Source organism: Coregonus clupeaformis, chromosome 34 (assembly GCF_020615455.1).
Source record: "Coregonus clupeaformis isolate EN_2021a chromosome 34, ASM2061545v1, whole genome shotgun sequence".
Taxonomy (NCBI): Eukaryota; Metazoa; Chordata; class Actinopteri; order Salmoniformes; family Salmonidae; genus Coregonus; species Coregonus clupeaformis.
Window position 1 is genome coordinate 29,702,638 of NC_059225.1, and position 144,179 is coordinate 29,846,816.

General features: G+C 42.1%; 1 protein-coding gene and 1 pseudogene across 1 annotated transcript; one reads left to right on the forward strand and one right to left on the reverse strand.

Annotated features, from left to right (window-relative positions):
- Window positions 1–4,564: 4,564 nt before the first annotated feature.
- Window positions 4,565–24,728, reverse strand: LOC121549553 (annotated as a pseudogene).
- Window positions 24,729–29,205: 4,477 nt separating this feature from the next.
- Window positions 29,206–93,443, forward strand: LOC121549995 (limb region 1 protein homolog). The gene is made up of 17 exons (XM_041862038.1): window positions 29,206–29,373; window positions 34,319–34,391; window positions 42,156–42,195; window positions 43,832–43,971; window positions 45,265–45,368; window positions 55,079–55,205; window positions 55,419–55,487; window positions 55,774–55,838; window positions 56,525–56,597; window positions 74,871–74,960; window positions 76,207–76,283; window positions 76,869–76,946; window positions 80,779–80,852; window positions 81,220–81,310; window positions 81,911–81,977; window positions 86,383–86,544; window positions 92,951–93,443. Exons 1-17 carry the CDS (start codon window positions 29,311–29,313, stop codon window positions 93,034–93,036), a joined length of 1,479 nt encoding a protein of 492 aa, XP_041717972.1. The 5' UTR covers window positions 29,206–29,310; the 3' UTR covers window positions 93,037–93,443.
- The last annotated feature ends 50,736 nt before the right edge of the window (window positions 93,444–144,179 follow it).

Here is a 144,179-nt window from a genome sequence, read left to right on the forward strand (position 1 = left end):
ACATAACCGATTACATGTAATTAGTTACTCCCCAACCCTGTAACATAGGTTTCTATCCTACACAGTCTGATCTGATGTACAGAGCCTAGCACAGCCTAAATGTGGGAAATCAGTCACTGTAGCACATTGGTGAGTTTATGGGGTAGTTATGCTCACTGTGGTGCATAGCATGATTACTGTTTTGGGAATTCCGTATCAGTTTAGGAAATGCTTTTCGTTCACGTTCGACCAAATGTATGACTTGATTTTCTGCTTAGAAAGCAGCTAAACCCTTACGGAAAAACCACGATTTCAACATTTTATTTCACATGTGAAACCATGTGTTTTTGGAACATTTCACATGTGATGAAATTTCACATGAAGTTTCATGTGATCACATAAGTCTCACATGTGCATATTTGTTTTACATTCGATTTCACAGGCGATGCCCTGCAAACAAAAATTAGTCTTTAGGATACACACACAAACAGTGTTTTCAACGTACATATTTGACACCCATGATTACATTGTGTATGTCCTCACCTTGAATTTTAACTCACAACCTCTAGGTTCACAGCATTCCGATCTTCCTGCTATGCCACAATGTCTTTCTCAATTATTGATTTCACCTGTATTCCTACACTTTGGATTTAAGTAAAGTAAATCTCAGCTTTGTTAAAAATACACTCAAGAAAAACTATTATATGTATCATAGTAATTCAGGAGTAACATTAAAACAGAATAATTAGCCCCACCAACATTAGATAACTATACATAAAACCCTAAAATTGCTGAAATAAGTAAATGAAATCAATGATGAGAGAGTAGTCAGATTAACTGATAACTAAAATATAAGTGCAGATGGCTCTCTTTTGCTAAGTGGAGAGATGTATTGTCGGTAATTAATGTGTAGGGGAATGCTTCAGACTTTGTGGCGCAGCATACCCACAATCTAGAGGTTGTAAATTCTAATCCCAGGTGGGGTCATATTGCGACATCAGTACTAAGTGATCATGTCAAATGGAATCATCCTGTCATTTATTTTATTTTTGCATCAATTTTTCTCCCCAATTGGTAGTTACAGTCTTGTCCCATCGCTACATCTCCTGTACGGACTCGGGAGAGGCGAAGGTCGAGAGCCATGCATCCCCCGAAACACGACCCTACCAAGCCGCACTGCTTCTTGACACACTGCTCGCTTAACCCTGAAATCAGCCGCACCATACAACTGGCGACCGAAGTCGCATGTGCCCGCCACAAGGAGTCGCTATAGCGCGATGGGACAAGGACATCCGGCCAAACCCACCCCTAACCCGGACGACGCTGGGCCAATTGTGCACCGCCTCATGGGTCTCCTGGTCACGGCCGGCTGCGACACAGCCTGGGCTCGAACCCGGGTCTGTAGTGACGCCTCAAGCACTGCGATGCAGTGCCTTAGACCGCTGCGTCACTCGGGATGTACAGTGAGGGAAAAAAGTATTTGATCCCCTGCTGATTTTGTACGTTTGCCCACTGACAAAGACATGATCAGTCTATAATTTTAATGGTAGGTTTATTTGAACAGTGAGAGACAGAATAACAACAACAAAATCCAGAAAAACGCATGTCAAAAATGTTAAAAATTGTTTTGCATTTTAATGAGGGAAATACGTATTTGACCCCTCTGCAAAACATGATTTAGTACTTGGTGACAAAACCCTTGGTGGCAATCACAGAGGTCAGACGTTTCTTGTAGTTGGCCACCAGGTTTGCACACATCTCAGGAGGGATTTTGTTCCACTCCTCTTTGCAGATCTTCTCCAAGTCATGAAGGTTTCAAGGCTGACGTTTGGCAACTCGAACCTTCAGCTCCCTCCACATATTTTCTATGGGATTAAGGTCTGGAGACTGGCTAGGCCACTCCAGGACCTTAATGTGCTTCTTCTTGAGCCACTCCTTTGTTGCCTTGGCCGTGTGTTTTGGGTCATTGTCATGCTGGAATAACCATCCGCGACCCATTTTCAATGCCCTGGCTGAGGGAAGGAGGTTCTCACCCAAGATTTGACAGTACATGGCCCCGTCCATTGTCCCTTTGATGCGGTGAAGTTGTCCTGTCCCCTTAGCAGAAAAACACCCCCAAAGCATTATGTTTCCACCTCCATGTTTGACGGTGGGGATGATGTTCTTGGAGTCATAGGCAGCATTCCTCCTCCTCCAAACATGGCGAGTTGAGTTGATGCCAAAGAGCTCGATTTTGGTCTCATCTGACCACAACACTTTCACCCAGTTCTCCTCTGAATCATTCAGATGTTCATTGGCAAACTTCAGACGGGCCTGTATATGTGCTTTCTTGAGCAGGGGGACCTTGCGGGCGCTGCAGGATTTCAGTCCTTCATGGCGTAGTGTGTTACCAATTGTTTTCTTGGTGACTATGGTCCCAGCTGCCTTGAGATCATTGACAAGATCCTCCCGGGTAGTTCTGGGCTGATTCCTCACCGTTCTCATGATCATTGCAACTCCACGAGGTGAGATCTTGCATGGAGCCCCAGGCCGAGGGAGATTGACAGGTCTTTTGTGTTTCTTCCATTGTTGTCACCTTCTCACCAAGCTGCTTGGCGATGGTCTTGTAGCCCATTCCAGCCTTGTGTAGGTCTACAATCTTGTCCCTGACATCCTTGTAGAGCTCTTTGGTCTTGGCCAAGGTGGAGAGTTTTGAATCTGATTGATTGATTGCTTCTGTGGACAGGTGTCTTTTATACAGGTAACAAGCGGAGATTAGGAGCACTCCCTTTAAGAGTGTGCTCCTAATCTCAGCTCGTTACCTGTATAAAAGACACGTGGGAGCCAGAAATCTTTCTGATTGAGAGGGGGTCAAATACTTATTTCCCTCATTAAAATGCAAATCAATTTATAACATTTTTGACATGCGTTTTTTCTGGATTTTTTTGTTGTTATTCTGTCTCTCACTGTTCAAATAAACCTACCATTAATATTATAGACTGATCATTTCTTTGTCAGTGGGCAAACGTACAAAATCAGCAGGGGATCAAATACTTTTTTCCCTCCCTGTATCATACTGTCATTGATTCAAGCTTTTTACACTATTTTAGCTGAACAGCGTACCACTTTAAAAAAAAACAACATATAATTTATTTCCCTTACAAAAAAACACATTTGAAAATTGTAGTTGCAATTGTGAAAATGGCAGTTTCACATGTGAAATCGCATTTTCATATGTAAAATATCTGTTTTCACATGTAAAAAGAGACACGAGGTCAGTTGTTCACATGTGAAACCATATGTTCACATGTATTACATTTAGAGTTCACATGTTAACACCACCTTTTCACGTGAGGAGAATAACATGTTTTCACCAAATTCGATTTTCACCACATGTGAAAATCTAATTTGCACCTCCAAGTGTGAAAAACCTTAATGTGAAAATCTAATCTGCACTTTCACATATGAAATACTTTGTTGAAATTTTGCATCCCATGTTGTCTCATTTATTTCAGATGAGATCATGTTTTCACGTTTAGTTTCATGTTGACTTGTTGCTTTGTGATCACGTTATCACTTGTAAAATTCATTAGGTTTTTCTGTAAGGGAGTGTACCTAAATATGTTTGAGAAGTTCTGAGTTTCTGTTTAGCTGTGTTAGTATTGGTTATTGATTGAGGAGTAATTTAGCAAATGGATAGTTTGCCAAGCTGTGAGGATACAGAGAGAGAGAGAGAGAGAGCTGCTTTATCAACACCGCAGTCAGGTACGGGAACACTCTCTGGGAGGGCAGGACATAGCTGGGAACAATAGACAGAGTCGGTATGCGTCCCAAGTGGCACCCCATTCCCTTTAAAGTGCACTTCTCTTGACCAGGGCCCTTGTCATAATTAGTGCACTATATAGGGAATAAGGTGCCATTTGGGACTGACCAGAGTCAATCTGAAGATGGGACACACACTGTACTACAGTGTAAGCATTATAAACTGTTGAGCTCTTAGGCTAATTATAGGCCTAGTTTCTCCATATTTTCTTTATTCCTGTGTTAGTACTGTAGTGTTAAGTCGTATACTAATTATGGGATTACAGACACTGGCTGGTTGTGTTTGCTAGCTGGACTGGTGTCAGTAGAATTTAACATCTTAGCAGACCCATTACAGGGTCACTCGGGTCAATACCAACCTGACAACACATGCATGATGGCTTCCACATGCATACAATAATAGCCTGTGAGCTCTTCACTGACTCAGTCACAATTCACCTCTCTAGTTGACTCACAGAGTTTCTCTTTGTTACCACAGAGACTGACTGACACGGATCAGCTACATTTGCCCTTTTCACCTTTTCCAATGTTGATACATTCATGGGTAAAAACTTGAAAAGATTGAATAGTGATACAGTTGGCACATCTGATACAAGGTCGTAAACATGGAAGCTTGCTCATTGGAAGAGGTCAACAATGTCACAGAGCGATGCTAATGGAGCCGACAACAGATTAGAAAGTGACCTATAAAGTTAGCTATGGGACAAGCAGATGCCAATGGCATTGACCAAGCTATTCATTTTGTCCAATTTATAATTGAATATAGTGAGTACACAACTCTATGTAATTAAGAGGAAGCTGATTTATTAACTAGAGTTTCAAATTTAAAACTTCAATAGACTGCTTTGGTAAAATGTAACAATATGACTACACACAATTGGTATTTTATTAGGATCCCCATTAGCTGTTGTGAAAGCAGCAGCTACTCTTCCTCAGGTCCACACAAAACATGACATAATACAGAACTTTAATCGACAAGAACAGAACAACATAAGTTTGATACAAATTGAGTATGCAGTGATGATGATGGTCATGTAAATTCTGTATGAACTTTCAGACGTTGTTTCACACTGCCACCAGAGAGGATTATTTCATATAACCATGGTGTCCGCCTGGAAAGTGAGCTCACTGTATTGACATTATGCAAATAGTCTTTCATGAATTCCAGAAACACATTCACATGCATCAAGACCCATTAAATCAGATTCATTTAGTATGCAAATGTTAATTATTCCCCTTATGCACATCTCAAATGTTTACATTATTCATCCTCTATTCATCTGTAACATACATTTTAGTAGACTGCATACCGTTGCTACATGGTAAAAACAGAATAACTTGGCATTCTGTACAAATATACAGACAAAGGCAATTTCCATTATGACAATGAATTCAATTTGATACATCTGTGTAACTACACTGGAAATACAATTGTCCACAATAGCATTGTCATTATCATTGCCACTTGATGAAGCCTCTACTTAACGTTGATATTTACAATGTCATAAAAACCATCTCTGCGGTTGCCAAAACTGCGATTCATAAAAAATTATGACTTATATGATGATGATGACCAAGTCGTCCCAGAGGAGCCATTTCCATTGTGACGACCTTCGGGCAACATCCAAAATCACTGTTAAAATAAAACACAAAAAAAACAGCATTGCTTCAGTCTTGAAATGTAATTGATGGGTGGGTCCTAGAGTCTGAACGTGTCTGTGTGTTTTTTATATTTTGAGTTGGATTTCTTTGGCCTCCAAGGCCTTGGTGGTAACCTCGGCTCAGAAGGCCTGCTTGCTCAGCTGGTCCCTGGGACTGGGCATTCTTCAGTAGGAATTGACTGATGAACAGCTTCAAGCCCTCCCGCAGAATTCCTAGCTTGGGAATTCCCGAAATCCTGATGAGACACAACACAATGACAGACAATGATACCAGACCTTTCACATGGTCAACCCTCAGCAGTGCAGTTTTACAGGAGAGCCAAAGGACTCTGGCCAAAGATGTTTCATGACTAGGCGAAAGGAGGAAGAATCTGACCCTGATATTTCTTCTAAACCAGGGTTCGTCAACTAGGTTTGGCCTCGGGCCAAATATTTTCTGAGCTAATAGTCGGCGGGCCAGAACATAAGTAGCATATAATATTAGCACAACTAATTGGCCTACACTACAAATTGAACACCATTTTAAACATCTGATTAGCACATAATAGATTCAGTGAAAATAACAATACATATTATTTGATTATGCTCATAGAATCACCAATGTCTCTATTCAATTATTATTTTTGTCTATTTCTCTGTGCATTGATTGGTGGGGGAAAAACAGGTCTACGTAGCCAACTGTAGGCTACACTAGTTTTTTTAATGTCAACATTCGTTCAGAACAATTAGCTTGATAGCAAGAGAAAATGTCGCTCTCAAAAAGTATCAAAAGAAAGGTGGATAATGAAAATCGAAGTTTCAGGGAAGAATGGACAGAGATATGCCTTCATCCTACCACCTTTTCCCAATGCCAAGCCAGCGTGTCTTATTTGCAATGAAAATGTCGCTGTTTACAAAGAATTCAATCTCAGACGTCATTATGAATCTAAGCATGGAACTTTTGAAGTGGCCTTCTCGCCCCAGACAGAGGCCTGACACAGAAACATTGAAGCGTTAACTGCAAGCTACATACACAGCTTTTTTGGCAGACATATTCTGTCACTTAAACATGTTAAATCTGAAGTTACAAGGAAGAGGGAAAAAAGTGGACATGGTGGAAAATCTTTAGTGTGCTGAAGGCAACTGCACTTCAGCACACTAAAGAAAGGACAGGCAGAGGGACCAGGCCGCAGCATTGTCACAGAGATGATGGAAGATTTCATCAAGCAGCTGAGGGACAACTTCTCCACTAGATTTGAAGACTACAGCATGGCGAAGGATATCATTGAGTTTGTACGTGATCCTCTCACAGTCCGGCCAGGTGGAGAATTATCTTCCCTTGCTAAGAAAACGATACCCTCGCTGGATGAGGCCGCAATTCAAACTGAGTTGATTGAATTCCAGACATCTAGCCAAATCAGGGATGCGCTCAGGAGTGCCAAATCCTTGTGTGCGGTTTGGTTGGCATGCTCAGAGGAATACAGCACAATAAAGAAACTTGCATTTTATGTGCTAACAATGTTTGGATCGACTTACACCTGCGAGTCCTCATTTTCCTCTATGAACGCAATATAGACTCACGACAGGAACCGGTTTTCACCTAGGTCAGAGTGCCTGCGCATTAAAATCACATCCATCTCACCCGACATCCACAAGATCGTGTCCGATTAAGTAACTTAGTGGCCTATATGACTGTATTTAGTAAATACTAACATTATTGTGAGTGCTTTTCCAGGAATATTTAGGTCTCAAGCTGACAGTATTTTCTGTTTGTTCTGTCGTTACAGGAGCGGGCTATACAGACATTCACACACAGACATTGTCTTTTTTTCTTTAAATGATTGTTTTATGTAGGATGCTACATTTTTGGCCAGTTGCAATTGTATATAGGCTTAATAAAAAAAAATCCCACTTCTATTCGGCCATATACAGTGGGGAGAACAAGTATTTGATACACTGCCGATTTTGCAGGTTTTCCTACTTACAAAGCATGTAGAGGTCTGTAATTTCTATGATAGGTACACTTCAACTGTGAGAGACGGAATCTAAAACAAAAATCCAGAAAATCACATTGTATGATTTTTAAGTAATTAATTTGCATTTTATTGCATGACATAAGTATTTGATCACCTACCAACCAGTAAGAATTCCGGCTCTCACAGACCTGTACGTTTTTCTTTAAGAAGCCCTCCTGTTCTCCACTCATTACCTGTATTAACTGCACCTGTTTGAACTCGTTACCTGTATGAAAGACACCTGTCCACACACTCAATCAAACAGACTCCAATCTCTCCACAATGGCCAAGACCAGAGAGCTGTGTAAGGACATTAGGGATAAAATTGTAGACTTGCACAAGGCTGGGATGGGCTACAGGACAATAGGCAAGCAGCTTGGTGAGAAGGCAACAACTGTTGGCACAATTATTAGAAAATGGAAGAAGTTCAAGATGACGGTCAATCACCCTCGGCCTGGGGCTCCATGCAAGATCTCACCTCGTGGGGCATCAATGATCATGAGGAAGGTGAGGGATCAGCCCAGAACTACACGGCAGGACCTGGTCAATGACCTGAAGAGAGCTGGGACCACAGTCTCAAAGCAAACCATTAGTAACACACTACGCCGTCATGGATTAAAATCCTGCAGCGCACGCAAGGTCCCCCTGCTCAAGCCAGCGCATGTCCAGGCCCGTCTGAAGTTTGCCAATGACCATCTGGATGATCCAGAGGAGGAATGGGAGAAGGTCATGTGGTCTGATGAGACAAAAATTTAGCTTTTTGGTCTAAACTCCACTCGCCGTGTTTGGAGGAGGAAGAAGGATGAGTACAACCCCAAGAACACCATCCCAACCGTGAAGCATGGAGGTGGAAACATCATTCTTTGGGGATGCTTTTCTGCAAAGTGGACAAGACGACTGCACCGTATTGAGGGGAGGATGGATGGGGCCATGTATCGCGAGATCTTGGCCAACAACCTCCTTCCCTCAGTAAGAGCATTGAAGATGGGTCGTGGCTGGGTCTTCCAGCATGACAACGACCCGAAACACACAGCCAGGGCAACTAAGGAGTGGCTCCGTAAGAAGCATCTCAAGGTCCTGGAGTGGCCTAGCCAGTCTCCAGACCTGAACCCAATAGAAAATCTTTGGAGGGAGCTGAAAGTCTGTATTGCCCAGCGACAGCCCCGAAACCTGAAGGATCTGGAGAAGGTCTGTATGGAGGAGTGGGCCAAAATCCCTGCTGCAGTGTGTGCAAACCTGGTCAAGACCTACAGGAAACGTATGATCTCTTTAATTGCAAACAAAGGTTTCTGTACCAAATATTAAGTTCTGCTTTTCTGATGTATCAAATACTTATGTCATGCAATAAAATGCAAATTAATTACTTAAAAATCATACAATGTGATTTTCTGGATTTTTGTTTTAGATTCCGTCTCTCACAGTTGAAGTGTACCTATGATAAAAATGACAGACCTCTACATGCTTTGTAAGTAGGAAAACCAGCAAAATCGGCAGTGTATCAAATACTTGTTCTCCCCACTGTATGTTTTGCTTGTGAAAGCGATTTTATATAGGCCTAGGCTCTGAAGAAATACACTCCAATTAAACCCTCTTGTTGTTTGTAAAGTCAAATTAAAATGAAGATTATTGTTGAAGTGAATTACTTGACTGGTGTAGTTTTTCTCCATGTTGATGTGCGCTACTTGCATAAGAAGTTAGCTATATTTTCAGCACCAGGCGCTGTTCACCTCCTATTGATTGCACTGCGGTTGCAGCTTTACGTTTCAGCACCACAAAATGGTCCACTGCCTGCTTTATTAGTTGACTGTCTCCTGCATTCTCTCTCCTCATGAATTAAGTTCAAATGTAGCTTTTGCATTATTTAGGTAGGGTAACTTCCTTCTTGAGACACTGCATTTAGGACATTTTGCATCTCGGGCCCTAGATTTTTTAAATATTATTATTTTTTAAATGGAAACAATTATTCATAATAATTTGGGGGACTTTGGGTTGCCAAATAACATTGCTGGCGGGCCATATTTGGCCCGCGGGCCTCCAGTTGTACATGATAAAAAGCTCAATTGGTAGAGCATGGCGCTTGTAACGCCAGGGTAGTGGGTTCGATCCCCGGGACCACCCATACGTAAAAATGTATGCACACAAGACTGTAAGTCGCTTTGGATAAAAGCGTTTTGATTTTGGCTAGGCTATTTTGAAGCAAGGTAAGAAATACCTCATAATATGAAGTAAAACGTTCAGGTTTCAGGTTGAAAATGCATAGGCCTGCCGCCTGCAGCTCAGATTGCAAAGTGGAAGGTGATGCGCTGATAGCCTGCCTACCGCTGCCTATGCACTTGAGTAGCAAATGGAGGCGTGCTTCAATTACCAGCTGAGAAATAGTATCAATAGAAAGCTGGGATCCTCCTCTATTTAATTGTGGCCATCAAAACTCTGTTTTTAACACGTGCTTGCATTTAGAATTGTTGCGCAATGACTGGGGTTATAAAAGCATTTCACTCCAGTAGCAACCAGCTGTTTGAGGAGCTTTCGCTTTCCAACAGATGATATTTAGCTCAAACTAGGCTCCGTATACTGTGCGCGTGTAATAAATAATATATACGACAACTAACGATAAAATACACATGCGCCAATTTAATTCCACAAAATTATGCAAATTAACCTATAGACCGATAAGCATGACCGGTCAAAATGTAGGTTAACCGCTAACATCCCTACTATGGAGCAATTATGAACCATTCTAATGTCTGTGCCTGTATTCATAAAGCGTCTTTGTCCATGTAATCTTACTCATTATGATCTAAAAGACTAAACTGATCTTAGATCAGCACTCAGAGGCTTTATTACGGGTCCTGTTCTCTTACCTGGAACCACCTGTCATGCTCACAGAACTTCTCTCCCAGTCCAGCATAGAAGGCATTGAATCTCTTCTCCTGGAGGCAACCATCCATCAGCACGTGGATGATCTACCTCTCCTGCTGGTCCTTTTGCCCCAGCCTGCACACAGAAAAGAATGTAGTGTCACATCCTGAAACTTGTGACAACGACTAGCTTGGCATGAGAGCATTTCCGTAGTGCAGAAGGGGTTGGGATACAAAACACACCGTATCAGCTTCTCAAAGGCATCCAGGTAATCCTCGCTGGTCATTATGACGCAGAAGATATTTATCCTGATGTCTGTGTTCATTCTCTGTTTCCAGGCCAGGTCTAAGACCTTTTAGCTGAACTGAGTAGACAGATGAAGGGAAAATGCTATTATGATCAGTACAACACATTGAACATTTTGTCGAGTTCAGAATTGCAACTCAAATGCAGTGATATGCAGTCAGGGTAGGCAGTGCGTACCTTATGATAATCTAATAACAAAAGCCAAACAAAAAATAAAATGAAATAACAAAAAAAAGAATGACAATTTGTTGTATAAGGTTTTTTTCTCAATGATTCTGGTGGTTTTTATGCTCAAAATCTCTACATTTGCTAAAACTGCATCAAAACCTCAGGAAAGGTGCCAGGGTCTCCATGCCTTCCTTCCCATCCATTCCAATTGTTGACGAGCCCGGCCGTTCCTGACTCCAGTCACTGTTTGGACAGGGTCAGCATAGGCCTTGCTGGTTTGCCTAGCTCCATTCGTTACATTGAGACAATTTCATATTTTGCGGATGCGTATTGCCTAAAAATATTGTGTGGGTAAGCTCTGCACATTTGAGCATGTCTACATAGTTTGGCGCTTGCATCCCTTGAACTGAACGAAGCTAGCTAGCTAGCAAAAACAACCTGACAAATGGATCTCAAACAATTTTCCATGTTGGATTTCCAAGGAAAACTTGGTATAATTCAGAGGTAGACTAACACCTGAGCTTCCTGACCTTCATCAGAGGAAGGGACAGAATATCATGTGATCAAATGCACCACACTCGGCCTGACAGACACAGCAACCCTGAGCAGACGGCCGATCAGAGATGAGAGGAGACCAATGTTTTACAACATTTTGGAAAATATCAGTGTTCAAATGAAAACCAGGTTTGATCATTTTGTCATACTTGGCCCTTAAGTGCTGTCACCGAGAGGTTCACTCTAAAGGACAGACGAATGGACTTAATTTACAAGTAAAGGTAGGCCTAAATGCATTATCCTTTGCAATTTGCGGGTTAGGCCACTGTTGAATGAACATGAGAATAGAGAACATCCATTTGATTTATCAAGAGAGAATACAATTGTATTTATCAAGCGAGAATTTCGTTTTGATTAGACACTTTTTTGATGTTTTGAACTGCATTTTTCTGTCATTTCTATTGTTGATATGGACATTTCTTTAGAACCTTAATTATTATATATGTGTGTGTAATAATATTTCACATAATATTATTATTATTATCATTATTATTATTAGTGTGTACGTGCGCACAGTGCATTGGAAGAATTGTAAATCCATTGTGAAAGGCTATGGAGTTTGCGTTGCAGAAATAGCCACTCATCACAATTCATTTTTGAACATTTAAGTACACTACTAATCACAAGATGCAGATTATTTACCTGGTATGGTGCAGATGACACACATTTGCTATAACTGATTAATTTATGAAGCGTCATAGCTGTCTGTTAAAACTGAAAGTGTAGCCTCTGGATAAGATTCCAGACATCCACAGCATTCTTTTCATTCTTGCAGGAACTGCTATTTTCTATCCTCAGTTATTTTATCACCAATGACCCAGTGACGTGCAGGCAGGGTAGGCAGTGCTTACCCTGTGATAATCTAATAAAAAAGATGTTATGAAAAGCCACAAAGAAATACATGTAAATCGTTTTTTGTTATCTAATGTTTTTTCTCAATGATTCTGGTGGTTTTTATATTCAAATAATTGTTTGAGCTAAAACCTCAGGAAAGGTCATGGTCATGCCTTTCTTCCCATACATTCAAATCATTGACGCGGATGGCCATTCCTGACTTCAGTGACTGTTAATGGACAGAGACGGCATAGGCCTTCCTGCTTTGCCTAGCTTCAATCGTTGCATTGAGATGATTTCATATTTTGCACATGCGTATTGCCTAAACATGTTGTGTGGTAAGCTCTGCACATTTGGGCGGGTCTACATAATTTGGCGCTCTCATCCCTTTAACTGAACAAAGTTAGCTAGCTAGCTAGCAAAAACAAACTGGGTAAATGGACCTCCTTCACTCATAGCGGTGGGAAGTAGTGGTGCTGAGGGTCCTGCAGCACCCCCTGATGAATCAAAATTTAAAATAATATATATACACTACCAGTCAAAAGTTTGGACACATCTACTAATTCAAAGTGTTTTCTTTATTTTTACTATTTTCTACATTGTAGAATAATAGTGAAGACATCAAAACTATGAAATAACACATATGGAATCATGTAGTAACCAATAGTCTTAAACAAATCAAAATATGTTATATTTGAGATTTTTCAAATAGCCACCCTTTGCCTTGATGACAGCTTTGCACAGTCTTGGCATTCTCTCAACAAGCTTCATGAGGTAGTCACCTGGAATGCATTTCAATTAACAGGTGTGCCTTGTTAAAAGTTAATTTGTGGAATTTCTTTCCTTCTTAATGCGTTTGAGCCAATCAGTTGGGATGTGACAAGGTAGGGGGGGTATACAGAAGATAGCCCTATTTGGTAAAAGACCAAGTCCATATTATGGCAAGAACAGCTCAAATAAGCAAAGAGAAATGACAGTCCATCATTACTTTAAGACATGAAGGTCAGTCAGTACAGAACACTTCAAGAACTTTGAAAGTTTCTTCAAGTGCAGTTGCAAAAACCATCAAGCGCTATGATGAAACTGGCTCTCATGAGGACCGCCACAGGAAAGGAAGACCCAGTTACCTCTGCTGCAGAGGATAAGTTCATTAGAGTTACCAGCCTCAGAAATTGCAGCCTAAATAAATGCTTCACAAAGTTCAAGTAACAGACATCTCAAAATCAACTGATCAGAGGAGACTGAGTGAATCAGGCCTTCATGGTCGAATTGCTGCAAAGAAACCACTACTAAAGGTCACCCATAAGAAGAAACTTGCTTGGGCCAAGAAACACGAGCAATGGACATTAGACCGGTGGAAATCTGTCCTTTGGTCTGATGAGTCTTTGTGAGACGCAGAGTAGGTCAACGGATGATCTCCGCATGTGTGGTTCCCACCATTAAGCATGGAGGAGGTGGTGTGATGGTACTTTGCTGGTGACACTGTCTGTGATTGAATTAAAATTCAAGGCACACTTAACCAGCATGGCTACCACAGCATTCTGTAGCGATACGCCATCCCATCTGGTTTGCGCATAGTGGGACTATCATTTGTTATTCAACAGGACAATGACCCAACACACCTCCAGGCTGTGTAAGGGTTATTTGACCAAGAAGGAGAGTGATTGAGTGCTGCATCAGATGACCTGGCCTCCACAATCACCCGACCTCAACCCAATTGAGATGGTTTGGGATGAGTTGGACTGCAGAGTGAAGGAAAAGCAGCCAACAAGTGCTCAGCATATGTGGGAACTCCTTCAAGACTGTTGGAAAAGCATTCCAGGTGAAGATGGTTGAGAGAATGCCAAGAGTGTGCAAAGCTGTCATCAAGGCAAAGGGTGGCAAACTTTGAAGAATCTAAAATCTAAAATATACACTGCTCAAAAAAATAAAGGGAACACTAAAATAACACATCCTAGATCTGAATGAATGAAATAATCTTATTAAATACTTTTTTCTTTACATAGTTGAATGTGCTGACATCAAAATCACACAAAAATTATCAATGGAAATCAAATTTATCAACCCATGGAGGTCTGGATTTGGAGTCACCCTCAAAATTAAAGTGGAAAACCACACTACAGGCTGATCCAACTTTGATGTAATGTCCTTAAAACAAGTCAAAATGAGGCTCAGTAGTGTGTGTGGCCTCCACGTGCCTGTTTGACCTCCCTACAACGCCTGGGCATGCTCCTGATGAGGTGGCGGATGGTCTCTTGAGGGATCTCCTCCCAGACCTGGACTAAAGCATCCGCCAACTCCTGGACAGTCTGTGGTGCAACGTGGCGTTGGTGGATGGAGCGAGACATGATGTCCCAGATGTGCTCAATTGGATTCAGGTCTGGGGAACGGGCGGGCCAGTCCATAGCATCAATGCCTTCCTCTTGCAGGAACTGCTGACACACTCCAGCCACATGAGGTCTAGCATTGTCTTGCATTAGGAGGAACCCAGGGCCAACCGCACCAGCATATGGTCTCACAAGGGGTCTGAGGATCTCATCTCGGTACCTAATGGCAGTCAGGCTCTGGCAGTGCTCCTCCTGCTCCTCCTTGCACAAAGGCGGAGGTAGCAGTCCTGCTGCTGGGTTGTTGCCCTCCTACGGCCTCCTCCACGTCTCCTGGTAGCGCCTACATGCTCTGAACACTACGCTGACAGACACAGCAAACCTTCTTGCCACAGCTCGCATTGATGTGCCATCCTGGATGAGCTGCACTACCTGAGCCACTTGTGTGGGTTGTAGACTCCGTCTCATGCTACCACTAGAGTGAAAGCACCGCCAGCATTCAAAAGTGACCAAAACATCAGCCAGGAAGCATAGGAACTGAGAAGTGGTCTGTGGTCACCACCTGCAAAACCAGTCCTTTATTGGGGGTGTCTTGCTAATTGCCTATAATTTCAACCTGTTGTCTATTCCATTTGCACAACAGCATGTGAAATGTATTGTCAATCAGTGTTGCTTCCTAAGTGGACAGTTTGATTTCACAGAAGTGTGATTGACTTGGAGTTACATTGTGTTGTTTAAGTGTTCCCTTAATTTTTTTTGAGCAGTGTATTTTGATTTGTTTAACACCTTTTTGGTTACTACATTATTCCATATGTGTTATTTCATAGTTTTGATGTCTTCACTATTATTCTACAATGTAGAAAATAATCAAAATAAAGAAAAACTTTACTCGGCAGGTAGCTTAGTGGTTAAGAGCGTTGTGCCAGTAACTGAAAGGTCACTGATTCTAATCCCCGAGCTGACTAGGTGAAAAAGCTGCCGATGTGCCCTTGAGCAAGGCACTTAACCCTAATTGCTTCTGTAAGTCGCTCTGGATAAGAGCGTCTGCTAAATTACCAATATATTTATTATTTATTTATTTAATTATTTAAAAACCCTTGAATGAGTAGGTGTGTCCAAACTTTTGACTGGTATTGTATATTTCTTACGACTTTTGGGAGCATTTCTTCCCCCCACCAAATTAGTGCACTAGGCCTTTATTACTCCTGTACGAGCGGAGCGGAGTAAAATCCGTTAGACAAACAATTTCAGTACCCCACCGCAAAACATCTTCCCGTGGCCATGCCTTCACTTCACCTCAAACAATTTTCCAAGTTGGATTTCCAAGGAAAACTTGGTATAATTCAGATGGAGACCAACACCTGAGCTTCCTGACCATCAGAGGAAGGGACAGAAAATCATCCGATCGAATGTACCACACTCAGCCTGACAGACACAGCATCCCGGAGCACACAACTGATCAGAGATGAGAGGAAAGTTTTACAACATTTTGGACAATTTCAGTGTTAAAATAAAACCCAGATTTGATCATTTTGTCATCCTCGGTCCTACAGCGCTGTCACAGAGATTCACCCTGAAGGACAGATGAATGGACTTAATTTACAAGTAAATGCATTTTCCTTTTCAATTTGCAGTTTAGGCTACTGTTGAATGAACATGAGAATAGACAACATCCCTTTGATGCATTTCATTTATCAGGTTAGAATTTTGTTTTGATGAGACACTTTTCAGTCATTTCAATTGTTGATATGGGATTTTCTTCAGAACCGTATTTATTACATATGTGTGTAATAATATTTCACATATTAATATTATCGTGTGTGTGTGTGTGTGTTCGCGTTTGCGCATTCCATGGGCTGTGCATTGGAAGAATTGTAAATCCATTGTGAAAGGTTATGGAGTTTGCGTTGCAAACTATTTGGATGAAATGTAACTGTGGATGCTACATCGGTCTATGGCCGAGCTGAGTTGAGCAGTGTGCCATTTTGTCGGATGATATGAAACATGTAGCCATCAGAAGATATCGCTTTTGTATCTTGGCTACATTGGTTTTTACATTTGGTGAAAATTGTTTGTCAATTTCGGTTAATAGCCTATGTCACTCTGGTTGATGGAGCTATCTGTTGTATGGTGAACTTGGCCTTCATCAAGGTTTATTTGTGAGTAAATCTGGCTTTGACAATAGCCAGTGTCTACCCAGCCACCGAGCTCACCGCACGTCACTGCTCAAATGTTCATATGAAAGAGCTGCAGTAATGATTTGGTGGAACACCAGGGGCCATATGTATCAAGCATCTCTGAATAAGAGTGCTAATCTACGATCAGGTCCCCCCTGTCCATATAATCTTATTCAGTTTGAATCAGCACGCCTACTCTGAGACACCTGATGCATACGGCCCCAGATCTTTTAGGGTTCTAGTACCTCTCCTTCTGCAGTTGTCTGTTTGACGATGAGCACACAATCCACCAGCGGCCCACCTGCTCTGCAGCCAGGAGGTTCTCCAGAGAGACCCTCAGCTTCACATCACTGCCCCCTGAACTCTGGTGGATCCGAACACAACAGTTAAAACTCATTATTCACATAACGCTCCAGGGTGAAGTTTTCCCTAATTACAGATCTAGGCACAGCTTCCCCTTCCCCTTCCCCTTCCCCTTCCACAATCCCAACCTTAAATGTAAGTGGGGTAAATGCTAAACTGACCCAAGATCAGTGTCTAGGGGCAACCTCACCCTACTCCTTCACACTCCCCTCATCTGGGTGCTCCAACCTATAACATAAACTGCTATGTGAGATTATAGTGCCCCCTGGCGGCAAGTGATATATTCTTGTGGTTGAAACATCAACAATGGAAGAATATTTCATGGCTGAGCAAAGAATGGTTTGAGGTTATGATATGACAGTTGTACTACATTTGTTAGTAAGTATTAAATTAATCAGATCCATAACCCACCAGGGTTCTTTGTAGCTTTCGGAGTCTCTCAACAGGCTCTGGGTCATAGCCTGGGATCTTCCTCATATCGTTGTTCTTCAGGGCCAACATGGTCTCCAGCATGAATCGCACCTAAAGATAGAAAAGATATTCAGAAGAGAGTTGGCTTGTTATTCATTTACGACTGCTACTTTGACTGCTAATGAATGCTAATTGCGAGTTGCTCTTGATAAGAGCTGCTAAATGAGCAAAATATAAATGTAAAACGACCATGTTCGAAAGTGTTACCACCAATTAGGTGCATTTCAGAGTATAGATAGAGGGTGATGTTGAGAGTGGTGTTGTGTGGTAGCTGTGACAAACCGTACCCTGTTTTCATCCTGAAACTTGGTGCCCACACCGCTGGCCTTGCGCTGGGCCTCAGAGATGAGCTCTTTCAGCGCCAGGGCATCATCCTTCCACAGGGCGAAGCCTACATTCTTCAACAGGAACAGAACTAGCTCAATGTCCTTCTCGGTGAAGGCCCCCACCGGCATCTTCAGGATGTCAAAGATGAGGAGGGCGTGCACCACCTGGAAGTTGTAGAGATGTGCCACCATGGCCACCAGGTTGTCACACTCCTTGCCTTCAAATGGTACATTGTGTCAAAGAACAGAAAATTAAGCAAGTCATTGGAACCTTGAATTAATGGAGAGTATGTGAATGTGGGGGGTAGCTTATAAAGGAACTGGAGACAAGTCACACTGAGCACGTAAATCAAACAAACCACAAGCTAATGATCATTCACAGGTTAATGGTTACTCCTTTTCTCACACAGACTGTGTTGTTCCAAAATACTATTTTCTTCTTTCTACATTTACATCATTTAGCAGACGCTCTTATCCAGAGCGACTTACAAATTGGTGCATTCAACTTATGATAGCAAGTTGGACAACCACTTTTTCTTCTTCTTTTCTTTTTTATGGGGGGGTAGAAGGATGACTTTATACTATTCCAGGACGAGAGAACTTGGGAAGGTCGAACACCAGACGGGCTGCGGCGTTCTGTGCTCTTATCAGAGGAGCATACAGGGGTGAACTAAAGGTCAACTAAAAGTCACCAAGAGAGAACAGAGTTCTAGACAATTACACCTCTACAAATCCATTAGGATTCAATCGTAATTCTTAGTTGATTGTGACAAGCTAGCTCCCTCACTTATAAAATATGTCTGCATCCCAAATGTCACCTTATTCCCTCTATAGTGCTATATTTTTGACCAGGGCCCACAGGGCTCAATTCTGTTGATGAGGTTTGAACCTACCTCAAGCCCCACTGTGTGATGCAGGATACTGACAAGCAGGACGTGTTCCATGAGCAGTCTGTCAAGCATCAGGGCTGGGGTGACGCGGGCTGCCAGGAGGATCTCTGTCAGGGTATCATTTATGGTCTTCCGGCTGGAGCTCATGTCCAGCTCCTCCAGCTGGCCACTGATGGATGCTGTGTTGGCCTCACTGAGCCTACGGAGGAAAATGCAGAACAGGACAATGACGTTTGAACTAAGATGGACGCCAAAACATCAGTGCTGATTTAGGATCAGTTCTGCCTTTTGGATCACAATTAATATGATTACATGGACAGGGGGGGACCTGATCTTAGATCAGCATTCCTACTCTGAGATGCTTGATACATACAGTGGGGAGAACAAGTATTTGATACACTGCCGATTTTGCAGGTTTTCCTACTTACAAAGCATGTAGAGGTCTGTAATTTTTATCATAGGTACACTTCAACTGTGAGAGACGGAATCTAAAACAAACATCCAGAAAATAAAATTGTATGATTTTTAAGTAATTAATTTGCATTTTATTGCATGACATAAGTATTTGATACATCAGAAAAGCAGAACTTAATATTTGGTACAGAAACCTTTGTTTGCAATTACAGAGATCATACGTTTCCTGTAGGTCTTGACCAGGTTTGCACACACTGCAGCAGGGATTTTGGCCCACTCCTACATACAGACCTTCTCCAGATCCTTCAGGTTTCGGGGCTGTCGCTGGGCAATATGGACTTTCAGCTCCCTCCAAAGATGTTCTATTGGGTTCAGGTCTGGAGACTGGCTAGGCCTCTCCAGGACCTTGAGCTGCTTCTTACAGAGCCACTCCTTAGTTGCCCTGGCTGTGTGTTTCGGGTCGTTGTCATGCTGGAAGACCAGCCACGACCCATCTTCAATGCTCTTACTGAGGGAAGGAGGTTGTTGGCCAAGATCTCGCGATACATGGCCCCATCCATCCTCCCCTCAATACGGTGCAGTCGTCCTGTCCCCTTTGCAGAAAAGCATCCCCAAAGAATGATGTTTCCACCTCCATGCTTCACGGTTGGGATGGTGTTCTTGGGGTTGTACTCATCCTTCTTCTTCCTCCAAACACAGCGAGTGGAGTTTAGACCAAAAGCTCTATTTTTGTCTCATCAGACCACATGACCTTCTCCCATTCCTCCTCTGGATCATCCAGATGGTCATTGGCAAACTTCAGACGGGCCTGGACATGCGCTGGCTTGAGCAGGGGGACCTTGCATGCGCTGCAGGATTTTAATCCATGACGGCGTAGTGTGTTACTAATGGTTTTCTTTGAGACTGTGGTCCCAGCTCTCTTCCGGTCATTGACCAGGTCCTGCCGTGTAGTTCTGGGCTGATCCCTCACCTTCCTCATGATGATTGATGCCCCACGAGGTGAGATCTTGCATGGAGCCCCAGACCGAGTGTGATTGATCGTCATCTTGAACTTCTTCCATTTTCTAATAATTGCGCCAACAGTTGTTGCCTTCTCACCAAGCTGCTTGCCTATTGTCCTGTAGCCCATCCCAGCCTTGTGCAGGTCTACAATTTTATCCCTGATGTCCTTACACAGCTCTCTGGTCTTGGCCATTGTGGAGAGGTTGGAGTCTGTTTGATTGAGTGTGTGGACAGGTGTCTTTTATACAGGTAACGAGTTCAAACAGGTGCAGTTAATACAGGTAATGAGTGGAGAACAGGAGGGCTTCTTAAAGAAAAACTAGCAGGTCTGTGAGAGACAGAATTCTTACTGGTTGGTAGGTGATCAAATACTTATGTCATGCAATAAAATGCAAATTAATTACTTAAAAATCATACAATGTGATTTTCTGGATTTTTGTTTTAGATTCCGTCTCTCACAGTTGTAGTGTACCTATGATAAAAATTACAGACCTCTACATGCTTTGTAAGTAGGAAAACCTGCAAAATCGGCAGTGTATCAAATACTTGTTCTCCCCACTGTACATACGGACCCTGAGCATCCCTAGCACCATAACATGAACTGATGTTTTGATATCTGATCAAAAACATGTCCTCTTTGCTTGATCAAAGGTGACAAATCCAGTGCGACGGTCGACACTCAACAGAAGAGGGTCAAGGAACAGTGATTAGGGTGACAAAGCATTTAGAGTAATCAAGATAAAAACCATTAGGACATACCAATTTGATTTTACTGTATAACGGATGCCCCGCTTTACATTTCCACCTCCCCCAAAAAACATATTTTTACAGCCATTCTTTTAAACGATTCCTTTTGACGAATCAAATGTTTCACTTCGCCATTGTAGTGGTTGGGATTCGGTTCAATCGAATCATGGAAATCAAAATAAATGTTTGTGAATCACAAACAGTAAAAAAAAAAAAAAACATATTACCCTTCCTTTTGGATTATGGTCGCTGCAAAACATGTTTTGTAGAAATGTTAAGTTGATTTGGGCATTTAATTTATTGCACCTTAATAGATGCTAGTTAGACTGCAGTGAACATTTATAAGCTAAGATAAATGACTGAACTAGAATAGGTACATTTCCTGTAGCATGGTAGTGGAAGATTTGTTAAATGTAGAATTCAAGCTAAATAGAAGCTGAAACAGTTCAATATAAGAATAGGTCTGATTACTTAGTAGAATGCTACATATTTCAGCTAGCACATCAATTATATGAAAAAGGGCAGAACTAAAGGGCAGAAAAAAAATGTGACAAACTTGGCTGCTACATGCTTTTAATGGTGCTATCCAACACCTGACTCCAACGTAGTTAATTAGGGGTATACCCTGACTGGGACTCAAACCCTGGTCCCTGTGACTGTCATTCCAAAACCATTATACCAAAAGGCAAAAATCTCTTGGTGAGGTCGCTAGATGTTGAACTAAGGTTGGATAGTATTTTTTTTTAAAGGGGTTCAAAAATTAAAGTGTAGGTAGCATAAACATAACCACATGTCACATATGGATTTGCATTAGTATACGCATCAAAAGTCCCAATGCAAAGTTACACCTCATTTTTTTCTCCCTTCGAGTTATTACATTAAACCGATTCAGAAGAATGCTGAAGTCATGTTGGAAAATGTTTTCCTGCGGGGTGAGGTGGAGGACCCGGGAAGCAAGCCTATTCCCTATAATGTAAACTCCCAACAGAAAATAATATAGGGGAAAATAATAAAGAAGGAAAATATATTTAATTAGTTTACTCCAATTAGGGGCTAGGGTGGTAGAGTTTGGGGAAAATAATTAAGAAGGAAAATATATTTTTAAAATAATATGGCGCAGCGGTCTAAGGCACTGCATCTCAGTGCTTGAGGAGTCACTACAGACCCCCTGGTTCGATTCCAGGCTGTATCACAACCGGCCGTGATTGGGAGTCCCATAGGGCGGCGCACAATTGGCCCAGCGTCGTCCGGGTTTGGCCGGTGTAGGCCGTCATTGTAAATAAGAATTTGTTCTTAACTGACTTGCCTAGTTAAAATAAAGGTAAAAAAAATATATATATATATATATGGGGGATTGGAAATGATGCAGACAATTACATTTATAGAAGCCTAAATCTATCTGCAGTGGATCTACCCCCTAAAAAAAAATATATATATATAATCCAACATAAATAACTTTACGTGTATAACTTCAAATTAAACGAAATCAAGGTCACATCTAGATGGTTTTCAACATTAGTTATTTATTGTGTAGGCTGCTTTTCTACTTTAAATAAAATAGTGAGAGAAAAAATGGCCACGTTAGCTACCGCCGGTGACGTGACCGTGACAGCCTGTAAGAAGTACTTCAAGTCTGCAGGCAGGCCAATACAACACCGGTGCACTGGTCGCCGGCTTATTGACTCGTTGTGCACCCCAATCAGCCGCAAAACAATTTGCCGATTCGCTTTCCATACACCCACTCCTTTCGACACACCCACTCGCCCATACCCCGGTTGTCATATTGGGCTGCAGCTACCCATACTTGTGTCTGTCAGCTAGCGCGCTAGCACTAAGCCAAGGTGGAAAAAGTGACAGAACTCCGGTAGCCTACTTCACAGAGAACATGCCGAAAAATTCACTAAACAAAAAGGAGAACAGACGAGGTACTACAAAATCAGAGCGGATATGATTTTCTCTTTCGTTCGAGAAGACGGCACCAGAGCCTGCCATGCTAGCGGGTTCCCACTACATAACACAGCCACAAGGTCCATGAAGAGTAGCTGCATGGCCGCACCGGCCCCATCTGCTTCTTGTTTACATATGTGATTGGTGGATTGTAGCTCACCACCGCCAACACTCGGTCTGGAATGTAATTACATGCTTGAGCTAGCTACCGAGCTAGCATACGAACTCTGTAGCACAGAGTAGCTCCTCCATATGATGTCGAGAAATAGTGTATTCTGGGTAGTTTCAAAGATATCTGGAAATAAGTTAATAAATATGTAATAACACAAAAAAATTACTATGTTTGTACTTATAGGTAACCAAATCGTGACTACAACTAATTGAAGTCTTTGACCACACTTTGTTGTTACATTGGTTAGTAAAAACTCATGCTTCCTACCCTTTAAATGGCCTTACCGGTTCACAAGTCCTTTGACTTGTCTCTTCAGTCTCTCCAGCTCAGCTTTGCACTTATCATCGCCGGACGGGGCAGCCTATATATACACTGAATAGTGTTTAATTCTCAGTCTATACATTTAGGTCCAGTTTCCCGGACACAGATTAAGCCTGATGCTGGAATAAAAAGTATGTTCAGTGGAGATTCTCCATTGAGCTTGCTTTTTAGTCCAGGACTAGTAGGCTTAATCTGTGTCCAGGAAACCGGACCTACAAAATATACATGTTGCTGAAATTCACAAATGAGATTCTAATTGGGCAATTTACAGTTTCCGCCTTAACCCCTGCAAGCTCCCTCCTCTTCTGCTGCTTCTTCTTCCGAACCTGCACTACCACTCTCATCCATTCCATCTACTTCCTCATCAATTTCATCTTCCTCCACATACTTGCCATCCTCCGTATTGGCATCCAGATCTCCATCACTGTCTAGTTCGCTGCCCTGCTCTTCAGAGTAATCTCCTAATTCTTCCTCCTCTTTGCCGGACATTTCAGATTCACTGTCTTCCAATTTCCTTAATTTCTCTTTGGCAATGTCCATGTCATCACTGTCATACATCATCCCTGAAGCTGCCGATCCAGCATCCAGTACACCCTGAATGTAATCAAGTCCATCATCAGCAAATGACTGCAGCAGATTATTTTTCCTCTTGTTATACCCAAGAGATCGCTCCAATCTCTTAATTTGCTTCCAAAAGGGCTTTTTTTCTCGATTCCTCAAGTTTTTTTTTGCTTTGCTTTCTTAGAAGGTTTCTTAGGTGCTGTTTTCTCAGCCTTCTCTACTGCTGCAGTCTCAACAGGAGTTGACTTGGGCTGTTGAGCTGCTGGCTCATCTTTCTTCACTGTTCCATTCACCTTTGTTCGTTGTTTATCAGATGGGGTTGCAACTTCCTCACTGTGGATGCTTTGAGAGCCTTCATAGTGATTCTTAATTTTCGTTTTTTTCATCTTTCTTTTCTCCTTACGCATCTCTTTTCAACTTTTCTTCTTAACAAATGTCAAGGCAATGCCATCTTCCGTTTCATCACAGCCTACCTTACTCTTTACAAAGTCGTTAACTGTCACCATATACTTTTGCAATTTTCCGGTGTCTTTCTTTCCTTTCATATTTGCAACAGAGATTACTATCGTTAACTACTTAGCTATGATTTTATTGTTACTTGACGAAAGACACTGACTTTTATAATTACATTCCTTTCTATACGTCTACCGAGTTTCAAGCTTGGCAAGAAGCAAACGCCTGTTTATGAAGCAAAAAAGTTTGTCTATGAAGCAAAAGGCTACCTATCACCTAGTTAAGTGAAATAACCTCTACCGTCGTTACTTCGAAACACATGAAATAGTTGATCAAAACTATCTTAAAACGTCAAATTATTAGACACATGTATCTTCATGAGGCCAGCCATTGTTGTTCATAAACGACCCAGGAAACACATGTGCTACAAAAAATAAAACCAGAAACAGCTTCCGGGTCATTATTTTTGTCATGTATTTTTGGTCGTCACTAGTTACCACAGCCACAAAGTCAGAATGATGGCTAAACCCCGCCTATTCTACAATGTAGCTTCTTAAAATTGGATTTTAAACGTATCCCTAATCTTGACCACACTGCTAACCTTATACCCAACCCTAACCTTAAATTAAGACAACCATTTTTGTGTGTTTTCATGAATTTTTACGATATACGATATAGGCTAACAGTGTGGTTAAGGTTAGTGTTAAAGTTAGGTTTAAATATTTTTTTCAGAAGAGAAATTGTAGAAATGGGCGGAGTTTAGCCATAATTAGGACTTTGTAGCTGTGTTAACTAGCAACGATCCATTCAGTGGGTTTGGATGGCGCCTGAATTACCGTTCTCCTAGCAGCAGGATATTATGCTGGCAGCACGATCGCGGATAAAAAAAATAAAAATAAGAGCCCCCTGCAAAGACATGCTAAGCTTTGCGAATATCGATTTTTTTTTTTGCACTCTACAACTGTTTTTCACAGCATTGTAATAACCAGCTTTGAAAAACGAAATTGATAATTTCACGTATTTTCTTTTTTTTATATTGTATTATTTATACCAGCATTTATTTTGAAAGTTTAAACACATACTGCTATGTTGAAAGCTATTGTGTAGGCTATATTTAAAGAAATACACTTTTAATAAAATACAAATATATGTTATTGGAATTACTCAATATAGTCTGCAAAAATTAAATGGGTCTCTTGTGCTGGGCAACGAGTTTAATAAAGAGTACTTGTGACTCCTTACTCCACCCACTCCATTCACAGCAATGCAATAGACAGTATTTGGCACTTTAGAGATAACGTTTTTCTACCTGTCTCAGCTAAGGTCGGGTGGAAAATACCCAGTAGGGTCTCTACTAACCAAATATGTGTAGTTTTGGAGGGGGACTGTGTGGTACATATCCAGCAACACAGCTTTAAATGACCTGGTGCTACCCCATGGTCCTAAAATCAATACACACTCAACAACAACAAAAAGGAAACACAAATGCCAAACTGTTTAATCAAAACGAAATCTAATTTATTTCCAAGTTAAATGTAATGAATATTAACCAGTATAATCACACTTTCTGAACAGCAATGGAGAACATTATTTACAAGTTATAGGCCTTTATGTGTTGCTTTTCTATCAAGGTTAGCAGTATAGCAGTATACTGTGAAGGCAAGGTGACTGGGAATATGGTCGGATACAAACAGTGTAGTTATTCCCTCCGTAAGGCAATCAAATAGGCAAAACGTCAGTACAGAGACAAAGTGGAGTCGCTATTCAACCGCTCAGACACGAGAGATATGTGGCAGGGTCTCCAGACAATCACTGATTACAAAGGGGAAACCAGCCACGTCGTGGACACCGACGTCTTGCGCCGGACAAGCTAAACACCTTCTTCGCCCGCTTTGAGGATACCACAATGCCACCGACACCGCCCGCTTCCAAGGACTTTGGCCTCTCGTTCTCCGTGGCCGACTTGAGTATGACATTTAAGCGTGTTAGGCTGCCATGACAGACCGCATCCCTAGCGGTGTACTCAGAGCATGCGCAGACCAGCTGGCTGGAGTGTTAACAGACATATTCAATCTCTCCCTATCCCAGTCTGCTGTCTCCACTTGTTTCAAGATGTCCACCATTGTACCTATACCCAAGAAAGAAAAGGTAACTGAACTAAATGACTATCACCCCGTAGCACTCACTTCTGTCATCATGAAGTGCTTTGAGAGGCTGGTTAAGGATCATATTACCTCTACCTTACCTGACACCCTAGACCCACTTTAATTTGCATACCGCCCCAATAGATCCACAGAGGATGCAATCGCCATTGCACTGCACACTGCCCTATTCCATCTGGACAAGAGGAATACCTATGTAAGAATGCTGTTCATTGACTATAGCTCAGCCTTCAACACCATAGTACCCTCCAAGCTCATCATTAAGCTTGGGGCCCTGGGTCTGAACCCCGCCCTGTGCAACTGGGTCCTGGACTTCCTGATGGGCCGCCCCCAGGTGGTGAAGATAGGAAACAACACCTCCACTATGCTGATCCTCAACACTGGGGCCCCACAAGGGTGCGTGCTCAGCCCCCTCCTGTACTCCCTGTTCACCCATGACTGCGTGGCCATGCACGCCTCCAACTCAATCATCAAGTTTGCAGACAACATAATAGTAGTAGGCCTGATTACCAACAATGACGAGACAGCCTACAGGGAGGTGGTGAGGGCCTTGGAGGAGTGGTGCCAGGAAAATAACCTCTCCCTCAACTTCAACATAACGAAGGAGCTGATCGTGGACTTCAGGAGACAGCAGAGGGAGCACGCCCCCATCCACATCGACGGAACCGCAGTGGACAAGGTGAAAAGCTTCAAGTTCCTCGGCGTACACATCACTGACAAACTGAAATGGTCCACCCACACAGACAGTGTGTGAAGAAGGCACAAGAGCGCGTCTTCAACCTTTACAGAGACTGAAAAACAGCTTCTATCTCAAGGCCATCAGACTGTTAAATAGCCATTGCTAGCCGGCTACCACCCGGTTACTCAACCCTGCACCTTAGAGGCTGCTTCCCTATATACGTACATAGACATGGAATCACTGGTCACCTTAATAGTGGAACACTAGTCACTTTAATAATGTTTACATATTGCTTTACTCATTTCATATGTATATACTGTATTATATTCTACTGTATTTTAGTCAATGCCACTCCGACGTTGCTCGTCCTAATATTTATATATTTCTTAATTCCGTTCTTTTACTTTTAGATTTGTGTGTATTGTTGTGAATTGTTAGATACTACTGCACTGTTGGAGCTAGGAACACAAGCATTTCTCCACACCCGCAATAACATCTGCTAAATATGTGTATGTGACTAATAAAATTGGATTTGATTTGATTTGAACCAAGTTTTCAAAACCAATAACAGAGACAAGATTGAAAGACAATACATAATACAGAGACTTGTTGATTATCAAAGTCAGCAAAGGCTTTTTCTGTAAAACATACTCTTGCATGCCATTGTGACAAAGCGTATTCACATTGCCCTCTAATAAGACTGCTTTAGTGAACAAGCATACATAAACACCACAACTACTACCGTCAGACTGTTTTCTAAAATGGGGGCACCGATGAGAAAATGTATAGTTTATTGTCACATCCACCACAAATCCATGCATTGCCAGATACTGTAATGCCAGGTATTTCTGAAGTGGAAGTAGTGTATCCTTTAATTCTCCTTCATACTGGTTGAGGGGATATCACAACCCACCCCTTTTACAGGTAGGCCTATCAAATGAGAGGAAACGCTACCCAGCAATTGGAAGGGAGGTTGGAAGGAGCACAAGTTAAAACAACTATTATTTTATAGAGTATAAAACTGGTGAAAAGTGTATTTCATCCTCACATTGTACTTGCTTAGGACTTTAAATAAGACAGGACATCTAATAAGACAAAGGCCAAGAAATACCGAGTTGGGTGTGGAAAATCGTATGAAAGCTATGCATAATTGGGGTGAAATAAACCTATAGCAACATGATTTTGATTTGACTAGGATACTACCTCAAAAATATTTAATTTGTCACGCCAAGCGATTTACCTGATGGATTTTTTTGGCACGTCAAGGCTGGCCTTGGGCTGATTTAAATACCTAAATGTACAACCATTACCATCACCATTAGGTTAATCTAGGTCGTTAACAGGTATACCATTCCATCATTGTTGACATCGTGTCTTTGTTTACAATTTATTTCACACTGGAAGCAAATAGGGTAAGCAAAAAAACGTGTTCAAGTGTTTTGTCTTTACAACTGAAATTCAACACAACAACAGTAAATTAATGTGTTGTTTTGGAATTAATAACACATGCATGACTAAATGCATATGTCTATAAAACAGTCACCCTCCAAAACGAACCATATTTGGTTAGTAGAGAGAGACACTACTGAGTATTCTCCATATCACTTTAGCTGAAACAGGTAGACAAGTTTTTTTTTCTACAACCCAACATGCCAGTGTCAACATCGTCTTTTTTCATTATTGGTCTTAATTTTTTTTTTTTAAACCATATTTGTTATACGTTTTCATAAATTACTTATTGCGTTTTCTTGTTGGCACAATACAAGTGTCATTAGAATATCATTTGAATGAGTTATCCACATTGTGGTCCTTTGTAGCTCAATTGGTAGAGCAGGGTAGTGGATTCGATTCCTGGGACCACCCATACGTAAAATGTATGCACGCATGACCGTAAATCGCTTTGGATAAAAGCGTCTGCTAAATGGCATATATATTATTGCAATGTTTTGAAATGCGGGATTTTATTTTGAAGGTTTACTTATTATCATACAAAACTGACGTCATTGTTTGTGCTGCTGGCAGAATACTAGTCACAAAAGTGTAGCCGGAGGCGCGATCTTCTGTCGACCGTAGACAGGTTTATGGACGTCAGTTGTACGACTAGTATGTAGTTGGGCAATTGACTTGCATTTGCAATATGAAGAATGGAAGAAGACGATGTTACTATCAGAGAGCAGAATTTCCATAGCCAAGTTCGAGAGTACATTGTAAGTTCATCTCTCTAACGTTAGCTAGCTAGCTTGCTAGCCAACGTTTGATATGTGGCGATGCTGCTTACATTTGATCAGTCAAAAGCAAAGCTAAGCTAATGTTATTTCGCTAGCAAGCAAGTTGCACATAGCTAGCTACCTATGATAACTAGCTAACTTTCCCCACGATATAAACTGCTGACTGCGTTAAAAGTGTAGCTATAATAGTAGTTTGCAGATTACCTACTTTTATTTTAACTCCACAACAAGGGATAGCCACGTTAAGGGCGAAATCTGCGATTTCTACATCAATTTTTGGACTTTTAAATTCTTGAAGAATAAAACGAATGAATGCCTTTAAATTCTTGAAGAATAAAATGTATGAATGCATCATGAGCGGAGTTCAATTGTCTTACCCCCATCAGAACCCAAAATATAAGCTTGTTTTACTAATTTGTTTTGCAAACAAAGTAATTGTAAACAAACACTAACGTTATAGCCTCAAAACATGGTTAAAAGTAAACTATATATTGGTCATGCCTTGCATCTATAACTGTCTATGAATTTGAGTGGTTCCATTTCTCCAGTCCAATCCATCTATTGACCAAATCAGTGGTGGGGCGTCTGCTTTGCTATTGTTTGAACGGCAAATTTATCCTTTAAGTCTCCAACTACGTTAGCTGGCCTCTATTGTTGTCAATATGTCATCTTTCTCTGTCCTTGCTTGTTCAGTATGCTGGTAGTGGCTACCCAATTAGCTATGGGCAATTCCATAGTAACGGAATTATGCTGAGACTTTTTCACTTCGAGATGTTACCAAACATAAAACAGTGATTTAAAAATTATTATAACTATGCACAAGTACTAATTTTAACAATTTCTGCTGAACATTTGACAAAAACAAAAACTGGAAGAAATGTGCAGATGCAAAGTTTGGTAACAGAAATTGTGTAAAATCTCCCTTAGTGTTTGTATGTGGCCACGATTTCCAGAAACTCTGTTAATTATCTGCTCTGAATTAAGATTCAAAGATGTCTGCAGAAAGAATGGGGTGTCAGCTATGACATGGCACCTTGACTTTTGGTTATTGAACTACAGTAAGTGAAGTGGATTTACATCCTGTAACAGAATTACGATAACGGAATTACATAATGGGTCCCTGATCTGTACCATACAAAAATGCATAATTATGAATATAATTCGCTTCATGGTGATGTATCCTGAAAGGTAGAAATATTCAACATCCTCCTTTGCATATTTGGTTATTATTCTACACACTGGCTATTATCCTAATTCCCCCAAACAAGACCACATTTGGTTGGTGTAATGTCATAATCTGAACTGATTATGTTTCACAAGTTTGGATATCACAGTACAGTACAACAGTGTTCAGTAAAGTAGATAAGTACAATACAGTACATTATACTCTACTCTACTCTAGTGTGCTCTACTGTACTGTACTGTCCAAATATATGAAACATAGACGCCTATGATCGGTTCAGATTTGGTCTGACCAGGGCGGACTGACCAAATGTCTACTACTTTTCGATGTCCGGTGTCAGTCGGTGCTCAGTGGGTAAGGATGCTTGTGACAGTAAATGGAATGAGGGTATGTAGTAGGTGTCAGCAAGAGCTGGGAGAGGTGACATTAAGTGGAGTGAGAAGAGAGTGAGAGAGGGGTGGCCAGACTGTTTTCAGTATTGCTTTGACCACCAGTTATGAGCTGAACATAACAGTATGCCAGTGGAAGGGAGGACAGTACTGTAGCAGGTGACCCAACTGTGGTTTGTGACTACTATGATTTCCCATTGTAGCCAATTAAATTGCAGTAATTCCTTGACTGGTATTTTGGTAATTCCGTTACCGATTTGGTAACAGAATTATGAGTTTTAATCACTTAAACTTGATATCAGTAAAAACACAAACTAATTGGTAGGTCTACCTTTACTTGTTACTTCTGTGAAATTTCATTATCCTCCCTCTCTCATGAAAGAGAGAAATTACAAAAGATCTTAAAGATATGTGGGTTTTTGGTAAGATAATTACTAGGCAAAAGGGGTTGTTTCTTTTTTTGTCAATAAAGTTTTTAATAATTGTTTTATTAATATGACATTACACCATTACATAATACTAATAACAACAAAAACATAACACACAGCAACACAGGAAAACAAGACAGCACCTAAAAAATAAATAATAATATAACAAAAGTAATAAAAAAAAATAAAAAAAAACTCCCATTACGCATACATTTGTACTAAATTATTCCCTAGCTTCTCATCCACACGTCCCTTATAGGGTGGTTTCTTAAACTTACAAAAGGCATATCATTTCTCCAAAACTAAATGTGTTGATATTAGTTGGCAGGGGTCTTTACTTCAACATTATTGTTTCAACTTATTTCTAATATCTTTTAAGACTTTTTATGGTAGGTGTTGTCGAAGACCCCTTTTCCATCAGTTTGACCAGAAATCAAAGCATTTGCTTATTCCACATTTTAAGGATGTGTATGCCTTTTTTAAAATTTTTGTTGACTCTTAACTTTCATTTGACACGGTCCTATGAACTTCACATGTTGGTGGTCATGGGTCCTTTTAAATGGAAATGCCCCTATCCTCATTGGCACTCCGATGCCCCCCCTTCTAGCACATAGGGCCTAAGTGATTCTAATATGAAGTGTGACCACCCTTTGTGACCCCCATTTTGTTGCTGTCACTAGAATTATAGCCTAAACATTACAGTGATTAATTTCTCATTGAGTGTATAACACATAGCTAGTGCTGTAGGTGCATATGTACCTTAACATGAGGATCATAGCTCTGGTCCAGGGCGTTAGTTTGCGTTCCTCCACTATGCATTTCTTAGTGGAGGAACTCGCAGTAACACCCTGGACCAGAGCTAGTAGGATGAATGCTTTAAAAATAAAAATAAAAGGTGTGGTCACTATACTGTCCCCAGTATCCTGTGTTGTGAGTTCAGATATCATAGAGGTGTAAAATGCTAGATGAGCTATTTGAGGCTCCAGCAGTGCCCTGCACTTACTCTAAACAAGTCTATGTTATGGGTTGTTGTCTCTGCTGCTATGACTAACAACATTGACCCTCAAGCAGAAAATAATGCGTATCGAAAACGCAATGACTGTTAGGCTTTATCAGTACGTCCACTGAGTCATGCATATGATGGCAGTAGACGCATGAATAATGCAAAACATCAACTTGGTAGAAGCCGGGCAACAATGCACTGCCTGTCACGAGCGAATGTGTGATGAAAGCCTACAGGAGCGGATGTAGGCAAGGATAGTGGGGTTTAAATTATGAGCCTACCGTTAAAAAGAAGAAAGTGAGGATTCTGAGGGATATAGATAAGAAATAGGCCTAGATAGACAGTGGTGCAATTTGACGGTAAGTAAAGTAGACTGTTGTTGTCAGTTGGGCGGCAGGTAGCTTAGTGGTTAAGAGCGTTGTGCCAGTAACCGAAAGGTCGCTGGTTCTAATCCCCGAGCTGACTAGGTGAAAAATCTGTCTGTGCCCTTGAGCAAGGCACTTAACCCTAATTGCTCCTGTAAGTCGCTCTGGATAAGAGCGTCTGCTAAATGACTAAAATGTAAAATGTTGATCACCATCAGCCAGCTCAGGGTTCTCCTGCTGTGTCCTGTCACTCCTGGGCACAGTCAGGTATCCACCCAACCTCACATCTGAAGTTTTGTCAGATTGGGTTGGAGGTGTTGCTGCTGATCAGAGCGCTCACCTTTTTACAGTTTTTCTGGTCTGTTGTCATGTGGTTGCCAATTGAGTTTTATTTTTGAAGGGTTTTGAGAGCCAATCTTTGTCTATCATACTTTAGCAAGATATAATGTGTATTGTCTGCCTGTTACTCCAGCTGAGTTACGTGTTGTGTAATGTGGAAACCGGAGATAGCGCTGACTGTGCTGCTGCTGCTGCGGATGGTTCTAACATTAGGCCTATTTGCTGTCTGTCCCACCGTGCGAAGGGGAATGTGGAATCTTTCTGTCAATGCTGGTGGTCTGAGGCCCAGGGTTTGGGAATGGCACTGTGGAAAAATTATTGAAGTTGTTGCTAGGCCGCCTAATTCCAGGTCATGTTGTATGTAAACTAATTAATGAATTAGCCTAGTTTGTGGTGCTAGTTGAAATTGGAATAGTATGATGACTATTATGGTTTAAACTAGTCTTAGGGCCTTTTTACATAAACAAAATATGTGACGTAAGGTCTACCTTTTTATGACATCAGTTGCAACTTTTCTGTTGACGCTATCTGGTCTGTCCGTAACCTGATCAAGGTTACATGCATGACTGGTATCCATCAGTCCATCCTTCCAACCATCCAGCCAGCCAGCCACCCCCAACTTCCATCAATCATAGCTGTCCTATGGAAATAACAGTACATGATATGTAGTGATGCATATCCCAGCAAACTTGCTGTCATAGACCTCTGTAGCTCAATTGGTAGAGCATTGCGCTTGAAATGCCAGGGTAGTGAGTTCGATCCCCGGGACCACCCATATGTAAAAATCTATGCGCACATGACTGTAAGTCGCTTTGGATAAAAGTGTCTGCTAAATGGCATATTATTATTATTATGTATCGCATGTCCATATATTAGTATAGTAATGTCATAGTACCATATCTGCGTCCGAAATGCCACCTTATTGCCTATGTAGTGTACTACTTTTAACCAGAGCCCTATGGGTCCTGGTGAAAAGTAGTGCACTAAGAAGGGAATAGGGAGCCATTTGGGACACACACCATGTCTATACGGGAGGCAGACCATGTCTATACGGGAGGCAGACCATGTCTATACGGGAGGCAGACCATGTCTATACGGGAGGCAGATACATATACAGTATATCAAATTGTGTTACGTGTTCACATCAATATAATGCCAGATATTGTAACATTGATCATGTACATTAATTGTTTAATTATTTTTGATTGTCTTTTCAGATTTGTTTCCTGCTGTTTGCAGTACTCTACATTGTGTCGTACTGCATCATCACCAGGTACAAGAGGAAAACCGGTATGTAGTCTTGTTCTGTTTTTATGGCGATTGTACTGAAACTACCAACACATGTTGTGGTACCAACTTCAAAAACTGTTTCTATGTAATACTTGCACACCTGAGATGCGCACACAGTCCCAGAGGTTTCACAGCAAATATTGCTGTGCTCTGTCTTTTGTTCACGGGATGTTTGCACACAGAGGGACCATCACATGTTTTTATTTTTTTATTTTTTATTTCACCTTTATTTAACCAGGTAAGCCAGTTGAGAACAAGTTCTCATTTACAACTGCGACCTGGCCAAGATAAAGCAAAGCAGTGCGATAAAAAACCACAACACAGAGTTACATATGGGGTAAACAAAACATAGTGAAAAATACAACTGAAAATATATATACAGTGTGTGCAAATGTAGCAAGTTATGGAGGTAAGGCAATAAATAGGCCATAGTGCAAAATAATTACAATTTAGTATTAACACTGGAATGATTGATGTGCAAGAGATGATGTGCAAATAGAGATACTGGGGTGCAAATGAGCAAAATAAATAACAATATGGGGATGAGGTAGTTGGGTGGGCTAATTTCAGATGGGCTGTGTACAGGTGCAGTGATCGGTAAGGTGCTCTGACAACTGATGCTTAAAGTTAGTGAGTAAAGGTGTTGGGGATGACCAGTGAGATACAGTGGGGAAAAAAAGTATTTAGTCAGCCACCAATTGTGCAAGTTCTCCCACTTAAAAAGATGAGAGAAGCCTGTAATTTTCAACATATGTACACGTCAACTATGACAGACAAATTGAGATTTTTTTTCTCCAGAAAATCACATTGTAGGATTTTTTATGAATTTATTTGCAAATTATGGTGGAAAATAAGTATTTGGTTACCTACAAACAAGCAAAATTTCTGACTCTCACAGACCTGTAACTTCTTCTTTAAGAGGCTCCTCTGTCCTCCAGTCGTTACCTGTATTAATGGCACCTGTTTGAACTTGTTATCAGTATAAAAGACACCTGTCCACAACCTCAAACAGTCACACTCCAAACTCCACTATGGCCAAGACCAAAGAGCTGTCAAAGGACACCAGAAACAAAATTGTAGACCTGCACCAGGCTGGGAAGACTGAATCTGCAATAGGTAAGCAGCTTGGTTTGAAGAAATCAACTGTGGGAGCAATTATTAGGAAATGGAAGACATACAAGACCACTGATAATCTCCCTCGATCTGGGGCTCCACGCAAGATCTCACCCGTGGGGTCAAAATGATCACAAGAACGGTGAGCAAAAATCCCAGAACCACACGGGGGGACCTAGTGAATGACCTGCAGAGAGCTGGGACCAAAGTAACAAAGCCTACCATCAGTAACACACTACGCCGCCAGGGACTCAAATCCTGCAGTGCCAGACGTGTCCCCCTGCTTAAGCCAGTACATGTCCAGGCCCGTCTAAAGTTTGCTAGAGTGCATTTGGATGATCCAGAAGAGGATTGGGAGAATGTCATATGGTCAGATGAAACCAAAATAGAACTTTTTGGTAAAAACTCAACTCGTCGTGTTTGGAGGACAAAGAATGCTGAGTTGCATCCAAAGAACACCATACCTACTGTGAAGCATGGGGGTGGAAACATCATGCTTTGGGGCTGTTTTTCTGCAAAGGGACCAGGACGACTGATCCGTGTAAAGGAAAGAATGAATGGGGCCATGTATGCTGAGATTTTGAGTGAAAACCTCCTTCCATCAGCAAGGGCATTGAAGATGAAACGTGGCTGGGTCTTTCAGCATGACAATGATCCCAAACACACCGCCCGGGCAACGAAGGAGTGGCTTCGTAAGAAGCATTTCAAGGTCCTGGAGTGGCCTAGCCAGTCTCCAGATCTCAACCCCATAGAAAATCTTTGGAGGGAGTTGAAAGTCCGTGTTGCCCAGCGACAGCCCCAAAACATCACTGCTCTAGAGGAGATCTGCATGGAGGAATGGGCCAAAATACCAGCAACAGTGTGTGAAAACCTTGTGAAGACTTACAGAAAACGTTTGACCTGTGTCATTGCCAACAAAGGGTATATAACAAAGTATTGAGAAACTTTTGTTATTGACCAAATACTTATTTTCCACCATAATTTGCAAATAAATTCATAAAAAATCCTACAATGTGATTTTCTGGATTATTTGTTTCTCATTTTGTCTGTCATAGTTGACGTGTACCTATGATGAAAATTACAGGCCTCTCTCATCTTTTTAAGTGGGAGAACTTGCACAATTGGTGGCTGACTAAATACTTTCCCCCCCCACTGTATACCTGCTGGAGTGCATACTACGGGTGGGTGTTGCTATCGTGACCAATGAGCTAAGATAAGGCAGGGATTTGCCTAGCAGTGATTTATAGATCACCTGTAGCCAGTGGGTTTGGCGACAAATATGTAGTGAGGACCAGCCAACAAGAGCGTGCAGGTCACAGTGGTAGGTAGTATATGGGGCTTTGGTGACAAAACGGATGGCACTGTGATAGACTACATCCAATTTGCTGAGTAGAGTGTTGGAGGCTATTTTGTAAATGACATCGCCGAAGTCAAGGATCGGTAGGATAGTCAGTTTAACGAGGGCATGTTTGGCAGCATGAGTGAAGGAGGCTTTGTTGCGAAATAGGAAGCCGATTCTAGATTTAACTTAATGTGGGTCTGGAAGGATAGTTTACAGTCTAACCAGACACCTAGGTATTTGTAGTTGTCCACATACTCTAGGTCAGACCCGCCGAGAGTAGTGATTCTAGTCGGGTGGGCGGGTGCCAGCAGTGTTCGATTGAATAGTATGCATTTAGTTTTACTAGTGTTTAAGAGCAGTTGGAGGCTACGGAAGGAGTGTTGTATGGCATTGAAGGTCGTTTGGAGGTTTGTTAACACAGTGTCCAATGAAGGGCCAGATGTATACAAAATGGTGTCGTCTGCGTAGAGGTGGATCTGAGAGTCCATTGTGTCAAGACTGTATATGGGCCAGAGCATGTGAGCGGAGTTGAGTGGTTGGAAATCCCGCTCATGGCGCTCCATGTCCTTTCCAACCGCTCTGCTAAAAACCTCTCAGAGCTCACTGGAAAAAAAAAACTGCCACTCCAAATTCGCTCCATTCATTAAAATCACAATTTAACCACACCCATCTATTTTTGTGACTACATGGACCTACCACTTGGTTTTGAATGATTGAAACCAAACCATATGGATCTTAATGAAAAGGATTTGAATAAACATGAAAAGGTGAATGTAAGAAGCGCACATCATTTCAAATAGGCTACATGTCGTATTAAACAGCATATAAAAACACAAAATAAGTCAGGAGCCAGACAGCGAGCCTAAAAAAGAACCAAAATGGCTATATTAGAAAAATTATTTAAAGGCTATAGCCTACAAAGAAATACATTATGAAGCATTTGTGATTACCACACAACAGGCTGGTAGGGACATAAAGAGTTCAGCATTTAAACACCATTTTGTTGTATTAAATCATTATAGTCTATAAATTGAGCATATAGGCGGTTATTTACTTAGAATGAAATACTAATTAAACGAAAAATGACTTATTAGTGCCTTTTTAATTCATTTTTAGAATTAATTTTTAGAAGAGGCTCATGTGATGGTGCCTGGAGAGCAGGCCAGCAGCGGAGAACATCCTCTCCACCCCTGCAGAGCCACTGGGGATGCTGAACACCCCTTTGGCCACTCTTGCCAGGCTGGGCAGAGATGCAGAGTTGTTTTTTTTATTTAGGCAAAATAACCCAATCAAAACGGAAAGCTCCTTGAACGTGGGAATATGCCAGGCCTATTGGGTCAAAATCAATTCTGGTCTATTGTATAGATAATAGAACAAAAATGAACGAAACGTTTAAGAGATCTGATTTTTAGTTTATAAATACTTTGCTACAATGACACACCTCATTCCTTTCTTTTAGCATTTGCACATAGTAAGTACACCATCATGCTTTCGGGATGTGTGTCTTTTCAGATTCCACAATGATTCTTTAGTTGTGGACACTACATCACCACACTCCCTCTCTTGCTCTTGGTCCTCATCTTTGTAAGTCACCTTGATTTAGCACCTGTGTGTTTTATCAGTTTCTTTATGGAAATATTTAGCGAACTCCATGACCGTATCTAAAGCAAGGCGCTATAGATAGCAGCACACAAGTAGACTACAAATGCATGCTGGGCCGGGCATGCCCTGAGCTCCTGAAGTGAGCGAAATTGGAGCAGGGGATAAGGCTGAAGCTTCAGCCTTTGAAAATCTCTCTCCACGCTCCAGTCAAATATTAGCCCATATCAGAGAATGTGAGCAGAGCCTCAATTCAACATAATTTTTTCCCCTAATCAATCTACACACAATACCCCATAATGACATGGTCACTCTGACTGAGCTCCAGTGTTCGTCTGTGGAGATGGGAGAGCATTCCAGAAGGACAACCATCTCTGCAGCACTCCACCAATCAGGCCTTTATGGTAGAGTGGCCAGACGGAAGCCACTCCTCAGTAAAAGGCACCTGACAGCCACAGTTTGCCAAAAGGCACGTAAGGGACTCAGACCATGAGAAACAAGATTCTCTGGTCTGATGAAACCAAGATTGAACTCTTTGGCTTGGATGCCAAGTGTCACGTCTGGCGGAAACCTGGTACCGTCCCTACGGTGAAGCATGGTGGTGGCAGCATCATGCTGTGGGAATGTTTTTCAGCGGCAGGGACTGGGAGAATAGTCAGGATCGAGGGAAAGATTAACAGAGCAAAGTACAGAGAGATCCTTGATGAAAACCTGCTCCAGAGCACTCAGGACCTCAGACTGGGGTGAAGGTTCACCTTCCAACAGGACAACGACCCTAAGCACACAGCCAAGATGGCGCAGGAGTGGCTTCGGGACAAGTCTCTGAATGTCCTTGAGTGGCCCAGCCAGAGCCCAGACTTGAAACCGATCAAACATCTCTGGAGAGACCTGAAAATAGCTGTGCAGCGACCCTCCCCATCCGACCTTGACAGAGCGTGAGAGGATCTGCAGAGAAGAATGGGAGAAACTCCCCAAATACAGGTGTGCCAAATTTGTAGCGTCATACCCAAGAAGACTCGAGGCTGTAATCGCTGCCAAAGGTGCTTCAAAAATGTCTAAACTTGTTTTTGCTTTGTCATTATGGGGTATTGTGTGTAGATTGATGAGGGAAAAAAACAATTTAATCCATTTTAGAATAAGGCTGTAACGTAACAAAAAGTGAAGGGGTCTGAATACTTTCCGAATGCACTGTATATGCCTACATTTGGCAGGCCAGGTAGCCTATGGGCCTACTTCTATGCGTGCGCGTCCTTACTCAACATTTTACAGGAGCGCTCCGAACAAAAGACAATGACTAAATTGACAGAACTCGTAAATGGAATTAAATAAACCAAAACTTGTTTCTCACAAGTGTAGCATAGGTTGTGCACTCTGCAAACAATGTGTCCACTCCGACAATGAGAACAGGAAGACTGGAATAATAATAATATTGAATGCATTAAAGGAAATGACCGTAACCAAAGTAACAAACATTGTAGATTAGAAAGTATAGGAATTAACGTAAATGTACATCTGGTGATATACACTACCGGTCAAAAGTTTTAGAACACCTACTCATTCAAGGGTTTATCTTTATTTTTACTATTTTCTACATTGTAGAGTAATAGTGAAGACATCAAAACTATGAAATAACACATATGGAATCATGTAGTAACCATAAAAGTGTTAAATCAAAATATATTTTAGATGTTAGATTCTTCAAAGTAGCCACCCTTTGCCTTGATGACAGCTTTGCACACTCTTGGCATTCTTTCAACCAGCTTCACCTGGAATGCTTTTCCAACAGTCTTGAAGGAGTTCCCACAAATGCTGAGCACTTGTTGGCTGCTTTTCCTTCACCCTGCGGTCCAACTCATCCCAAACCATCTCAATTGGGTTGAGGTCGGGGGATTGTGGAGGCCAGGTCATCTGATGCAGCACTCCATCACTCTCCTTGGCCAAATAGCCCTTACACAGCCTGGAGGTGTGTTGGGTCATTGTCCTGTTGAAAAACAAATGATAGTCCCACTAAGCCCAAACCAGATGGGATGGCGTATCGCTGCAGAATGCTATGGTAGCCATGCTGGTTAAGTGGTGCCTTGAATTCTAAATAAATCACAGACAGTGTCACCAGCAAAGCACCATAACGCCACCTCCTCCATGCTTTACGGTGGGAACTACACATGCGGAGATCATCCATTCACCCACACCGCGTCTCACAAAGGACAGATGTCCACCGGTCTAATGTCCATTCCTCGTATTTCTTGGCTCAAGCAGGTCTCTTCTTCTAATTGGTGTCCTTTTTAGTAGTGTTTTCTTTGCAGCAATTCTACCAATTCGACCATGAAGAGTGTGCAAAGCTGTCATCAAGGCAAAAGGTGGCTATTTGAAGAATATCAAATATAAAATATATTATGATTTGTTTAACACTTTTTTGGTTACTACATGATTCCATATGTGTTATTTCATAGTTTTGATGTCTTCACTATTATTCTACAATGTAAAAAAGATAGAAAAACCCTTGAATGAGTAGGTGTGTCCAAACTTTTGACTGGTAGTGTATATGTGTACATTTTTATATATATATTTGTTACTGCTCGACTAACACAATCTCGGTCGACCAACAGCCTAGCGACCAAACAGTCGACCAGTCGACTAATTGGGGTCAGCCCTACTTGTAACACAACAAAATGTGGAAAAAGTCAAGGGGTGTGAATACTTTTTGAAGGCAACTGTACCTGGTGAAAATGTATACATTTAAATAAACTTCAGATGCATTTGCTGTCCAGTACTGGAAATGCAATCATTCATTTGATATTCATTCTGAGGGAAAGGATTCTCTCAAGATCAAAAGTATATGGCTTTCCATATAATGTTCCATACGATGAAAATAATATGACCCCACACCCACATGAAGTGTGTTGATAGTATAGACAGATGGTCCATGACCATGGATAGAAATGGGCCTATAGCCAGCCTAACTGCAAGTTTGACTATGTGTAGAATCAAAGTAGAAGAATCACTAGATGTAGTCTCCCGAGTGGCGCAGTGGTCTAAGGCACTGCATCGCAGTGCAAGCTGTGCCACTAGAGATCCTGGTTCGAATCCAGGCTCTGTCGTAGCCGGCCGTGACCGGGAGCGCCAGGGTTGTGGGTTCGATTCCCACGGGGGGCCAGTATTAAAAAATAATGTATGCACTCACTAACTGTAAGTCGCTCTGGATAAGAGCGTCTGCTAAATGACGTAAATGTAAATGTAGTCATGATAAACTCTCTTCCACACCCATTGTTCTTGGACAAATATAGAATGTCCAGGTCACCCTGGTTTCTCAAAGCTCCTTTTAAAAGTAGACCACACCACGTCAGAGATCCTCTGTGTATTGTTGTGCCCAGAAAATCTAGGCTGTTCTTTTCTCTGCACCCACGTGGCTACAGTACAGTAGGTACATGTATCAGTCCCGAATGGCACCCTATTCCCTACATAGGCCCTATGGACCCTGGTCAAAAGTAGTGCACTATATAGAGAATAGAGTGCCATTTGGGAAAGGCCCATAGACTAGGCCCGTAGGAAAAAGGGACTCCCTAAGCCAGGTACATTGATGCATTAACGGTAGTCCGACCCAGGATTTGAACCGGGCAACATGGGGTTTGTATTCCCAAGAGGCCCTTCGGTGTCTCTGTAGGGTTCACTTGCTATACCTGCTGTGACTAAAGTGGTTTCCTCTCCCTCAGATGACCAGGAGGACGAAGATGCCATCGTCAACAGAATATCGTGAGTGGAACTGCTTTCAATAAAGCTGTTAAGAAATAGCTCTACTTCTAGTATCTGTGTTTCCTGAATCGATCCTCATGACCCTCAGCCATTCCACATATTTGTTCTATTCCAACACTAGCACACCTGATTCAACTATTCAACTAATCGGCAAGTACTGATTAGGTGAATCAGGTGTGCTTGTGTTGGAATAGAACAAATATGTGGAACGGCTGAGGGTCACGAGGACCGCTTTGTGAAACACTGTGTAGCCTACGTCTTGGTTCGAATGGCTGATGTGGCTTGTCTTTCACATAGCACGCACCACTGCACACCGGGCCTAACCAACACAACTCTGGTAGTAAAGCAGAAACAATAGGCCATATGATTGCAGCCCACTTTGTCATTTGTCCTCTTTGGTCCAGCTAATGGTGATATTGCAAGGGGGAATGGCTGAGCAAAGTAAATGGCATTCCACATGATTTTGATTCTCGAGCCATATATCAAAGTGGTGACCTTGTCCACATCCCACAGAGGACCAGAACAGATGGTGTAGTGTAGTCCTGTGGCCAGCAGAATCTGGCAACCTCCACATGTAGACTGCAGCTCAGGCCCCTGCTCTGCTGGGATGCCAGGTTGGAGGGGAGGGACGGATATAGATTCACATACAGCTCATAGACACTGAAGTGGCCATCTGCTCCACTAGTATTTAAGTTAAGTGATCGACTGGTGTGTGTCCCAAATGGAACCCTATTCCCCATGTAGCTTACTACTTTTGACCAGAGCCTGGTCAAAAGTAGTGCACTATATAGGAGATAGGGTGCCATTTGGGAAGCAGCCTGCTGCACTAAACAACTCTATTCCCTTATTATTAATCCCTGTCACACTGTATAAGAAGATTCTCATAATGTGACACGTAATCTAACACTAATCCTTTAATGACTGTTGGCCTACAGTTATACTTGAGTAATCAAATGTATTTAAATGATTCCTAGCCTGCATGAATGTGGGTGTTGTATGGGTGGACACCGCTCATGTAGATGCATTTGAATGCTGGTGTGTAATTTGTAAGTCGCTCTGGATAAGAGCGTCTGCTAAATGACGTAAATGTAAATGTAAATGTGTAGAACTGTTGCTCTGCCATTCTTATATGAATTAATACTGTAAGATAGGGGTAGGCAACTAGATTCAGCCGCGGGATTTTTGTCAGAGCGAATGGTCGGTGGGCCGGAACATAAATATAATAATTTGTACACTGCAAATTGACCATAACTAAGCCCAAAAATAGATTTTATTAGAAAATAGCAATAATTTCATACCTTGAATACATAGAGACACGATCACATAAGTGTCTTTTTTTATTTGTGGGAATACTTGTGAACAGATTTCTTAAATCAAACTCATTTTAGCTGGGGATTTTAGTTTAAAAAAACAATTATTTACTCAAACTAAATATAGTTTAAAAAAATCACTTGTGGGCTGGTTTAGCCCGCCGGTCTCCTTTTTATCGACACTAGCTGTAAGATAATGTATGTGTCCAAGTTCTTAACAATTCCTTAACAAAACTGTGTGATTTCACAGCAAACTGTAGACTTTCTTACTAATTCCTCTCTTTCTCTCTCTCTCTCTGTGTGTGTGTGGCTGGCTCCCCCCACAGACTGTACCTGTGCACCTTCACCCTGGCCATGTCCGGTGGGGCGGTTCTCCTCCTGCCTTTCTCTATCATCAGCAATGAGATCCTGCTCTCCTTCCCCAAAAACTACTACATTCAGTGGCTCAATGGGTCCCTCATCCATGGTCAGTAGTGTCAGTCACATTTCATCTTGTTTGTGTGGCTGCGTCCCAAATTGGACCCTTTTCCCTATATAGCGCTCTACTTTTGACCAGGGCCCATAGGGTTCTGGTTGAAAGTAGTGCACTGTGTAGGGAATAGGGTGCCATTTGGGACGCAGCCTTTCTGGGGATTGACTTTGTGTTTTGAGTGCTTTGGATTTGGTAGTTCTAGCTTTAGATAAGTAAGGCCTGGTCTCTTTGGATTTGGTTCACTAACCACACGCAACATAACAGAATCACTCATTTTTATACATCCAGTCACAAATATCTGTTTCCATCAGACTGGTGGGGGTTGCGTCCTGAATGGCACCCTATTCCCTGCAAATTGCACTACTTTCGACCAGAACCCTATGGGCCCTCGTCAAAGTAAGTAAAGGGAATATGGTGCCGTTTAGGATGCAATCTGGGGGTTTATCAGAGAATGTTACATTAGTCAAGACCTGATTTATATTTGTGAGCATGACACACCCTAGTCCCGGAGGTCTACAGGGTGTGTAGGCTTTTGTTCTAGCCCTGCACCTGATTCTACACACCTGACTCATGTAATCAACATATCGTTAGCTGAAACAGGCGTGGTGTGATAGTGCTGGCCTAGAACAGAAGAGTGCACACCCATAGCTCTTCAGGAACAGGGTATTAGTAAGCTAACGTAGCAGGCGTAGAAGAAACGCCTGAAACTAGATCCCCTACATACTGGGCTTGACAAGAAGAAATAAAAACTGTCGGGGGAGGTTCTCTTCTGCACTGTTCAACCAATCCAGTAAATGTGGAGGAGGAGTTAAGATGGAGTGTCGCCTTAACGTCCAAAAGCGGAAGTCACGTTGCGTCACAGGCACTCTTTCCATTTCCCTGAAAACCGGAACATCCGGTTGTTGGGGACTCTGCAGAGGCTAGGGTATTACAAACATCTTCATTTGCAGTCACAAGGGGGCATCGGAGTCCATGGTTTAGCAGATGACTGCAGGAATAGATGGTGGCCAGTGGATACTGTGCTTTCTATCTATCCAAAGCAACGCTTTCTCGTGAGACTAGAGATCTGTCCTAAATGCCACCCTATTCCCTACATAGTGCACTATTTAGGGTAGTAGTGCACTATGTAGGGAATAGGGTGGCATTTATGATGCTGTCAAGGTCTGAGAATAATGTGTTTTATTGTAAGGTGTGATTTCTGTCATGTTGTATTTTGCTTGGTGACAATCTTGAAAGATTGATTGATTGTTTAATTGATCATGACTAGCTGGAATGTTGCCCATACAGGCCTGTGGAATCTGGTGTCTCTCTTCTCCAATCTCTGCCTCTTCATCCTGATGCCCTTTGCCTATTTCTTCCTGGAGTCCGAGGGATTTGCTGGATCAAAAAAGGTACAAAACGCACGGTTGCTAACAACTTGCTAAAACCTGTGTATTTTGGTTTTTACAGGCTCTTGTAGTATTGATGAACTCTTGATCTTTCTTGATTGATATCCCCATTGTTTTCACACAACTGTTTGAAATTGTCCACTTTCCACTGTGCCATATCAGAAGTACACCATCTTCATCAATCATGAATCCTAATGATTATGGCCAATGGCTATTGAGTCGACTGTCATAAGCAGAGCAGGTTGCAGAGTAGATAGTTTCAGTCTCTTTTGTTTGCCTGCCTTTCACTGTCTAAGAATATCTATTAATTCCTTTTGACATTATCTCTGTCTGTGTGAGAGGATGTCTAGTGACAGCAGCAGGTGCCTGGTCCTTGCCCTCTCTCTGACTCTCATCAGTTGACCGTAACTGCGACCGCAAAACTCTCATTAACCATGAAACAACGACAATCTGGTCTTCGGCTGCCGCCACATCCTGACAAGCCGTTCCAATAAGCCAGACGCTGCAAACAGTTCAACACCACGGCATCGGCCCCCATGATTTAGGGCCTGATTCGGCCCCCCTCCTCTGCCCTAAAATAAAACTTCAAAAGGACAACCTAATAATCGAGTTGTAAGCCTCAGCGAACTTCCTCGTTTAATGAATTACCCCTGAAAAGAGGCCGGGGCCCGTGTTCTGCGGGTCCATAAAGACAGAACAACATGACGGCACTATAGAGCCGAAAAAGCGCGGGGAAAGATTTACTTTTAATTCACCTCTATCCTGTGTCACAGTTTGAAACCCTTCTGGTTTATGTCCCTCCTGGCAAACTTACATAAAAATGTGTCTGTTACTGTAGTTTACAGCCCCATTTTTTTGGGGGGCCCGGCTGCTAATTTGTTTCGTTTGGATTTCTTGTAATAAAGTCCAGGATGGCTAGGAAGTGGAACACACCAGCCTCTGTCACTTGATGCTTTTGTACCCTTTCATTTTGAACTTCTTGACTGTTTCTTGCTACTGATCATTCGTACATTTGCTGAGAGGAAGCACTGCTTAATGTTGGCTACACATCCAGGTATATTTGTGTATGTGTGGAGAACAGAGGAACGCACCCCGCCGAGTCACTCAACAGACCGACCACAGGATGACGTTAAAAGCTTGATTTTAAGTTTTTATAATGTGATATTAGCCCTCTCTCAATAAGAGTATTAGAGACTGAATATTAGATTTCAGGGGTTTATGTGGCCATAATGTTACGGCACTGAAATGTCCCTTTGACTGCGGAAATGAAGTGAATGATGAATTTAACTGGTAACGGTTTAAGTCAGGCTTTTCATGTGGCTTTGTTTACTTTTGACGAGGGCACTAAAGTTCTCAGAGTTGAATCGAGATTGAAATGTTCTATGCTGTTTTTAGTAGCTCATCACTCAGATGTTCTGTTGTCCAGATGATTAACAGTCTTTCAAATTGTCCAAATTGTGGATGAATCGGAATTACTTACGGCCCAAATGTGGGTATGAACTAACTTTATTCACCGGCGTAAAATACGCCACAATAACCTTATACCTTTTACTCTCTCTGACTTTCTTAGCTGAAAAGATTCATTACTAATGGTTGCAAAATGCTTTTAAATTCGTTGCAGAGAAGTGGCAGATTTTAAATGTCAACTTATAGTTTAGCGTTTTGGCTCCTTGTCTTGTTCCAGAAACCCATTTACGCTGCAGACTGTGTGCCAGCCAGTCATCACCTCATGCTTATACAAAGATATTAGACCAGCTCTACTTTGTGATGAACCCACCACATTTTAGGGCTGGTTGATTTAGGCCAGGGATGGGCAACTGGCCTATCCCTGGCCCGTGGATAATTTTTTTTGGGGAACTCAGTCAGGGTCTGAATTACTGTTGAGAGTTAGAATAGAAAAATACACAAGGTGCAATTTCTAAATTTGGTTGTGCATCAGCAGTTTTTATCTTATGTCAGTCACTGACAGTCACTCAATTAGCCCATGTCAGCAAAAATGTTTTAGATTGGTAAGTTAGTCTAGCCATCTATCTAAACGTATAGTATTCATAGTCGAATTACCGACCGGGGGGCCCCCATTGATTGTGTTAGTCACTCTCACTCCGATATCATATTAAAAACTGCAAACATTTCTCTCCGACAGTCCTACCAATTGTAGAATTGCAGGCAATTAGCTGTAAAATGGCTACATTTTCTCTCCGTCCCATGGCAAAATGTATAGAATTGCAGCAAACTTGCTTTAAAACTGCAACTTTTTCTCTACGCCCCATGGCAAAATGTGGTGAATTACAGGAAATTAACTCAAATTCAAGTTTTATTCTCTCCATTGTCAAGAGGGGGGCGTCATGACGAGTTCAGATTTTGTGGCCCCCACCCCCATCAAAGTTTCCCATCCCTGATTTAAGCTATAATTCAAACATGTTTTTTTTCTTCACATTTTGGCTATGTTTCTTGGAATTTTCGTTTTTGCGATATTACGTTTTTTGTATGAGTTTTGTTTTTATATATTAACGATCAATGATCTATTAATTATCTTTAACTATGAATTATTTTGGTTTTAGCGTATATTAACATATCCCTCTGGTGTGGAGGGTAAAGGCCCTGTTGTGTATTCACCACCAGTAGATGGCATGGTTAGGATGATGGTCAGTCAGTATCTGTATGATGGACCACTGGCCTGAGTGTCCTAGGCCCTAGGGTCTCTCCTCTGCCTTGGCCTCGCAGCTATCCCAGTCCATCCAGACAGCCTTATTTCATAGGCTTCCAAAAAAGAACTTGCTCTCCCATTGTAAGCCTAATTCTTCATACATCCCCTCTGGGTGAGAAGTCTCCAGTTCATATGTGATAGAAATATTACATCATCAACAGAGCTGTTATAAAGTATTGAGTAGCGTTCCTTTTTTGTCTTCCTCCCAATATTGAAAACTCTGCTGATCCTCTCCTTAGTTAGGCTACGTTCCAAATCGCATCCTATTTCCCATAAAGTGCACTACTTTTGACCAGGTTTCATTGGGCTCTGGTCAAAATTAGTGCACTATATAGGGGATAGTATGCCATTTGGGAGACAGACTTAGTCTGACCCAGAGAGTGACCCAGCTATGGGCCAGCAGTTTTCATCTGTTGCTTAAAGAAGCTCCTCATCAATCTAACGCCCTAGGCTAAACCCTGTGATGAAGAAATGTGTGTGTGTTTATTGTGGAGGGGAAACGTCTGAGCTGAGTAAACCGCCTTGTGTTACTAAGATACTATTCTTTGTTGGCGCTCCACAATGGAGCCTGGATGTTTATTTCAAATCTCTCTGCACATGTAGACATTTTTCCCAGGCCTTCGCTCTGGCAGGGGTGGCCGGAGAATATAAAGTGATGTTTACATACCTTCCTTTAAGGTCAGAATGTCTTGCGAAAGCCCCTCTGTTACAATGTCCGTCGCCATGGCAACGTATTAGTTTGAGCTGAGAATGTCTTATTTTCCTCTGTCTTTCAAACGAAATGATCAGCTCCTAGAGGGACTGCGTTTACATTTTTGGGATGAAATTGTCTGTTTATTTTGTAGCTTGTGTTGTGTTTTGGGGTATTAGACCTCTTTCTGTTGGTTTGAAAAAAAGATCTAATGCCTGCTATACAAGGCTGAGATTCAAGTCCAATGTTAATAGTGTAAGTTGGTTTTCAAGATAAAAGTCTTGATTCATTGGATTGATCCCGGGTTTTGGCACAAAACAAGTTGAAGTCTTGATTTAAAGCTGCAATATGTAACTTTTTGGGCCACCTGACCAAATGCACATAGAAATGTGAGTTATAGATCTGTCTTTCTCATTGAAAGCATGTCCAAGAAGCGGTAGATCTATTCTTTGTGTGCAATTTATATGTTTCCCGTTCTTACGTTTCATTTTGAGTCTTTTAAGTTTGGTTTTGTACACCAGCTTCAAACAGCTGAAAATACAATATTTTTTGTTATGGAAAATATATTTCACAGTGGTTTAGATGGTACAATGATTCTCTACACAATGATTGCTTGTTTTGTCACATAAACTGAAATTAGGCGATATATTGACATTTTAGGAAATGGCGGAGCGATTTCTGCATATTGCGCCTTTTAAGGTAGCCAGTAGTTCAGACAGACCGCTCGGTGCATTACTTCGTTTGTCATCTGCATCCGACTTTAATGTACCCAGCCGGCTATACAGTGCCTTCAGAAAGTATTCACACCCCTTGACGTTTTCCACATTTTGTTGTGTTACAGCCTGAATAATTATTTTATTATATTGCGATTCTGTTTTTGTCACTGGCCTACACACAATATCCCATAATGTCAAAGTGGAATTATGTTAATCAAAATGATTACAAATGAAAAGTCAATAAGTATTCAACCCCTTTGTTATGGCAAGCCTAAATAAGTTCAGGAGTAAAAATGTGCTTAACAATTCACATAATAAGTTGGTTTGACTCACTCTGTGTGCAATAATAGTGTTTAATATGATTTTTGAATGACTGCCTCATCTCTGTACCCCACACATACAATTATATGAAAGGTACCTCAGTCGAGCAGTGAATTTCAAACACAGACTCAACCACAAAGACCAGGGAAGTTTTCCAATGCCTCGCAAAGGGCACCTATTGGTAGATGGGTAAAAAAAAAAAGCAGACATTGAATAGCCCTTTGAGCATGGTAAAGTTATTAATTACACTTTGGATGGTGTATCAATACATCTAGTCACTACAAAGATACAGGCGTCCTTCCTAACTCAGTTGCCGGAGAAGAAGGAAACCGCTCAGGGATTACACCATGGTGACTTTAAAAATTGTGACTTTAAAACTGTTAGAGTTTAATGGCTGCGATAGGAGAAAACTGAAGATGGTTACTCTACAATACTAACCTAAATGACAGAGTGAAAAGAAGGAAGCCTGTACAGGCGACCGGCTCGTACATAAAACTGGTGGTAGAAAATTGTGTTTTATTAAGACAGGTGACGGTCATTTATTCTTTGAAGACTTATCAGCCTGACACCTCTTGGTAACGATAACAAGATGGAGTCACTGTAGGGTGAATAAACTCGAGGAAAACATCAAAAGTAGCCTACTGAAGCCTATTCCTCCCTGACCCACGTCTAATGTATTGGCCATGGGAGCTTGTGAGCGATTGGCTCAGGTTAATTTAGAAGGCTTTACATTAAAACTAAAAAGGGGCGTGCTAGTGAAGTATGATTTTTACGGCATTGTTTTTTCCTCTCTCGTCGTACAAGACTGACGTGAAGCGAACGGTTTCCCATGCGCCCACTGCTGTGTTGTTGGGGCGAGTCTTTAGAAGTTTAGTTTGCAGCAGCTTTACAGGGGGAGGCTCTCCAGTCCCCTCCAGACCAGTGACTCCCTCTCTGCTTTCTGTCTCTGACACGGCCGGGGCTGAAGGCCGGGACTGAAGGGTACACTAATAAGGGCCCTTGGCATCTGGTGTGTCTTTAGCAAGCAGAGGCAGAGAATTGGACTGGCTGGGAGTGGTGGATTGGGGTCGGCCCTCTCCCTCCATCCCTCTCCCTCCATCCCAGACGCTCATGTCGGGGAGTGGAGCAATGGGCAGTGGGATGATGTCTGCCACTGTGCGCTGACCTGCTGTAGATTAATGGGGCTGGAGGGAAGGAAGCTCTCTCTCCCCTCCCCCCAATGTCTGGGTCTCGGGGTCTCTCAACCTCTCCCATGCATCCCATGCTATTCTTTATTCTATCCGTCACTATAGTCCCTATCCTCCTTCCTTATTGTACTCATCTGCCCCGCCCTTTCTTTACCTTGTTTACCCTTTTTCTCCCTCTCCTCACTCGTTTGCACAGACCTCGTTTTCGCCCTCTCTCTGTCCCATCTCATTTCCCATCACTCTCTCTCTCTTTCCCTCTCTGTCTTTCTCTGCCCTTCTCTGCCCTGGGGAAGCGGAGGGAATAGCACACCATGGCACAATGACATTCAGCTCTGATGAAACACTGCGTGTGCGCCCCTTTTGGGCCCTGGTCAAAAGTAGTGCACTACGTAGGGAATAGGGTGCCATTCAGGATGCTAGCACTGTCTAGCTATGCTTCTCCAAGGACACACATTGGGATGCATGTATCCATTGTGCTGTACATAGCAGTACCCAGATATGTCGTTTCTGATTCTACCGAGTAAGAGGGTGGCATTGAGCCGTTCAGTGTTGGTATTAGGGCAACCAGTGATTCAGTGTAGAGTTCTTCACATGTCCAAAAAGTTGGATCCGAACAGAACTGACCTCTGGATTTCCTACACAACCCCCAAACGGACCCGGTAATAAAAAATAAAAAGCTAGACAAAGAAAATGTATCAGCTAAGTTGCCCTCTGGTTAATGTATAGGTTTGGCGTGCTATAAGTCATTAACTTCCCCTAACCTAAAAGCAATAGGCTTTATGCAGAGCCGTGGTCGGGTCCACTAGGGTATATCAGCTGTAAGTTAGTTAGACCTCTAATTCAGTGTCCCCTGGGTTGCTGGTGGTTTGGAATGGCTCTCGTGGATGGGTCTGGGTGAGAACACACACAAGTGTAGGTTGTTGCGAGTGTGTGTCGCTGTGGTTGTTTAGAAGCAGTCATCACACACACACACACATTTCTTGGAAGTCTCTGATTCCCTGGTATTCTAGTGGAGCTGCACTGGGCAGAGCAGGCAGCTAGCCCCACGTTCGGCGGTGTGAGGATCGGGGGAAGCTGAATATTTCAGAGTTATTTATATATATATATACAGTATAGAGGTGGGGTACACATTTAGAATGCCAGGAATAGAAACATTCAGCTCGGGCTGGCGCTCGGCTCTGGATGCCATGGCACTCTCCCTTTCTTCTACCGGAAGAAAGCCGCTCTGATGTGATGAATGGGGATTTGATTGGCCTATTTTTAAACGAGTTTTAACTACGTTTCCACGTTTTGATGATTGTGGCGACTGTCTGCATTGCTTACCATTGTAATGAAAAACCTATCTTCAGTATTTAAGAAAACAATTATGCTAATTTGTTATGAAAGAGCAGGGTATAAGTAATGGAATATGTGATACCGGATTAATTCAAAGCTTGCAATTCAGACCCTCTGCTTCCCAACACTTGGTCAACCTTTGTCTGACACTCCACATGAATAATATTAGAGGAGGTGACAGGCATTGCCTTTGCCCTAAATGATCTGAATGGGTAATGATTTGAGTCTTATAAATGATTGAGAGGCCTGGCCTAGAGGGAATACACCTTCAGCATGGCATGGGCTGCTGGTTAAGGTGGACTGAGGCCCCCGAGTGGAGCCGCCTCCTGCAGCAGGCCATGCAAGGTCCTATCCATCTCGGAGCCTCCTTAAGAGAGTGTGTGTGGGACGTGACAGAAGTCCCTGAAAGCATTCCTCTCTCACCTCTTTCACCTCTGGGGACGAGATGCGCTCAGACATTCAACTGTTCTACTCTCCTCCACCATATCTCCCCTTCCCTCCCTCTCTCCATCTCTCTCTCGGCATTGAGATCTCCCTATTGGCCAGTTCAGCTCTGATGTGAGCCGCTAGACTGCAGCATCACGGTAGTTATGTAGCCTGTGCTCAGTAGGAAGAACTGAACACACTGGAGGATAGAGGTTTCAGTAAGCAGGTCAGGATAAAGGGCCTGCCATTATGCCATTTTAGACCAGTGCACTATTTAGGGAATAGGGTGCCATTTGAGACGCAGACATTCCCTCAGTAGACCACATGAGATGCTTCTCTAGATATGAGGTTTATAAGGTCTGCTGAGGGAACATGTCTGCGTCTCAAATGGCACCCTATTCCAAAAATAGTGTACTACATTTTTGCCAGGGCCCATAGGGCTATATAGAGATTAGGGTGCCATTTGGGACGCAGACTTTGTACAGTATATTCAACACTCATTTTCTCACTTTAGAGACTCAGTAGGCCTGCCTGCCTGCTGAGGTGCGGCAGACCGTATCAGACATGGCCACACTGGGGCGCTCTAGACTACACCCACTGCTGTGCTAGAAAATTCTACACAGGTCTATCTAACCTGGGGGGAGGGGGAGGGGGGGGTGGGTGATATTTCAGCAATATGCCATTCCATGTGTGTCCCAAATGGCTCCCTATATAGTGCACTGCTTTTCACCAGGGCTCATAGATAGGGCACTATATAGGGAATAAGGTTCCATTTGGGACGCAAGCTTAGATTTTACAGCTCCACTGTCTGTGTGGGTGAGACTGTTTGCCGAACGTGATTGATTATCGAAATGGTTGTGACGATGGTAACCTAAGTGTTCAGTGTGTAAGATGTGGGATCAATGCTGAGTTTAGAGTTTTAGAAAAGCAGTTCCATTCAAACAGAGGATCACTGCACTATGTATAGTACCTGCCAGAAAGTATCTCCTCTAGAGTGTTGTAAACAGAGGGTGCATCCCAAATGGCACACTATCCCCTTTTAAAGTACACTACTTTTGACCAGAGCCCTATGGGCCTTGGTCAAAAGTAGTGCACTATATAAGGAATATGGTGCAATTTGGAATGCAGCCTCTGTTTCGGGTTTGCGTAGAGCCTGTCCACCTCCACTGGCGGCGCGGGGGGTAAATGGACTCTGTGTGAACAGGTAGAGAATACTTTATTAACCACTCAGCAGTCTGTGACCCGGAAAACCCAAATTACCACAACTCCTGTTTGCGCTGGGCCGCATTAAGAGCACCCCTAATCATCTCCAGATGTAAAGGAAGGCCTGCTCTTAATCTACAGACAGTAGCGAGGCTTCACTTCAGGTTGTTTTTTTATTTAACCGGACCCGGCTCTGAGTCTGGATAGGCCCCTTTTATAGGCTGTATATACTGTTATAGAAGGTGCTTTAACATGGACTTTTCTGGGATCAGTTAAGTATGCGTGGGGCTGTAATATGGAACTGAGAATTTGTCCCAAACAGCACCCTATTCCATACACGGTGCACTACTTTTGATCAGGCCCCTATGAGCCCTGGTCAAAAGTAGTGCACTACATAGGGAATATGCTGCCGTTTGGGACGTAGCCTGAATGTAAAGCAATGGCGTTTCAAATTAGAGAGCGGGATTTGTGTGGGTGATTTTATAGAGAAGGTACTGTAGTAGCTACATTGATATTTGAAGCAACGAAGTGAGACTGCAGCAACACTGGTTGTCGGGAGACTGCAGTGTCTGCAAGGTTTCACTCTATGAACCAAGATAGCATCCCAAATGGTACCCTATTCAAATGTGGGTAGTGTCCGCGCTGAGATTGGAAGGTTGGGGGTTCGACCCCCAGTCAAGTCATACCACAGACTCAAAAAATGGGACCCGACGCCTCTCTGCTTGGCACTCAGCATTAAGGTTAAGGATCGGGGTACCAAACTGTCGCACGATACAGAAACAGGACCTATGCTCGTCCTGCCCTATGGGCCATTCTGGCTCGGACAAGGCGAACTACTTACTTAACATAGGACTCTGTTCATGGGCTCTGGTCAAAAGTAGTGCACTAGTATGTAAGGAATAGGGTGCCATTTGGAACTGGGCCCAAGTGATTCATTCAGCTGATGGGTCATCTTTTAGAATGAGCTTGTTTCGCTGACCCTTCCTTGCCTCACTCAATTCCTAGGCAGTGTGAATAGCCTTAGGAGAACTTGGCAAAATCACAGCTTGTTATGAATAAAAACAGTTACATGACTATTTTTGTTCATCACGTCTCTCTCCTCTCCATCTGTGTGTGTTTCCTCGCAGGGCATTAAGTCACGGGTTCTAGAGACCTTTGTGATGCTCTTCCTCCTCGGACTGCTCATCCTAGGAATAGTCTGGGTGGCGTCCGCACTCATCGACAATGACGCAGCCAGTATGGAGTCACTCTACGGTAAGGCTATGGGGATTCTGGCTGTGTCCCAAATGGCACACTATTCCCAATATAGTGCACCACTTTGGACCAGAGCTCTATGGGCCCTGGTCAAAAATAGTGGACTATATAGGGAATAGGGTGCCATTTGGGACGCAGCCTCTCTCTGTTTCTAGCTGCGTGGTTTGATGTATTGGTTCAGCTTTGACGAATATTTTCTCCCTTTTCCTTCAGATCTCTGGGAGTTCTACTTGCCTTACCTCTACTCCTGTATATCTCTGATGGGGGGACTGCTCCTCCTGAGTGAGTATTGTTGTTGAATCAATGGGAGCATATTCAATGGAATATGTGCAAATTAAATGGAATATTATCTCAATTGACGATTGATGTGCGGCAAGTTCAGTAACACTTTTAATAGAGGCCTAAACTGTACAAGTGTACCAAGTTTCATGCTTTTATGAAAAGGGGGTGGGGGATGGGATCACATATGACTTGGACTAGAAGGCAATTTCTGTAGTAATCCCTAGGTCCCTAATGTGCTAGAAGTGTTTTGGTTGTGTCTCACAACTTGTAACTTCTTCGTCCCCAGTGTGTACTCCTGTGGGCCTGTCCAGAATGTTCACAGTCATGGGCCAGTTACTAGTCAAACCAACCGTGAGTACTAACTTCCATTCCATTCTCTACCTCTGAAAACGCCTTCATCATTTTGTTTTAGAAGCGCCAGATGCCAGCCAAATAGCTGGCATACTAACCCTCATATGACTGGCTACCTAATTGACTTTAACAAATTGCGGTGCTACTTACGCTGGCTACGTCTGACTAAGCTTTCCTCTGTCTGACTTAGCTTTCCTCTGTCTGACTTAGCTTTCCTCTGTCTGACTTAGCTTTCCTCTGTCTGACTTAGCTTTCCTCTGTCTGACTTAGCTTTCCTCTGTCTGACTTAGCTTTCCTCTGTCTGACTTAGCTTACCTCTGTCTGACTTAGCTTTCCTCTGTCTGACTTAGCTTTCCTCTGTCTGACTTAGCTTTCCTCTGTCTGACTTAGCTTTCCTCTGTCTGACTTAGCTTTCCTCTGTCTGACTTAGCTTTCCTCTGTCTGACTTAGCTTTCCTCTGTCTGACTCTGTAATGGGGATTTTAAAAAAAAGTATTTATTTTTTGTCATTTAGCAGACGCTCTTATCCAGAGCGACTTACAGTTAGTGAGTGCATACATGTTTTTTGGTTATTAACATGCACGACTTGTGGACACAAGGACTACAAACATGTCACCAACTCATCCACCCATCTGTTACTCTCCGGCCCCACTTTGGGCCTAATTATAACCCATTTTGTCCCCTCAGATCCTGGAGGACCTGGATGAGCAGATTTACTGCATTACTTTGCAAGAGGAAGCCCTTCAGAGGAGATTGAACGGTACGTCGTCAGTAGAGCCACGTCCAAAAAAGCACCCTATTCCCGATTTACTACTTTTGACCAGAGCTACTGCTGTCAGGCAGCCAAATGACCGCGTTCACTGTAATAACCGTTCAAATAGCAAATTTAGCATTTTTAAGACACATTTTCTCCTCAACTCAGCTCCTGACTACATGTGCTGCCATAGAAATAGAAGGAATAGAATGACAGTGTTTCCCCTATATGCATTTAGAATGCGCATCGGCGCTGCACACCCACATTCTTTTATTTTATTAATTTTCCGGGGGTGGAAAAATGCTTTCAGTGTAACCTTAAATGACTAAAACCATACTGAAAGTATGTAAAACAGATACTTTACCTATATATATTTTTAACTAGAAAACCCCATAAATGGAAGCTAGACAGTCAAGGAGAGAAAAAATAAGAATTTAGGAGTATTTTTGGCATGGCATGGTTGGATTACTGACAGGGCATGCAGGGCACATGCCCAGAGGACCCGATTGGGGTACAAATGGGTTTTGTTATAATGTTTGAGCATAAGAACACAATGGCATTGCAAAATGCGTAGAATTGTAGGAAATTTGCTTTCACACTACAAACATTTCTCTCATCTCCACAGAAAAATATATAGAATTGCAGGAAATTAAAACCACGCCAAGGGGCCGACCACGCCCATTACTACACCCCCGACAGGGCCACCATCTATCCCCCTTTTTGATCCAGAAAAACCTTCTCTGTTGACTAAAACAAGCAGACAACAACAAAATTGCGTTTGAATAAGGTCAAGATTTTGCTATGAGCCAATGGGGTAACCACAAGTTGTTTTCCCCCACAGGCGGGCAGGCCCGAGATATTCTATTTAATACCAACTGGGACTATGAGTTTACCGGTCAAATTGGGTTAGAGGTTCCATGCCCGTTCTATTCATTATATTTCTATGGGTGCTACTGCTGCAGAGAGGGGTGCATTGCCTAGGCAACCAAAGATTTGTTTGCTACAATGCCTTGTTTGTTTTAGCAAGGAGCAATAAAGTTTCATCACGTTGTTAAGAGTCCATGTTACCGCAGAAACAGACTCAACCGCACGAATGCCCGGCAATCCTATCTTCAGTCAGCTATTCGTCCCCCCCATGACCGTCTTTTATACGGTAATTGTGCCAGCCCTAACCGGAGCCCTATGGGCCTTGGTCAAAAGTAATGACTTATAGGCTATAGGGAATAGCCTATGGTGCATTACTACACAGACCAGGCCAGGACACAGACCAGGAAATGTGTTGGCACATTACAGGGAGATGACTACCCAATAGCGGAGGTGCATGAAGATGGCGGCCCCCGTGCACTTCGCCGTATTGTACATTGCTCTCCGTTACTCTTTTTTTGTATGGTCATTAGCAAAGTATACAGTGCATTCGGAAAGTATTCAGACCCCTTGACCTTTTTCCGCATTTTGTTACGTTACAGCTTTATTCTAAAATTGATTCAATAGTTTGACTAGTAACTGGCCCATGACTGTGAACATTCTGGACAGGTCACTGTACAACTATTTTCAGTTCTCTCCAGAGATGTTCGACCAGGTTCAAGTCCAGGCTCTGGCTGGGCCACTCAACGACATTCAGAGACTTGTCCCGAAGGTTTTCCCGTTCATCTTTCCCTCGATCCTGACTAGTCTCCCAGTCCCTGCCACTGAAAAACATCCCCACAGCATGATGCTGCCACCACCATGCTTCACCATATGGATGGTGCCAGGTTTTTCCTCCAGATGTGACGCTTGGCATTCAGGCCAAATAATTAAATCTTGTTTCTCATGGTCTGAGATTCTTTAGGTGCGTTTTGGCAAACTCCAAGTGGCTGTCATGTGCCTTTTACTGAGGAGTGGCTTCCGTCTGGCCACTCTACCATAAAGGCCTGATTGGTGGATTGCTTCAGAGATGGTTGTCCTTCTGGAAGTTTCCCCCATCTCCACAGGGGAACTCTGGAGCTCTGTCAGAGTGACCATCGGGTTCTTGGTCACCTCCCTGACCAAGGCCCTTCTCCCCCGATTGCTCAGTTTGGCCGGACGGCCAGCTCTAGGAAGAGTCTTGGTGGTTCCAAACTTCTTCCATTTATGAATGATGGAGGCCACTGTGTTCTTGGATCATCAATGCTACAGAATATTTTTTGGTACCCTTCCTCAGATCTGTGCCTCGATACAATCCTGTCTCGGAGCTCTACGGACAATTCCTTCGACCTCATGGCTTGGTTTTTGCTCAGACATGCACTGTCAACTGTGGGACTTTATATAGACAGTTGTGTGCCTTTCCAAATCATGTCCAATCAATTGAATTTACCACAGGTGGACTCCAATCAAGTTGTAGAACATTTTCAAGGATAATCATTGGAAACAGGATGCACCTGAGCTCAATTTCGAGTCTCATAGCAAAGGGTCTGAATACTTATGTAAATAAGGTATTTCTGTTTTTTTATTTTTAATACATTTGCAAAAAATTCGAAACCTGTTTTCGCTTTGTCATTATTGGGTGTAGATTGATGAGGATTTTTGGTTTTTCATGTAATCCATTTTAGAATAAGGCTGTAACGTAACAAAATGTGGAAAAAGTAAAGGGGTCTGAATACTTTCTCAATGCACTGTACATGATCCCAATTTTTGCTTCAAGACGCTGGCAATTTGAAAAACCGAAAAAGTAGATTGTGCTGATTTATTAGCACATTCAACCATATTGCACGCCATAGTTTAAAAACTCAGTGGAGAGTGCTAAAACTGATGTCATATCTGAATTCTGCAGTCTTTATGCATGTTCGCCATTGGGTCGTGATGGAGCGCTCCTGCACTGGAACCAGTTAGCATTGATAAATCAGCCTCCCCACTCCACCCCTCTCTTTCTCTCATTCTCATTTGCTCGCTTCTCTCTCTCGTCCCCTCTCTCCATCTCTCGCCCTCCCGCTCTCTCCTCACTCTCTCTTTCCCTGTCCCCTCTCTTTCCCTGTCCCCTCTCTTTCTCTCTCTCTCACTCTCTCTCTCTCTCTCTCTCTCTCTCTCTCTCTCTCTCTCTCTCTCGTTCCCTCTCTCTCTCTCACTTTTTCTAAAGGACATGCTGCAGCTGCCATGGTCGGAGACCATAAATTACATTGGTGGAGAGTTTTAGAGTCAATTTAAGAGCACGGCACACTGCCTTCCACTGGCACTACTGGCCAGGTGATTTCTACTGGCCCCAGACTGGTAATGACAGGCCCCTCATTAGGTGGGAATTGAAATGGTCTTGGAGAATGGCTGCGTCTCAAATGGTAAATAGGGCTCTGGTCAAAAACAGTGCACTGTGTAGGGAATAGGGTGCCATTTACATTTACATTTACGTCATTTAGCAGACGCTCTTATCCAGAGCGACTTACAAATAATTTGTGATGCAGAATGTATTTATTTATGTTGGTGGTGTAGTAGATGTTGGTGAAACATGTTGATAGACTACTACTAACTAGGCCAGGGATGGGCAACTGGCGGCGGCCCGCAGCCCGGCCCCCCTTTTGTAGGCCGTGGATCAATTTCCAAAGAGCTCAGTCGGATCTCGACTTACTATTGAGAGTAAGAATAGTACAATACATGTCCAATTTCGAAATTTGGTTGTGCATCAGCAGTTTTTCTCTTGTTATGTCAGTCACTGAAATTCACTCAATTAGCCCATGTCAGCTAAACATTTTTAGATTGGTAAGTTAGTCTAGCGGCCAGCTATCTAAACTTGTAGTAATCATGGTTGCATTACCGACCGGGGCATCATTGATTTTGTTAGTCACTCTCACTCAGATATCATATTAAAAACATTGCAAACATTTCTCTTCACCCAATGGCAAAATGTGTAGAACTGCAGGAAATAAGATGTAAAACTGCTAATTTTTCTCTACGCCCAATGGTAAAAATTAACTCAAACTATTTTTAAAAAAGTCTTCGCTGTCAAGAGGGGGGCTGCTAAAATGTTTTACTCGCAAGGTGTGGGTATGGATGTGAGTACATAGACCGGTGAGCCACTCGGCCCCCCATGATTAGTTTTTTTGTGGCCCATCTTTGAACTAGGCTGTAGTTTATGTACGATGGTTTTCTCTGGAACCCTGTAACGACTCAGGTTTAGGGAAGTTGCTCTGGAGTAAAAGACACTATTTGTCAACCTACATTGCCTTTTATCTGTCTACCGCCAATGTTCCCAGATTCCTTCTTTTAGTGTTGAAGAATCCCACAAAGCAGGAAGTATTTGGGAGGCCCGCCAAACATACTTTAATATCAAGTCAAGCACGCAACAAAGTGTACAGATGCGAGTAAATAAAGAAGATGAGTGTCTTTACAAACCAGGGAGGTACAGGAGATTGCTTGGGCTGATAGCGCTGTTTTCAAACGCTACGCCGGTGCTCCTCTCAATAGACCTGCTATTTAGCTGTTTGGTTTCCTAGGGCTTACGCCAAACGCTGGTGCTTTGAACACCTGATAAAATAAGTGTAATCTGTTCCTTATCACCGGGACGAGGGTTTGATGTGAGCAAGTCACCGTGAGTTGAACACAATAACCCCACTCCACGACTTCTCCAGTCCACCAGGGCGGAGCGGCCTAACTCCAGAGCTAAGCAAGGTGAGAGAAGAGCGCTCGCTCATACACTGAGTAGCGAGATCCGTGTCGCCTTATCAGGTATCCCAGGAATGTTTTTTGTTCACCACACACACACTTGGGTGTAACTCGAAGGGTACGAGTGGAGGGCTAGGTTCCCTCTGATCTTTTCGAGAAGGGGAGAAGAAGGAAGAGGTTCAGGGATAGTTCACAGGACGTACTCCACAAGCACCCAATGTCCTCCTCTCCTCGCTTGGCTTGTGTCCTCTTCATCCCTCGCCTGCCCGGCCGTGGATTAGACCCGTCTCATTACACTTTCTTTATGTTTACTGTTTTGGATTATTGAGACAGATCAATGGATTGGATTGATGTATATTTACTCTTGAAGGTTTTGAGTTTGCATCTCTTCTCTGTGCAATTACATCCCAAATGGCATTTAGGATTTGGTTGTTTGCTCTAGATGAGCAGGAGCGGTGGGTTATTCCGGTTGAGTGGCTGTGTGTGTGTGTGTGTGTGTGTGTGTGTTTACTCTGCGAGAGGTTTGATAGGACCATATGAACCGCCAGAAGACGCGCAATGACACGCTCATTACAATATCAGATCTACCTACCTGGCTACCCTCGCCAGTCATGGGAAGCAAGCTTGTCCTTTTGAAACGCACAGTGTTGCATAATTTATCTGCATATGTAATTCGTGTCAGGAGAATTTACATTATGCATAGTTTTACATTGGCCTGACAAAATGATGTGTCCTGAGCCCCCTCCACCAGGTGTCCCTGTTTGTTTGCTACGCTATAGCCTATTTTATTGAGAGAGTCTAGCTGTGTCCCAATTATCTCTCCTTCCTCCCAAAGTATGCACTTGTTCACGTCCCTTGACTGAAAGGAAATGACTGGTATAAGAAATATTGCCGAAACCTTTAGCCCATGCCTCCACCAATCCAATGATTTTAGATTTGTGGGAAGTAGTTAACGAGTGTACACTTCAGGAGATTGATTATCGGGACGTGTTCTTTAAGTTATTGCAGTTTGGGGCATTGAGATTAATTAAGTGTGTTGGTCATTTTAGGAAATTGATTATGCAAGTTAGGTTACATATGATATTGTCCAATGCCGCAAAATGTCTTGATAATGGATTAAGATATCCAATTATCCCACTTTTGAAGCTTTTCTTCCTATACTTCTGGCCTTTTTTCAAAAGTGTCAATGCCTAGGTCTATTTAGTTTTACGGCATTCTATAGTGAGTGACAAGGATGGTTTTGATTTTTGACCTTATGCCACATCTTCGGAGACGCAGTAGCTAATTAGGTGAGAGGGAAAAGTAACAATGGCCCTATGCAAATGTACAGGCCTTGCTCCAGAGCTAGTGCAGTATTCCAACTCCAGTCCAGGGTTGTGTCCAAAAGCACCCCATAGGGCTCTGGTCAAAGGAAGTGCACTATATAGGGAATAGGGTGCCATTTGGGATGCAGCTCAGACATTAGCTAAACTGCAGTCTTAGTTGAAGCTCGCTAGCCCCTCTGGTTCCATCTGTGTGTCTAGTGGCAACAGCAGTAGCGTGCTCTGGTCCAGATGCTATGTGGCACGATGACCTTGCCAACGCCTCCGTCCGTCGCCTCAGCATGCTGCTTAGCATAATGCTAGGTGATGTAATCTCTAAACTATGGTGAAGGTTGGAGAGGAGAAGTTTCATTATTTTCGGCAGCAGTAGCAGCGTCGGTACGTGCAGGAGCTCTGGAACTTTTTTTGGGACTGCTGTCTGCTCTGCTGCCAGTACCCTAATATATATTGCTTTTGCTTGAAGAATGAAAATACTATTATGCAATTTTCCTTTATCTCCTGCATTAGTTTTTAGCATATAATGATTTTGTTCTTGGTTGCTCTTCCGATTATTTGATGTTCCTAATAATAGTCATGGCTAGTTGGAGCTTGAAATTGATTTGGAGTCGGTGTAATAAAAGGATTACTGTGAAAAGGTGATGGCTGAGGAGTTTGTTTTGGATACGTTCTCCAGATAGATGAGCAATAGATTAGATGTGTTGTGGCTGAACAGTCACGGTGCCCCTAAGGATTCGATGTTGGGTCCGACTCAATTCTCAAATCATGTCCTGTTGAACTGCTCGTGACATTTCCTGTTGCATTGTGACTGCATTTGGTTTGAGGGTTCAAAGTTTCCCTAACTGCGTTCCAGGGACAGGTACAAGGCAGGGCACAGACAGGATCCACTGTTTTTTTCCCCTCCACCTACTCTATCCTTTTTTTCTTTTTTTTCTCGATGTATCCCAAAGCCCATCCAGACAGGGTGTGTCGTAATAGTTGGAGGGGAAAAATGTTTGATCAAAGTGATTGGTTCTTCACCCCTGTAACAAAGATGAAAGATCATCTTTTTATTGCACGCTAGTAACAGTGTAACACTGAACTAATTGGTCTTGATCTGCCAATCACCCCAGGGGATGCAAATGGATACTCTTCCACTTGGCTTTGAGGGCTCCAACCTATACGTCAAGGCTGGAAGGAAGCAGAGTAAAACAGATCAATTAGCCTTAAATGAGCTGCCCTTGTGGTTTTCCTGGAGAATCCCTCGCTGTCTTCTCCTGAGCCCCGGGACCAGTTGGAGCATGCACCTGTTCGCTCGCTAGACAGCACTGACACAGGAGATTATTTTTACTTGTTTGAGAGACCACATTGTTATGTACAAAGCAGGAGAACCCGTTCAGATGGGATTTCTTAATAAAATAGGAGAAATGCCATAAAGGTTGAGGGTAGAAAATACAGATATGAAGTAGTCATGATCTTTATTAGAAGCATTAGTGCACACCCTCTTCAACCTTTCTGGAAAAAGAACTGCACTTACGTGAGCAGTGACAAATGCTTTATCTAACTGTTAAAGGGAGACCTCGTGCCATGACTATTAATCATTGTTGAACATTAATCATGTGTAGCTAATCAAACTGTCTGTCTAGCCTCCCTGTTTTACAGAATTAACAAACATACCTTTTCAGAACAATATTTACATGGCTCAAAGAGAAGGAATATTATATCTATTGTTTACAGGAAACTCATTCAACCATTCTAGATAAAGTTGTGTGGAAAATGGACTGGGGAGGGGGGGAATATACTTCTCCCATGGGCAAAGAAACTCAAAAGGGGTGATGATATTAATTAACATTAATTTTTATCAGAATGTGCAAATTGTCCAAACAGATCCGCAAGGTAGATGGATGATTTTAAATATGTTATTGGACCATAAACAGATACAGTGAGGAAAAAAAGTATTTAGTCAGCCACCAATTGTGCAAGTTCTCCCACTTAAAAAGATGAGAGAGGCCTGTAATTTTCATCATAGGTACACGTCAACTATGACAGACAAAATGAGATTTTTTTTCTCCAGAAAATCACATTGTAGGATTTTTTAATGAATTTATTTGCAAATTATGGTGGAAAATAAGTATTTGGTCAATAACAAAAGTTTCTCAATACTTTGTTATATACCCTTTGTTGGCAATTACACAGGTCAAACGTTTTCTGTAAGTCTTCACAAGGTTTTCACACACTGTTGCTGGTATTTTGGCCCATTCCTCCATGCAGATCTCCTCTAGAGCAGTGATGTTTTGGGGCTGTCGCTGGGCAACATGGACTTTCAACTCCCTCCAAAGATTTTCTATGGGGTTGAGATCTGGAGACTGGCTAGGCCACTCCAGGACCTTGAAATGCTTCTTACGAAGCCACTCCTTCGTTGCCCGGGCGGTGTGTTTGGGATCATTGTCATGCTGAAAGACCCAGCCACGTTTAATCTTCAATGCCCTTGCTGATGGAAGGAGGTTTTCACTCAAAATCTCATGATACATGGCCCCATTCATTCTTTCCTTTACACGGATCAGTCGTCCTGGTCCCTTTGCAGAAAAACAGCCCCAAAGCATGATGTTTCCACCCCCATGCTTCACAGTAGGTATGGTGTTCTTTGGATGCAACTCAGCATTCTTTGTCCTCCAAACACGACGAGTTGAGTTTTTGCCAAAAAGTTATATTTTGGTTTCATCTGACCATATGACATTCTCCCAATCCTCTTCTGGATCATCCAAATGCACTCTAGCAAACTTCAGACGGGCCTGGACATGTACTGGCTTAAGCAGGGGACACGTCTGGCACTGCAGGATTTGAGTCCCTGGCGAGGCGTAGTGTGTTACTGATGGTAGGCTTTGTTACTTTGGTCCCAGCTCTCTGCAGGTCATTCACTAGGTCCCCCCCGTGTGGTTCTGGGATTTTTGCTCACCGTTCTTGTGATCATTTTGACCCACGGGGTGAGATCTTGCGTGGAGCCCCAGATCGAGGGAGATTATCAGTGGTCTTGTATGTCTTCCATTTCCTAATAATTGCTCCCACTGTTGATTTCTTCAAACCAAGCTGCTTACCTATTGCAGATTCAGTCTTCCCAGCCTGGTGCAGGTCTACAATTTTGTTTCTGGTGTCCTTTGACAGCTCTTTGGTCTTGGCCATAGTGGAGTTTGGAGTGTGACTGTTTGAGGTTGTGGACAGGTGTCTTTTATACTGATAACAAGTTCAAACAGGTGCCATTAATACAGGTAACGAGTGGAGGACAGAGGAGCCTCTTAAAGAAGTTGTTACAGGTCTGTGAGAGCCAGAAATCTAGCTTGTTTGTAGGTGACCAAATACTTATTTTCCACCATAATTTGCAAATAAATTCATTAAAAATCCTACAATGTGATTTTCTGGAAAAAAAATTCTCATTTTGTCTGTCATAGTTGACGTGTACCTATGATGAAAATTACAGGCCTCTCTCATCTTTTTAAGTGGGAGAACTTGCACAATTGGTGGCTGACTAAATACTTTTTTTCCCCCACTGTATGGCTCATTAACCTTTGCATTTTAATGAGGGAAATAAGTATTTGACCCCTCTGCAAAACATGACTTAGTACTTGGTGGCAAAACCCTTGTTGGCAATCACAGAGGTCAGACGTTTCTTGTAGTTGGCCACCAGGTTTGCACACATCTCAGGAGGGATTTGTTCCACTCCTCTTTGCAGATCTTATCCAAGTCATTAAGGTTTCGAGACTGACGTTTGGCAACTCGAACCTTCAGCTCCCTCCACAGATTTTCTATGGGATTAAGGTCTGGAGACTGGCTAGGCCACTCCAGGACCTTAATGTGCTTCTTCTTGAGCCACTCCTTTGTTGCCTTGGCCGTGTGTTTTGGGTCATTGTCATGCTGGAATACCCATCCACGACCCATTTTCAATGCCCTGGCTGAGGGAAGGAGGTTCTCACCCAAGATTTGATGGTACATGGCCCCGTCCATCGTCCCTTTTGATGTGGTGAAGTTGTCCTGTCCCCTTAGCAGAAAAACACCCCCAAAGCATAATGTTTCCACCTCCATGTTTGACGGTGGGGATGGTGTTCTTGGGGTCATAGGCAGCACAACACTTTCACCCAGTTCTCCTCTGAATCATTCAGATGTTCATTGGCAAACTTCAGACGGCCCTGTATATGTGCTTTCTTGAGCAGGAGGACCTTGCGGGCGCTGCAGGATTTCAGTCCTTCATGGCGTAGTGTGTTACCAATTGTTTTCTTGGTGACTATGGTCCCAGCTGCCTTGAGATCATTGACTAGATCCTCCTGTGTAGTTCTGGGCTGATTCCTCACCGTTCTCATGATCATTGCAACTCCACAAGGTGAGATCTTGCATGGAGCCCCAGGCCGAGGGAGATTGACAGTTATTTTGTGCTTCTTCCATTTGCAAATAATTGCACCAACTGTTGTCACCTTCTCACCAAGCTGCTTGGCGATGGTCTTGTATCCCATTCCAGCCGTGTGTAGGTCTACAATCTTGTCCCTGACACCCTTGGAGAGCTCTTTGGTCTTGGCCATGGTGGAGAGTTTGGAATCTGATTGATTGATTGCTTCTGTGGACAGGTGTCTTTTATACAGGTAACAAGCTGAGATTAGGAGCACTCCCTTTAAGAGTGTGCTCCTAATCTCAGCTCGTTACCTGCATAAAATACACCTGGGAGCCAGAAATCTTTCTGATTGAGAGGGGGTCAAATACTTATTTCCCTCATTAAAATGCAAATCAATTTATAACATTTTTGACATGCGTTTTTCTGGATTTTGTTGTTGTTATTCTGTCTCTCACTGTTCAAATAAACCTACCATTAAAATTATAGACTGATCATTTCTTTGTCAGTGGGCAAACGTACAAAATCAACAGGGGATCAAATACTTTTTTCCCTCACTGTATCACCCTCATGCTCTTAAGGAAATCATGAATGTCATGAATACATTAGAACTAGTGGATATATGGAGGCTTAAATATCCTGACCTAGTGAGATATACATTGCTAGTCGTCTTGACTTCTTTCTTATATAATTTTCGTTGGCACCAAAAGTTAGGGGACAGAATGCTGTCGGACCATCATATAATTGCCATTACATTACTGAATTTCCACATGGGCGAGGATATTGGAAATTTAATCAAAGCCTATTGGATGATAACTTATTTTTAACTAGGACAGAGGAATTCATAACTGAATTTTCCCGACATAACATAGGTACAGAAAATCCCCTTATTGTATGGGACACTTTTAAATGTATCTTTATAAGCCATGCAATTCAGTTATCATCTTGGAAACAAAAGCAATTTAGGTCAAGAGTCCATACTAACAAAGGAAATAGAAGGTCTAACAGAACAGATAGATAGCAATAAAAACTGTAACATAGAGGCTCAGAATAAATTAGAGGAAAAAGAAAAAGAAATGGAGAAACTTATTCAAGAAAAATGCACCAAATTCTTTTTTAATCTTCAACATAGAAATGCTACCAAAAAGAATTTACTGAAACTGGTTACAAATGAGTCACCCATGATTTACCAAATTATATTTTGAAGGAGGAAGCAAAGTACTTCAAGCATATGTTTTCGTAGGGATTTAGCTAATTGTAGGGATTTTTTTATATTGATAATGTAGAATTAACAGCCATACAGAAATACTCATGTGAAGGTGAAATTACAGTGGAGGAACTTCTGGATGCAATTAAAGACTTTAAATCTGGAAAACTCTAGGTATACCAAACCTTTTTTGATATATTCAGAGGACCATTATTAGCATGTTTTAACCACTCCTATGTAAATGGTAGAATATCAGACACTCAAGAAGGGCTGATTTCATTATTACTGAAACAGGATACAAGTGAGAATATAAAGATCCAGTCCATTTAAAAAAATTGGAGGCCCCTTATATTTCAGTGTTGTAATGCAAAAATTATAGCAAAATGTATAGCGCATAGAATAAAAAAGGTATTGTCGGACATTATTCATTCTAATCAGACAGGTTTTTTACATGGACGATACATTGGAGATAATATAAGGCAAGTACTGGAAACAATAGAACACTGAAAAATCTGGGAAACCAGGCCTGCTATTCATAGCTGACTTTGAAAAGGCTTTTGATAAAGTATGACTGGAGTTTATATATAAATGCCTGGAGCATTTCAATTTTGGAGAATATCTTATAAAATGGTTAAAATCATGTATAGTAACCCTAGGTGTAAAATAGTAAATAATGGCTATTTCTCAGAAAGTTTTAAACTGTCAAGAGGAGTAAAACAAGGTTGTTCACTATCGGCACATCTATTTATTATGGCCATCGAAATGTTAGCTATTAAAATCAGATCCAACAATAATATCAAGAGATTAGAAATCCAGGGCTTAAAAACAAAGGTGTCATTGTACGCTGATGATTCATGTTTTCTTTTAAATCCACAACTTGAATCCCTCCACAGCCTCATAGAGGATCTAGATACATTTTCTAACCTCTGGATTACAACCAAATTATGATAAATGTACTACTATATTACGTATTGGATCACAAAAAAAAAAAAAATGTTACATTACCATGTAGTCTACCAATAAAATGGTCTGATGGTGATGTGGATATACTCGGAATACATATCCCAAATGACATAAATGATCTCACTCCAATACATTTTAATAGAAAGTTAGCAAAAATAGATAAGATCTTGCTACCATGGAAAGGTAAATACAGTGGGGGAAAAAGTATTTAGTCAGCCACCAATTGTGCAAGTTCCCCATTTAAAAAGATGAGAGAGGCCTGTAATTTTCATCATAGGTACACGTCAACTATGACAGACAAATTGAGAAAAGAAAATCCAGAAAATCACATTGTAGGATTTTTTATGAATTTATTTGCAAATTATGGTGGAAAATAAGTATTTGGTCAATAACAAAAGTTTCTCAATACTTTGTTATATACCCTTTGTTGGCAATGACACAGGTCAAACGTTTTCTGTAAGTCTTCACAAGGTTTTCACACACTGTTGCTGATATTTTGGCCCATTCCTCCATGCAGATCTCCTCTAGAGCAGTGATGTTTTGGGGCTGTCGCTGGGCAACACGGACTTTCAACTCCCTCCAAAGATTTTCTATGGGGTTGAGATCTGGAGACTGGCTAGGCCACTCCAGGACCTTGAAATGCTTCTTACGAAGTTGAAGTGTCTGTCAAAGTTGAAGTGTACCTATGATGAAAATTACAGGCCTCTCTCATCTTTTTAAGTGGGAGAACTTGCACAATTGGTGGCTGACTAAATACTTTTTTCCCCCACTGTACCTGTCTATTTGTGGAAAAAACACCCTGATTAACTCTTTAGTATTATCCAAGTTTACCTATTTGCTTATGGTCTTGCCTACACCTAGCAAACAGTTTTTTTTATTATATGAGAAAAAAATATTCCATTTTATTTGGAACGGCAAGCAAGACTAAATTAAATGGGCCTATTTATATAATGAATATGAATATGGAGGACAGAAATTATTACAGCATTAGACCTATCACTAAAAGCTTCAGTCATACAAAAGTTATACTTAAATCCGAACTGAAATTAGTAAGATTGTCTCACCCCATGCTCAAGAATGGCCTTTTTCCCTTTATTCAGATTACAACCTCTCACTTTCAGTTATTTGAAAAGGAAATAATCTCCCAAATATCACTATTTCTAAAACAAGCCATAGAAAGTTGGTTGCAATTTCAATTTAATCCTCCAGAAACGACAGAACAAATAATGCAACAAATATTGTGGTTAAACTCAAATATACTCATTGATTAAAAAAACTTTGTTTTTGAAAAAATGTTTTAAAAAGGTATAATCTTCGTAAATGATATCATAGGTAGGTGGTGGAGTTACAGTGGGGAGAACAAGTATTTGATACACTGCCGATTTTGCAGGTTTTCCTACTTACAAAGCATGTAGAGGTCTGTAATTTTTATTATAGGTACACTTCAACTGTGAGAGACGGAATCTAAAACAACAATCCAGAAAATCACATTGTATGATTTTTAAGTAATTAATTTGCATTTTATTGCATGACATAAGTATTTGATACATCAGAAAAGCAGAACTTAATATTTGGTACAGAAACTTTGCACACACTGCAGCAGGGATTTTGGCCCACTCCTCCATACAGACCTTCTCCAGATCCTTCAGGTTTCGGGGCTGTCGCTGGGCAATACGGACTTTCAGCTCCCTCCAAAGATTTTGTATTGGGTTCAGGTCTGGAGACTGGCTAGGCCACTCCAGGACCTTGAGATGCTTCTTACGGAGCCACTCCTTAGTTGCCCTGGCTGTGTGTTTCGGGTTGTTGTCATGCTGGAAGACCCAGCCACGACCCATCTTCAATGCTCTTACTGAGGGAAGGAGGTTGTTGGCCAAGATCTCGCGATACATGGCCCCATCCATCCTCCCCTCCATACGGTGCAGGCGTCCTGTCCCCTTTACAGAAAAGCATCCCCAAAGAATGATGTTTCCACCTCCATGCTTCACGGTTGGGATGGTGTTCTTGGGGTTGTACTCATCCTTCTTCTTCCTCCAAACACGGCGAGTGGAGTTTAGACCAAAAAGCTCTATTTTTGTCTCATCAGACCACATGACCTTCTCCCATTCCTCCTCTGGATCATCCAGATGGTCATTGGCAAACTTCAGACGGGCCTGGACATGCGCTGGCTTGAGCAGGGGGACCTTGCGTGCGCTGCAGGATTTTGATCCATGACGGCGTAGTGTGTTACTACTGGTTTTCTTTGAGACTGTGGTCCCAGCTCTCTTCAGGTCATTGACCAGGACCTGCCGTGTTGTTCTGGGCTGATCCCTCACCTGCCTCATGATCATTGATGCCCCACGAGGTGAGATCTTGCATGGAGCCCCAGACCGAGGGTGATTGACCGTCATCTTGAACTTCTTCCATTTTCTAATAATTGCGCCAACAGTTGTTGCCTTCTCACCAAGCTGCTTGCCTATTGTCCTGTAGCCCATCCCAGCCTTGTGCAGGTCTGCAATTTTATCCCTGATGTCCTTACACAGCTCTCTGGTCTTGGCCATTGTGGAGAGGTTGGAGTCTGTTTGATTGAGTGTGTAGATGGGTGTCTTTTATACAGGTAACGAGTTCAAACAGGTGCAGTTAATACAGGTAATGAGTGGAGAACAGGAGGGCCTCTTAAAGAAAAACTAACAGGTCTGTGAGAGACGGAATTCTTACTGGTTGGTAGGTGATCAAATACTTATGTCATGCAATAAAATGCAAATGAATGACTTAAAAATCAAACAATGTGACTTTCTGGATTTTTGTCTTAGATTCCGTCTCTCATATTTGAAGTGTACCTATGATAAAAATTACAGACCTCTACATGCTTTGTAAGTAGGAAAACCTGCAAAATCGGCAGTGTATCAAATACTTGTTCTCCCCACTGTATGTCGTACATGTAGCTAACAAAAACAAAAATGGAAATGTCTGCTCTACCCAAAATTGCAACCAAATAATTGCAGCATTACCGCAAAGGTGGAAGAGGAAAGTGGAAGGGGAAAAAAGTAAGGAAGTTGTCTGTCGGCCCTGCATTAAAGACCATAATTGGTTAAAGAAAATTGTGATAAATAAAAAAGTATACCAGTTTCATTTAAGGACCAAAGGATTGACAGCTGTCCCAAATAGATTGCAAAATAGTTGGGAAGAGATTTTTGACGTACCGATTCCATGGCATAGTGTTTATGAACTGAAACGCAAAACGACGCCGGCTTCAAAACTTAGAATTGTTCAATTTAAAATATTATACAAAATTCTTGCTACCAATACAATGTTATTTACATGGTTATACAATCTTCCCAGCTCTGCAGATTTTGCTGCAAAGAGAAAGAATCATTAGATATTTTGTTTTGGTACTGTCCATTTGTAGCTGGTTTTTGGTCACAGGTCCAGGAATGGCTGAAGGATTGCAATATTTACCTGGAGCTAACTCTGCAGATAGCACTACTGGGTGATCTGAAAAGTCAGTCAATCGATCAATAATATAATTATACTTTTAGCAAAAATGTTTATTTTCAATTTACAAGCTGTAGAAACAATGAAAATAGAAGGGTTCAGAACTTTTGTAAAACATCACAGTACAGTTGAAAAATATATGGCAAATAGAAATCCAATATGGATGGTGTTAAGAGATAGATGGGAGGTGTTGAATAGAGCTGAAGGATGGGACTAATAACAATAACTAATGTAAAGCATACTGTCTCCATAATAAGTACAGTTGAAGTCGGAAGTTTACATACACTTAGGTTGGAGTCATTAAAACTTGTTTTTTCAACCACTCCACAAATTTCTTGTTAACAAACTATAGTTTTGGCAAGTCGGTTAGGACATCTACTTTGTGCATGACACAAGTCATTTTTCCAACAATTGTTTACAGACAGATTATTTCACCACAATTCCAGTGGGTCAGAAGTTTACATACACTAAGTTGACTGTGCCTTTTAACAGCTTGGAAAATTCCAGAAAATGATGTCATGGCTTTAGAAGCTTCAGATAGGCTAATTGACATAATTTGAGTCAATTGGAGGTGTACCTGTGGATGTATTTCAAGGCCTACCTTCAAACTCAGTGCCTCTTTGCTTGACATCATGGGAAAATCAAAAGAAATCAGCCAAGACCTCAGAAGAAAATGTGTAGACCTCCACAAGTCTGGTTCATCCTTGGGAGCAATTTCTAAACACCTGAAGGTACTACGTTCATCTGTACAAACAAAAGTACGCAAGTATAAACACCATGGGACCACGCAGCCGTCATACCGCTCAGGAAGGAGACGCATTCTGCTCCTAGAGATGAACGTACTTTGGTGCGAAAAGTGCAAATCAATCCCAGAACAACAGCAAAGGACCTTGTGAAGATGCTGGAGGAAACGGGTACAAAAGTATCTATATCCACAGTAAAATGAGTCCTATATCGACATAACCTGAAAGGCCGCTCAGCAAGGAAGAAGCTACTGCTCCAAAACCGCCATAAAAAAGCCAGACTACGGTTTGCAACTGCACATGGGGACAAAGATCGTACTTTTTGGAGAAATGTCCTCTGGCCTGATTAAACAAAAATAGAATTGTTTGGCCATAATGACCATCGTTATGTTTGGAGGAAAAAGGGGGTTGCTTGCAAGCCGAAGAACACCATCCCAACTGTCAAGCACGGGGGTGGCAGCATCATGCTGTGGGGGTGCTTTGCTGCAGGAGGGACTGGTGCACTTCACAAAATAGATGGCATCATGAGGAAGGACAATTATGTGGATATATTGAAGCAACATCTCAAGACGTCAGGAAGTTAAAGCTTGGTCGCAAATGGGGTCGTCCAAATGGACAATGACCCCAAGCATACTTCCAAAGTTGTGGCAAAATGGCTTAAGGACAACAAAGTCAAGGTATTGGAGTGGCCATCACAAAGCCCTGACCTCAATCCTATAGAACATTTGTGGGCAGAACTGAAAAAGTGTGTGCGAGCAAGGAGGCCTACAAACCTGACTCAGTTACACCAGCTCTGTCAGGAGGAATGGGCCAAAATTCACCCAATTTATTGTGGGAAGCTTGTGGAAGGCTACCTGAAACGTTTGACCCAAGTTAAACAATTTAAAGGCAATGCTACCAAATACTAATTGAGTGGATGTAAACTTCTGACCCACTGGGAATGTGATTAAATAAATAAAAGCTGAAATAAATAATTATCTTTGGCTAAGGTGTATGTAAACTTCCAACTTCAACTGTATATAGGTTATAGTTTGAGAGTTTTTGTGAAAGAGCACAGTTAGAAAGATATGGCATATAGAAGCAAACTGGATGGACATCATGAAAATGATCGGAGAGGTTGAGGGTAGAGGTTCAGGAGTAAAAACAAACAAAATAGAATTATTGTAAAATTGACTTTTTCCATAAAATGTATATAGTATGTATAAGCTGGAAGTAGAGACCTAAGCGTTGTTGTTCACTAGTTTACTCCAATTAGGGGAGGGGGGGAGGGGTTGGAAAGTAATAAAGGGAAATATATATATTTTTAAGGATATGTATATGTATTTAAATGTGTGTGTGTGTGTGTGTGTGTGTGTGTGTGTGTGTGTGTGTATATGTGTGTGTGTATTTGCGAGAAAAAAAACATGGGGGATTGGAAGTGATGCAGCCAATTACATTGATGGAAGTTACAATCTATCTGCGATATTAAAGCTGATCTACCCCCTGAAAACAAAACAAAAAAACATACATTTTCAGTTATTTGGCTGATATTTGGCAGTCGAATCACAATGACTAAGTGGTGCTTGAGTGAGTGAAGTGCAACGATATTTGATGTGGTTTTTCTCTTGTCCGCAGGGTTGACATCATCTCACTCTCATTCCCAAGGAAGTGCTCATAGACTCAACAAAGAATTGGACATCGTCCGAGATCAGAGGAATAAACTGGGTGAGTTGTTGGTGCTGCATTATGCTCTACTCGAATTATAATATGTATGGACAGATGCTGTCATTCGGGACTTTGAATTTCCCATTGAAACATATGCAAAGAAGTAGGCTATTCAGATATTGCTTAGAGCCGGCGACCCTTTCTTTTCCCTCTCGGTCTTATTTCTTAATTTGGACACGTCCCAAAGCATTTCTGCCCGATAATTATTTAGGATATTATAAATGAGGTACAGTTGGTGCGCGCCGAGGCTTTTAGGGGTTGGGAGGGGGAGGCCACAAAGGCACTTAGGATATTGAACAAGATGCAAACGTTATATTGTGCCCAGCCTTTTAGTGATATCATTAATTTAGCAGAATGGTGCATATAGATTGCGCCTTGGCAAACTTCACAGGCCGCCCAGCCTGGCACAAAGGGACGGTGAGAGATGGAAGGGAGTCAGACAAGCTAGTAGCAAGGACACTGGACCACAGTGTTATAAAGGGATTTCAGAAAGGGCGTTACGTCACATGTCCTTTACTGACCTTGGCCCATGCTTTTGTATACTCTTCAGTCGGTCTTCAGAAGCCATCAATGCTGACATATTACTATAATAAGGCAGATTCTCAATGTGTAGAACGATTCAACGACAGAGACCTAATCTCTGCAACCATCTGTTTATGTCAGAACAAGAAGGCAGATCGGTAGCGGCACTATCTGTTATCTTTTAACAGGTAGACCTATAAATTAAGTTATTCATTTTAATCTCAGCTTTCTGTTTCATCTGTACTCAATTATTGTTTCTATATAACGAAGATAGACTAATTAAAGAGGAAGACTGTGATTTATGGTCAGTTGCAAAAGCCATATTACCTTCAGCCCCCCTGGGCCCTGATGAGAGAGCAGATAATGTTGGTGCACACACTCACGATATGTTTTACCAAACCAAGTTGTACTAACTCTATAAATAAACCCTGAGGCCATGAGGTTTCATTACTCACCTTTGATATCTTTGATATATTAATGAACCCATTTAGGAAAACGGTCTTTAATATCGTAAGTGGTTCACTTTTGATTGATTTGAGGTATTGGTTGTATTTGCATAAACGTTAGACCCCAAACTCAACGAATGTGGTGGTTTCCCAACTCTCTCCCCCCTCTCTCTCTTTTTGTCTGTCTTTTTTTCTTTCTCATCCTCTCTTTCTCGCTCTGCCCCCCACCCTTTGTCTTTCTCTCTCTCTCTCCTGCCTTTCCTTCTTCCCTCCCCTAGAGAGGAGGAAGAAAGCCTCTGCATGGGAGAAGAACCTGCTCTACCCCATTGTGATGTTAATACTGCTCACAGGGACGGTGAGTATTCAGATTGATACTACTGCAGCCAGTCACTCCCACTAAAGCCCCCCACCCACCACCCCCTGTTTTCCAATGGCATATGAAGCATAAAGCCTTGGTGGCGGCTGGGGAGTGTTCCCAGGTCAACTCAGTTGGCAGTCTCAAATGGCACCCTATTCCCTATGTAGTGCACTCCTTTTGACCCGGTCAAAAGTAGTGCACTATATAAGGAATATGGTGCCACCTGACCACCGTCTGCTGCACAGAGCGTCAAGCCCCTGGGTATGGTGTCTTTTGTCCGGCCGTGTTTAAGAAAAGCCTCCGCTAAATAGTCACACCGCTGCAGAAGCTGGGCTTTCGATTGAATCCCCCCATGTAGAGTAATCTGCCTCTTTAGCATGCTCCTGTTGTACAGCACCAGTGCTTTTGCTGAGCCCAAATGCCTGAGATTCTTCAAGCTAAAGTGCGGAACTGCTTACAGAATACACACATTGCAGAGTACAGACAAACAACAAACGGGTGATTGTTCTGTCTTTGACCTAATCATGTTAGCTAAACCCCTCTGTTTCTCAACGTCTCTCCTCCCTCTCCCCTCCTCTGTAGACCATCTCAGTCCTACTGGTGGCGCTGAATATCCTCTACCTGCTGGTGGATGAGACTGCCATGCCAAAGGGATCAGAGGTAGGCCCGGCTATAGTGACGAGAGACACTTACTTCCTGTTCCCCTTCTAAACTGATGCAAATCGGAGGCTGTTTTTATACAAGCACTAACGCACACACACACAGGTAAACCCCGGAGCGAGGCCGCCACTGAACTAGACCGCCGCGAAGATGCTCGGCAGTCGTCAGGGACATAAATCAAATTCCGGATATGCTCAGGTGCATGTTGGGAAGAAAGGAATGGAAGCTCTGGGCCATCATAGCAGAGCTGGCCTGGTCCCCTTTTGTCGTGCTACTGCTCATTGAAATTCATTTCACAGCGGCATGCAGATGAAATGTGTGATGTCCACGGCAGGTGAAATAAGCTCCATTACCCTCAGTGTGTGTGTGTGTGTGTGTGTGTGTTTTCTCTCAGTCAGTGGTTCTGTGGGACTGTGTGGACCAGACAGGCCAGGTGAACTTCTGTTATGAGTCTGACTGGAGTGGCTAATACTCTTGCATGCAATGTACTTGCTTAATCTCTTTATCTAATTTCATCTGCTACAACCAAAGAGTATGTGTGTGCGCTAGTCGCTTGTGTGTTTGTGTGTGTTTTCCTTTCGTCTGACAAAGGCAACAAAATGTATCTTATTTCTGCCTCATTTCTCAGCTCGTCTTGCGGGCAACCGTCCGCCCTCCTCCTCGACATTCCAATTATTTTATTGAGGAGATATTTTCTTTGGCATGACGCATCGCAGAAAATCCCCCAAATTATGCTTGTCATGCAACTTGAGTCCTGCCTCCCTCCTCCCTCTGACAGCCACAGCTCAGCTAAATGGTTTACGCGTTTGATGAGCTGGACAGATGCCTCGCCTCTGATCTCACATCGCTACGGCTACCGGGGGGTGGGGGGCCGGGGGCGGTCGGGTGTCCTAAGAGTCAATCATTATGGATATCATACCCATCTAACTAACTTAACGGGGATGGCTGGTGCATCGCAATGCCCTTTTAGCTACTATGCACTCTCTGAGAGAGAGGGGGACAGGAGGGGAAGAGGGAGGACTGGGCCAGGTAAATGAGAGGAGGGAGAAAGGGAGAGAGAAGGGAAAGCGAGGGAGAGGGCCAATGGGCTCCAGACTGTGGGAAAGTCAAATGAGGCCCAGTCCAGATAGAGCAGTAGGGCCGGGAGCAGAGCAGAGCAGAGCAGAGCAGAGCAGAGCAGAGCAGTGCAGCACAAAAGAGTGGAACTGCAGATGTTTGTTTATCCCTCTCTCCCTCCTACACAACACTGCATGGCACTCAGTATACTGAGTACTACAGGGCTGCTCCAGCCTCCTCCACCTCTCTCAGACTCAGACAGCCAGACAGGAGGGGCGGGGAGGGGAGAGGAGAGGAGGCGCACCAGTCAGAGGACAGGGATTTTAGCAGCTTGATGAACGGGCGTTAAGAGGACCTGTAACAGTGTTATTGCCAGCTCATCCCCTGTAGAATTAGAGCCATCACAGCACTCAACACTGTATTTCAGAATACCCCAACACCCAACCATCCTCCCTCCACCCCGCAGTGGGGTGAAGTTGCCCCTCGACACTGATCTTGGGTCAGTTTAGCATTTCCCCCACTAATGGTTAAGGTTAGGATTGGGGGAGGGGAAGCTGATCCTAGATCCGTACCTAGGGGGTCCTCTGAACCTTTGACTGATGACATTCAGTTCCTTCTCAGTCTGTAGCTTTGCAAAACAAATAAATGATAGAGAGGGGGAGAGTGAAAAAACAAGTCCACAATGAGTATTTTTTTCTTTGTGTTATTATCCGTCACTAAAACTATATGAGGTACATCAAAGCGTGACGGAGGAGGAAGGGGACACACCTGAAGGGCTGGGCACGACGCTCTGCACTCTGCTCACGACCTCACCTGCACACAGGTGGTGCTCGCTTCTAATCCCAGAAGCAACAAACACACCACGGTGGGACTGAATGAGCCAGGCTGCGAAGAACACCAACCCTAGCAGCCCGCCACTGGAATGAAAAGGAGACTAGATTGAAAGGAGGCTTAATGAGAAAGCTGCCACACATACACCTGCCACTTTAACATGTTAATATCTTCACAAAATGGCAGAAGCGTAACACTGAAGAGTTTACCTTTCCCATAACATTGTCACATACATTACACAAGCAATACACACTCCCTCTCCCCCACACAACCCCTCCCACTCCGCTATTAACAAATGACATCAGATGCTGTGCTAATTCCCAGAGGGCTCTAACGAGACCGTTGCAGAAAAAGGTGTGAAACTACCTGTCAGTCTTTCCTTTATCTTTTCTCTTTCGTTGTGCTCTTTTGTGTGTGTGTGTGTGTGTGTGTGTGTGTGTGTGTGTGTGTGTGTGTGTGTGTGTGTGTGTGTGCGCGTTGGAGAGAGTTTGTGCAAAGTCAAGTGTGTGTAAGTATGAATGCAGCCGGAGCTAGCTTCTAGATATTGACGCTGGCGACGTTTTTAACTTGATAGAAATGCAACCCTCTGAACAATGTGTCCCTGTGCTGCTGTGCCATAGCGTGGATCTCTCCAACAGAGAGTATACGTCCCAAATGGCACCCTGTCCCTTTATAATGCACTACTTTTGAACAGGGCCCATAGGGCTCGGCTCAAAAGTAGTGGACTAAATACGGAATAGGGTGCCCCTTGGGACGCACCCAATGCTGTGAGTCTCTCCAACACAGAGCAAGCCAGGTCACTGATCCTCTTTGGATTGAAGTGAAAAGTAGTTCAGGGAAACAGCGAGGGTGCCAAGTCTTACAAAAGCAAATGTTTATTACGTAAACAAAACACAGATGCCGAGACTATTGGCATAATATATAGATATGTCTCTTTTCCCGCACAAACTTCAATTGGGCAGAAAAGATCTGCCGTGTTTGCCGAAGCATTTTTGTTTTTGTTTTTATGTTTATGGCATGCATTCACGCTCTACACACTTTTTACCATAAGCACTTCTGTGCCTTGTTGCTTGTTTGAACACCTGTTTACATGTAGTGTGATGGACCGTGATTTGAAAAGGGAATCTTTTCTCGCTTTCATCTCTTTCCATCCATTACTGAGCCGGTTGGATTCTGTCTGTGTTGAAGGGGAAACAAAGACTTGTGCCGAGTTTTAGGTAGCCTTGTGGTTAAGAGTGTTGAGCCAGTAACTGAAAGGTTGCTGGTTCAAATCCCCAAGCCGATTAGGTGGAAATTCTGTCTGTGCCCTTGAGCAAGGCACTTAGCCCTAATTGCTCCTGTAAGTCGCTCTGGATAAGAGCATCTGCTAAATGACTAAAATGTAATGTAAATGTTTTAACTTTTCCTTCTGTAATCACATACTTACAGATTACAGAACCTCACTAAGTACTTCACTTTAACGTTGTCATATAAAATCATTGTATTCAGGATTTATTTGCACTGTAAAAATAACTCATTATTTTAGTGTTCTTCCGACAAATGTAGCGCAATTGGTAGAGCATGGCGCTTGTAACGCCAGGGTAGTGGGTTCAATCCCCGGGACCACCCATACGTAAAAATGTATGCACACATGACTGTAAGTCGCTTTGGATAAAAGCGTCTGCTAAATGGCATATTATTTTATTATTATAAATGAGAAATCGTCTTTTTGAATGTTGATTTGATTTGTGGTCTAGCCTTTTGGTCTCTGCCTCTGGAACACATATACCACTGCAGCATGGGGTTGAATCTAGCCCACTGCTATTTCAGCACAGTCTCTCCTCCTATCTTTCCTCTGCTTTCTTCTCCTGGTCTCTATCCACAATAAATCAAGAAGAGTGTGACTGCCCCCTTCCTCAACAAGACAACAACCACAACAAAAACCCCTCTTCCTCTGTCATTCCAGGATCGGGGGCTTGGGAACACCTCGCTGTCCACGTTCGGACTGGTCCAGGCTGTCATCGAGATCATCCTCATGTTGTATCCTTTCAATGACCCCTCTGCTCCTACCTGAAGTGTCACAGAGTAGGAGTACCGATCTAGGATCAAGTCTTCTCTGTCCATGTATTATTTTTCATTGGGATAAAAAATGCAACACTGATCCTAGATCAGTAGTCCTACTCTGAGACACTTGATACATATGGCCCATGCTCCGTGGCGATCCGAGTGACATTCCCAGGGCCAGTGGTGTTTACTTAAGACCTAGCTTAGCCGGACACCTTCCGGGACATTCTGTCGTGTTTCGTCACCTTTATCCTTGGTGAAAAGGTGCCAACTGGCCACTTAAAATGTCACTAAATGTCCAAATAAAGGCTTTTTGGATTTCTTGTCCTTGATTCAGCAACAGCTACTTGATGGTGTCCTCAGTTGTCGGCTTCTACAGCTTGCGAGTGTTTGAAGGCATCACTCCCAGGAAAGACAACACGACCATGACAACGGTAAATGCACCCACACACACAACGGTGATGATATATTGAGACCTTGTGTTCCATCCTCTTCAGCCCTCTCTCTAGCGTCTTCCTCACAGTCCTCCGTCTGAATGGTTCAGTTGATCTCGCGCCCAATATTTGTTTGTAAGTTGCGTAAACACGGACGCAGTGCAAGCGCTTATTTTCTTGTACATCAGTGAGAGAGAGGGGTGGGGGGATGGTTGTGTGTGGGGAGGGGGGGTGTGGTTGTGTGCTTTGTTTGACCCACGGGGACAGCCATTCACTTAGTAATGAGCGGGGGCAACGGTGAGGCTTGTTAACGAGCCATGACGACTCAGTGAAAGGACTTGAAAGCCACAAAAGAGCAGAACCTGGTAATGAGCATCTTCAGAACTACGAATTGCACAATATGTGTGTGGAATCCATTTACGCTGAAGAGGTGTGTGTGTGCACATCTGTGTGTGTGTGTACACACAGTGTCTTGTTAAGGTAATCACGCCCTCAGTTCTCACACTCAATATTTTCATCATGGCCTATCTATTTTTTAATGGGTTTCATTAATTTAAGTTCTATACCAGCTGACTAACCCTGTGTGACTTCCTCATGTAGATCATTGGTTGCTGTGTGTCCATCCTGGTGCTGAGTTCAGCCCTGCCAGTCATGTCCAGAACGCTTGGTGAGTCTCTCCTCCCTTTTATCCATCTATTATATTGTTCTGTCCCAAATGGTACTCTATTCCCTATGGGCCCTGGTCAAAAGTAGTGCACTACATAGGGAATATGGTGCCATTTTGGACGTGGTGTCAAAATCAATCTATTCAACCCATGGATGGAACCAATAGGTGAGCACTGATGTTCATATTTTCCATGGAGGACTTTGGAGGTGGACTTTTCAGGATTGTTTTTGTGAGAAACGAATTGGAGGGCAGAGATGGAGGGAGGTGAGGTGAACCCCCCCCCCAGACCGTTAAGGTTAACAAGTTAAATTCCTTCATAGTTTGCCATAGCGATTTGAGAAGAGAATGGAGCAAGAGTGAGAGAAAATGACATGATAGCAGCGGCATCACAATGGCACTAACAAACACGCAGGGAGCAGACACAGCTGTTCAAATAGCACCATCGCCTGTTGTGTGTGTGTGTGTGTGTGTGTGTGTGTGTGTTGGCTTACAGTGAGTCATAGGGAGCTTTACAAAGTACCAACAGGTTCTGCTCTGTGACGCTGAATAGATGAAAAGAAATACATGCATGCACCCCCCCATCCCAGCCAAAGCCCTCTGGAGAAAGATGTGGGGAGAGGGAGTGTGTATGCTTGTATAGTGTGTGTGTGTGTGTGTGTTTCAATGTTATGGGAGAGGTAAACTCTTTAGTGTTACCGTTCTGCCATTTTGTGAAGATATGAACATGTCAAAGGTGTGTGTGTGTGTGTGTGTAAACCAGAGAGCATGATTAATGTAGCAAAATAAGTCAGATTACTTGGGTTTCAACAGATTTGAAAAATCATTTCAAATACTTTGTGCCTGTTTCTGCTTGCCTGGCTTAATAAACCAATAGAACATTCCCAAAACTGCAAACCCTGCCCATCTGTCACTCAAGGAAACGCTCAAAGTATTTGAAAGGATTGTTCAAGTATTTGAACCCACGTCTGAGAAACACAAAAATGCTAACTGCTGCTTGTACAGTAGTCCTGTCGACCATGTTTTATTTAAGCTTCTCTTGAAGGAGGGCCATTGGACCTGCCATGCTACTGAAATTGGAGTGCTCAGTGCTCATTTCTCAGTGTCAGCAACGGCAGGGTTAGTAAGGGTGCAGACAAGGGTAAAAGTCCAATGAACACACTTTAATTCGGGGGGGAACGGGCGGCTAAAAGAAGCTTTACAGGTGGACCAGTTATCTAAGTGTGTGTGTGTGTGTGTTTGAAAGCATCAGAGTGATATAGGCTGAATCCCAAATGGCACCGTATTCCCTACATAGTGCACTACTTTAAACCAGAGGGAATAGGGGGACATTTGGGATGCAGACATACACTAGAAACCCCACCCCATCGCTCCCACCGAGAAGTTATTTTTCTCCCCCTGTATGTTTGTGTAAATGTTGTCTGCAGTGTCCACAAAAGCACAGTAAGATACTGCAGCAGAGAGGACTCAGGTCACTGCTGTCAGCCTAACAGCCTGGCTGCTGTTCCTGGGATAATACACTATGGCTGGGCTCTGCTCAAAAGTAGTGTGCTATATAGGGTATAGGGTGCCATTTGGGACGCAGCCTATCAATCAGAGTACAACCATCTCAGAAAATTACCATTTATTACATAGATGCTATTCTAGATAGTCGGCATTTATCGTTCCTTATCTGAAGTCGAATGAATACGTAGGCCACCATTCTCGCAAATTAGTGGATGAATGATCAAAATGAATCAGCAAATGTAATCACCCACGGCGGCTTCCATCTTACTTGGAATGGGTTGTGAGACATGATGGATACCACTTGGCCCACATACACACAGTAATACATAATGCTACATTCTGCAAATGGTGATGAGAAAAACTGGCTGAAGTGGATCGAGTGATCAGAGGAAGACGGGTTCTTCTAAGAGAGGTTACGTCATCTCTAGACACACACCATATAGGGAGCATCCCAAATGGCACCCTATACCCTACAAAGTGCACTTATTTTGACCAGAGCCCTATGGGCCCTTGGGACGTAAGCATAGTCTCCCCTTCTGCTAAAGGCGCCATTCCAAATGCCCCAAAAAACTTCACTTCCCAACAGCTTATCTCCAAATACCAAACCAAGATCAAAATCTTTTGCATTAGAAATTAATTTAGCTTGACCGGTGTGGCAAGGTGTATTGACTGCGATCTCTCCAACCTCTCGGCTTGTCTCTTTACAAGCAAATTGTTTAAAGGCCCTTGACGCTCGCCAACTGCTTACAGAGGCTGTAAATACATCTTTCCAGACACCAAATCGATTGCCTAATCTAATTGTCGTGCAGCAGTTTCGCGGGCATTACCGAAGGAAAAAAATCCAAGAATATTAGCTCACACTGTGAGCTATGCCAGTTTTCGAATAGCGAAATTTGATCAAGACTGATGGAGCGAATGGTTGGTTCATGTATTGATATTGGGGTAGGCTTGTCGTGTTTTAATTTCAAAGGTTGGCTGCATGCACTGTGATTTAGTTCACACGGGTAAAGAACATTGAAAGCACAGGATTGAATGAGTTTCACTGCTTCGGACTATAAGAGTGAAGAATATTTACAACTGAAGCATTTTTATCCACCTCAGGGTAGGTTATCCTCCCGTTCGTGTCACTTTTGAGTACATTTTTGTTGACAGCAGTAAAACCCTCTACTAGTGAGATGAGTTTGAGGGAGCGTCCCAAATGGCACCCTTACGTAGTGCACTTCTTCTGACCAGGGCTCTAGTCAAAAGTAGTCACTACATAGGGAATAAGGTGCCATTTGGGACAATGACGAAGATGTTATTGTACTGGCCGGGGCTGGTGGAACATTCTGGAAGGTTCTAGAAGAAGCAGCAGCCCATGATAAATAAATAGGAAAACAATAGGGTGTTGATGCGTCTGCAGGCAGCGTGTGATCTGCCATGACAGATGGTTTGAAATTGGAAAACCCGCTCAGGTCTGGCGGAGTCCCACCGTGGCTGTAAAAGGCTGTGGCCCCGCTAGAAAAACGAGGGATTAGCAACACTCTTCCATCTCTGTCAATGCTGCAAAGATGGATGGATGGAGGAGTGGAGTCAACCTCACAATGCATTGAAACTGTCTGCAGCATGTCTCTACATTAGTTTCTCCTCAGTAACCTAACTGCAGCGATGTGCGTAGCTACATAGAGGACAGGAGGAAGTGGCTACAGGGCCATATTGTCTCAGGGATGATCATTTTCCCTGACATGTTACTGTGCCAGTAATAATATCATCATGACGTCTGTACAAGAAGCTTTTGTGAAGTTCTTCTGATGTTAAGTTCTGATGAAGTTAAGACATTGTTCTGTTTTGTTTACGATGTGTATGATTCATACTAAGCATACACTGAGACAAGACGTGGAGTGAATGGCTCTGACTAGCCTGAATGGAGGATTCCCTCTCGCAGGGGGGTCGGGCCCGCCCGCCATGAGTTGCACAAGCGGTCTCGGCTACATTGGGAACCTACAAGATTCTGCTTGTTTACTGTACTTCAGAACAGTTGACTCAGGTGTATGTGCAGGTGACTGTGGTCCCATTGATACCAATGTTGCCTGGGGTGTGGCTCATTTCTTCTGCATTCTTTTTGTTCCACTCGGTTTTTGCACGCTAACAAATTGTCTATACAGCCCCACTAACAAAACAGTTTCATATGAAAGGAATATTAGTAATCCGCCAAATGTCAGACAATGAAAATGACTTTTTCGCAGGGAGAGTGGCATTGGCCGCTAAATCATTTATATAAAGGGTTCGGCTATTTTGGTTTTATTTTCGTCCATCCTGGATCCGCCATTTCCTGAGTATCATAGTATGCAGTGTACATCAAATGTTTTTTTGGGTATAAGCACTTCTTTCAATTTGGCCTTTCTTGCCTGTTGAAAGAGTCGGGCTATTGAAGAGACACTTTTCAAAGTGCCTCAACTGCCGACAGAACAGACGTTCTTAAATAGTTAATTCGCTGAAGCAGTAGTGGAATACGAAGGGTTTGTGATTATTGGAAAAACAAGAGAGAATGGTTGAGAGAATGCCAAGAGTGTGCAAAGCTGTCATCAAGGCAAAGGGTGGCTACTTTGAAGAATCTCAAATATAAAAGATATTTTGGTTTAACACTTTTTTGGTTACTACATGATTCCATATGTGTTATTTCATAGTTTTAATGTCTTCACTATTATTCTACAATGTAGAAAATAGTAAAAATAAAGAAAAACCCTTGAATGAGTAGGTGTCCAAACTTTTGACTGGTACTGTAAATAATAATAAACTATGGTCCAGTATTAAAAAAATATCATGATATTGTTATAATTAATTGTTTTGTGTTATAATCCACTCAAATAGCGAAATATGAAATCTGCTGGTCTTTTATTTAACATCTTCACACTCTTCACAGGTATCACCAGGTTTGATCTTCTCGGAGACTTCGGGAGATTCAATTGGCTGGGAAACTTCTATATCGTCCTATCGTACAACTTGCTGTTTGCCGTAGTAACTACTCTCTGCCTAGTCCGGAAGTTCACCTCAGCGGTCCGAGAGGAACTCTTGAAAGCGTTAGGTAACATTTTTATATTCATATACTCATGTTCATATCAAACACCGCTGAAATTACATTATTACTGGTTCATTGAGTTACCGACATTCTTAAAGAATGCATTGCTATATACAATAATAAAGCCTGGTCATAGATTACTACAGACAATGAGGACAATCGAAGAATACTGTTTTCAACAATTGATGAAAGAGCATTTGAAATCCTCCACCTGTACAGTCTTTTAGATTTGAGTGCTGCTTTTGATACCTTTGCCTAAAAGATATTGGTAAAACTGGTAGTCTGGAGAAATGGGTTGATCTTTCTGATACTGTGCTTAACTGGTTCCACTCCTATCTGACTGGGAGACAGCTCTTTGTAAGCCTGGGAGAGCATGTATCAGGGATATAATTTGTGAGCATGGTGTCAGTTTTCATAGCTATGCAGATGACACGCAGCTATACATACACTACATTACCAAAAGTATGTGGACACCTGCTTGTCGAACATCTCATTCCAAAATGATGGCCGTTAATATGGAGTTGGTCCCCCCTTTGCTGCTATAACTGCCTCCTCTATTCTGGGAAGGCTTTCCACTAGATGTTGGAACATTCCTGCGGGGACTTGCTTCCATTCAGCCACACAAGCATTAGTGAGGTTGGGCACTGATGTTGGGCGTTTAGGCCTGGCTCGCAGTCGGCATTCCAATTCATCCCAAAGGTGTTCGATGGGGTTGAGGTCAGGTGTCTGTGCAGGCCAGACAAGTTCTTCCACACTGATCTAGACAAAACATTTCTGTATGGACCTCGCTTTGTGCACTGGGGCATTGTCATGCTGAAACAGGAAAGGATCTTCCCTAAACTGCTGCTACAAAGTTGGAAGCACAGAATCATCTAGAATGTCATTGTATGCTGTAGCGTTAAGATTTCCCTTCACTGGAACTAAGGGGCCTAGCCCGAACCATGAAAAACGGCACCAGACCACTATTCCTCCTCCACCAAACTTTACAGTTGGTACTAGGCATTGAGGCAGGTTGTGTTCTCCTGGCATCCACCAATCCCAGATCCATCCGTCGAACTGCCATATGGTGAAGCGTGATTCATCACTCCAGAGAACGCGTTTCCACTGCTCCAGGGTCCAATGGCGGCGAGCTTTACACCACTCCAGCCGACGCTTGGCACTGCACATTGTGATCTTAGGCTTGTGTGCAGCTGCTCAACCATGGAAACCCATTTCATGAAGCTCCCGACGAACAGTTATTGTGCTGATGTTGCTTCCAGAGGCAGTTTGGAACTTGGTAGTGAGTGTTGCAACCGAGGACAGAAGATTTTTACGCACTTCAGCACTCGGCGGTCCTGTTCTGCTTGTGTGGTCTATCACTTCCCGGCTGAGCCGTTGTTGCTCCTAGACATTTCCACGTCACAATAACAACACTTACAGTTGACCGGAGCAGCTATAACAGGGCAGACATTTTACAAACTGACTTGTTGGAAAGGTGGCATTCTATGACAGTGCTACGTTGAAAGTCACTGAGCTCTTCAGTAAGGCCATTCTACTGCCAGTGTTTGTCTATGGAGATTGCTTGGCGGTGTGCTCGATTTTTATAGACCTGGGTGTGGCTGAAATAGCCGAATCCACTAATTTGAAGGTGTGTCCACATACAGTGCCTTTGGAAAGTATTCAAACCCCTTGACTTTTTCCCCATTTTGTTACGTTGGTCTTATTCTAAAATTGATTAAATTGTTTTTTTCCCTCATCAATCTACACACAATACCCCATAATGACAAAGCAAAAACAGGTTTGTAGAAATGTTTGCTAATTTATTAAAAATATAAAACAGATATCACATTTACATAAGTATTCAGACCCTTTACTCAGTACTTTGTTGAAGCACCTTTGGCAGTGATTACAGCATCGAGTCTTCTTGGGTATGACTCTACAAGCTTGGCACACCTGTATTTGGGGAGTTTCTCCCATTCTTCTCTGCAGATCCTCTCAAGCTCTGTCAGGTTGGATGCGTTGCTGCACAGCTATTTTCAGGCCTCTCCAGAGATGTTTGATCGGGTTCAAGTCCGGGCTCTGGCTGGGCCACTCAAGGACATTGAGACTTGTCCCGAAGCCATTCCTGAGTTGTCTTGGCTGTGTGCTTAAGGTCGTTGTCCTGTTGGAAGGTGAACCTTCGCCCCAGTCTGAGGTCCTGAGCGCTCTGGAGCAGGTTTTCATGAAGGATCTCTCTGCTCCGTTCATCTTTGCCTCGATCCTGACTAGTCTCCCAGTCCCTGCCGCTGAAAGACATCCCAACAGCATGATGCTGCCACCACCATGCTTCACTGTAGGGATGGTGCCAGGTTTCCTCCAGACGTGACGCTTGGCATTCAGGCCAAAGAGTTCAATCTTGGTTTCATCAGACCAGAGAATCTTCTTTCTCATGGTCTGAGAGTCTTTAGGTGCAAACTCCAAGCGGGCTGTCATGTGCCTTGTTACTGAGCAGTGGCTTCTCTCTGGCCACTCTACCATAAAGGCCTGATTGGTGGAGTGTTGCAGAGATAATTGTCCTTCTGGAAGGGTCTCACATCTCCACAGAGGAACTCTGGAGCTCTGTCAGCGTGATCATCGGGTTCTTGGTCACCTCTCTGACCAAGGCCCTTCTCCCCCGATTGCTCAGTTTGGCTGGGCGGCCAGCTCTAGGAAGAGGCTTGGTGGTTCCAAACCTCTTCCATTTAAGAATGATGGAGGCCACTGTGTTCTTGGATCATCAATGCTGCAGACATTTTTTGGTACCCTTCCCCAGATCTGTGCCTCGACACAATCCTGTCTCGGAGCTTTACGGACAATTCCTTCGACCTCATGGCTTGGTTTTTGCTCTGGCATGCACTGTCAACTGTGGGACCTTTTATATAGACAGGTGTGTGCCTTTCCAAATCATGTCCAATTAATTGAATTGAACAGGTGGACTCCAATCAAGTTGTAGAAACATCTCAAGGATAATCAATGGAAACAGGATGCCCCTGAGATCAATTTCCAGTGTCATAGCAAAGGGTCTGAATACTTATGTAAATAAGGTGTTTATATAGATATATATTTTAATATATACATTTGCAAAAAGTTATTTGTCATTATGGGGTATTGTGTGTAGATTGCTCAGGAAATGTTTTTATTTAATCCATTTTAGAATAGGGCTGTAATGTAACAAAATGTCAAGGGGTCTGAATACTCTCAGAGGGCACTGTACTTTTGTGTATATATAGTGTATATGTAGCGCCGGATTACCCTAACCGATTGGTTCGTTTTTTGGAGCGCCTTAATACATGGATGTCCAGCAACGTAATAACATTTAATAAGGGTAAAACTGAGGATCTGTTGATTGGCCTAAAGGGATTGTGCGAGATTTTGTCATTTAAGCCATTTGTCTACTCACACAGAGTCAGATGAACTCATGGATACCATTTTTATGTCTCTGCATGCAGGTTGAAGGTAGTTTCGTGAGCCATTGCTAACTAGCATTAGCACATTGACTGGAAGTCTACAGGTAGCATGCTAGCTGTACCTGTAGACTTTGGCTGCGGTCCAAAAGTAAAGTAGACAGCCCTCGGTGCTGAACCCTCAGCCCTTGAATTATGTTTTACATCATACTTAAAATGTCCCTTGCCCAAGCGAGGGAGCGTGATTGAGTAGTAGGCCAGTACAGAGTGACCCCAACAGTTTGTGCTTCAGTAAGGTTGGCTTCTTGGCGTCTATAGCTATGGTTATTAATTTTACTGCACAGATGGAAAGGAAATCACAGAATATTTAATTGGTGGTAGTAGCAGCAGCAGAGAAGTTTTGGGATATCAGAGATTTTAGTGCAGAAGTACTACAGGGGGTTTTGAGAGAAGGGGTTCCAGCCTCCCAGGCCGATGGCCTGGTGTAGGATCTGTTGGGGCCAAAGTAGTGGGAAGGTGTGTTGGGGATAGTGGTGTGTGTATATAGGGTTAGGTGGCGGTACAATTTCTTTTTTTCCCCTTTGCCCTTTTTTTGTTGTGAACAAATGTGCTATGCACATTCCAAACTGTGAAAGGCAGCAATACGCAAAATAGCGTCTAGTCTGCCGGAAAGCCAGTCAAAGAAGAAGAAGAGGGAGAGTGATGATCAGAGAGGCATCGGCCTTGGTGGAAATCTTGAAGTTGAGCCTAAAAACAACCAACCTCAAGCTATTGATGTACCTAGCAAGCTAACGTAGCTAGCTAGCACTCATGTCTGGTAGCTAGCTACAGTTACCCATAGCTGACTAGCTAGTTTTATAGTTTGGTCACTTATTTCAATAAATTTCAGAATTCCCCAAAATAGGTTTATGAAGCTAGTTACCTACATTTTATAGGCTCCTCACTATGGGTCTGAGCCACTTTGAGCGTCATATTCCCATTTTCTACCGCTAAAATCAATGTCTTCTATATATTTTTTTTAGCTAGCAAGCTAGCGCCATAATTTTGTTTCACATGCTGAAAAATGCAGCGTCTTGATTAAATTTCACACTTCACAGCCACCGGAGTTTGACACGTGACTACAGTTTGCATTGAATTGTGGGTCATATCAACCCCGCAAGTGATCGAAATTGTTCACTTGCGCCCTCGAGCTAAATCGAGGGTCGAGGGGGCTACTTTTTTAAATTGGACCCACACTTAAGATGGCAATCAAACTGCATCCGGTTTCGAGTGAAAGTGGCTAGTACGAAGCCTGGGGGGGTAAAAATACCGCGATTGGACCGCATCCTTTCAGTCATTGCGCTAACACTAGTTAGCAATTGCGCTAATGCTAGTTAGCAACTTCCTTCAAACTGCACGCAGGCATAAACATTTTATCCATGAGTTCGTCTGATTCTGATTAAGTAGAAAAGGGGCTTAATTACCAAAATCTCACACTATCCCTTTAACCCTATCAGTCCCGAGACCCCAGCAAAAATCGGCTTTTCATTTATCCGACTTTCATTTATCTGCATGTCCAGCCCTTATATGTAGCCTCACAATGAAGTGTTTGACATTTTTTTTTGCCATCTTTTCAGTACAACTAGGGCTACAAGTAGAACACAAAATAATTGGACATAAACCGTTGCATTCATGAGTTTTATTGACAAATGTTTTAAAAATATGGTCCGCCAAAGCAAAAACCTGATAAAAATGCTGTAAGTATAGACATGTTTTGCTCACTGGAAATGTAATATCCAACTAGTCAGTGACAACTGTTTGGAGTTTGTGACAGCAACTATGTGAGCTTATTACAGTATTACAGTATTATATACACTATGTCCTGGGATTTCCTATGATCTTTAAATTTTCCTGCCACCGCACTGTGAACCGTAGCAGATTTAAGCTTGTGATTGGTTTAGTAAGGGTCCGGAACCAAGGAGATTGGATGCGCGTTTGGAAAGAAACTCCCCTCCCGATTAGAGTGGAGCAGGCAGCCACGGCAGACTGGACAGGCATGTTTACAAAGTTCATGAACTGAACTTGTAGCGCTGTTCTGTACACATAATTGTCAACAAATTCATTTTCTTTCACTCCTGTCCCAATCGCAGACATTATTCACCTCGTTTGGTCATTGGCAATGTAGCACTAGGTTCATTAGGCTGTAACAATGAAAAGGCAGCATTCAGAAGGAATTTTGGTAGAGTGACCTGATTTTTCTAACTCTACTATGAACCTTATTTTGCCCAAACAGATTGTGAACCCAAATGTGTAACTGATTCTAGTGGTGGGGACAATATATTGAAAGATAATGTGGGTTGGGTTTAGGGACAGATTTAGGCTATGTCATCTTGTCTTCAGGAAATATGCATACTTTCTTTATGAAACACTATTTTCCTCCACCATGCTAGAGTTGCTAACGCCTAGGAATGCTACTTCCTGATGTTGCGCCCCGCGTTCAGCCTATGGTAAACAACAGACTGCTGCAACCTGATTGGCTGAACGTGATACACAACAATCCGGGATTAGCATTTAGCCACTCTAGCATAATTCTTTTTTTTTTTTTTATCATACAATGTGATTTTCTGGATTTTTGTTTTAGATTCCGTCTCTCACAGTTGAAGTGTACCTATGATAGAAATTACAGACCACTACATGCTTTGTAAGTAGGAAAACCTGCAAAATCGGCAGTGTATCAAATACTTGTTCTCCCCACTGTAGCTTAGTGTTCATTCCTGTCACACACAGACCTCGAGTGACAAAGTGGGGAAATGGCGGCAAAATCCAATGTGCCTTAGGACTGATATGTGATGGTGAATATTACGAGGCGAAGGGGGAAAGTCTCTCAAGCTTGTTGTGACAGGTCCAGGATGTCTAATGTAGAAAATGTCAGACGACGGAGGCAGTGGGGTTTTATTTTTTCCATTCCTTTTCTCGAAGGTTAACTGTGTGTATTTTAATTACATTTCTGCTCCTTATCTCTTCCTGGCCAGGTCTGGATAAATTACAACTGTCAAACAGCCCCACAGACCCGGAGTCTGGGAAGCTCTCGGCAAACGGGCATCAGAAGACTCTATGAAAGAGACAACCGACACACACACACACCTAACGGCAGCCAAAGGGAGATTTTGATAGTACTGAACTCCACAGCAGAAGGTGAAAGGGATTGAGTCTGTGGTAGAGACTTGGTATACTCCCACAGTGTCTGACGGGCTTTGCGAACTGAGACGAAACTGCAATTTAGCTTCGTGACATTCCATCCTCTTACTCGTGGATGGATGGATGGATGGATGCAGGACAGGGACTGGTTTGAGCTCTCTGACAGACTGGCATCTTCACAACAGTGACCTTGATGTTGACCTCAACAGTGACCGTGACCATGGGCCACAGCTGAGCTGATGTCTGGGGGACTTTCTTTCAGCACCAACTTTCTTCTTCTCTCTCTTTGTCTATTCTTATCTCATTCTACCCTCTAACCCAGGGCTCTCTAACCCTTTTCCTGGAGAGCTACCGTCCTGTAGGTTTTCACTCCAACCCTAATCTAGTGCACCTGATTCTAATAATTAGCTGGTTGATAAGCTGAATCAGGTTAGTTACAGCTGCGGTTGGAGCGAAAGGGTAGCTCTCCAGGAACAGGGTTGGAGAGCCCTGCTCTAACCCATCTCATTCTAACCTCTTGTGTTTCGTGCTTGCCTAATCACTTCTCATCTGTTATCTTCTCCCCCATAACCGAACCATTGTACTATGCCGTATTGTCTTGGAGGACGCAATGTAACCTGAAGAGATGCTCGCTGATAGACTAGTGGTCATTTTTACACTTATGTCCTATTTCAATGTCTACTATTTGTTTCCAACCGGTTCTATTTCCACCACAGTTTAAAATACATTTTTGTTATAAAATGCAGCTCAAGGTTATTTGGAGAGAGAAAAAATGCCACCTCACCAAAGTATAATGAGAAGACAATTCCTTTTCAGAATGAGGAAGTAAATGTGATGTGTATCAGTGGCCATGGGGGCATTCACAATAGATGACCTGTATTATATGTAAAGACTTGGTGGTCTCCAACAGTCATCTCATTCAGTATGTCACGATGTATATTTATATGTATGAAGTATGGATGGCTACTGGTTTAAAAAGTGGACATTTTTATTTGTTTATGTCAGAAGAAAATATGCAAAAATGGAAAAAAGATGATGACATTCTATGATAGACTTGCTGTTGAAAGCCCTTTGCATGAAAAATAAATCGTACTTATTACTCTTAGCCATTTTACATATCACTCTTAGCTGTTTTACACGTCATACCGAGTTGCTTTGCTTGTCCTCACAGGCGCCTGTGTATCACCACTTCTTCCCTCTTTGCAGAGCTTGCTGGTACATTTAGTACCCGTTCACCACAGTGACCACACCAGAGGTCAGTCAGTGTCTCCTCCATTGACACAGAAAGAATGGGGAGATACAGTAGGGGTGACTAGCCAAGCCTTCATCTTTCTGGTTGTCACGGGCCAGTTGTGAATGTGTAACAATGTGCTCTTTTTATTTCCCTGTAGGCCTATTGTGCTTTAATTTCATAGAAGATGTAGTTCATTATTTTGTCTTGATTTAATGAATGTTGTTTCAGTGCTGTCGATTTCGATTACTCTAGAGATGGGAAAACGGATGTATTCTTTGGTCCCAAAGACCAAAGATCGCAGCTTTCAAAGTTTGGTCCTGTAGGTGGATGTTCTAAAAATGTTGTGCGTTAGTAAACCTGATCTCGATCTCCCCAAATAACTATTATGCTATTTTAAAGTGTATCTTATTTCAAGTGCCACTAAGCTTTTTTGAACCTCTTCCAATTGTAAATGTATTTGTACATACCATTTATGTTTCATACCTCTTTTGCATTATTTTGATGTAAATAGTGGGCTGCCGTTAAGCCTCATTGGTGTTGGTTGTAAATAAGTCTGCAGAAGCTCTTTTTGGAATGTGATGTTACTTGTCACTAGAAGCACCTTTTATGCCTTAGCTAGAGGAGGAATTCACCAGTCTTTATAGGAGTCTCCTGTTTTTGTGTGTGTGTGTGTGTGCACGTGTGTTTGTAAAAAAAAAAAAAAGACACCTTTACTGTGAACACCTTGTCTCTGGACTTCAATTGCAAACCAGTTTGAACTTCTTCATTGTCCTTTGCAGTGAATGTAGTATATAATCTACTCTTAACTCAAATAGCCATAGTGGGCTTCCAAAAATACGAATGACCAGATAACCTGAGCACTTGTGAAAATGGAAGGTGATGACCCCAGTAATGTGTCATAGACTGTTTTTATGGACGACATAAATGTTATGTGTTTTCATTGTGACTTGTCATGACGATACAAATGGCGGTGGATACGATAAGATTGTTATAATTTTTTTTAAATATGCATTAGATTTTAATTAAAAAAGGAAGAGTTGTTTTCCATGTGTTATACCGTAATAGTTTGGATGGAATTTAAAAGGTATTTGAAAGGAAAGCAGTAGCTATTGTCTGTCACAAGGCTCACCTTAGATTCTGGAGTTCACAGTGCCAAGCCCTGTACTGTGTTCTGTCCCATCACTAAAATGCAAGATTATGAGCGATCCAATTTGACACCTCAAAGGTTGATTTGGCAATGCTGATGATAAATGATACTTTGAAAATCCAGAATTGAAAAAAGTAACTGACCAAAACCCATTACCACTGTGGCTAATAATGTCTGTTTCGTGTTTACCTGATGACTGTTACCCTCTGTATGTTCCTCTCACCCTCAACTATCAGTTCTATTCTTTAAAAAAAATCTGTTTTTATTGCTAAATCAGATGGAATGTTTATGCTGCATGTATTATTGGTTGAAGAAGCACACCAGTGATCACAATCTATTACAGTCTGACTTTTCCACTTAGTTTTTGAGGTGGACACAGTCGGGTCGGGGCCTGTTCCAACCCAAGGGAACACTTTTGGTTGCCTTGCAGTTTTTCTCACTTGCAGAGGGTTTAAAATGTTGAGGGGTGGCCTGTATTGTAGGTGGAGTAGTTAGTAGTTTTGTCTGTCTGTTTGATTTTCTGTGTCTCTGCATGTAATTTCCTGCAAGTTTACGTGAATGTATATTTTTTAACTTGTTCTTTTCTGAGTTGCTATATGTGTTTTTTGTTGTTTTATGATGTTGGTTTGTTTGCAAATAAAACAATGAAAATCATGTTTAAGTTGACGTTTGCTTTTTAATTTCACAGTTACATTTGTGGCGTACATCACAGGCTTCTTTTTGAGATATAAGGGCACACTTGGTAAAAGTAAGCTTGCTGTTACCATGGCGCTATCTGGCTGTATGAACTCCTAACAAGTCGCAGTGGTAACACAGTATTCTGGGTTTGAGACGCCATATTATAATATAATAATAATATGCCATTTAGCAGACGCTTTTATCCAAAGCGACTTACAGTCATGTGCGCATACATTTTTACACATGGGTGGTCCCGGGGATTGAACCCACTACCCTGGCGTTACAAGCCCCATGCTCTACCAATTGAGCTACAGAGGACCACATTAGGACCATATTAATGGGACTTGAGTAATGAATACACTTTATTGGTATGAATGCCTGAAAGTGATGCTTCTTTTGTGCATTTATCTTTTGATGATGTATTTTTATAAAACAATGCTTTTATTTAGATTCTGGAGGTACTGTAGAAACATAATTTCACTATATATACACTGAGTATACAAAACATTAAGAACACCTGCTCTTTCCATGTGAATCCAGGTGAAAGCTATGATCCCTTATTGATGTCACCTGTTAAATCCACTTAAATCAGTGTAGATGAAGGGGAGGAGACCGGTTGAATAAGGGTTTTTAAGCCTTGAGACAATTGAGACATGGATTGTGTATGTGTGCCATTCAGAGGGTGAATGGGCAAGACAAAAGATTGAAGTGCCTTTGAATGGGGTATGGTAGTAGGTATCAGGCAAACCGGTTTGTGTCAAGAACTGCAATACTGCTAGTTTTTCACGCTCAACTGTTTCCCATGTGTATCAAGAATGGTCCACCACCCAAAGGACATCCAGGTGTGCAGCTCAATATTAGGAAGGTGTTCTTAATTTTTTGTGTACTCAGCATGTACAGTAAATTCGAAAAGTATTCAGACCCCTTGACTTATCCACATTTTGTTACTTTACAGCCTTATTTTAAAATGTGATTAAATTGTATTTTTTCCTCATCAATCTACACACAATACCCCATAATGATAAAGCAAAAACCGTTTTTTTGAAATATTTGCATATTTATTAAAAACTAAAATACACGTTTATATACAGTACCAGTCAAAAGTTTGGACACCTACTCATTCAAGGGTTTTTCTTTATTTTTACTATTTTCTACATTGTAGAATAATAGTGAAGACATCAAACTACGAAATAACACATATTGAATCATGTAGTAACCAAAAAGGTGTTAAACAAATCAAAATATATTTTATATTTATTTTTAAAAAATAAAATAAAATAAAAAAGCACCAGCAAAGCACCACCACACCTCCTCCTCCATGCTTTACGGTGGCAACTACACATGCGGACATCATCCATTCACCCACACCGCGTCTCACAAAGACACGGCGGTTGGGACCAAAAATCTCAAATTTTGACCGGTCTAATGTTTCTTGGCCCAAGCAGGTCTCTTCTTCTTATTGGTGTCCTTTTAGTAGTGATTTCTTTGCAGCAATTTAACCATGAAGGCTTGATTCACACAGTCCCCTCTGAACAGCTGATGTTGAGATGTGTCTGTTACTTGAAGCATTTATTTGGGCTGCAATTTCTGAGGCTGGTAACTCGAATGAACTTATCCTCTGCAGCAGAGGTAACTCTGGGTTTTCCATTCCTGTGGCGGTCCTCATGAGAGCCCGTTTCATCATAGCGCTTGATGGTTTTTGCGACTACACTTGAAGAAACTTTCAAAGTTCTTGACATTTTCCGTATTGACTGACCTTCATGTCTTGAAGTAATGATGGACTGTCGTTTCTCTTTGCTTATTTGAGCTGTTCTTGCCATAATGTGGACTTGGTCTTTTACCAAATAGGGCTATCTTCTGTATACCCCCCTACCTTGTCACAACACAACTGATTAGCTCAAACGCATTAAGAAGGAAATAAATTCCACAAATTAACTTTTAAGAAGGCACACCTGTTAATTGAAATGCATTCAAGGTGACTACCTCATGAAGCTGGTTGAGAGAATGCCAAGAGTGTGCAAAGCTGTCATCAAGGTAAAGGGTGGCTATTTGAAGAATCTCAAATATAAAATATATTTTGATTTGTTTAACACTTTTTTGGTTACTACATGATTGCAAATGTGTTATTTCATAGTTTTGATGTCTTCACTATTATTCTACAATGTAAAAAATAGTAAAAATTAAGAAAAACCCTTGAATAAGAACGTGTATCCAAACTTTTGACTGGTAGACCTGCTGGAGGGCATCCTCCCTACCTCCGTCCCTAGTCTGGGGCTGCACAGAGCGGTGAGACACTCTTGTGTCTCTCTGGTGAGACAGACAAGGCTGTTACCTGAAGGGACGGACCAGCATTCCAAAATAAGACTTCAAGACTTCAATAAATACCACCACACGTTACCACACTACCACATAGGGTTGGGGTCAATTCCATTTCGATTCAGGAAGGATTCTCACATTTTCCTCAATATCTATGGTCCTCTGTAGCTCAATTGGTAGAGCATGGCACTTGTAATGCCAGGGTAGTGGGTTCGATCCCCGGGACAACCCATACGTAAAAATGTATGCACACATGACTGTAAGTCGCTTTGGATAAAAGCGTCTGCTAAATGGCATATTATTATTGTTATGAACATTTTGGGTCTTTTCAGTCTACTTCCTGAATTGACAATGGCGAACGTGTATAAAGATGGCAGAATTCAGATATCACGTCATTGTTTTAGCACTATCCACTGACTGTTTAAACTACGGCTTGTGACATGGTTCAATGTACCAATAAATCAGCACAAGCTACTTTTTCAATTTTTCAAATTGCCGGCATCTTGAAGCGAAAATGGGAATCGTGTATACTTAGCTAATGACCATACAAAAAAAGAGTAACGGAGAGCAATGTACAGTACAGTACGGCGAACTTAGCAAAACAAGGAATTTGTGGTTTATGCACCTCTGCTATTGAAATGGAATTGACCCCAACCTTGTTACCACACATTTATAGTGGTTATCTTCTCTCACAAAAGCCTCCATACACACCCCTGTTCAGTGGACATTATCTGATTTAGCGTGTCACACAAGCTTGATTGTTTGGCCGTGTGTCTCTGAGATACTGTTGTGGGGGCAGGTGTCTGCTGCAGCTCCACCAATGATTAACTCTAAGACAGCTTCCTTTATTCAGAAACAGTCAACACCCTCGAGGCTTAAACGCTTGATAATGAGTTTTGCGACATTTATAGTGTTTACCTTCATGAGGAAGGTGCACTGTGTGCGATTAACACCTTGTGAGTTCACCGTTTGATTCTCTCTGTAAGAGTCGAGGTTGAGCAACACCTGTTGCCCTGCGCACAACCTTTTAAGACAAGATAAAGAAACATACCCTTTTTCACCTCCTGTGGGATTGTGGGAAACTACATTGGCTGGCATTAAAAATATGTATATACAACAGAGCAACAGCAAATCTAGATCTCTTTTCAATTCGAATCACAGTACAGATGGTTCAGACGGGGCGATGAAAGGCCTGGCGTGCATTATTAGACTCGCTCAGCTTTTTGTAAACACAGAGAATTATTTCCATCATTCATTTGGAAAAGTGAATGATCATCTCTGGGAGATTTGACTTTGTGTAGCAGCTGCAGCACAGCCTCTCCTGGACAAGCGTTAGCATGTTGAGTGAATGGCATTGCTACAGGGAGAATTAGACCAGGGTTAGAACTTTATGAAATGCTCTTTGATAGTGCACTATGGTATTTGTATGGTGAGTTTTTCCACAGTAGGATTGCACAATTCCTGTAACTTTCCCAAGATTCCCAGGTTTCCAGAAATCCTGCTTGGAGATGTCCGGACAACCTGGGAATTTTGGGAATGTTACAGGAATTTTGCAACACTTTTCCACAGTCAGGGCCCAAACCTTTTCCTGTATTTTCCTCCAATCGTCCTCCTGCGGCTCCGAGACGTGCTCTCTCTCAAACTGATGGAACACTCTTCTGCTTGATGACACAACTAGTCGATATCATTCAGGAAAGCCTCAACATCTGTGTGGCAGTATTGGACAAAGCTGTCATTCAACTCCTGCAACTAATTGGAAACAATTTAGTTATACAAAGGGGCATCCTTCAATTGGACACCAAATACAGTTCTGTTTTTATCTCAGATAATTGCTGCTATATTTTAATGCTTGAAGCCTGCTGACAAAGTCAAGTTGCTAACAGGTCAGATTTATACCGGCATGTCTCTGACTTACATGTAACATTTATGGAAACCAGTAAAAAGATAGCTGGTGCTGGGAAACATACACACACACGCAATCCCTCAGGCTGCCCCACCCAGCTCGCTCCTGTCACAGTGACATCACAAGTGCTTTATTGCTGGGCTTTTATCACGAATTAAACAACTGTTAACCATTCAGATTAGGTTTTATGGGCTGACTTTTCTACAGCGAAGGCAAAAAACATGGACCCTGGTAAACTTTGCCTTGTCTCACTGCAGACGCAGAGGACAGGAAAAGGGATGGGGGCAGAGAAAGGGGGTAGGGGGTGCCGCGTTATCTCACTGCAATCCATTTTGATGTCACCAGTTATCCTCCTTAATGTGTTGACTTAGGGTCAGACGTCAAAAAGGTACAAATGGAAAGCTGGTCATCGCAATCAGCTGATAAGAATGTGAAAACTGGTAGAATGTCTTAAAGGCTTTGCTGCCTGGGAGCAACTGCAGCTGTACCATGAGGATGACAGAAGATTCTGAGATAGAGTAGGACATCCTCCATTACACAGAGACAGGTTGACTGTCCCAAATTACACCCTATTCCCTATGTAGTGCAATACTTTTGACCAGGGCCTATGGGGCTCTGGTCAAAAGTAGTGCACTAAATAGGGAATAGGGTGCCATTTGGGACTCAACCTGTCTCTGTGTAATGGAGGATGTCCTACTCTATCTCAGAATCTTCTAGGAGCCGCCAATTCCCATCCTTGACGTGGCCGTCACTGGCACCAGGATGGGACCCTGGACGGGGCTAATGAGTTCCAACAGAGTTAATGAGACCAATAAAATGGCTGCTCTGTGTTTACATGACATTCTAAGGCAGGGTTTATAGGTGATGGAGGATGAGAAAATGGGATTGTGGGTAGTAACTCCGACCTCTCCGAGTGCATTACAAGTTGGGCGTAATCAAGGTGTCATCGGTTTCTCTGAACGCATAGAGGCACTCTGATTGATTACATAGAGCCCTAGAGAGAGAAGTGACGGCCACGTCAAGGATTGGCGGCTCCTAGAGGATTCTGGGATAGAGTAGGACATCTTCCATCCCACAGAGACAGGCTAAGCCCCAAATGGCACCCTATTCCCTATTTAGTACACTACTTTTGACCAGAGCCCTATAGGGGTGCATTTGGGACACATCCCAAAGCTCACACGACAAATATACCAGTAAAATCAGTATATGTGCTACTCAAGTTTTAGCTTGTCTGTTTGATGGAAAAATGGCATAGCTAGTGAACAACTGTGCCGACTGGTAAAGATCGAACCAAATGTAGTGTAAAGCTCAATAGTAGCCATGGTCAGTGTTTTCTATTCAGCCCTGTCTCTGCAAACCTCTACAAACCAGCACTCCAGTCAGAGGTAAGTAAGTACAATGGAGGGGGAGATTTCAGTCTCACTAGGTGGCAATCTTCCCTTTTCCAGGGAGCCACAGACTAGAGAAGGCAGAGAGGCCTTAGTGTCGATAAGCCCCCGTCCAGTTGCTAGAACCCACAACCAGCCAGCCAAAGCTGAAAGGACTAACCCTTTAGAATGTGTATTCTGTCCTCAGACCAAAGTGAAATCCAATGGAATATTTTCGTTCTTAAAGTGGGACAGTGAAGAAAGCCAATGCAAATGACAACCAGGGAACCTGCCCCCGATATGCCTTGGGGGAAAACACACAGACAAACACTTGCTTTTGTGTTGACCCTGGAATGTCCAGACTGTTTGACCAAAACACACACTCTCCGTAATTAGTTTACAAACAGTGTATGATTCACATGGCATGAAAGGCCCTCTGGAGCTGCTTAGAGAGTTCAGTTCCCCCCTACTCGGCCCTCCACCTCCACTGAGGCCCATGTCCACTCCACACTGACCTGTGATCAGATCTGCTGTCTGTCCATCAATCACAGCAACCTAAAGTCCACCACTGCTAAATAGGTGAGGAATGTCTGGCGGGTGAGTTTCAGGAAGAATGCTGACTTAGGATGCATCCCAAATGGCACCATATTACTTTTATAGTGCACTACTTTTGACCAGGACCCATAGAGCTCTGATCAAAAGCAGTGCACTACATATATAGGGAATAGGGTGCCATTTGCGACGCATACTTATAGGAGCATGGAAAGCCTCAGCGATGTGACCTGGTGGTCACCAGTGGACCGACTCACCAGATAAGAGCACATGTTTTGAGCCGTCATGGCATTGTTCAGTATATAGTAGGGTCGTTCAACGAAATGAGTGCCTTTTGTGTCACTTTGATAATTTAAGAGAAATTGTGCACCAGAACTGAATTTTAAAAGCCTGTTATATTAAATGAAGTGCCCTTTAATTTAGACCACATGGAGAATTCAATGTCAGCTTTTTAATATGAATAAAGGCTTGCTAAATTTCATGGATTTCTGGTCTCATACTGCTCCTTCCTGCACAGAGGACAGCACTTCCTACCTGAAAACCTCTCAAAGGCCTGCATGCAGGCTCTGTGAAACACATGGGAACAGGACATCAAAACCTAGACACAATATGAACATCATTAGTGTTGATTGTTGAATATTATACACACAATTATAAATTATAATCACACATATACAGTGGGGGAAAAAAGTATTTAGTCAGCCACCAATTGTGCAAGTTCTCCCACTTAAAAAGATGAGAGAGGCCTGTAATTTTCATCATAGGTACACGTCAACTATGACAGACAAAATGAGATGTTTTTTTCCAGAAAATCACATTGTAGGATTTTTAATGAATTTATTTGCAAATTATGGTGGAAAATAAGTATTTGGTCACCTACAAACAAGCAAGATTTCTGGCTCTCACAGACCTGTAACTTCTTTTTTAAGAGGCTCCTCTGTCCTCCACTCGTTACCTGTATTAATGGCACCTGTTTGAACTTGTTATCAGTATAAAAGACACCTGTCCACAACCTCAAACAGTCACACTCCAAACTCCACTATGGCCAAGACCAAAGAGCTGTCAAAGGACACCAGAAACAAAATTGTAGACCTGCACCAGGATGGGAAGACTGACTCTGCAATAGGTAAGCAGCTTGGTTTGAAGAAATCAACTGTGGGAGCAATTATTAGGAAATGGAAGACATACAAGACCACTGATAATCTCCCTCGATCTGGGGCTCCACGCAAGATCTCACCCCGTGGGGTCAAAATGACCACAAGAACGGTGAGCAAAAATCCCAGAACCACACGGGGGGACCTAGTGAATGACCTGCAGAGAGCTGGGACCAAAGTAACAAAGCCTACCATCAGTAACACACTACGCCGCCAGGGACTCAAATCCTGCAGTGCCAGACGTGTCCCCCTGCTTAAGCCAGTACATATCCAGGCCCGTCTGAAGTTTGCTAGAGTGCATTTGGATGATCCAGAAGAGGATTGGGAGAATGTCATATGGTCAGATGAAACCAAAATATAACTTTTTGGTAAAAACTCAACTCGTCATGTTTGGAGGACAAAGAATGCTGAGTTGCATCCAAAGAACACCATACCTACTGTGAAGCATGGGGGTGGAAACATCATGCTTTGGGGTTGTTTTTCTGCAAAGGGACCAGGACGACTGATCCGTGTAAAGGAAAGAATGAATGGGGCCATGTATCGTGAGATTTTGAGTGAAAACCTCCTTCCATCAGCAAGGGCATTGAAGATGAAACGTGGCTGGGTCTTTCAGCATGACAATGATCCCAAACACACCGCCCGGGCAACGAAGGAGTGGCTTCGTAAGAAGCATTTCAAGGTCCTGGAGTGGCCTAGCCAGTCTCCAGATCTCAACCCCATAGAAAATCTTTGGAGGGAGTTGAAAGTCCGTGTTGCCCAGCGACAGCCCCAAAACATCACTGCTCTAGAGGAGATCTGCATTGGGGAATGGGCCAAAATACCAGCAACAGTGTGTGAAAACCTTGTGAAGACTTACAGAAAACGTTTGACCTGTGTCATTGCCAACAAAGGGTATATAACAAAGTATTGAGAAACTTTTGTTATTGACCAAATACTTATTTTCCACCATAATTTGCAAATAAATTCATTAAAAATCCTACAATGTGATTTTCTGGATTTTTTTCCCTCAATTTGACTGTCATAGTTGACATGTACCTATGATGAAAATTACAGGCCTCTCTCATCTTTTTAAGTGGGAGAACTTGCACAATTGGTGGCTGACTAAATACTTTTTTCCCCCCACTGTACACTTGAAGTCGGAAGTTTACATACACCTTAGCCAAATACATTTAAACTAAATTTTCACAATTCCTGACATTTAATCCTAGAAAAAATTCCCTGTCTTAGGTCAGTTAGGATCACCACTTTATTTTAAGAATGTGAAATGTCAGAATAATAGTAGAGAGAATGATTTATTTCATCTTATATTTCTTTCATCACATTCCCAGTGGGTCAGAAGTTTACATACACTCAATTAGTATTTGGTAGCATTGCCTTTAAATTGTTTAACTTGGGTCAAACGTTTCGGGTAGCCTTCCACAAACTTCCCACAATAAGTTGGGTACATTTTGGCCCATTCCTCCTGACAGAGTCAGGTTTGTAGGCCATTTTGCCACAACTTTGGAAGTATGCTTGGGGTCATTGTTTATTTGGAAGACCCATTTGCGACCAAGCTTTAACTTCCTGACTGATGTCTTGAGATGTTGCTTCAATATATCTACATAATTTTCCTTCCTCGTGATGCCATCTATTTTGTGAAGTGCACCAGTCCCCCCTGCAGCAAAGCACCCCAACAGCATGATGCTGCCACCCTCGTGCTTCACGGTTGGGATGGTGTTCTTCGGCTTGCAAGCCACCCCCTTTCTCCTCAAAACATAACGATGGTCATTATTGCCAAACAATTCTATTATTGTTTCATCAGACCAGAGGACATTTCTCCAAAAAGTACGATCTTTGTCCCTATGTGCAGTTGCAAACCGTACTCTGGCTTTTTTATGGCGGTTTTGGAGCAGTGGCTTCTTCCTTGCTGAGCGGCCTTTCAGGTTATGTCGATATAGGACTTGTTTTACTGTGGATATAGATACTTTTGTACCTGTTTCCTCCAGCATCTTCACAAGGTCCTTTGCTGTTGTTCTGGGATTGATTTGCACTTTTCACACCAAAGTACGTTCATCTCTAGGAGACAGAATGCGTCTCCTTCCTGAGCGGTATGACGGCTGTGTGGTCCCATGGTGTTTATACTTGCGTACTATTGTTTGTACAGATGAACGTGGTACCTTCAGGCGTTTGGAAATTGTTCCCAAGGATGAGCCAGACTTGTGGAGGTCTACAATTATTTTTCTGAGGTCTTGGCTGATTTCTTCAGATTTTCCCATGATGTCAAGCAAAGAGGCACTGAGTTTGAAGGTAGGCCTTGAAATACATCAGCAGGTACACCTCCAATTGACTCAAATTATGTCAATTAGGCTATCAGAAGTTCTAAAGCCATGACATCATTTTCTGGAATTTTCCAAGCTGTTTAAAGGCACAGTCAACTTAGTGTATGTACACTTCTGACCCACTGGAATTGTGATACAGTGAATTATAAGTGAAATAATCTGTCTGTAAACAATTGTTGGAAAAATTACTTGTCTCATGCACAAAGTAGATGTCCTAACCGACTTGCCAAAACTATAGTTTGTTAACAAGAAATTTGTGGAGTGGTTGAAAAACGAGTTTTAATGACTCCAGCCTAAGTGTATGTAAACTTCCGACTTCAACTGTATATATATATATATACAGTACCAGTCAAAAGTTTGGACACACCTACTCATTCAAGGGTTTTTCTTAATTTTTTACTATTTTCTACATTGTAGAATAATAGTGAAGACATCAAAACTATGAAATAACACATATGGAATCATGTAGTAACCAAAAAAGATTTGTTTAACACGTTTTTGGTTACTTTGGTTATTTCATAGTTTTGATGTCTTCACCATTATCATACAAAGTAAAAAATAGTACAAATGAAGAAAAACCCTTGAATGAGTAGGTGTGTCTAAACATTTGACTGGTAGTGTATATATATATATATATATATATATATATAGTTATATTTAAATGAATCAGCTTCAGCCTTATAACTAGATCTGATTTCTGGTTTGTTTGTTTGGTCAGGCTCTCTTATCCATCTGAAATACCCTCTGCATTTTACCGATTGAATTACTTTTGAAATGATTGTGGCATGCAGAGCCTCCTGGGGATGCTGGTTTATATGTATAGTTTTCCACATCTCTCTAAGTGTTTCTGGTGAGCCCTGTGAGAGATGTGTGTGTGTATGTGCACGTGTGTGAGTGTGTGTGCTATTTCTCAGGGAGCAGTGGGAGCGCTGGGACCTGGGACTGCAGTCTCCTCTCCTCTGCTCCACCTGCCACAGACTCTTTTGTCGTCTGATCTCAGAAGGAGAGTGAGGAGACAGTAGCTCCAGCTGTGGGGCTTGGCACACACAAACCAGTGTACTCTGAGCTCTGGAGGGCAGGGGAGCCATATTCATTTCCCATTGTTTTTGGCCTGACCAACTTCCTCTATCACCAGTGAAAGGGCCACCTGCAGTGCACAGTCTATATCTAGAAGCTCGACAAGCCATTAGATCGGAGTGATTTTAGCTCTTTCAAGCAAAGGCTGCTTTACACTTCAAGTTATAAGCTTCACCAAGAGAGGCTGAATATCGAAGACTGAGAGACAGAGTTGCATTCGTGACGTCTAGAGTTGATAAGCCACTTCTGAATGTTTTTACATGGTATAGCCTGTAGTTGGTGTTAGTATAGTGTTAAATAGCTGAAAGCATAATCAGCAATAATTTATGTTGTATGAAAGAAGGAAACATAAATGATTTAGGCCTGCAAAAATGTCTGAGCATCTTAGAATACAGGAAATAAGACCATTTCAAATAATTGCACTGTTTCACTAATAACAAACCCATCTAACATGTTTTTGTCAAACACATCAACAAGTCAACAAAGATTCACTTTTGTCACTTTCCCTTGTTAGCAGGCTCTAATTACCTTTTTTCCTCGAGTCAAACTAATATTTACACGGGCATGTATGGCAACTGTGCTTTGTCAAGCAGTCTATTCTACCCCGCATTCTTGAGATTGGCATCTTAAAAGGGGATCAGAAAGATGTAAGACTGAATGACCCTCACAGTAACACACTGATTGCTACATCATCGTGTCACAGTTGAGTTCCAAGGCAGTATGGGGTAAATTTGTACAGTTGTCTACACAGATTAGAACATACAGGAACCAGAGGGAAGGGTAGAGAGGGTGTTGGGGAAGGGGAGTGGGGGAGAGTGGGCTGCCCTAGGGGAGGGTGAGGAACCTTGAAAACGTTCAAAAAGAGCCTCTGACTGAGTCTGCCTGAGAAAAAACACCAGGTATTGTGTACGGAGGAATACCTGAGTCTGTAGGCGAAACTCCTCCCTGCAGATCACACAGGGCTGATTGGAGTCTCCCTTGTGAACAGACCTCTTCTTGACCCGACTCCATTCATCCACCATCAGTCTCCTGGCCGGGGATTCCACCAAAACCAATTTCTGGGCTGGAGAGGTAGACAACAGCACAATATAATAATATGCCATTTATCAGACGCTTTTATCCAAAGCGACTTACAGTCATGTGTGCATACATTTTTACATATGGGTGGTCCCGGGGATCGAACCCACTACCCTGGCGTTACAAGCGCCATGCTCTACCAATTGAGCTACAGAGGACCACTATATATCAAACAGCAAGTAAAAAATGTAATAGCTCAGCAGTGGCCTAAGCACCAAAATGCAGATTTGATTTCACAATGAGACTTTCTAGATCCCGAAGTGTTGAACTAGTTCCCCAGTTCCCTACAGACTACTGTAAAATACATTTAATTGATTGATAGATTTTTTTGCCTACTTAGCACATACTGTTTTACCTCTGGTCCAATGTGTTGCTGGGGAATGTGAGGACCTTTCTGTTTCACAGTTCCTTTCACATGGTTTATTTTGCAGTGGGTGTCTGTGGAGGCTCTTCTGCAACATCTTGTCTTCACAGGGTCACACAGTGACAAATTCTGAACAGCAAGTTTTATATGATATGGTCTTGAAGAGCAACTGTGGCGATTGCTAACTTGCCACTGGTTGCTTTTTGAGTTCAAGCCCTGTAAAATGAGAGAAAACTCTATTTAACTGTGATAGTGAAGTTTGCATCTATTTTAGAATGAATTAATAAGACAAACATTTTTTTTGGTTTTCACAAAGCCTAATTTAGTATCTTTGCATTAATATAACGACTTATCAAATCTGACATTTGATGTGGAAATGTGCACACGTAGAAAAAGTATTTAGCAAAATAGGACATGCATCTGTTTTGTTACTTTACAAATAAATGTCTCTCATAGTTGGACCCCAAATCGTACATTAATACATTGTCTATGTCTATGACAAATGCACTTTATTATGTTCAAACATTGTTTCTCAGTCAGATCACATGCATAACACAAAACCTTTCTGAAGATGTTACTATGACACTCACTCAGCTAGCTGAAATATGCCCAACTAATGAGACTTGTTAGTTAGCAAGCTAGCTAGCTACACTGTAACATTGCTACATTTACAGATCAACATAAACAAACAGTTGCTACAATTGTTGCAAAAATTATTTAATGATTGACATGAATCGAAAACAAGACCAATACAAAGAGTAAAATCCAAACCTTCAGCATTGTGATCTGTTGGAGGTTGTGTTTATATTGTTAATTAGTAGGCAGTCCCCCATAGAATTAGGAATTAGAATACTTTAATAATTTAATAATTGTAATTTAATAGGATCTCTATGTAGCCCCTCATCACATCCTCCTCCAACATGTTCCTTGGTCAAGTGAATCACTGATGGGGTGAGAATAAGTCTATTTGCCTTGTGTTTTTAACCTACTAGAAAACGCTAGAATATATTTTGTAATGGTTTAATGGCATTAGACCGTAAAAAACACTGGTTCACACAGATGTGGTTCGGTGAACTACGCTCGCCTAAGTAACCTTGTCTGAAACTTGAAGACTTGTGTTAGCTCCCCGTGCTAATTCCTAGGCTTTCGCACAGGGGCTAATACAGTCTTGTGGCACAATACCCAGCCAGTCACATTAGTCAACTAGGATTCATCTTGCATGTCACTATATATAGCCATGTTTTTCTTTTGACCTAAATAAAAATACGATTTCCCTACAAAAACGTAATTGAACTGTGACATCTGTCTTCGCTACAGGTGATTCCTTCATTGTCAAGAGATGTCACTGAATGCTTAGAATACATGACCAAAAAAGTTCAGTCTATGTCATAGAGATAGATAGAGGACTTTCACCATTTTGAATTAGTCAACTGGGTGGGACTTCCTATGGGTTAAGGAAGGATCACATCATTCCATCCAGGTCACCAGGAGGGATCAGCCAATTAATTATACTCGTGAGCAAACATTCCATAACTGCAGGTGGCAGTAAATCGCCAACCTTGGCGTTATACCTGTTCAAACAACACACTCCAGGTGGCAGTATGCACACTTTTAGTTTGATTGCCAACTGATAGAAGTAGTAGAATAAGAAAATTGCCTACTTCAAAATGGAGATGTCCTCAATGGTGCTGCCCGTGCTCTCACAGATGTCATAATGGGACAGATACATTGATGCGATGTCTATCTAAGTTTATGGTATATGTTGGGACGAATTTACTCACCGAGCTGCCGTCAGAGCTGGAGCTGAACAAAGCTTAGCTGCTCATACCTGTGCTGTGAGCTAAGGGATCCCTCTCATACACACAAACACGAGTTCCTAACAGTGTTTTTCTGTGGGGTCGATGAAAGTGTCTTTTAAAATGCTTTGCAGCTCTGATTGACTTTGATGTGCTGGGACAGAATCAGTGAAAACAGATGGCTGAGGAGAGGGCCCAACGATGAGGCCTGTCAATCTGGGGAGTCCTCTAAGAAAACAAAACCAGGAGCCCGCTCACGGAGAGGATGGAAGCCCTGCGCTTCTCAAGAGGCTGGCACATTCTTGAGATTAGAGAAAGAAAAGCGCAGACCACTGCCGTTAATGCCTCAGACAAATTATTAGTTAAGAATTCAAGCCTAGAGCCCAAATCAAAGGACTGCCGTCCACAATGCCAGACTATGGCCCTCGCTTGTGTTTTTAAGTAAATAATTGTGGTTAAAAGATATGGCAAAGATGGGGCTCAAGTCCTTCATAAAGCTCTGCATTCTTCCAACTGTCATCAGAATGGATTTCAGTACATGCTTTTATTTTCAACAGGGACACTGTTTGTCTTTTTCTTTATAAATACCATTTTAAAGAGCCTTTTATTTAACTTTCTCCCCCCAACCTTTACCTGATCTGTGGTATTTTGAAAAGAAAAACTCACCTTGTCGTGCAAAGAGCTGACGACTTAAGAAAAAAAAAAAGTGGTCTGTAGTGGTAAAGATTTGAAAGAGATGCCTTTGCTGTACCTCTTTGCAAACTTTGTGAGCCAACGACAACTTGAAAATGAAAGAAATAAGGCCACTATTTATCTATGTTGAAAAATAAATGCAGGGTATATACGTGATGTGATTAGTAACATGCCCAGAAGCCAGGAACACAAAAAAAAGATGTTATAATGGTTGATATGATATCACATGTTTATTCAATCACTGATATACAATTATAAGGATTAATAAAAATGTATACAAATATTCACTGAAAATCTGCTTATACAGCTATTCTCTCATATACCACTGTTAATGAATCAGTTTGATACAATTTGTTTTACACCGTTGTTGATTAAAGTCAGGTGACCCATAATTTTCATATCAACTTTTCATTTTAGTCTTGTCAATCCCAATTGTCTCTCTAAAGGAAACAGTCTTCTCCTTTTCACATATTTTGACCTTGGTGTAGCGGGTGATGTTGGATGGAGTCAGACGCAGGAGAGGAAATCACAGAATAAATGGTTTAATCAATAAACAGAGGTACGCAGCAATGCGTAATACACACCAGTGCGGACAAACGGCGCACTGGGGAAATAAAGGCACACGGGTGAATAACCCAGCGATACACAATAGAATCGAGCTCCACTGAGCTATAATCTCCTCTACAATAAACAATCACACACAAAGACAAGGGGGCAGAGGGAACACTTATACAGGTATTGACCAGGCTCCAACAGCGCACTGACACCGGCCTCGGGGACAGCCAGGAGGACACGGAGCAGGGCGAGCCGGATGGCGACGGTGGAAATTCCGCAACAGGGAGGGATCGAGGATATCCCTCACCGGGACACAGCACCACTCCTCCGGACCGTACCCCTCCCACTCCACGAGATACTGAAGGCCCCCCACCCGACACCTCAAATCCAGGATGGAACGGACGGAGTACGCCAGGGCCCCCTTGATGTCCAGAGGGGGCGGAGGGACCTCCCGCACCACCACCGGCCTGAGGAGAGACACATGGAACGAGGGGTTAATACGGTAATCTGGAGGGAGTAGTAACCTATAGGTAACCTCGTTTATTCTCCTCAGGACTTTGAACGGCCCCACAAACCGCGGGCTCAGCTTCCGGCAGGGCAGGCGGAGGGGCAGATTCCGGGTCGAGAGCCAGACCCTATCACCCGGTACAAAGACCGGGGTCTCACTGCGGTGGCGGTCAGCGTTGGCCTTCTGGCGATGCCGAAACCAGTCATCCACCGCAGGAGCTTCGGTCTGGCTCTGATGCCACGGTGCCAGAACCGGCTGATAACCTAAAACACATTGGAATGGCGATAGGTTAGTGGAGGAGTGGCGGAGAGAGTTCTGGGCATATTCGGCCCATGGCAAGAACACCTACCACTCCCCCAGTCAATAGATCAGACGGTCACGGCCCAGTTGGACACTGAGGTGGAGATGGCTCTGTGCGTAACGCCCGCTCTATGTCCGCGTCCATCGCCCACACTACCGGTGCCACAATGCAGGAGGCCGGAAGTATGGGGGTGTGGTCTATGGGCCTCTCCTCTGTGTCGTACAGCCGTGACAGTGCGTCTGCCTTCATGTTCTTAGTACCCGGTATGTAGGATAGAGTAAAATCAAACCGGGTGAACAACAGGGCCCACCTGGCCTGGCGAGGGTTCAGCCACCTCGCTGCCCGGATGTACTCCAGGTTACGGTGGTCAGTCCAGACGAGGAAAGGATGTTTCGCCCCCTCGAGCCAGTGCCTCCACACAGTCAGGGCTCTGACAACAGCCAACAGCTCCCGATCACCAACGTCATAGTTCTGCTCCGCCGGGCTGAGATTCTTGAAGAAGAATGCACAGGGGCAAAGCTTGGGTGGCGTGCCCGAGCGTTGAGATAGGACAGCTTCTATCCCTACCTCGGACGCATCCACCTCCACTACGAACGGTAGTGATGAATAGGGATGGGCCAGTACCGGGGCTGAGGTGAACAGAGCCCTCAGGTTACTGAAAGCCCTGTCATTCTCAGCAGACCAACGGAGCCGGGACGGCCCACCCTTCAACAGAGAGGTGATGGGAGCTGCGACCTTGCCAAATCCCCGGATAAACCTCCGATAGTAATTGGCAAAGCCAATAAAGCGCTGCACCTCCTTGACCGTGGTTGGAGTCGCGCACGGCTGAAATCACGCACGGCTGAAATGCGGTCTTCCTCCATTTCCACATCTGATGTGGTAATGCGGTATCCGAGGAAGGAGACGGACTGCTGGAAAACAGACACATCTCTGCCTTGGCATAAAGGTCATTTTCCAACAGTTGGGCCAGCACTTTGCGAACCAGGGACACATGCTCAGCGCGTGTAGCGGAATACACCAGAATGTGATCGATGTAGACCACCACACCGCGACCAAGCATGTCCCGAAACACCTCGTTCACAAAGGACTGGAAGACTGATGGAGCATTCATCAAACCGTACGGCATCACCAGGTATTCGTAATGCCCCGTGGTTGTGCTGAATGATGTCTTCCACTCGTCCCCTTCTCGAACACGCACCAGTCTGTACGCACTCCGGAGATCTAATTTTGTGAAGAAGCGCGCCCCATGCATTGACTCGATCACAGATGGAATGAGGGGTTGAGGATAACTATAACAAATAGTCCCCTTGTTCAGTGCTTGGTAATCAATGCAAGGGTGAAGACCTCCGTCCTCCTTCTTCACAAAAAAGAAACTTGAGGAGCTGGGTGAAGTGGAGGGATGTATAAACCCCTGGCCCAGGGACTCTCCATCGCCTCCGTTTCAGCCTGCGACAGGGGATATACATGACTCCTGGGAGGCACAGCGTCTACCCAGAGGTTTATCGCGCAATCCCCCACCTGATGAGATGGTAATTTGGTCGCCTGCATTTTGGAAAACGTGTGCGCCAAATCGAGGTATTCGGGGGTAATGCGCAAGGTGGAGGTAGTATCTGGACTTTCCACCATGGTTGCACCAACGGAAACAGCTAGACACCTACCCTGACACTCTCGCGACCACCCCATGAGAACCCTCTGCGGCCATGAAAAGGTGGGGTTGTGTAGTACTAACCAGAGAAGACCCAACACAACAGGGAAATCAGGAGACTCAATAATAAAAAAGGCAGGCCCCTTCCAGGATGTCCTCTAGAAGCCAGCAGGTTGGCCATGTCCACCAGTTGATTGAAGGACAACGTGGTGCCCCGGCAGGCTAGCTCCCTTCGGACGTCCTCTCGCAGGTGGCACCGGAAGTGGTTGATGAGGGCACGCTCGTTCCACCTGGACCCAGCCGCTAGAGTCCTGAACTCCAGGGCAAAGTCTTGCGCAGTCCTCGTTCCCTGCCTCAAATGGACCCGCCTCTCTCCCTTCGGGAGGGTGATCGAAGACGACCTGGAAGAGGCGAGCGAACTCCCGTAGTTGTTGAACGCGGCTCCTCCTTCACTCCAGACTGCGTTGTTCCTCCTGCCCGAGAGGCAGGAGACGACGGCGGACACATTCTCCCGCTCCGAGGGAGCCGGGCTGATGGTGGCGAAATAGAGGTCCAGCTGCAGGAGGAAACCCTGGCTGCGGGCCGCTGTCCCGTCGTACTCCCTCGGTCGGGACAGGTGAATCCCTCTGGGTGCTGGGGTGTGGGTGGCTGGATCCGGTAGCGCAGCTGGTCCCGAAGGATCGGATCCTCTTCCCTCCAGGCGTTGGACGACCTGGAGAACCAGATCCATCGCTTCGCCCAAGCTGGCTAGCATATTCGAATGCTCCCGGACCCGGTCCACGACTCCAGACATATTCCCGGTTCCTGCTGACTCCATGTATTCGGGTGTGTGATTCTGTAGCGGGTGATGTTGGACGGAGTCAGACGCAAGAGAGGACATCACGGAATAAATGGTTTAATCAATAAACAGAGGTACGCAGCAATGCTTAATAAACACCAGTGTGGACAAACGGCGCACTGGGGAAATAAAGGCACATGGGTGAATAACCCAGCGATGCACAATAGAATCGAGCTCCACCGAGCTATAATCTCCTCTACAATAAACAATCACACACAAAGACAAGGGGGCAGAGGGAACACTTATACAGGTATTGATGAGGGGATATGAACCAGGTGTGTGTAATAAACAAGACAAAACAAATGTAATGAAGATATGAGGAGCGGCAGTGGCTAGAAGGCCGGTGACGACGAATGCCGAAGCCTGCCCGAACACGGAGAGGAGGCAGCTTCGGAGGAAGTCGTGACACTTGTACTTGACCCATATCACTGGTATGTATCCACATGGTCACACAGCCTCTCTATAAACTGGGTCTCTCTTTAATAAAACATAAGCCTTGTGTTTACTTGGATGAACAAGCATTGAACAGTGATATAGTACTATATCTGATGAGTATAGGTGGACCGAACTATTTAATATGCAGGGAAATTGAAAGTTGACACTTGAAATATATTTATTTATAAAATACTTTTATATTTATATACTGGGAATGAATTGCAGTTTTTGTCATAGTGTGATTTAATTTTCATATTGCAATCAATATGTAATATAATGTCTAGACTGGAGTGTAAATATATCACTGTTTCAGGCCACTGTGTCAGTCTGTGGTAATAAAAATGGTCTGGATCAATACATCACACTGTGATATAAGGCATTGTTTTCAAATGAATAATTGGCCAGAGATTACATTTCTGGGGGATAGAGGGCAGGCCATAATGACTAATTAACAATTATGTCAAACACTGCAGATGACCTAGTAGACCAATCACTTTGATAGGAGACAGTGAAGAGGACAGAAATCAAATCATTTTACGACTCCCCCATAACGGTTTTCTAATATGACTTTAATCACCTTATGGTGAATAGGACTCCATCCCCTGGTTATCTGAGAAGGAACCAATCAAAGATGGAAGACAGAAAGGCTATACTATTTGCTTCAATCTCCTGTGTCATTGGTTCATTGCTGACTAAGTCGGCTATAAAAAAAAAACATGGCCATCATTATAGCATTTCCTATGCGTTTCAAAGAGATGGAGCTCCTAATGATTAGACTTGTCCTTTGTAAATGAAATACAAATCACAGAGGGCTTTTGGTTTTCCTTCATTTACTAAGTGCTACATTACGTCATACTTTGGACCTAACAATGGATTTCCCATAACTCTTTGCACAGTTGAAATGACGAACAGGCTCACATATCATCAAATGTGCCAGCGCTTATTAGCACTTGAGAAGTTATTGATCGACCATTTTGATTAATCTCTGGCGGGGGCCTTGGTGGCTTTCGGAGTTGTTCTCAGGCTCTCTGGTAGAACTTGTTTCCACTTTTCCTTCTCAATTAGCTTCAGTTTGTGCTGACTGCTGTGGCTGAACCCTGGCAAGACGATATCCACTGCAGTGCCCTAGTGCCAGGAGAAGAGTTATAGGAACTAACTCAACCTCCGTTGCCTGTTTCTGTTCTATTAGTCTTGATAAGACAAGTACCACTGCAGGTTATGCAAATAGCATCATATATGCCCCAAACTGTACCAAGTTTCATGCTTTTATTATATTTTCTCATACTGCCTGGACTATGAGGAGAGTTGGTAGGCTATAAGTGATGGGTACCTATTCATTATCAGTGCAATTATGTTGAGTATGTGGAGCATTTACCAATGAATTGATAAACTACAGGTGTAGTATCTGTTGTCGCAGAAAAATGAGCCTTGTGATTTACATAAATTCATTGAAAACCTTTCATTGAAAAACCTTCTCTCACTAGATCTCACACCAAAACTATAGCCTACTTTAGCCTATCAAAAAAAAAATCCTGTTAGAAGTTAACACCTTTTTTTATAGTCCAATCCTCCTGCTGCAGGATTATTTTACTCCTGAGAGGAAACGGGTCAAATTAAGATCCCACATCTGTACAGATACCAAATATGAGAATGCAAGAAGAAAGCATGAAAGCAGCCACCAGCCATTGCACATTAGTGAATTAGAAATATATACTTGTTGATGAGCTGAGCTAAATGTGCAAAGTGGATTTCACAGTGGATGTCATAGCCGTAACCAGTAATTCCTGTCACGCATGTTAGGCCATCTCTCTCCATAATGGACAATAATTGAGCAGAATCCATCACTGTGGCCAAAAATAGACTCACATAATGGCCTTAAATTGTGCTTTAGGAAGGAATTATTAAAGAAAATCTGAACAACCCTGCTGTGTCTGAAAGGCATTGAAACTTCCATACAGAGGTTTTGTACTTATACTTGATTGCATGCTGATTACATACATGGCACATAGAAATGATTCAAATTATACCTTTAGCACTGAGGTCCATGGGTCCATGCTTATAAAACTTTGTGAGCACAGTGAACAGGATTTTCCCTGTTCATAGTTATGGAGTGACTTTGGAAATAAACGTTATAACAATTGGAATATACATGGAATCTGTAATCAATAAAAATTAAAATTGTCTCATGCAAAAGTCAATGACCATTTAGAGATCATGTCATTTACAGCAATGTTTTGAACCATAGAGATCCTATTATCTACACTACCGTTCAAAAGTTTGGGGTCATTTAGAAATGTCCTTGTTTTCAAAAAAAATTAAAACAACATCAAATTGATCAGAAATACAGTGTAGACATTGTTAATGTTGTAAATGGCTATTGTAGCTTGAAATGGCTGATTTTTTATGGAATATCTACATAGGCGTACAGAGGCCCATTATCAGCAACCATCAGTCCTGTGTTCCAATGGCACGTTGTGTTTGCTAATACAAGTTTATCATTTTAAAAGGCTATTTGAGCATTAGAAAACTATTTTGCAATTATGTTAGCACAGCTGAAAACTGTTGTGCTGATTAAAGAAGCAATAAAACTGGCCTTCTTGAGACTAGTTGAGTATCTGGAGCATCAGCAATTGTGGGTTCGATTACAGGCTCAAAATGGCCAGAAACAGGTCCTCAACTGGAAGCTTCATGAAATAGTACCCGCAAAACACCAGTCTCAACGTCAACAGTGAAGAGGCGACTCCGGGATGCTGACCTTCTAGGCAGTTGCAAAGAAAAAGCCATATCTCAGACTGGCCAATAAAAAGAAAATATTAAAAGATGGGCAGTCTGAGATATGGCTTTTTCTTTGCAACTCTGCCTAGAAGGTCAGCATCCCGGAGTCGCCTCTTCATTGTTGACGTTGAGACTGGTGTTTTGCGGGTACTATTTAAGGAAGCTTCCAGTTGAGGACCTGTGAGGCGCCTGTTTCTCAAACTAGACACTCTGATGTATTTGTCCTCTTGCTCAGTTGTGCACCGGGGCCTCCCACTCCTCTTTCTATTCTGGTTAGAGCCAGTTTGCACTGTTCTGTGAAGGGAGTAGTACACAGCGTTGTACGAGATATTCAGTTTCTTGGCAATTCCTCGCATGGAATAGCCTTCATTTCTCAGAACAAGAATAGACTGACGAGTTTCAGAAGAAAGTTATTTGTTTCTGGCCATTTTGAGCCTGTAATCGAACCCACAATTGCTGATGCTCCAGATACTCAACTAGTCTCAAGAAGGCCAGTTTTATTGCTTCTTTAATCAGCACAACAGTTTTCAGCTGTGCTAACATAATTGCAAAAGGGTTTTCTAATGATCAGTTAGCCTTTTAAAATGATAAACTTGGTTTAGCAAACACAAAGTGCCATTGGAACATTGGACTGATGGTTGCTGATAATGGGCCTCTGTACGCCTATTTATAAATAAGCCGTTTCCAGCTACAATAGCCATTTACAACATTAACAATGTCTCCACTGTATTTCTGATCAATTTGATGTTATTTTAATGGACAAAAAAAGTGATTTTTTTTCAAAAACAAGGACATTTCTAAGTGACCCCTAACCTTTGAACGGTAGTGTATATATAATTCTATGTTTTTTACACCCTACCTAAGGGGGCATATTGAAGGGTGGAGGTGTGAGGTGAAAATACTGCAGGTTGTTTGTTGTAGTTTATTAGCATACTCGTTAATATTGCCAACCCCTCCTCAAAGAAAAGGTAATTAACTGACTTAATTTAAAAAAGCGGCAGAATTAAAAAACTAAGCCTGGAGACTTCCTTCAAAATACACCATAAATCAGTAGCTATTTCATCTGAGTGAGTGAGTGAGGGAGCCTCAAGTTTGCCTGTGCTGTGCTTGGTGGAATGTGCTTTGTGGTGAGTCTCGTAAATGCCAAGTTCTTTGGGCAATAAGAATAAATATCACAACCACTCTCTAGAATTACCACATAATTGGGGACTTTCCGTGTCTGCAGTACAGGACCCACTGTCTCCTCCCCCCTGCTTGTATGAATCCATGTTCAGGTGATGAGAGCTTACAACATGGTCGAGATGTTCTTGTGCCAGTCAAAAATAATTCAACAACAATACACAGGATTTGTGAACTGCTCAAAACAACAACAACAGTGCACTTTTAAGAAGGTACTTGAGGTTTGTGGTTAGATGTACATTTCCAAATAGACTGACAGATCACGACACAGTACTTTAATGTTTTGTGTTTTCTGGTCTTCTGTGTTACTGTGCTTACTCGAAAATGCAAATTTATTTAGGTAAAAGGTGTTTTTGTGGCAAGTGTACTTTTGTTGCCAGTGCCACCACAAGTGAAATGTTACCACATTTCTATTATACATGACAATATATTTTGGCATTGGTTACACTTTCGTGCCAATACAGCACACAGGATTAACCTCTCCCAAACATTTCCCTCACTCAAAAAATCCAAATGGTTTGTTTGTCAAAAGCCAAGCCCATCATAAAAAACATAAAACCCCCACAGTCTAAATGACACATGTTGCTTAACCATTCAGGAGGCAAGTCATTCACCACAGCTTTAATACTTCAAAGCATGTTGAGGTTGTGCCAAATGCAAGCACTCTTTGGCCTCTTGTTGTAATTTCAAACAGCGATGAAAGGTAAAGTAGCAACACATATTTACTTGTTTTTCAATGTGCCAAAGGTACAGCGAGTTGTGTTTGCGTTTCCGTTATCTGTCTGATCAAACGTTTTTCCCCTTCTATCATGTGATTAATGATTATCTATGAACCTCAACCTTGGTTTGTGGTGAAATGAGGCCTAGATATAATGACTTGTCTAGAGATCAATTATGTTATCAACCCTGTTCTCGGAGAGCTACCATCCTTTTCGCTCCAACCCTAATCTAGCGCACCTGATTCTAATAATGATCTGGTTGATAAGCTGAATCAGGTTAGTTACAACTGGGGTTGGAGCGGAAACCTACAGGAGGGTAGCTCTCCAGGAACGGGGTTAGAGAACCATAGTCTAGATCATCCACCTCAATACACAAGTCACAAGTTTATGGCACTTTGCATTTACACATCTGATATGAATGTGAGCCACAAAACAAGACTTTCCCAAAAAGTTGAGACAATTATTGTTATTGCTTTATCTGTGGTAAAGAACCAAGGAATACACCACTCCATGCTGCATAGAACACTGAAGAAACCAAAAAAACCGTTTGTGAAGAACAGTTCAGTCTCAGGGACGGCACTACACCACCCTGTCGGGGTTTATTTTCATAGAACCGGAGTGGTCTATTCATTCGTCTGTTTTTGAATGTGTCACAAATGTGTATCTATGAATGTGAGGTCAGTGCAAATCACTCTCTGGTTAAGGGCTTCTTCTGTAACAAAGGGTGGATCAGTGAGGCTTGATGTTGCAGTTGGGACGTTTGATTGTCACCTCATAATTGCATGTCTCATGGTGCATTCATCAGGTCCGTGGCAAAGACTTTGAAACGTTGGCTTGATGACTAGGAGGCAGGATAGTTTGATTTGCTCTGTTGCAGGCTGTTAACATTGCAAAAACAAAGCTCTTGGTTTGAATGAGTAATACACACACACAGACATGGGATGTAGCGTTCCGTGTCAGAGACAAATGGAAGCCATACTGTTAAATATACACTGAGTGTACAAAACATTAAGGACACCTGCTCTTTCCATGACATAGACTGACCAGGTAAATCCAGGTGAAAGCTATGATCCCTTATTGATGTCACTTATTAAACCCACTTCAATAAGTGTAGATGAATGGGAGGAGACATGGTAAAGAAGGATTTTTAAGCCTTGAGACAATTGAGACATGGATTGTGTATGTGTGCCATTCAGAGAGTGAATGGGCAAAACAAAATATTTAAGTGCCTTTAAACGGGGTATGGTAGTAGGTGCCAGGCGCACCGGTTTGTTTCAAGAACTGCAATGCTGCTGGGTTTTTCATGCTCAACAGTTTCCAGTGTGTATCAAGAATAGTCCACCACCCAAAGGACATCCAGCCAACTTGACACAACTGTGGGACGAATTGGAGTCAACATGGGCCAGCATCCCTGTGGAACGCTTTGGACACCAGTCCATGCCCTGACGAACTGAGGCTGTTCTGAGGGCAAAGGGGGTGGGGTGGGGGGGGGTGCAACTCAATATTAGGAAGGTGTCCTTAATGTTTTGTACACTCAGTGTAATATGTAGTGGACCACTTTGAAGTGAATAGGACATGAGTTGGCAATATAATGCTACTATAGTCTTGTTTTGTTCTAGCGAACCTGGTTTATACCTCTTTGGTCACATTTGTGTTATGTTTAGGAGGTCAAAGAAGGTTGAAGTTCATTGGTCAGTTTTGGTCACATGAATGAGTAATGACACCTTAGAACTTGTGCTAGCTCCCTAAGTTAATGCCTAGGCTTTAGTTCAGTAGGCTAACATGATCATTAGTCACATCCAAAACTTGAGTTCGATCTCCAGTCAGTTGCACATACGGTATGTCATTATCTCTCTTTGATCTACAATGTATACTGCCTGCAATTTGTTCCACCTTAACGGTGTCCATAATATGGCAGACTTCTTTCAATCTCAGCAGGATTTGTTGCAATCTGTATTTGTGTTCCAACTTTGTGAGTATTTCAGTCATGTAACTGTCCAGATGCAGTATTAACAAGTATTAATAAGAAGTCAAAGTCTTAATGTCATTCTGATCACTGGTCAGGTGTTAGGATGTGCCTCTAGCATCAACAAAGCTTCCTCACTACAAAATATCTGCCTGCCTTGGGCAATTAGAGAAGATGTCATGCTAATATGCCACTATGGCGCTAAAGGCAAAATGTATTAATTAATAAAGCAACTGTTTATGTTTGAGAACATGGCTGGAGTCCATTCTAGGCTTACGAAATGTTCAGTTGGATTAGCCTTTCGCCTCATTGACATAGATACATTGACATCCTCGAACTCGACTGTTCCTGAAACGTTCAGACTACGTTCAGACTACGTTCAGACTATGTTCAGACTATCAATGCCCACTATATTGTTATTATGTGCATTCTCAGATAGCATTTTCTGTTAAGTTTTTGTTCGCTCACTCACTCACATGTGAAGGGACATTATTGTCTGATCGAATTGGAGAGGTGACAGCTCATTGGCTGTTTGCCTGCTCTATCTTCCTTGCCAAAGTAAACAGGTGAGCTTCTCATCTCTTCACACCTCCCCAGCTCCAGCTCTATGACAGCTTGATCAAGCACATGGAACACAACCAAAATGAAGCCAATTGACCTTTTTTTACCATTTAAAGTTTGCCTCCTTACCTGGTTTCACACTAAAAACATCACCTATTTTATACAATGTACCCCAGTACCTTTTAGCATTCGTTTTAGCTTGTGTAGCCAGCTACCATTCGTTCTCCCATTGGTTCTGCATCCTGAAAAGCTAGCTAGCAAGGCTATATGTAGCTCTAGCACATCACCAGATTGGACATTTTTCCAGTGTCCTCTGACAAAGATGATAACTTCTGTTTGAAGTGTATTCCAAAAAAGAAAGAGAATTGTGCTGGGTGCTGGTCTAGTGGCAGCGCTGCCACCTTTGAGCCCCTGGAGGCATTGGTTTGATTCCCCGTTTCGCCCCTCACGTTCTCTGCTGGCTCTCTCTCCTCTATCTACAAAGCTATCCTAAATCTGAAAATATCTTTACAAATATATATTAGAGAAAAATATATGTCACCCTTCAGTCCCGGGCAGCTGTAATTGGCTGCTAGATTGGTCTCACCTTACGGTGAGGCAGAGGACCGGTCCTTAAGGTGGAAAGGTTAAATGGAAGATCAAGGCTGCGACGTGCAGCGTGTTTACATTCTTCTCTGATGTCCCACTCAACATCTCCCGCTTGACACCGTAAATCAATATTAGACGAGATGAAGTGACGAGGAACTCATGAAATTCAAACATATTCTGTAATGTATCTTCCAATTCGCTTGACCTTTCGATGGGGTCAATTGGGCTACGTCAGTCAAGCTGCACAGGTTCTGATGATGATGTGTTGGTTTTTTCCCAATGTTTGTCAGAAGCTTTGACTGGGAAACAGTCTGTCACAGCTGGCTGATGGAAATCAAGGATGTCATGGGAACAATTATTCCCCATTCTGGCCATTGATGAGCTGAGCTGACGGTTTTTGAACTGACAATCTTTTCAATTCAATGAATGAATTGAGGCTAAGTATGTTATTTGAGGCTAAACAAGCTGTCGTGTAAGCAGCTTGCTGCATACATTTAGAAGAACATGTAACATGGCAACCCCAGCTGAGTAGTCCCCCCCACACACACACACTACACACAACGCACTCACGCTGCACCACTGACTTCAAAAGAGACGTGGAGATAAAACAAAATGAATCTCAGACACATCAAGCCTCCCATGCCCTTTAAAGCTTAATTATACCTGTTGGGGTGATGAGAGACACATCACAGAACCCAGTGATTAATAAACAAACGCTGCATCCCATAAAGCGTCCGACAAGTCCCTGCTCATCGCCCTGCACCACTCACAGTCTGGGCTTCTCATGTGGAGTGTACATATCAAAGTGTATCAAACCCCAAAAAAAGAAGATTAGACCAACACCGGTCTGGGTTTAACTCCCACTCCCCCCGTCTCTCTCTCTCAGACCTCTCTACAGCTGACTCTTCCACCTGTCTAATTGAAGGCCGATGAGTCCGATGAGAGCATCATCCCGACATGTGCGCAGAGCCCTAGCCTCAGTCGAGCTTTCATCTTTCACTCCCTGTGCTCGACTCACACGACTGGGGCTTTGTACCTGCCGACTGGGTAAGTGTCACGTTTGCGGGGTTTTGTAAACAAACACACCATTTGTGAAAGAATATGTCCAGAGATGAAGTTACTAACTGCTTTAGGTCGGTCTGTGTTGTTGAAATAACATGAGGAAGATGCGGGTGACCTGAGGCTGAGGTCATTTTAGATTGCCCTTTGAAAGGCTTACTTGTGGAGTGAACTTAGAAGGTTCAGGTGGCATAGCTGTACATGCACATGTGCACACGTACACACATGTACAGGTACACACCAGACCTGGGTTCAAATACTATTTCAAATATCTCAATTACGTTCTCATACATTCGAAGTAAGTCTTCAGATATATTTTATTTGAAAAGACAAGTAGTTGAATATGTTAATGTTTTTGGAAATACAATTGGAAAGTATTTGAAAAATTCAAATACACTGACTCAAATACACTCCCATGAATTTAACCCAGGTATGCGAAAATAGTATTTGAAATAAGTATTTGAACATACTGTCAAATACAAATTGGCTGACTATTTGGTTTTTACAAATAACCATTCAAATGCTCAAATAAAAGTACTTGTTTTGGGCTGTGTATTTGAAAATACTCAAATACACAGAAAAAGTATTTCAAATCAAATCAAATCAAATCAAATTTTATTGGTCACATGCGCCGAATACAACAGGTGCAGACATTACAGTGAAATGCTTACTTACAGCCCTTAACCAACAGTGCATTTATTTTAAACAAAAAAGTAAGAATAAAACAACAACAAAAAAGTGTTGAGAAAAAAAGAGCAGAAGTAAAAATAAAGTGACAGTAGGGAGGCTATATATACAATAGAATAAAGTGACAGTAGGGAGGCTATATATACAGGGGGGTACCGTTGCATAGTCAATGTGCGGGGGCACCGGCTAGTTGAGGTAGTTGAGGTAATATGTACATGTGGGTAGAGTTAAAGTGACTATGCATAAATACTTAACAGAGTAGCAGCAGCGTAAAAAGTATGGGGGGGGGGGGCAGTGCAAATAGTCCGGGTAGCCATGATTAGCTGTTCAGGAGTCTTATGGCTTGGGGGTAGAAGCTGTTGAGAAGTCTTTTGGACCTAGACTTGGCACTCCGGTACCGCTTGCCGTGCGGTAGCAGAGAGAACAGTCTATGACTAGGGTGACTGGAGTCTTTGACAATTTTGAGGGCCTTCCTCTGACACCGCCTGGTATAGAGGTCCTGGATGGCAGGGAGCTTTGCCCCTGTGATGTACTGGGCCGTACACACTACCCTCTGTAGTGCCTTGCGGTCAGAGGCCAAGCAGTTGCCATACCAGGCGGTGATACAACCAGTCAGGATGCTCTCGATGGTGCAGCTGTAGAATTTTTTGAGGATCTGAGGACCCATGCCAAATCTTTTTAGTCTCCTGAGGGGGAATAGGCTTTGTCGTGCCCTCTTCACGACTGTCTTGGTGTGTTTGGACCATGATAGTTCGTTGGTGATGTGGACACCAAGGAACTTGAAGCTCTCAACCTGTTCCACTACAGCCCCGTCGATGAGAATGGGGGGCGTGCTCAGTCCTCTTTTTTTTCCTGTAGTCCACAATCATCTCCTTTGTCTTGGTCACGTTGAGGGAGAGGTTGTTGTCCTGGCACCACACGGCCAGATCTCTGACCTCCTCCCTATAGGCTGTCTCATCGTTGTCGGTGATCAGGCCTACCACTGTTGTGTCGTCGGCAAACTTAATGATGGTGTTGGAGTCGTGCCTGGCCATGCAGTCATGGGTGAACAGAGAGTACAGGAGGGGACTGAGCACGCACCCCTGAGGGGCCCCCGTGTTGAGGATCAGTGTGGCAGATGTGTTGTTACCTACCCTTACCACCTGGGGGCGGCCCGTCAGGAAGTCCAGGATCCAGTTGCAGAGGGAGGTGTTTAGTCCCAGGATCCTTAGCTTAGTGATGAGCTTTGAGGGCACTATGGTGTTGAATGCTGAGCTGTAGTCAATGAATAGCATTCTCTATTTTAAATACCAGATACTCAAATACACATGTATTTGAACCCAGGTCTGGTACACACACACACACACACACACACACACACACACACACTTCCCTATAGGTTCTCTTCAGGGTTATAATGACAGTGTGTCACCTGATAAGAACTTCCTTGTCCTCATTGAAGGTGTCTTTTCTCATGTCTTACACGTCCATAGAGGTGCCAGCTTCGTACCTGACGTTTGAGAATGGGCTTTGTTATCGATTACTGAAACCACTCTCACCTGATGTGAAGTAAATTATCAACCTCAAAAACAATTAGGAAAAAGTCAGCCATCACCATGGTACTACAAATACCTGGACAATCCTTGACACCTTAACATCACAAAACATTGAGTTCACCATGAAATATTGCTTTCTTTACATAAAGATTATTGGCATTAATTGAAAACAAATATTCTAGTAAACTATTTCAACATCTTAATGCTAAATAGATGTCTAAACCTGATAGAACTAAAAGCTTGTGCTGTCATACCATGGCACACAAACAATGAGGACGTTTGACCATAGTTTGAGATGTTGCAGTGTTTTGGCATGGTTTAAGCCCCTCTACAGTCAGTGTGTTTCTTGCATAAAGCTGCTTTATATATATATAAATATAAATAAATATATATAAGCCATTTAGCAGACGCTTTTATCCAAACCAACTTACAGTCATGCGTGCATACATTTTTGTGTATGGGTGGTCCCGGGGATCGAACCCACTACCCTGGCATTACAAGCACCGCGCTCTACCAGCTGAGCTACAGAGGACCACCAACCAAGTGTGATCCAGGCAACAATTTTCTATTGTTTTGGGTGTTTTTCCACTTTTTATCCACCAGTTTGCCTAATTTAAAATAAAGACGCTTGATTTGCTTTCATGGAAAGATAGGATACAATTAAATCAGGTGTAATACAGGAAATTATGTCCTGACGCTTTGATAACATACATTTTCTAAGGAGATAGGTGGACTGTATGTATATACTGTAGATCCTATTAAATTATTATTATTCCAATTCCTAATTCTATGACTGTATGTATGTCAATCTTGGAGAGTTGCTGTGTAAGGTTTGAATGAGTGAGGAAGGGAAGAAGGGAGGATGGGAGTGAAGGAGGTAATCACTGCAATCTCATAGAATTTCTACCTTGCAAGCCTGGATACAGACTCTCCAATGGTCAAAGCCCCTCTCTGCAGCCGCATGTCCAGAGAAGATTATTTGAGCAAGCTGGGGTATTCTGTCACCCCTTTCTCAGCAGAAGTGGAGGGTCGAGACCCATCTATGGGATCAGGCTTTAGTCTCCGGCCAAAGACCCACAAAGAGAGGACATCAAGTGGCCTCTTGAGTAGGCTGATCAATATAGGAAACCCAACCAAAGACATTCCTTGCATTTCTTAGATATTTCACTGGATGAAAAAAAGAAAGAAAATAACTTAATCTTTACATGGCATCATTGTAATTAGACACCAGAAATGGATTAAGGTTGTACTCATCTTGAAGGTTGCTCTGCTACTTCTTATTTTAGTGTGCAGGCTACTGTGTAGGCTAGAGGTAGCCTATGAACATATTAATATTTTGCGACTTAAAATACTGTTTTATGTCGGCTGTTATGTTGTCACTGCTATCTGGGATCCTTTGGTGGTCCCTACCGTAAACCCTAACCCTAACCTTAACCTCTACCCTAACCTTAACCACTTTAACGGTCAGCTTTAATGGGGTAGGGACATCCAAAGGATAGCACAGACCCTGGAGATTCGCGCGCCAGGCTAACCACAACAATTTGCGCGCAAATGTGCCATTCTCTCGTAAAGTCTCCATTTGGAAATCGAAAAGCTAGTATTTTCACACGAAACTACGAACTACTTTTAGTTCTTCATAGAGGACCGAAATAGAACAAAACAGGGCCTATTCTCCCATTTACGCTACACAAATAAGGGAACGCAAAACGTGAAGTATAATTTGATATGAATAGTAAACGCAGATCTCATGTAAATCAGATAAGTGCGCAGAGCACCAAGGTTCTTGCCTACAGGTAGGCTAATTATTAAATCGCGTCACTGAGTTAATTACGGCAATTTATAAAGAGAGGGTGTTCCGAACATATAATATCTGTGGTCAAAACCCAATTGGAATATCTATATCATGTTAATGATAGCTGAAAAACTGTTTCTTACCAGTGTAGTATGCTGTATTTCCAACCCAAGCGGGAGTAGGCCTATGCTGCCGGGGACAAGATCACGGCCAACACAGGTGAGCTGGATCCCACTTGGTTGGCGAAACGTAAATGATCTAAAATCATTTTGGCAAAATATTATATTTTCAATGCTCCTAGGCTTCCTTATGATTGTGCAATTTTTCCCCTTTTCTTTGGGACCTGCAGATTTCCCTTACTGCACATTGCTGACATTACTGAGATATTATAGGCTAGGTCTACTTATTAAGTGTCATATGACTGTTTTTGTCAAAGGATATTTGGGGCGATTATGAGTGTCTGCTTGTTGAACTGCAGTGGCATGGTGATAGAGTGGGACCAAATCAAAGGGAAGAAACAGACACAAGAAGTGTGGTGAAAGTATAAATGATGGTACCTTATCATTGATTTAACTAATGATGAGTGCTCAAAGTGCAACAATAGTAATTTTGCCATAAAACTATCAGCGGTTAATCAGTCTGTTAAGTGTTTCATCCTTCAATGTAAGATTTATTAAACAGTTCATGAGCACAAGCCTGAACTTGCTCAGTTTGTCTGCCATGTACACAAAGCTAGTCTAAATGTTCAAGAAGATGTTTCATGTCCTTGCTTTTATTACTTTTACAATGTTTACATTCATACAGTCTGTGATTGTTTCAGAATTATATGATAGATGATAGGAGTAGAGGTGACAGCATTTAGCAATTTACACTACTATGCCCTCTTGGAGCCAGATGTAAATACAGTTTATATGTTCACTTGCATCCAAGTTTTTTTCCTTCTTTTTTTTGTATTTAGGGTCTGTATATTCTGTCTGAGCTCCCCAGGCAGTGTCTTGTGTAGCCAAGACTTGCACATTAAATGCCTAAGGATGTCTGAGGCCTGCTTGTACATCTGCCAACAATAGGAATTTCCCTGGTTTACACAGCTCAGCCAGAGAGGTTATCTCTGAAGACTCAGCCTCATTAACCATGTTTCCATCCACAGTTTTTGCGAGTAAAGTCATAACATATAAAAAAATATCAAGACAGCTGTGATGGAAACAGAAAGTTTCGTTAGAATTTTATAAATGACGACAGATCATTTGTTCGTTCGACATAGTGGGATGTTTTTGTGTCTGTAAAATTAATTATGCAAGAAATTGCTGTAGAAAAACGGCTTTATGCGCAAATATTGATATAATAACCATTCTATCGAAGTAAACTTGGAGTCACGCGATGATATGGTGTGTGGGCCTCCCACTACGACTTGGGAAACCATGCAGTGATGGTGCTTTCAAGACAACTGGGAACTCGGAAAGAAACAAGGTCAAATCATGACGTCAGTGATCTTTAGGTCAGAAAGTCAGAGTTCTAAAAATAGTTTCTGACTTGGAATTCCGAGTTGGATGACTATTCAAAATTATTTTTCCCAGTCGGAGCTCGTTTATTTTTCTCGAATGCCCAGTTTTCTTGAACGTGGCATCAGGCTACAGATTAAATAAATGATGATGAACTTCACAGGGTGGTGAAAGTGCACAGGGATGAGCTTGATGCTCCTTTCCAATACAAATCGAGGGTCTTATTCTGGTGACATGATGATCGATGCTTGACTGCCGTTTGACAAATAAACATATTCTGAGTAACACCCCCACTAAAAAAAATTGTAGAGTTACCACCCATGACAGTATTTGTTAGTGACAGAGACATGGTTGTTGAATTCATTCATTTTCAGTCCTGTGGCCTTCACCAAATTAGTTCCTAGGCAAACGTTATCATTATAAATAAGCTCTATATGACAATAAATCATATATCTTTTGAGTCCTAGCTTTAGCCTAATACAGAGCCTGAAACTCAGGGTTTACAGGTGACATCAGGCCTGCAAGTAGGGCTGCAAAAGTCGGGTAACTTCCCAGATTTTCCAAGAATCCTGGTTTAAGGATGTCCAGGAATCTTCCAACTGGGATTTCTGAAAACCTGGGCAATTTAACAGAATTTTGCAACCCTACCTGCAAGTCACATTATGCTGGTTTACAAAGTGATGTGTAATTCCTATTGGAATCCAGCCAGAGTTCGGATATCCAACAGTTTAAATTATGATTCACCCGCAACCTGCATACATAATGACTGTCGGGGTTAGGAATAGTGTGAAGAGACAAACTGGAACAACCATTTCAGTAACGGGTGCAAAAAATCCAACTAAATGATTTGATTAGTTTAGAAAAATGTATGTTATGTATCTTTGTGTAGCATAAGATTAATCAATCACTCAATGTACATGCAAAAATACAGATATTAAAAACAAATCAACCTGCATTAGAGCATGCTGGGGAAAAGTTCCTTTGTTATCATAATTTACAAAAATAGAGTTGATGTGACTTCTCATTTAGTTCTGAGTCAGTACCACATAAACATTTTAATTAATAATTACTTTTCATTGACTTTCAGTTCAACTTACTAGAAGTATTTTACTTAAAAATGCCTTGGGGTTTACAGTGTGTGATATACAGCTCAACAATCACTCAAAACTGTTTAAACAAACATTTGGTATATTTAATCACATCAACACACCGTAGTGTTACAAAGTTCGATAAACCCCAACATTAATTGGAAAATTGTAAGCTAGCCACTTTATGTAACCACATAGAGTTCAAAATCTGTTAAGTGTACAGGTGAAAAGTGAGTAATTTCATCCAATCTAGCCCACAAGATGGGTCTCTCTCAACTGACACCTTAATTATCCTATAACCTCTTATTACACAGAGTAAACATAATAGAATCCCACTTTAAAGACTATGAGATAAATTAGAATTTCACCTAATATTTATAATGATGTATTAAATTATTGTTTTTGCTGTCGGTGCTTGCTCCTGGTGCTCTGGCTTTGCCCCTTTGAAGTCAGTCAATATTGTGCTGTTTTATGTGGTCATGGGGTATTCTCATATTGCTCTCTTACTGTATTCAGCTTGACTTAAATACATAGTGAGCACTGTAATTTTTTCACAAGTGCAGGCACAATTTGCGTTAAATACAGTATCAGCATTTCAAATCGTTAGGAAAACTATCTCATTTAAAATATTACCTTTTAATATTCAGTAACAAAATAAGTACACCCGCTATGGTTTCTGTCATGGCCTGGATTCATATCATTAAAATGTGTAATCATAGATTTTGTGAATGAAGCTACACACTGTTGAGTCAAAATACCATTTAGGAAATACTTATTTTAGGCCTGGTAGCCTCTAGGTTAGAACATGTGTAGTAGAATCATGATGTCTCGCCTTCAGCTCGCCTTCAAAATATTATTTTAATAATAAGATACACACCGTTCTGTATTCAAAGAAATACATAGCATAAATAAGGAAATGACGTCTGAGACTATCTTTTATCTATACCTTGTTATAGCCCTGTTTGATGTTGAATTAGTGCAGCCCCAGTCGGTAGGCTGCTGGGTTCAGAGCGTGAGGACTCGCTCTCCTCCTCTATTATGAAGTGATGTAGTGTGATGAGAACAGGATAGCTCTTGAGGCGTTTGCCTTTCACTTCAGAGATGGTGCGTATACAGAACAGGCCGACAGCTGGTCCTCAGCAAACTGGTCCCGTTGACCTCAACCCCACTGTCCGACGCTCCTCGCCTTGAAAACAAAAAAAGGTCCCTTGGAATTCCAGGGAGATTATCTATTTTGTCTCTCAGTCGGTCGGTCTGGTCATTTTAATTACGTATGTGCATGTATTTCACTGAAGCTTTCAACATCAATAAATTATAAAATACTTATCACACAAATGGATTTAGGCATGTCTGTATTTTTGTTATATTGTTATATTATTGTTATAAAGTATATTTTCATTTAAATGAAACCTGTGAAGGATTATATAACTTGTGAAAGATCACTCCAGATTTCATTGAATACTCTCACCTAGAATGACAGTGTCACTGAGCATCTCACAGTTGCACAGTCAGTGAACCACTAGTGTGGCTTGATTAAGTTGCTTCTACTTGAAAATAGAATGCTAGCACTCAACTTAGATACAGTAAATTGTAATAAGAGACCTGTCTGGGTGAGGGATTTGAACTTCTACGGTGAGACAGGGAAAGAAAAGACTAGCAATTTGGAAAATTATTGCTTTAGACTGCCCAAAGCTATAGTTTTGTACTTTCTTGTTCATATCTTCAACCTGTTTCCTGTAACTTTTATGACTATGAGGTGAGAGTGCATTTTCATTAGTTCTGCACTCCTTTGTGTGTGTTTTTTTGCCTTCCACGACAAATGAAATGAGAAATGATAGCAAGACTCATTGTGAAACAATTTTCATTTCCAGTTAAAGACTACAAATTGGTAAAGTTCTGTTATTTTGTTGAATTCATGTGGAGTATTCTGTGATATTCTGGGTTTGGGGAGGGATGCAAGCCGACTTGTTGATGAGGTGATAATATCCTGCATTGATGACATGTTTACGACCCTGGAGAGTCAGATCTATGCTGTCATCGAAACAATTTCTGAGTCTGCACTTACTTATCCAGTGATTAATAGTTATGTTGATCCCTAATTATTTTGATGTAATGAGTGGTTTTGTATAGACTGACCTGTCTTCTCTATTGCATCTCTGTTGAATCTTCTCTGTTGAATAATGGCCATTTAGCAAGGTGCCATAAGTTACAGTAATGCCAGCCAATTGGCTTTGACTAATTCTATCTTAGGTTACTTTTCCTCCATGCCTCTGAAACTGTGGTAAGGATAATGCCACTGTGGAATTCACTCAAAACTCTAAAACATAAATGCGTAATACAGAATGTAGCTATAATAATGTGTAATTTTTTACTTTTTTCAACTTGAGAAGACAAATGTTTCTACCCGAGAATTAGACTTAATTTGTGAATCTTAAGAGTTATGTTTTGGTACAGTATAATATTTAATACTGTACATAGAGCTATGTGAAATATTTTTGCATTGTAATTTCAGAAAAGTCCTTAATATATCTACAATAATAGTGGAATGATAGTTTTTCATAATATCCCCCCCCCCAAAAAAAAAGGAATTGGGCCGACACAAAATTGCATTATAATAGTGCCGCCTTCTTATTGGTCAACAAAATACTCTTGTTGTCAAATTGACTGGTGCTAGCAAATCTCTAGTTGTCAAATTGACTTAGTTGACCAATAAGAAGGCTGCACCATTAGAATGCAATTTGGTGTGTGCCCAATACATTTTTTGTGCAAAACATACTGTGCAACACTATCATTCCACTATTACTGTAGGTATATTAAGGACATTTTCTGAAATTACAGTGAAAAAATATTACACATAGCTCCTTTAATCTGTCATGGATGCTTATGCATTCATGCTTTTGTTACGCTTTTGTATATCACAGGTGTCCATAAACGGTTTACCTTTTTTTGTTCTCCAAGAAGTTACTTCCTATTTCAGATGCTTTCCTTGGTCAGAAAATCTTAACAAACATTTCCTGTCTCCTGATGCAAATCTGACGAGACTCAACATAGAGTGGTGGTGAGACATGCTTCAGATTGCTGAGTAAAAATGCCACGTGGTTGGTGAGTTATGCAACTTTAGGAATCATGTCGCGCTTTGCCAGTTGCAGTATTTCTCTCTGTTTTAGGGGGCATTTTATGACTACATAGCTCTAGGAGGAAATCCACATTTGTATTTTTCTGGTTTTCATTAATATCACAATCATGTACTCTGATGCTCAATGAACAAACATTACATTTAACTGAACAGAAGCTTCCCATGGTTAATTCTTAACTAGAGAGAGACATGGACAGAAATAGCTTTCCTTTAAATGGCAACATTTTAAATAATGGATTTTCAGAGCAGAAAATAGTTTCTCTAAGACACGAACAAAAAGGAACTTTGAGGTAAAATACATTTTCTGGAAGAAGCTTGAGTACAATGTATTGACATATGTTTTTGTAAGCATATTTCAAAACATGAAAATTATTTCGAGATTAAAGTCAAAATCATGTTTCAGGAATAAAGTTAAGATATTTCAGAATTAAGCCTAAATATTTCAAGAATAAAGTCTCAATATTTATTGATTTAAGTTAAATTTATTATTTTTTAATAAAGGCTAAATATTCTTTAGAATAAAGACTAAATATTTTTTACAATAAAATACAAATATATAGTATCCTAAAAATCCATATGCCACATAGTGTTGGGACCTACATTTAGAGTTGCCCTTCTGTATGTACCATGGCCATTCTGATACCTTCTCACAGTCCAGACAAGCTCCATTTGCTGCCTTTTCTTTTGCTGTACAATAACATCTGATCCAAAAATTATGCTTCTTGGAGTTAGTCATCATCTTCCTCCAGCCCCAGCCAGCTGAAGCTATATTTACAACTAGAGCTGCATAGCCAGGGCCTTTAGTGCTCTGAGACACTTCTACTTCACAGTCTCGGTTCCACCACACCACTATTATTTGAAAATATATATTTTAGTAAAATACAGAAAAATGCACTCATGTCTGTCCTGCTTGATTTAGACCATCTCTGTGTGTTTTGACAGTTTCCATTGGTGCCAGGGTAGCTGACCTTCCTTAATTTGACATTATACAGTGCCTTGCAAAAGTATTCATCCCCCTTGGTGTTTTTCCTATTTTGTTGCATTGCAACCTGTAATTTAAAGGTATTTTTATTTGGATTTCATGTAATGGACATACACAAAATAGTTCAAATTGGTGAAGCGAAATGAAAAAAATTACTTGTTTCAAAAAATTCTAAAAAATAAATAACGGAAAAGTGGTGGGTGCATATGTATTCACCCCCTTTGCTATGAAGCCCCTAAATAAGATCTGGTGCAACCAATTACCTTCAGAAGTCACATAATTAGTTAACTAAAGTCCAGCTGTGTGCAATCTAAGTGTCACATGATCTGTCTATATATATATGATCTCAGTATATATACACCTGTTCTGAAAGGCCCCAGAGTCTGCAACACCACTAAGCAAGGGGCACCACCAAGCAAGCGGCCCCATGAAGACCAAGGAGCTCTCCAAACAGGTCAAGGACAAAGTTGTGGAGAAGTACAGATCAGGGTTGGGTTATAAAAAAATATCAGAAACTTTGAACATCCTACGGAGCACCATTAAATCCATTATTAAAAAATGGAAAGAATATGGCACCACAACAAACCTGCCAAGAGAGGGCCGCCCACCAAAACTCATGGACCAGGCAAAGAGGGCATTAATCAGAGAGGCAACAAACAGACCAAAGATAACCCTGAAAGAGCTGCAAAGCTCCACAGCTGAGATTGGAGTATCTGTCCATCGGACCACTTTAAGCCGTACACTCCACAGAGCTGGGCTTTACGGAAGAGTGGCCAGAAAAAAGCCATTGCTTAAAGAAAAAATAAGCAAACACGTTTGGTGTTCGCCAAAAGGCATGTGGGAGACTCCCCAAACATATGGAAGAAGGAACTCTGGTCAGATGAGACTAAAATTGAGCTTTTTGACCATCAAGGAAAACACTATGTCTGGCGCAAACCCAAGACCTCTCATCACCCCCTTGAACACCATCACCACAGTGAAGCATGGTGGTGGCAGCATCATGCTGTGGGGATGTTTTTCATCTGCAGGGACTGGGAAACTGGTCAGAATTGAAGGAATGATGGATGGCGCTAAATACAGGGAAATTCTTGAGGGAAACCTGTTTCAGTCTTCCAGAGATTTGAGACTGGGACGGAGGTTCACCTTCCAGCAGGACAATGACCCTAAGCATACTGCTAAAGCAACACTCGAGTGGTTTAAGGGGAAACATTTAAATGTCTTGGAATGGCCTAGTCAAAGCCCGGACCTCAATCCAATTGAGAATCTGTGGTATGACTTAAAGATTGCTGTACACCAGCGGAACCCATCCAACTTGAAGGAGCTGGAGCAGTTTTGCCATGAAGAATGGGCAGAATATCCAAGTGACTAGACGTGCCAAGCTTATAGAGACATACCCCAAGAGACTTGCAGCTGTAATTGCTGCAAAAGGTGGCTCTACAAAATATTGACTTTGGGGGGGTGAATAGTTATGCACGCTCAAGTTTTCTTATTTCTTGTTTGTTGCATCTTCAAAGTGGTAGGCATGTTGTGTAAATGAAATGATACAAAAAATCTATTTTAATTCCAGGTTGTAAGGCAACAAAATAGGAAAAATGCCAAGGGGGGGTGAATACTTTCGCAAGCCACTGTATATGAAACATTTATAGAGAACTAAATATAGGCTTTTGCACACTGTTTGAGCGAATTCTTTTTCTAGATGTTCAAAGATATTTTTGAACCATTGGCTTTTTTCATGTTCAGCTTTGCAAAATAAATTATCACGTTTTACCTGATTGTAGCATTAGCCTTGTAAATACTCCTAATGCAATATTTTTCTTATTGTGAATCAGTCTCTTATCTTTCTTCCCGGTACATTAAATTATTTGAACTTGGAATTGTTTGTTTCACTTGTATGTGACTCTTTTCAAAACAATCATTCTGAGGATCTACTTTACAGTTTCTACTGTGATTCTTGGAGTCCTCTCCTCTCTCTCTCTCTCTCTCTCTCTCTCTCTCTCTCTCTCTCTCTCTGTCTCTGTCTCTCTCTCTCTCTCTCACTCTCTTTCTCCCTCTCTCTCTCTCTCGCTCTCTTTCTCTCTTTCTTTCTCTCTCTCTCTCTCTCTCCCCCTCTTTCTCTCTCTCTCTCTCTCTCTCTCTCTCTCTCTCTCTCTCTCTCTCTCTCTCTCTCTCTCTCTTTATTTCTTTATTTCTTTTTTTTTCTTTTTTTCTCTCTCTCTCTCTCTCTCTCTCTCTCTCTCTCTCTCTCTCTCTCTCTCTCTCTCTCTCTCTCTCTCTCTCTCTCTCTCTCTCTCTCTCTCTCTCTCTCTCTCTCTCTCTCTCTCTCTCTCTCTCTCTCTCTCTGTCTCTGGCTCTGTCCATTTCTCTCTCTCAAATTCAAATTTTTCTAATTCAAATACAAGATGCTTTATTGGCATGAAAAACATTGTGTCAATATTGCCAAAGCAACAATGTATACAATAATACAATTATAAACAATAACAAATAATAATATAAGATGGTAGTAAATAATAATCAAAATTAAATACAAAAATAATGATAATAAAATGGTATCAGTCAATTGTAGAAATCTAAATATGGAAAATGAAACTATAACTAACTTATAACTAAATAACGGTAATCTTCACCATTACATCAGTACTACAACTACCATCATCATTGCTACCACTACTACCACCACCATCATTAAACTGCCATCATTACCATTACCACCCATACTACTACTATTTGGAATGATAAACAACAATAATAAGGGTAATAACAATAATAGTGATAACAATAATAATAAGTAAGTTACTATTTACTATGCAGATGTTATCATTCAGTGTCCCTCAGACTATGGCAGGCAAATACATATTTGGCTGCAAGAAGAGCCATTGCTCCTTCGCCCATGAGTACGAAGCTGTGAGGGAAACGGCACCTCCTTACCTTCAGGCTCTGATCAGACCCTACACCCAAACGAGGGCACTACGTTCATCCACCTCTGGCCTGCTAGCTCCCCTACCTCTACGGAAGCACAGTTCCCGCTCAGCCCAGTCAAAGCTATTCACTGCTCTGGCACCCCAATGGTGGAACAAGCTCCCCCACGACGCCAGGACAGCGGAGTCACTGACCACCTTCCGGAGACACTTGAAACCCTACCTCTTTAAGGAATACCTGGAATAGAATAAAGTAATCCTTCTACCCCCCCCCCCCCACCCCCCCATAAAAAAATACAATAAAAAAAGTGGTTGTCCCACTGGCAGTGAGTTGAATGCACCAATTTGTAAGTCGCTCTGGATAAGAGCGTCTGCTAAATGATGTAAATGTAAATGAGTATTTTTAGTTTTTCCTCTGGGTTTAATAAGTTAAAATTTGGAATAAATGTAGTCATTTCTGTGAATAATGAATCTCTTTGTGAGGAATATTTATCACAGTAATGGAGAAAGTGCATCTCTGTTTCTACCTCCCCTGTCCTGCAGTGACCACATATACGCTCCTCTTTGGGTAGCCATGTCTTTTTATGTCTGCAGGTTTCTATTGCCAATTGATGGTCACTCAGCCTGTACTTGGTAAGGATCTGTCTCTGCTTCGTATCTCTGACAGAGTAGAGATAATCAGCCAATTCCTATTCTCTGTTTAGGGTCAGATAGCAATTTAGTCGGCTTTGGGATTTTGTTTTGTTTTTCCAATGTTTTAAATATGAGTCCTTTGATTGGTTCATGATTTTGTTCATTGGAATTCTTTATTTTGAAGCAGTGCTGGTGTCTGCTTGGTTGGTTAGGTCCAACACCTACATGCATTAGTTGGTGTATTTCTCTGGACTTGTAGAATTTTCCGACAGAATTCTGCATGTAGGGCTTCAATTGGATGTTTGTCCCACATTTTAAAGTCCAGTTTATTGAGTGGCCCCCAAACCTCACTTCCGTAAAGAGCTATTGTTAGGATTACACTGTCAAATATTTTGGTCCAAATTCTAATTGGGATGTTGATTTTGAATAATTTCATTTTTATTGCATACTCTCTCCCTCTCTCTCTCTCTCTCTCTCTGTCTCTGGCTCTGTCCCTCTCTCTCTCTCTCTCTCTCTCTCTCTCTCTCTCTCTCTCTCTCTCTCTCTCTCTCTCTCTCTCTCGCTCTCTCTCCTTCGCTCTTTCTCTCGCTCTCTTTCTCTCTCTTTCTCTCTCTCTCTCTTTCTCTCTCGCTCTCTCTCGCTCTCTTTCCCTCTCTCTCTCTCTCTCTCTCTCTCTCTCTCTCTCTCTCTCTCTCTCTCTCGCTCTCTCAATCTCTCTCTCTCTCTCTCTCTTTCTCTCTTTCTCTCTCTGGAATTGCAGATTCACATGCAGTATAACATTCACCTCTGCAATATGGCCAAACAAGCGTCTAGCAATTTAATACTTTGGACCACTGTTTATCCTTGGAGTGTGGCATATTTTACATTCCTTTTTACATTTTAATCTGCTTTGCGTTTTTCATGGACGTCGAGGGAAACAATGCAGCATAAGCTGTTCAGGTCAGCTCTGTGGTTTGTTTTCCATGCCAGTTCTTGAGATTTAAAGCAGAGTTTGAACTGACCAACATGTTGTACACACTGTGCAGAAAGAGACTCTTCTCAAACTCTCTCACCTTCTTTGTGCTCTCTGTCTCATACACATAAGTTAGTGCATGCTCACACACGCACACACGCATGCATGCACACACACACGTGCACGCACACATCCAGTGAGAGATGCAGACAAGGCTTGCCACCGTTTTTCCCTTGAACATTGATTATGCTCTTCAGAGATCGTTCATGAACATCCAACTCACCAATCTTATTTCCTATCGTTCTCCATCAGTAAATATTTCCATAAATGAATGTCTGGAAAAGCAAGAGGCTCATAGAACAAATGCTGATTAATAGAACATATTTCCTCGTCTATTGTAGCCATCTACAAAGAGAAGCCCTCTGCGTCTCTATGGCTGAGTCACTACAGAGGATTGGGAACCATTCATGTTTTTCCCATGTTGCAATTTACTCACTGAATTAGGCCTAAACCAAAAAAGTGTTTCAATACCAATTATCATCTGGCAACGAGGGAAGGGGGTCTGACCGGGGTGGGGGGTGAGCTACTTAAGCCTTTTCACTAGTGTTGCCTTGTTTCCCCTGTTCCTCTCCTTGAGAGAGTAATGTGTTTCCACACACAAAGGGAGGATCTTCAGAGATATGCCAAGAGTCTGGAGAGTGTGTTTGCTGGACCTGTGAAGAGAGCTCTTTAGGAGGCTTTGGGGACAATGGTGTATGGGCACCGGCAGAGGTTTACTTTGTCCACACCAAGCATTTCACACGCACCCTGGGCAACAGCCGGTCTGGGCTAAGGCGACAACATTAGTCTGAGTTATTGAAAAGTTGTATCTTTTTTTTTCTCAAAGCCCCCTTTTTATCTTTGTCATCCAATCAGGGCTGGACCAATGGTGTTGGAGCGAGCTCTGTTTGGCCAGCCTTCTTTTTTATTTAATTTAGACTACTATACTGTGTTGTCTGTCCATAATTACTGAATTCGTTGCCACCTATAGGGTGTTTCCTCTCCTCTCATTCTCCCCCTCAAAAAACGACGTTCTGATGAAATATTTTGAGAGGATGCACAGTTATCCCCTATTTTGAGTTATAGTTTTACTATAACTGCCATATTACTTCTAAGGGTGTTTTGCTGATCTCTGCATCGTGAAATATCTTGCCTTCTTATACAGACAGTACATATTGTATCAGACTGACTGTGCTATTTATCTGTGGTAGAGTAGATATACACTACCTGAGAGTATTCTGTGTCAGATTAAAAGTAGAAGTGAATCCTCTCTCTCTTCTCTGGGATTTCATTTGACCCCCTTTGGATTTTATAACTCAGATGTCTGCAGGTGAGGCATTAGGATTTGAATGCTTTTGATTGTTCAGCTTTAGGTGTTCAGACATATCAGTATAATTCTTACTCCTATATCATATCTGAATCCTTGGTATCGTCATAAACAAGATTTGTGATGCATAAAATAATCTTTGTTGCATTACGAGAACGGTTAGTTCTGCCTGACTTGGTTAACCTGGTAGATGAACCCCTCTCTGTTACAGGGTATGTATATAATATAACCAATCAGAAGATATATTTTTTTCTTCTAATTTACAGTATTTATTTTGGTGTTCACTGTGATATTCACAGCTCTCCATCCTGATCCTCAGGAATTTTCCTGAAAATTTCCACCAAGAGGAAAAGGGGTTTCCTTAGGAGAATGATGTCACATTTGGAAAGCCCATTACATATTCAGCATATATATGGAGTCACATGAAATAATCATGTGTCAGGGTTTGGCGCTCTTAAATATTTATTATGGTCCATCACACTGGTACAGTGTACAGTATAGCAAATATTCTCCTTGCAGTGTCAGCCTTTCTATCGACCCATTGCCCATGCATTTATATATAATTTTTATTTTTATATATCTCTTTTGGTGCTCTTTATAACAGATTGCATAATTCCAAGTGCCCTCAGAGCTAACGCTTGTAACACAGGGTGAATTACTCCGTGCAGAGATTTTATGCATTTCATTTATCCTTTTGTCAACTCCAATGCATATTAAGTATTGACTATTCAGTGACATTAACACCATATGCCTATGGGAATCATCCACCGTATTACCTTTTGCTTCCAGGCTACATGCACGCCCTCCAGGCTATCGACAGACAACAAAAAATTAGACAAAAGGATGAGCGTCTTTAAAGGGGCAATCTGAAGTTGCTACATCCATTTTTGGACGCATAACTTAATGAAATATACTATGTAACTGATAAATGCCTCAACAGCTTAGTTCAACTGACGCACCCCACTGGGCAAACACTGGTTAAATCAACGTTGTTTCCACGTCATTTCAATGAAATTGCGTTGAAACAACGTGTAATAGACATTGAATTTATGTGGGAACCCATCAGAACCCAAAATATACGTTTGTTTTACTCCAATGTTTGTAAACATAGTGTAAACATATTTTTTGTTTTTGCAAAACAGAGGCGGGGTGTCGGCTTTGTTATAGTTTCAACTGCGGATTGGCCCTTTAAGCCAGGCCCAATGCATCTTCATTATAGCTGAAGTTTTCTATCTCTCCCCTTACTCCTCTGCCAGCCTTTTCCATTTGCCCTGCTGCATTGTTCATATCTCAATGCAGAGTTTCAGACAGCGGTTGCTATAGCAATAGCCGTATCTGACAAGGGCCCAGGCGAACTCCTGATTGAAGAAAATGGTACCTTGTGGAGAATTTCTGCCTTTAAGAGGTTGCTGTGGCACAGAAATGTCCTCATAGATTTTTTTCCCTGTAAACTGACATTCCTATTACTATAAGTGAGCAGTTAGGTAGAATGGAGAGTTGAAATGGAAAGTCAATAGAAATTATATTGACTTGACCTTCAGAATTATTTTCACCTACAATACTTTGCTATTCTTCCTTTGAAATGCAATTATAGCATGGGAAAAAACTTGTCTGTAGGTATTTTAAGCAACTGGTAAATAGAGAAGGAAAAGCCTATGACAAATTGTTGAGGGGCCATTGTCTTTAACAATGTATTTTGCCTCTCTGGAGAGACAGATTTGAAGTATATTTGGCTACAGATATTCTATTAAAATAAGTTGTGTTGCATTCCCTGCTTCAGTTTAGACCAGCTTCACGACTCGCTCGTTTTTTAATAGTAACACTCTCCCTGTTGGGAGTGCTACCATGGTTAAATAAAGGAATTCAATTATTCAGTAGAGTTGGTCTTTTAATGGCATTAACCTCAAAAGCTTGACTATAAATACTTTGACAAAAAATAAATAATTAACCAAATAGATGCATAAGTAGATTACGTAAAACCGATAAGGGATGCACAGGGGCAAATCACCTTTGATTCAGTTACTTTTTCCATTTGAGAACCTCTGAACCACATACATATCTATTGGACTGTCTGCATACCCACTGTATAAGGAGACATACTTTTGAAACACAGTCTGTATTTGTCAGTATTTTTATGGGTTAATAAGATTTGATAAATAAAATATGAATTCCTCTTTGGGGTGCTTTGCTAAGACGTTGTATTGCTGAAAACACCACTTTGCTGTCAGATCAGATAGAAAGGCAGTTTTGACACATTTCCATGCTGGAGATGGATAAAATATACACTACATTAGAAATAATATTTGCTGGGCCTTCTGAGTGGCACAGCGGCCTAAGGCACTGCAGTGCTTGAGGCGTCAATACGGATCTGGGTTCGATTCCGGGCTGTGTCGCAGCCGGAAGCGACCGGGAGACCCATTAGGTGATGCACAATTGGCCCAGCGTCATCTGGGTTAGGGGAAGGTTTGGCTGGACGGGATGTCCTTGTCCCATTGCGCTCTAGCGACTCCTGTGGCGGGCTGGCACGCTGACATGCACACTGACACGATTTCCTCTGACACATTGGTGTGGCTGGCTTCCGGGTTAAGCGAGCAGTGTGTCAAGAAGCAGTGCGGCTTGGCATGGTCGTGTTTCGGAGGACTATTGGCTCTTGACCTTCGCCTCTCCCGAGTCCATACAGGAGTTGCAGCGATGGGACAAGACTGTAACTACCAATTGGATATCACGAAAAAGGGGTAAAAAGTAACTAAATAAACAACATTATTGTTACTGTGACCCTTTGTTGAATATGGCGATTACATTTTGTGATCCACTTCTTTTTCAGTTATAGCTTCTTCAAATCTTTGCTGACTCAGTTATGTCACAGCTCTGTTTGATTTATGCATAATTATGAGGTGACAGACCGATTGGGATCATCATGACCAATCTTGAGAGGGTGATGCATCAGTTCTTTCTTGGGGAACATGCTTACCATTGAAATAGTTTGATTGTGCTATTGACATTTTTCTCACAATCTAGTTAGCTAGCCTAAATCTTAGAGTGCTAAGTGCTCTTCACTGGTCTCAGAAATGGCTGGGGTGTGTTCACTCATCTAACATAATAGTTGTTTAGGAATAGTGTCTGAACCATGCAATCCTTTTATGAATGGTTTCTAATCTCTAGATGTGGGAGTTCCTTCACACACATACTGTGAATGAATCAATTCTTCTTATCCCTTGGGAAAAGTGTCACATTTAGCCTTGACGTTATCAGAAGAGCACATGGACTTCCCTGTCATGGGAGAGCTAATTTGCTCTCCTATAACTGATAGTGTTCTGTCATTGGAGTTCTTCAAAGGATGAAAAGCTATGTTAGAGAATACATACGTTTGGTACCACTAATTACCAGCTTTTAACTGCATTGTTTTGAATAAGGAACCTGTTGACTTTTATTGTGTGAAATTTCTTATATGAAGGAGGCTATCAGAACTTGTGAAAAAAAGGCAATACTGGTATAAGAATCAAAATGATAAAGAGTCTATTGGCAGCAATTTCTTTGTATATTTACCTTGACAAAAACAGCTTAATAATTTACACTGTGCCATATAAAAACTTTTCCACTGTTCTAAGGAACCATACCCACACCTATGCATCAATCATTTTAAAACCCCATAAAATCCTTTGTTATGTAGGCG

Coding starts and splice junctions, on each gene's coding strand:
- LOC121549995 (XM_041862038.1), top strand. CDS start 29,311: ATGGAAGAAGACGATGTTACTATCAGAGAGCAGAATTTCCATAGCCAA. Junction 29,374..34,318: donor GCCAAGTTCGAGAGTACATT/GTAAGTTCATCT, acceptor TTGTCTTTTCAG/ATTTGTTTCCTGCTGTTTGC. Junction 43,972..45,264: donor CAATGGGTCCCTCATCCATG/GTCAGTAGTGTC, acceptor TTGCCCATACAG/GCCTGTGGAATCTGGTGTCT.